Raw genomic sequence first — 144,179 nt, forward strand, 5'->3', positions numbered from 1 at the left:
TTTTACAGTTATGAGGGAGTACTTTCTGGCAGTCAGGAAGGCAGGACAAACGAGTTGATTAGATTGCAAGCAGAGAGAAATGGGAACATGACTGAGGAACCTGATTTAAAGTTAGATTATGAGTTAACACTGTGAATCAGACATGCTTGAATGGGTAAAGCTGGAGGAATTTAACATGCCGATAAGCTTACATGCAGGCGAGAAATGCCTTGGGCAGTATTTGACTTTGTGGAAATGCTTTACCTCTTTAAAGGAATAGTTTGATAAATCACTTGCTTTTAAAAAGTAAGAAATTTTGCTCTAGGTGCTATCAGCTTCACTACATACCTTTGATAAAAGTAATATTTTCAGACAAAGTGTGAATATGTGCATTTGTGCAAATAAGCATGCAGTATTTCTAGGGCAGCTGTGGTATTTGTAGAGTCAAAACATTTATGCAAAGTACTCTTTATCTTGTACATCAATATCTTGATCTTAAAGTTAAGAAGAGGAGGAAGATTTAAGGACAATAATATTAATGCAAGTTCATATGCCTTGCCCTCTGTTTCTCTTGCACTTCAGTCACAACACAAGGACGAAAGTGCAAAATGTTTGTGTGAAAAATTACATATAAAGGATTTTAGAATGATTTGTCCAGAGTAATCTGTTTATAAATCGTAACAGTTATGGTCTGAAAATGTACAAATGGATTATCTTAGATTGCTCCAAAAGTAATGTCTTCTATTTATTTCATGGAAAATACAACAGATACGAAGAGCACAATAGTACTACTTGATAGAGGACATCCTCAGCTATAAAACACTATTTCAACATAAACGCCACCCTTAGCTATGCATTTTCATCAGCAATAAACAAGAGCCTGTTTGCCATGCTTGTAAAAATGTGCAGCAGCGTGAGTGACCCACTGTTTCACAGCTGCTACGATGTTGCTCCTAGGAAGATGTTGCCCACGTGGCCTGTCTTGGTGCCAAATCTGGACTATATGGTGTGTGTGATAGGATAGTCCAGCCAAGACTGGCAATGCGTTCCATCGTCTTCAAATTCGTATGGGGTCTGGCCCATACTGTGTTGCAAGAGAGAGTTTATCTACTTCTCTGGCCTGACTCTGGAAGCTCAAAATTTCAGCTTAGTAAGCGTCATGATGCGGCAGTCACCGCTGATGGTTTGTCTGTGTTCTAGGAAGTCCAGAAGAATCATCACTTTGTTATCCCAAAAGACACCGCTCATCACCGTACTTGCTGAGCACTTTGTCTTGAACTTTTCTATTTGATCTTTTGTGAACAGGTTATATTTTCACACGTATTGCATATTCACTACATTCCCAAATTCATCATCCTATCCATTCCTAATGATTGCCCAAGAGATGTAGCCTTATCTGGCTACCTTCATTGTCAGCTAGCACTGTGATGGTCCGCTGTAGGTCCATTGTTAGTCATTGGGGTGGTCGTTTACTTCCTCCCAACACTCCTTTTGTTCCAAAGATTGCTGTAGAATGCAAGGACAATCAAGAAGTCTTTGCACGCAGAGGTAGGGAAGACAGAGGGGAACATCCTGATGCTGTGTCACATTCTAGTCAATCCACTGTTCATCACCATCTGAAACACTGCTTGCATTTCGTGATCCTTGTTACTACTGCTGAAATGCACCACCTATTGTCTCACTGTGCTCACATCCACTGGTTGGTCTCCATAAACATAGAATCATAGAATCATAGAATCACCAAGGTTGGAAAAGACCTTCAAGATCACCCAGTCCAACTATTTGCCTATTACCAATAGCTCCCACTAAACCATGTCCCTCAACACAACATCCAGCCTTTCCTTGAACACCCCCAGGCTCGGTGACTCCACCACCTCCCTGGGCAGTCCATTCCAGTGCCTGACCACCCTTTCTGAAAAGTAATACTTCCTCATGTCCAGCCTGAATCTCCCCTGCCGTAGCTTGAAACCATTCCCCCTGGTCCTATCACTAATGACACGAGAGAAGAGGCCAACCCCCAGCTCACTACAACCTCCCTTCAGGAAGTTATAGAGAGCAATGAGGTCTCCCCTGAGCCTCCTCTTCTCCAGGCTGAACATTCCCAGCTCCTTCAGCCTCTCCTCATATGGCCTGTGTTCCAGACCCCTCACCAGCTTTGTTGCCCTCCTTTGAACACGTTCCAGGGCCTCAATATCTTTCTTGCAGTGAGGGGCCCAAAACTGGACACAGTACTCAAGGTGCGGCCTCACTAGTGTTGAATATAGGGGAACATATAACAAGCATTGATGAATGTCACTAAGTGCTATTTCTTTTGCAGGTGGGTATTTAGTTCCACCCCTTCGCTTCAGTGTTCCATCAGACTGCCCCTCTACTGCCATCTGTCACAGCAACAAAATGTAATGGAATATTGGTGGGAAGGTTCAACCTCTGCTGCCGCACCACCACCATCTGCCTCTGATGTTGTGGGCCAACACAACAAAATAGGAGGCATTACTTTCAGAGCAGCCCTGTTCAATAACAACAAATTCTAGGGATTTTAATTTTCAATTTGTAGTTAATTCCACTACACACCACTTGCTCAGCACTAGGTGTGCTAAGAGTATTGATCTTGATTCTGTATTTCTCTCACATGAAAATATGACTTAAGGTTTTTATTCAATGCAGTATGAACCTGCAATCTGCTGCTCTATGGTGTTTTACACTAACTGAACATTTCCATGGCACAAGTGGCTATGTGATATGCAGGAGAAAATACACTTTAAAGAGCTAGGATTTGGTTTATCACTCAATAGTTAACTCAGAAGACACCATTCTGTAAGGATTATAATAACAGTGAAGTTCTGTTGTCTAGCCAATACCTAAAAATATGTTTTTATACTTTGGATAAAACACCTTCCTTTTCAGTACACTAAGCAAAAGAAAAAGACTTTATTCTTGTTCAGTAAACATTATACTTAATATATCCAGAAATTTGTAAAAATAAGTTTGAGAGAAGTCATTCTAAAGCTGAGATCAATTACTTCTCTAAATATTTTGATGCATACCCACAGCAAGATTAGAAAATATGCTATGTGTGAGTTACCAAGGAAATTCTTGTTTTTTGAGGTTTTTTTTGAGGTTCCTCTTCTGCTTTGGATGTTCTGGCTGACATTGTATGGTAGGTTGACCTGCCTTGATAGACTGCCATACCAACCATTTCAGTCCTTTGTCTCAGTCACTGTCTTCACTGAGCTCAGTCACTTCTCTTCACTGAGACTCCTTCAGTTGTTTGTCCATTTTTCTCGGGCTAGTAGGAATCAAAATTGCCTTCACTAAAGCTTAAGAGAATTTTGGTTTTCTGTGGAGTTGTTTGATTGGCATAAGTCCATTCACACCATTCTCCATTCCTGACAAGAGCTAGAAGCAGACAACAATGTTTTGACGTTATTTTCCAATAAATTGAAAGGGAAGGAGATAAATAGATGCTCCTGACGCATCTGTATAGGTTTCCTGGAAAAATGAAAGAGCACCATAGGGTAGAGTATTGGTACTCCACTTAACTGGGGAACCTTGAAGCAGCTTTTACACACTGGAGTAGTTTGCAGTTGGACTCGGGTAGACCGTGGTGTTTTATTGTGGGAATACTTCATGTAAAGACACTGCTAGGTATTGCTCATCTATGCCTTTCTTTGGCAACCAGTCCTTTCACATAAGATGACCCAAAGGATGAAATTGCGTGTGTTAAGTTCCCTGAATATTTGTCTTAACAGGACAAATAGAAGCTCTTTAGGTAGAACTGTCTATTGAAGTACCAAATAATGTTCTGCTACTTGCTGGCTTTCATTTTGAAGACATTGTTGGGAGTACTCTAGAAAGATGTTAGACACTTTGGAATGCAGGAACCTGAAGGCAAGAAAAATGCAGTAGAATGCTTATGAGATCATTGAGATAGCATTTTTATCAACTATTTTGATTGAAGTGAAGCAAGTACAGAAGGCTGAAGTGTTTCTAAAACAAACGTCAAATTTTATATGTGGAGAAGTTGAATTTTTTGTAAAAAGGAAATCTTCAGTACTGTTGTTTGTACGTACGCTGGCATATTTTCTTACATACTTAGTTCACAAGAGCGTAGTGACCAGTATTCATTTTGGACAGGTCCAATTTCTTACTAGTGATTGAAATTATTGTGCTGATAAATCTTTGGGACAAGGCACATGTGATTTAGGATGAATTAACTGTTGTGTTCAACAATTCATTTCCCAGCTATGTCTCCGCCTCACACCTTCCTATTGGAGGTTCTGCTCTCCTGACCACCCTCAATCCGTTCTCTCCTTCCAGCCACTGCTATCTTCATCCTCCTTTACCTTTTGAGGAACCACAAACTCTTTACTGATACCCATTTTCACCTGCCAACTTCTGCGCTCTGATAGTTTGCTGCTGAGCATGATTAACACCCTTGGTAGGGGGAGATAGGGGAAGTATGGTAGTACTACCAGACTAAGTCAGCAAGAAAACAGAGTGGGATATGCCCACCAGAGATCAGGCATGTTATGTAAGGCAGGCTACGCTTATATTGTAATAGTACTTGTCCTTTTTGGCACAGCACAGATTTAAAATAGCAGCCCTTCTCTGTCCTTTCTTCTCAAGCTATTAATAAAAGCGTTAATGAGATACTGGCAACAGCCAGACTCCTTCATCAGCTTTTCTGAGCTCCCATTTTCAAATGCTGATTGAATTGCTTGGTTGTGGCTTTTTTTTCTCAAGTGTGTTGTGTGTTTTTCTGTTGTGGTTTTGTTTTGCTTGTTTGGTGGTTGTTTATTTTAATTATTTCTCTTACGTTCCATGTGGCTGACAGTCAGCTCACCTTGACTTGTTTCTGTTTTCAGGTGGGAGCGATGAGGGTATCAGTACCAGCTGTGGCAGTGTGGGGGAGAATTGCTCCCTCTCACAGCATCACTGCCATTATGATTACAGATGACCAGCAGACTATTGTTACAGGAAGTCAAGAGGGGCAAATATGTCTCTGGGATCTTTCATCAGAATTAAAGGTTTGTTTCTACCAAATTTATGAACTGAGGTTTTACCTTTTACAGTGGAATTCCCTAGGCTCTTGCTTTTAAATTAGTTATTAAAGATAAGTTTCCTATAATAAGCCATACATTGTGAAGCAAAGTTGTAGATGTTAAAGCACCTGTACAAGTGTAACCAATAATTTACAGACACCAGAAAAATTTTCATAGATGATTGCTGACTTATGGGTTATTTTGAGATTATGTGCTGTAATTGTTGTAAGTGAACATACAACTACTGCAGTTCTTACACTGTGAAATCTTTTTTCTTTAATACAGTGGTTGAGTATGGCCTGTCATTTCAAGATGAAATATTGTAATTATGATGTAATTAAACTGCAAAGCTACTGACAAGTTACTACTATTCTATTTCATGTCCATCTCTCTGAAAATAGAATGAAATCAAAGCAATTCCAAAATTTTATTCTGTGTTCTTAGTGATGGTTCTGTTCTTGGATTTTGCTGTGCCATTTCAGTTTGAACATGACACTTTAGTTTATGCTTTTATGCTGCTACTTTTTTCCTATTAAGATGATCTTTGCATGAGATGAAGCTCATCGTAGTCAGAGGTGTTACTTAAACGCACAGTATTAAATATATGCTTACGTGCTTTGTTATATCAATTCCCTGCTTCACTTGCCATTTCTCCTTTTGCAGCATAGTGTAGGCCAGAGAGGTTCTGTACTTTGCCTGCTGTATAACATTTGACACTCCAGAAATTTTTCAGGAGAGGTTTCCAGACTACAGTGGTTAAAGACTATAATTCCTATAGGCAGCATGCAAACTTGCATAATCTGTACTCATCTCTGTATATTTCAGAAACATAGCTGAAGAACATAAGAATATAAAGCAGATTGTCAATTACTGGTAATGTCTACAAGTAGGATTTACTAGCTTTTGATCTTCGTAGTTTATAAAGTGCTCTGTTTAAGTTAAACCGTTGTATTATTCTCCTAGATTTCATCTAAAGAAATTCTCTTTGGCCATACTGCTTCTGTAACTTGTTTGGCAAAGGCAAGAGAGTTTGAGAAACAGCCATATGTAGTGAGTGCTACTGAAAATGGGTAGGTAACTGAATACTCAATTTATTTTTCAAATCATGAAATGTAAATCAAACATAGATCAAATTCTGCATTTGGCAGAAAGTTTTTAAACCACTTTCTTGATTATAGAAAAAGAATAGCAATTATGATAATGACTATTTCTTGTATACAATAGGCTAACCAAGAATTCATCTCTTAAGCAATAGAAGAGCTTGGCAAATTCAGGTAACCAGTTAACACTCAGGAGAATGAGTTATTCAAGAGTCAGGCCCCATTCAGACGGAGGATAACAGACGGTGGAGGGAGGGATTGGGAGGTTCAGAATTTTAATATCATGATGACTTTTTTCTTCCTGAGTTTGATCTCAAGAATTGAATCAGGAAGGAAGCTCATGTACTTGATGCAGGTTGTGCTTGCTCAGTGACCACATCTGGAAGCACAGAAAAAAACAACTCTTGAATACAAGGTGTTAATGTTCTTTGTCTTTACTTAAATTGCATCAGCTGTCTTGGTATATGACCCTTGAGTTTCCTGATCTTTTCTTGTATGTTTGTTGTGATTTGGCACTCTACTTAAATCAAACTAATTTCTGCAGTACTGCCAGAGTAACATATGAGAGTTTTTATTTCTTGGTTATTTTATAATCCTTTGTGCTGGAATCTGAAGCCTATCTGTTGAAGATTTCAGCCTTTGAAAGCAGTTAGAGCTAGTTTTTTACTTCCTTAATGACTTTTCTTAAAAGACTTTGTCTTGAAGCTTGATGATATTCCTCATTCAACTTAGGTTCACCTTTTTCACTTAACAAGGCAGCTCTGTTAAAACCTCTTCCCATGATGAACACTTGTTGCCCTCTCCAGGCTACAATTTTTGTTGCCTTGAGGGTTCTACTTTCTCACTGAGAACATTGTTTATCCTTTCCATCCAGCTACTAGGATCTCTAACTCTCTCAAACTTCAGGTTGCAAGGAGAGGCTAACTGAGCAATGTGATTCGGGCGCTTTAATCAAACTATTTACCTCTGTCTGCCCAGTGGGACAATCTAAGCTTTTAGGATTCACCAGAAAACAAAGGTGGGAGAACTACAGAACCAGTTTTTGATTGCTCACTGATAATTCTGTTCAAGAGTTCAGAAGTGAACCAATCTTTCATCTTAATTCTGAAGCTCTCTCAGTGCAATATCATTTCCAGATCATATTGGAAGAAAAGGTACTATTTCTAAAAAAGCTGTGATAAAATGTGTTAAGAAACAAATGAGGTTTTTGCAATAGATGTGATACATACATTCATATTCTGAACGTTCTGTCATATAGGGCTTGCTTGGAATGAATATTGCTAGGTTTAAACAGTTTTCAATCTGCTTTAAATACTTACTTTGCAAACTAGAGCTATTGCTTGCTTAAATTCTATACTGAGTAAATGCAGAACATTTATTACTTATCCCTGGAAGGTTACAATATGAAGTTGAGAAGTACCAATAGGAAACCTCCTCTTTAGGAGATATGAAATTGAACTATTTTCTGGCTTGTGAGTCCTTCAATTCCCTGCTATTCATAAATTTTCACTCGTCCTGTGTCTGCCTGTGGAATGTGCTGTAGGACAGTATTATCAATGTGCTGCACCCCTTCTTCCTTTTTTATATGCAAAGTAAATTAAGTGCAGCGTACAGATGCTGAAGCTGTTTTCTGTTCTAATTTGTGTGTGCTTGTATGTATTATAGCAATTTCACTGAAGTGGTAAAATTCCATGTATTCTGATATAAACAAGAAGTAATTCACTGCCTTGAAATGATTACTGAAGACTAAAAGTTATTGTTTTTGCTCTATGAAATCTGACATAGTACGTATATAGATTGTACTCCTGCAAAAGTGAAAAAAAAAATTAAGTTAATGAGTAGATTAAAATACAGGTTACTAAGTATTTTTGATATATTAAAATATTTCCCCCTAATGTTTAAAACTCCTTGTATTAAAAATGCCTTTGAATGTAGTCTGGGAAATTGTGGATATAATTAAAATTTGAAGCAGAGATTATTATTTAATTGCTGAGCTATGACTACAAGCCAGGTAAAAATTCATTTATAACATTTAAATAGTTGTTTTTTTCTGTTGTACTCTAGTTCAGTAGCATGTTGACCAATGTTTCAGTGAGGAGGAAAGCTAGCTGATGAGACTTTCTAAAACAGCTCCTACATGTTATGCAGTAGAACTGACATTAGGGTTGCCGAGAGACTTCGGCAGCAGCCTCATGGTGGCACTGTTTCTTCTTCACTGAGAGCGTCAGTTCCTCCCTGGAGCTGAAGCCTGCAGCAGATGACAGCATTATGTGTTTCAAAACGTGTGGTTTAAGTTCAGTTGAATGAATCATTTTCAGGAGGATGTCGTTCCAACGAATGATAGTTATAGTGACGCTTTGACAAGCTATAATGGCAGTATACCTACAATTTGTTGTAGACCAGAGTTGGCCTTAAAGTCAGGTTTGCTGCGAGGTAGCAGGGTGTAATTACCAAAACAGAAAGCAACAGATACTGTATGTCATGCCCTGCTAATGACTGCAACGTTTTCATACCCAGTAATCTGTAACAAAAAGCCACATAAATGACCAGACTGCACTTAAGTACAGCACTAAAGAAAAACTTGCTGGCACAAAATTATTCCATCCAATTGAGTAGAAATGACAGAGAATAATATGAAGTTATCTTTGGCAGGGAGATGTGTGTTTGGAATGTCACTAGTGGACTGTGCATTGAGAAAACAAAGCTTCCTTATAGGCATACAGCAATCTATGTAAGTATAGAAACTTCTCATGAAATATCTCCCTTCATTACAAGAGGAGTTTTTCCTCTATTAATTTTATTTGTTTTTTTAATGCAGTTCTAAACATAGTTCATAGAAAATCGTTGCAATACTAGTTGTATGTTATTTTTCCTTTTAGATTCCTTCTGAGAAAATAAAAAATTTAAAAAATACCTTAATGATTAACCTCCAAGACTGCTCTGCCTCACTACCAAAAATGCTCTTTCACTCATTGCACAAATCAGGGGGTAGATTACTGTTGTGCTTGTTCTCACTGGCCAAACTGCTTTAAATCTTCAAATCATTTCAAGCATCTGCCTTGACTGGATAAGGTATATACCAAATATATACTGGAACTGGAATATGAGGGTGTTTAAAATGTGATTTAGAGCCTAACACATGGGTTTGATTCAGAGATGCTTTTATTTGTGGAAATACCGGCAAAAGAGCTCAGAACTCATATGTTAATTAAAATGATGATCTTCAGTGAAGAATTCTACCATGGAATTAAATTAAATTAAATTGATGGCAATCTGAGACTTCACTGAGTTCTCATGTGACTCTTAAACTATGGCCGAATCACAAAATAGAAACTATAGATGAATGGCTTCTTAACAATCTATTGTATTCATACGTGTACAAAAACAGTCAGCTGTTTTTCTACTTAGTATTTCTGTATGCGTGATAGAAAACATGGTTTTAGTGTTTAAGTACACATAATATTAATGCTCAATTATGTATTTGAAGTATGGTGCGATCTGTGTTGTGTATTGCTTTATTAAATTTTAATAGTTTTGGAGATCTTTCACAAAGAAGCAGGCAGATGTGACCTGGCTGATTATCTGCTGATTTGTGTGTTTCTGTGAAGAACAGAGGCAAAAGCTTAGTTCTTCTCCTTCAAGTAGGCAAATACTTTCAGAATAGTGTTACTTTTCTATTAAAAGTAGTGCAATTGTGACTAGATAATGACTTTTTTGGTCTATGATTTTAGCACAGTAAGATGGCAAAAGGACAATGTGAGCACCTAAGAACAAAACTTCCCTAAGAAAGAAAATTCTGTAGCTAGGACAAGAAACAATTCTTAAAATACAGTCTTCAAGTACTAGTAATTGTTTTGTTCTTTGGTATTGTTTGGCTGTGGGGTTTTTTTTGAGTGTTTTTATGCTTTTTTCTCTTTTTTGTTCTCCTGTGGCAAGTTCAAAAAGTACTTCACTTCATACAGAATGTTGTCTGGGAGTTGTAGTGCGTACTGTTTTAGCATCATTATTTAAAAACATTTTGGTTGCCATTATCTGGCTTAGTATGTTCCTTTTGTTCAGCATCAATAGTTCTAATATAAATGGCAGATGTCAAGCAGTTCAAACAATACTTCCAATTTGCAATGAAACTTAACACCAAGGTCAACTGCTAACCATTTGTGGGATCTTAAGAGAAGTGGGATCTTCTCATTAGAGGACTGATTGATTATATACACTGAGGACTATCCAATTATATATTTGAGTAACAGTTACAAATTCTTCCTGTTTCTGAGCATTTCTCCATCTGATTGTTCATTTCTGTGTACTTATCCTATTCCCAGTTATTTATGGAACCTTTATTTTCAGACTTGAATTAGTTAACTGATACTTTGAGAACTATCTAACCCAAACTGGAAATATAGAAAATATCCTTGAACATATAAAACACCTGGAAAAAAGATAGTCACTCTGCTCCCTGTTATCCAGCCCTTTGCTCTGTGTTCTTCCTTTCTTTATTTGATTTTTGAGAAATAATGGGTTTCTTGAACAGGAGGGCAATTAGTATTATACTGAAAATATCTTGTGGAGTAGAAATTCTTCCTGGAAAAGAATTGGAAATTCAATATGATTCCTCTGCATTTTTACCCAACTTATGCCCAGTCTTTGTCCTTCTTGATAAATGCAGTTTTATCAGATGTTTGGAGGAGATGAGCTCTCAGAAATCACTACCAAACTGTTTAGCAGTTTACAATGAAAATCAACATCTTTAGTGACTTCAGAAATCTTAGTTGCTAGACAGGGCAGATAGCAATTTCAGTATTAAGTCCCCTTTTTCTGAAATTAAACATCTATTAAGTTGTTATAAATGTATGTGGAACACTTGCAATTCTACCAAAGTTTTCTACTGTTTCATGTGTGTAATTCACTATATATTTTTAGTAATTCAGAGTGTTGAGTATGTTTCTGTGATATGCTTAATGTGAATGATGTGCATGCACATTTCCTGAGCTCGTTATGCTGACTCTCTTCTCTCCACTTGTACAGTATTACCATTGCTCATTCCGAATGATAGGTGAAGGCTGGCTTCTTTGTTTTGGAGAATATCAAGATGTTCTTATTATTGATGCTAAGACTTTGGATGTTCTGCACACTTTGTCTTCTCAGTCTTCTGATTGGATAAATTGTATGTGTATTGTTCGCTCCGCAAGAATTCAAGGTATGCAGCATAGATATTAGTACAGACCAATGAATTGAATGAAGAATTTCTGTATAACTTGTGGGATCTTACTAGAATAACAAATATTCAGTTGTGTTGTACAATGCACTTATACGTAAGACATTGTTTCATTGTTAGAACTTAAGGTGTCTATAATACCCTTGGTCATGTTTCATTCTTTGTTTCATAAAGAGAAAAACAAAGGACCTCTACGACTGTAAGCAGCTTGTTGTTTGGAGATGAGTACAAATTAATTTGGTAATATCAGGAAAATCATGGAACAGAACTGCTATTTTATCTTTGTTTGGAATATAGGTGATTGGACAAAATAATTATTCACTGTTTGCTTGCATGCTTTGTATTTCTAAGTGTGAATGAGCTGTTTCATATTTTGTTCAAACAGTGCCCTGTAGAATCCATCAGATTGAGTGCTATGTAGCACACCAGTGTCTATGCCAAGGTTTTTTTTTGTTTTTTTTTTTTTTTTGTTTTTTTTTAGGTGTGGTTTGGACTCTGTTTCAAACTGATTATCTTTTGTTATCTTTTCACAGAAGACTCACTGGTTGCCGTGTCTGTAACTGGAGTTCTTAAAGCATGGGACCTATCTTCATCTTTGACCAGCATACAGGTCAGTTTGTGAAATGACAACTGCAACAATAACATAAATGTAAAGATAACATCAAGTGAAGGTGCACTGACGCAGAATATGAATGAGTGAAGATCTTATGACTATGATTTAATCCAGATTGATTAATTTTGTCTGTTTTTGAAGGTGCTAGACTCTAAGTTTCTACAAAATCCTGAAAACTCATCCTCCTACTGCTACTTAGAATTAATTGGGCTATTGGCAAGTTTTTGCCATGGCATTGCAGTGTTCATATCTTTCCTTAGGCTATGAGCTCTTAAAAACCCACGCTTTGTACTCCGTCTTCATCTTTGTTACTTTTCTCAAAATGATTCTTTAGATTATATTTTTTAATATTTTTCACAGTACTTTCTTCACTTAGAAAATACTCTTGCTGTGTCAAGTGCTCAATTTGCCCATCTTCAGACTGCCTGTTTCTGTTGAATTTTGTCAGTATTCTCAGCAGCAGTCATTTGACTTGCACAGATGCTAAAAGTCAAAAATGGTGTTCTGGGTTGGAGTCAAACTCTGAGGACTAGTTTCGCAAGGAGATGAGAGCATTATAGCTAAGTACTAGGGATTGTCATCAAAGTGGCAAAAAGTCATCAATCTTCTCTTGGGCATCCATAATACATTACTGCCTTATTTGACAAACTGCAGAGCATGCCACTGCACAACTTGTTAATTGATAGGATCAGGCCCCTCAGGACAGTCTGTCAAGTTTGATACTGTACAAGTGTTCACATGATATGTTTTTGACTGTTCCGCAATGTTTTGGGTCTTCCTTCTAACATTCCCAGGGGAAAAAAATACTGTTACACTGTAGAAATTCTGGGGACTGTACAAACTGATCAGCACATATCACCATACCATGTGCTTCCTTTATTTTACTGCCTGGGACTTTCTTTGTAAGAGAGGAGAGCGGAGTTGGTAAAAATCAAGTTATTGCAGATGCTTAGAGAACAGAATTTTAACAAATATTGTTGGATTGAATTAATATCAATATGAGGTGAAATGAAAGAATGGTTTGCCCTCTTACTGTGCAATGATTCTGTAACCTGCATACCCCTTTTCAGGGAAGTTACGGTGCCAGCAGTTATCTTTCAAAGCAGAAAATGTAATTTTTCAATCATTTAATCAATAATTAAAGTAACTCCAGTATAATCATAGATGAAGATCTGAGCCATGCAGAATGTAATTTATTTATACAGTGCTTGTGAACTCTGTCTTCCAGTCTTGTAATTAGGAAATATATGTTGTTTTACGTGATTTTTCAATAGTTTCTTTCTATTCTAAAAGTGAAAGTTAAGCTGTCTGGAATAAATCACAGCTCTTTTTTTTCCTTCTCTGCTCAAAGGAGAGGCAAAATGTGTGTGAAAAGGAGTCCAAGTCTCTGGACTGTATGAACTGCCGAGCAATACGGTTTTGCACTTACACAGAAAGGCTCCTTCTGGTTGTGTCTTCCATATGCTGGCAGGTATGCTGTTGAGCATTATATTTGTTTGATTGTTAAGAACCTTGAAAAGCTGATGTAATCAATTCTGACATGTAAATGCTTCCCTTAAAATTAGTGCTTGCTAATTGTCAGATGTGTGCTCTCATCCCTTCAGTTATCTTAACTGTTTTACTGAGGTTTTCATTTTAAGTATTCCTGCTTTAAAAGGTTGATATTAAATCGGCTCTGTAGGAAGGGGATTATTTTCAGTATCCCCCAGTTTTAGAGCATTGGGTGCATTACAGCACACTCTGTGGTACATTAAAGATCAAACTGGTGTTGTGACATTTTTCTGAAGGTGATTTTGGAGTATTAATGTCTGATTCAGGTGCCTCTGGAGGTGTGGAAAGCTGCAGTTCATAGAGCTGAGTCAGCTTTGTCTAACGCTTTCGTAGGGTATTCTTGAGTTTCCTCTTGGGCTATTTTGGAAAAAAAAAAAGCTACATAAAAGCACTGATAATTTTCTTGTACAGAATGGGCAGGTTTTGCATGGAAAAATAGAGTAATATCCTGTTTATAAACTTGTGATGCTTTTCACAAAATGCATGTTTCTTATAGTGTTTGTGTACTTATCTATATGGCTGCTTCAAACAGCAGATTATACGCAAGTGGCTTATTTTAAACTTCTGTTTAAATAAATATATACCTCTCAAGGAAAAGATGATGATGATATTACTGCTTAAATAGAAGGTTATGCAGCACGTGCCGTGAGAGAGACTCACATGTATCCTTAGTGACTCAACTCACTTCTATAGTTATGAAAACATTGAACAAATAATCTAAAAGTCCTGTGCTCCATATAAATCATAATAATTCTCATTCTGAAAGTTTTCCCCATGCCATTGGAGTAAGTTGTAGAATGTGGCTAAGAAAACTCTTTTCAAGACTACTAGGAACATAGACAAAGACCATATCTTGCGTTGCCATGTGTTTGTTTAAGACGGGGAGGCCAAAGGTAATAAGCTACTATTTTATTTCTAGTCTTCAAAACAGAAAAGCTACAAGAACTCTCCCAAGTAAATCTCCTCACTTTCAATTAATTTGTGGAAAAAAAAAAATTGTTGTTCAACAAACAAAGAAAAATCTGTTCTCCTAAAATCTGCCGAGATCAGCAGATTATTGGTTAAAGAATACATAAAGAATAAGAACAGAAGCATTAACTGCATGTATCAATCTTCAATGTTATGTACTAAATTCATTGCTTCTACCCAACAGTCCAGTAAACATTAATAATGAACGCAAAGCAAAACAAACTAAACTCTATCTAAAATCCTCTAACATAACAGAAGCCCTCAATGTTTTTTGCTTTTTTGTTTTTTCAGTTTATCTTTCTGTTGTATGGTTTGATTCTGACATTATGCTAGTGTAAAGTTATAAATATTGCTTTGGCTTTAAAAGAGGTAGTCGAACTACAGAGTCAAGATAATGTTCTTTTTATTGATCCTTTGCCTAAAACTAGCTTGAATGAATCTGATTGTGTCAATATTGTTTGTTTGTGTTTCACTCTTTTTTGGGACTTAGGTCTATGATTACTGTGATTTCTCTTTGCTGTGTACTGAGTTCTGTAAGAGTGGTCAGTGCTTTGCTGGTGGAGAAGTACTAGCAGCTTACAGGCTTATCATCTGGACAGAAGATGGTTACAGTTACATCTACCAGCTGCTAAACAGGTGGGCTCAAATGGGAAATTCACACAAAAAGTTCAGGTACAGGATGAACTTTGGGAGGTTTATTATGGAAAATCTCTGCATGTTGCAAGTGATCAAAAACCAGAACAAAAACACTTTGGCACTCAAAGATTTGCCCTGAATTTGACAGCTCTCAGTCTTTGTTTGACACAGCAGGGGACACAGGAATAAGATTAGCCATGTAGAACTTGGGCAGCTGGCGCTGTGATTTCACAAAGTCGCTTGTAATTGCTTGGTAACTTTTAATTTAACTTGCGGATCTTAGATGTTGCTGTTCTCCTTCCTTTAAAAAAAGAAAAAAGAAAAAAAGGCTTTCTAAATCTTTTCTTTCTGAATTATGCAGTGGACTTTCCAAAAGCACATATCCTGCAGATGCGAAGGTGCTGAAAGAAACTGTTTATCCTCATTTACTCTGCTTTACTGATGTGAAGGAAAATAAGGTAAATTCATAAAGATTTACAGTGAGATTCAAAAGCCGCTTCAATGTATGTTTGTAATTTCCAAAATTGCAACAAAGATTTAAGTGCTGTAAGTGTGGGTTTTTGACTTAAACTGCAAGGAAGACGTTTCTTCATATGAATGTGTTTACTTATAAAGTTGGAGATGTTCGCAGTGTTGTCTTTAATTCTGGCTTATTTAATTTTTTCTCAGAAATCCTGCATTTTCAGCTACAGGTGTTTCCTGCTTTTTAATAAAGAAGCAGAGGTTTTCTTTAAGTTAAAAGCACTCTAAAATAGCTTTAGAACCTTTTACTCTCACATCTGCTTTAAAAAAAAAAAAGCAAGCAAAGAAAACCAGGTTATTTAATTCCTGTTGTAGTAAGAAATGCATACATGTTTCAGTGTATGCCTGTCCTGACTTGAACGGTTTTGAGTCAGTGACATCTTATACAGATTACTGTTATATCAAGCCTTCGTAGTCATCATCATACATTTAACTCTTACAGTGTGGGGAAACTGACAGAACTTACAGTGAATGAAGTTAAACAGGTTTTTAAGCAGTTTATGTAGATCTCAAATAGATACCTATTTTTCACTTGTTCCTGGCCAGAGACACTCTCAAATATGTAGGCTTTTTCTAGTGAGCTTTTGTTTTTGTTGGCAGCCAGAGACTCTAAGAAACTGTTTTTGTTGCGTGCAGAAGTGGGATAACCGCTGAAGGATGCCAAAAGGTCAGATACCTTTCGGTAAAAAGAAATAGCCAAAATACATGGTTCAGTAATGCTAGGGTGTTACAGAAGGAAGCTCATATTTTTCCTTCCCCCAAATATGTGCATTTTTTAATAATGTCTGCTGCCATTTTCTAATATTTTTCCTCAAATATTTACCACTTAAATAATTTTTATAGTGGATTTGTTTTACAGGACACAGCTCCTTTGGTGACAGTCTGTTTTCATCTCTTTAGATTGTAACCTGAGTTACATAACGAGTTGCTTATTGTGAAATTTACTCCCAAACTGCGATGTTGTATATAAAACGCATCCTGCTTATGGGGATGTTATTAAAATGTCTTCAAGGAGCATACAGCCTAGCTGTGTTGACACTATTAATTAAAGCTTCTCTTTAGAGGAAAACTGTGCTGATGACTGTTCAATCCATGCTACTCAGCATGCATTTTTTTCTGGCTTGTTTTTTGGCAAGTCTCTTTGTGTCTGAAATGCAGCATCTGTGCTCCTGCATGCATCTTTCAGTTCAATTTCAGCCAGAAGGAGTCTTGATGTGGTACTCCAGGATGACTTCAAAACACAAAAAAGCAGCACTAATTTCCAAAGTACACTCCTGCTCTAAGTTAAAATGTCTCACAGGAAATACACCTGGAGTTTCCTATTTTCTTATTTTCTGGAAGTGTGTATTGTTTCGTTTTTGATATTTCCAATGTCTTCTGATCTCAAACTTGGCATTTGAAATTAATTATTGCATTATTTTATCACCTCTTCCACATCAGGAGTTCGACTTACTGTTATTTTTGGCAGAGTTTCCCTTTTGTCATGGGCTTTATGAATGAAAGAAAGGAGCCTTTCTATAAGATTCTTTTTTCCGGTGAAGCTTCAGGAAGAATCACTTTGTGGCATGTTCCTGATGTTCCTGCATCTACATTTGATGGTTCACCAAAAGGTTTGGTAACTCTGTGCTCTCAGTGCAAACTCTTTAGTTATGTCTGCAAATCATGAAAACTTGTGAAAATTCTTAAAGGTAAAAATTGCTGTTTATCCATCCGCTGTGTGGTGATTCTCTGTAGGCAGCAGCAACACACGGACAGGGAGTGTCCAGTAACTGACACTTCTGTTTCATGTGGTCGGATGAATATTCTATTTCTTTTCAATCTGCTCATAAGCACATATTTACCAAATGTCATGGAAATTTGCTTATTTGATCCTGCTTACGGTGTTCATAGACAGGTATATTTAAAGTATTTTAGTGAGATGATGTAACATGTTGGAGTGACAACCATTAACTCCAACCTAAAAGTGCAGGAGGGATAAGTTTAGAAGTGGTTGCGAGATGAAAAATACATTTTGGTTTTCTTTTGAATTTAAACAAATAATGTTCCTGCCTTTTTCTCCCCACACTCTAGAAATCCCAATTTCAACAACATGGACTCTTCAAGATAATTTCAATAAAGCCCATTCAGTGTCAGAGGGCATTATAGATCATCTCTGTGAGTCTAAAGATGGAATTGAAAATGCAGTTGTGACTTCCTCTGTGTACATACCCGGTCTGGATAAGCTTGTGTGTGGATGTGAAAATGGGGAAATTTTCATAACGCTAGGTCTAGAAACTGCAAGAGCAAGATTTCTAGGAAATGCATCTTTGAAAGGTAAGTATTAACAATTTTGCTTAACTATCTGAATGATGCATGGAAGACTTCATGTTTCTAACATTCCCTTCAGTCATCCCTTTAAACATTCGATGAAAGTGGAGGTGAGGCTCAGGATCTGAATGAGGAAAATAGATTATGATAGTCTTTGCAGCCTCCCTGTAGGTGACTTATCAAATCACTACCCGACGACTTGGTACTGCTAGTCCTATGATGGATGTGGGGATTGGAGTCAACTGGAATTAGAGTTGTGGGATATCATAGAGGCAGCAGTCATCTTTGTCATTTTCCCTCTGAAAGATAATTCCACTTCAGAAATAAAAAAAAAAGATGCTTTCTGGTGGATGAAGGTCTGAATGTACACCTTTGCTCTCCTTTTTTAGAGAGAATGTGTCCAAGATTGTTTAATTCATATAGGAAGTTACCTTTCTTAAAACTCTATAGATAAAAATTTAGCTGTAATTAGTCTTCTGAACCTCTTGATTGTTTTATGAAATGTATTGTCAAATATGGAACTTCTACTTTTAAAGAAGATAAATAACTTAATTGTTGTTTCAGGTAATCTACCTCATAAAGTTTTGAATGGTCATAGTAGCAGAGTGACATGTTTACTTTATCCACATGGTAATTCAGTAAGGTTTGATCCCAGCTGGCTGTTATCAGGGGGCCAGGATTCTACTGTGATCTGCTGGGATATATTTACTGGAAAAATCTTGCACCGATTTAGTCTGCAATCTGGTCCAGTGACAGAGCTATTGAGATCTCCAGACAACTGCAAAGTAAGTATACTTATAATAATAAATAATTTATAATAAATACACGTGCTTCTGCCCTGCGGCACTTGATCTTTGATTTGCAGTTGTTACTCACTTAATTGTTTTGTTTGAAAGCTGCTTTTAACTTCAGGATGTTGATTTTGTTAATTTATAATTTCAGTGGTACAGAAAAATGCTAAAATGGTGATGGATTTAATTCTTCTTAACAGTCTATTCATCCTTTTTCACATCATGATTGTAAAATTGTATTTCAATCTGACAAATCTTTGTAAATGGTATGTATTTAAATACTTCACAAAGGGCTAGTTCAAGGTCTTAATGCTTGTAAGGCTCTTAAGCAATTTTTCTGGCATCTAGATAAACTGTATTTACCTACTTGGATGATGATCCAGTTCATTTATGGGGCTGATATTTTCCATCAGGTAAATTCCTTCATATCACCAAAAATTACTATGGGAACGACAGAATCACAGGGGTTAGAAGGGACCTCAAGAAACCATCAAGTCCAAATCCCTTGCTAAGGCAGGTACCTTACCATAGTACTCGCAGGTGGGCATCCAGACAAGTCTTGAATAGCTCCATACGAGGTAGACTCTACAGCCTCTCTGGGCGACACCTTTTAGTGCTCTGTCACCCTGAACGTAAAGATGTTCTTCTGCATGGTAGTACAGAACTTCCCATGTTCAACTTTGACTGCTTTTACAGGCCAAGTACTGGTGTTTAAACTATTCTTACATTTGAAAAATCAAAAGAGGATCTAGGGATCTGTTTTACAGCTTGCCTGCTAAAAATGACTTGGAGATGTAGTCTGAAATTAAGCATTTTCCAATATTAGTATGTTCTGGGAAATAAATGACTAAATAACTTCCAGGCTTATGACAATTATATCATGACTTTTGATGCAGTATTGATAACAAAACTCTTCTGTTTTGCAGTTGCAGTATCATAGTGTAGTGTGCTGTGTGTGTAGTGATCACTCAGTAGCAGTTCTACACCTTCAGAAGAAAGTTTGTCTCTTACATGCCAGAAAGCATCTGTTTCCTGTGAAGAAGATAAAATTTGACCCCATTGGAAATCTGCTAATTGTTGGGTGTGAAGATGATTCTGTTTATGTTTGGGAAATTGAAACAGGTAATATCAGGTTATTTGTTCACTTGAAGTTTTGTCTGTGAAGCTTATGAACATCTTAGATTAATTAGGGAGGTTAAAATTTCTATATTGTTCAAGGTATGTCACTAATATAATAGCTTATCTATAACTCGTTATATAGAAATTTAAGTCAGATTCTGATGACTGAATGATTAGCTGGTATTGCAGTGAACTGAACTCAGCAGTCATTCATAAATGCAAGCATTTTTAATAGAGATTATGGTGTTTGAAGATGCTAACAGCCTCTAACTGTTCCATCTAAATTTTTTTCCTCTTCTAAAATTGATGGTGAAAACAATATGTAATTTAGGTGGGAGAAATTGTGAAGTAGAATGTTTTCCTTGTTTAATACGCAACTAAGAAGGGCGCTTCAAAATCCTGTGAATAAGCTGTATATAAAAACTTGAGTCTGAGATGTCCCTAAAGGTCATTTAAACTTCATTGAAGATTCAGTTGCATTTAAAACTGTAGTAGAGCTTGGCAGATGTGACAAAGAACCATGGAACTTTTATTGTTTCCTTATTAATCTGTCCTTATCATTGCTATCATTTTAACTTGTTCTGCATCAGTTATTCTGTATCACATTTCTATCCTATACAATGACTAAAGCAGCCCAAGAAGTTAAAATGCTTCAAGGGAGATGATTATATGCCAGTTGCAATTTTATTCCAGTGTGATTAGGTAATATCATACAAAAGTGCAGTGAATAATTTGTAAATCAGTGGGACTTAGTACCATAGCATTGTACTGGTACCAAGAATGCAAAAAGCAGTATGCATTGAATTCTCTCTCCTTTAGCCATGAAAATGATGCTCATCTGACAGGAAGTAAAATGGATGCTCACATATTACATATTCTAAATGGGTCAATTAAAAGTATGTTAAATTACTCTTTCTGTTTCTTGTTGCCACTGGCTGGAATGAGGGTTGCAATCACTACTTTTAAAGAATGTGTGGAGCATAAGGGATGCAGTTATTTGCTGCAGAAGCCTGTATCAACTTTCTTTTCTATTCCACTTCTGCACTGGTAGCTGAAAAATGTCATCTAAGCCAACCAGGATATACTTGCTTTAACGTAAATTAAATCTTTATTATGGGAGAACTTGAGAGGTCGTAGCATTGATCCTTGAAATTGGCCTGACCTAGATCAAGAACCGTATAGATACTTCAGTGTCACCCAGGCAGACAGAGTATTGTTTAGATGTATGAGAATGGTGTATCAAACAAACTCAGAAGCAAAGCCTTTGAATACAGTTTTCGTCTGTCAGTATTTGAACAGACAGATGTGCATGTACCACTTGCAGAATTGTTTACCTGTGAGTTCCCAGATAGTTGGAGAGTACACTTAGCAATAGCCTTGTGCTCAAATTCCATCGTGGATTTGAACATGGAATAGTTTTAGTAGTTCCTGTTGTCAAAAAGTAGTTTGGTTCTTTTTCTTCCTCTTCTGAGTGTGCAGTTTCATGACTGAGGCTTTGCCTCTAAATGGAAGTCAGCAGAGGACCCAATTTTTGTGTCAGCCTCATACATCACTGTTTGCATTTTAAAAAAAAAATACTGAATGCTGTTACTGTACTGGAGATAATGGATAACTGGGAAAACGGCCAATCTGCTTATAATTTGGGGATGTGAAATAAGGAATCTCTATGAATATTTCAGTATTTACATTGCTGTAGAGTCAGCAGTAACTCTGAATTTGACAAAAGACTTCACAAAAATTCAGGGACTCTTAGTACCTGATAGTTGTTCAGCTATACCACTTTAGCTTCAGAGCTGTCCTATCAGGTAATTAAGAAAACAAATCCTTAAGCAAAAGAAAGCCTTTATTATATATTACAGTTTATCTTCCAAATTTCAGTGAGATACTGATGGCTGATACTTTTTTCAAAAAGTATTCTGAAGTTAAATTTAAGGCTCTTCTTAGCAAGTGTACTTTTGTTTCTCTTATGAGGTGGGAAAAACAGTCATACAGATTAAAATCTAACCCAGCATTTGTGTGCAGCCTGTATCCATCTCTTTGTTAGCCTGTCAAAGATTTTATTTTTGCCTCATAAATGATAAACAATCTGAGTACGATGGGTTGCCTATATTATTCCAAATAGTCATTTGAGGATGGCTTATGTTGAAACGCATTAAATGACAGAATGACAGAATCACAGAATGGACAGGGTTGGAAGGGACCTCAAGGATCGTGAATCTCCACATGCAGAGCCACCAACCTCCCCATTTAATGCTAGATCAGGCTGCCCAGGGCCCCATCCAATCTGGCCTTGAACACCTCCAGGGATGGGGCATCCACAACTTCTCTGGGCAGCTGTTCCAGCACTTCACCCTCACATCCAACCTAAATCTTCCCTCTCTCAACTTAAAACCATTTCCCCTTGTTCTGCAGTTACCAACCCTTTCAAAGAGTTGATTTCCCCTCCTCTCTGTAGGCTCCCTTTAGGTACTGAAAGGCTGTAGTGAGGTCACCCCGCAGCCTTCTTTTCTCCAGGCTGAACAAGCCCGGCTCCCTCAGCCTGTCTTCAGGGGAGCTGCTCCAGTCCCCTGGTCCTCTTTGTGGCTCTCCTCTGGACCCTCTTCAACAGCTCCCTGTCTTTTCTGTACTGCAGGCTCCACACTTGGACGCAGTGCTGCAGATAGGGCCTCACAAGAGCAGAGTAGAGGGGGACAATCACCTCTCTGTCCCTGCTGGCCACCGCTCTTCTGATAGAGCCCAACAAGGTTATAGTTAATTTCAATTGGAATTCATCTGAACTAGGGACATCCATTTATGCTTATAAATATAAGCTAGTAACTAGCAGCTAGTAGTTTAGGCTGTGTCTTTAATGTTTAAGAGAAATTAGGAATAAGTAGAAGGGCTTATCTTTTCTCCATTGACTGCAAGGAGAGCATGAAGAAGAGGGAGTGAAAACAAATTACTTGCTGCTACTATTACAAGTCCCCAGTAAGATGAACTGAATCTCATTTTAAGTACTTTTGATTTACTCAATGAAGTGAAATTATGGTAAGTTTAAATGTTGCTGCTGAACGTGCGTGTGGTTAGTGATATGGAAAATGAAATAGATGCTATGAACTAGTATTTGTGTAGGCAAACATTTTGCCTACATTTTAATATATGGATATGGTAAGTTCCCATTAAAGTAGAATATTTTCCATGACAATAAATATTGATCTAATAATACATATGGAATATTAATATAGCATGTGCACAGGGTATGTTCCAAACTTGTGTGCTGGAAGATGAATGTGAAAATCAATAACAAATTTTGTTCTAATTAAAGTGTAAAATATTTCTTCCAATAGCCACCACTTGAAGTCCACTTCAATAAGGAAATTAGCTGTAATCTATATTGCTCTTATGTTTTTCTGAGGAGTTGATATATTTGAGATTTTTTTAAAAAGGTAATTGGTATAAGATGTAACAACAGGATCATATTTTCTTTCTTGGTTAAAAAAAAATCATGTGGAAACCTGCCAATGGAGCTACATCTTTGTCTAATACACACTGAGAGCAAGGAAATAGTAGATAGACTTAAAAGAGGGATCTTCTTTGTTTTGAGGTAGCAAAGCAATCCTCATTTATCGGAGGTACGTTTAGTTTTGACTTGGATGTGATTTTTTTCATCATTCTTGCAAAATGTAACTTCTAGTAATTTACTATATTTTATTCTGTCTTGGAAGTGTTGCTTTATTTTATTGTTCAACTATGTGGTTACTGTGAGTTTAAGACAGAACAAGATAGTTAAATCAGACCTTTTGTTCTGTTATTATTGCTATAGAGCAAGACTTTCTGTTAATGGCAATTATGATTTTTTTACTAGCTTGCTTTTACTAGTTGCTTGAAATATGGGCTGTTGGGAAATAAAATTTGTAACGTAATGCTTGACTATTTTGTTTATGACTAACTTTACATCTGAAACTGTTTATGGATCTGTTATCTTTTGTGCAATATTCTGTACCATGTACATGCAGGGCAATTTTATTAAAAAGAGAGAAGCAAATAGCCCTCACTTTTTACATTAAAACAAATTGCTATGAAAGAGTAAAAAAGTTATTAAAAGCAATGTAGGTAGTCACGTAACTAAGATGTGTGTTTGAAGGGAAATCTCTTGCATCATATACATGCAAGAAACCTTAGTGATATTTTCTTTGCTGTTCTGTTCCATTTCTGTCTCTTCAGCATTATGTTAATTCTTCATATAGTGGTAAGTGAAACGCTGTGATTGCTGCTTAGTGAAAGTTGATTCTGTATGCTGGTATTTGACATGAAGTCTGCATAGCTGTCTTTTTGAGTAAACAGAAGTGGTAATGAGACCATGTAATTATTTTCCTTAAAGTTGTCCTGTTCCCACCAGGAGGACATCAATGCTGACTGTATTTCACAGCAGCGTTCCATTCAGTTATGAGACCGTGTCTTAAGGCATGAAGACTTTATGGAATGGTGTTGTAGACCAAGCTTGTTTCACATTGACTGACAGACAGACTGGAACATCTTCAAAAGCTGTTCAAAGTTATCTTGTAGATATCTGTGGTCCAACATTTTTCCATCTGGTGCCAACAAGAAATCTTCCAAGTTTGTGATAAGCTCTGCCAGAGTTATATGAGCTGCAGAATACGTGGTGTTTCCTTTCCTTTTTGTAAGCTGACCCTCACTTAGTATTTCCGACAGCTTTACTCACTCCAGAACAAATTGATTAAACTGTTAAAAAAAACCTAAGATTTAGGTTTCTTCTAGTGTCTGTAAGGATATAATCTGGACATTTTTAATGAAGCTCTCACAACTGTATCAAAGTAAACTTAACTGACTGTACGTTTGTGCATAGGCAGTTGTAGAAGCAACCATAATTACAATTCTCTAACCCTTTTGTCCTTGTAAAAGTTAGTGATTTACAGTCTCTTTTGATATTTTTCATTTTTTTCTTTCCATCTCTCTTGTGGATGAGTATGGCCTAGCTGATAAATCCCATGGTTGCTTTTCATATGCTAGAGGCTGTGGTACAGCCAGTGTCAAGATCATAGCAGTCAAACTATTTTTTTCTTTTTTCCTCCAATGCCCTCTGCATAGCTTGAAGATCCTGACTGATACAGAATTCACTTTTAGATTCCTTGGTAACTGCATCTGGCAATGTTTTTGTGAAGCACCATGTGTTCAGGAAAAAAAATACTGCATGGTGCCATGTTACTGGGTGCAAAAAACAGCCTATAAATATAAACTATAAACTCAGAAATCTGTTTACTCGTTTACTTTCTCCTGGCTAATGTATCTTTGTCTCTAGGCCTTGTGCTCGTGGTCAGAAATTCAAGTTGCTTACACTTGTGAATGTAAGATGCAGTAACTGTAAAATTGTTTTGTTAGGTAGAAGGCACCAGATTGGTCTCTGTGCAGTTCATGTGGGCAGGGCAATGAACTTGATGTAACTGATAATAAGACACAAGGTCTTCAGAAGTGGTAAATGGCCAACTTCTGCAATAGGTGTTACTTGACAGAAAAGCTAATCGAGTCTTTTTTATCAAATCCTTGTTAAACTTTTGGCTAGCAAAATAATGGTAGTATTATAAGCAAGTTATTTAAATAAGATTCACCTTGTCAGATGTATATCTGTGAATAAGCTCAAAGTCTGCTTGCTTATACAAAAACTACTTCACTTTTTCTGATATTAGAATAAATAGTCATTTGATTTTTCCTAATAATGATGTAAAACTGTTCTATTGCACATAATTTCATCAATCACTGTGAAACTATAAAGAATAGCCCTTATGAAACTGTGGCTCTTATATTAAGTGTTCTTTGCAATATTAGGTGTTTATTGAGGACTGAAAAGCTTATTTCTTTCCTGAAGGGAACTTTTAGCATTTGGAAAAAGGCTCCAGTGATTTTAGCTCTTCTGTTCTTAGTTTGTGTTCTGACCTTCAACATTAACAGTTGAGGCAATTACCATGTGGGCTGAGATCTTCACTTCCAGTCTGCCCTCTTTCCTTTCACGTGTAAGAGGTATCCTTAGAGAAAGGGACACCTTGCAGGCAGTGATTTAACCTTGTTCATGCTGATGAACTAGAAAGAAGATGACTTCTTTGGCCAGAAGTAAGGAAGTTTATGAATTTGCAGTGCAATGTTAAATAAATTCTGGTTAAAAGAATGTTTCTCTAAGAAAGCATCTCTGGGCAGAAATTCGTTGCTAAAAGTGTAACAGTGCAAATGATGGTGTAGTAAGTTGGAAAGTGATGTATCAACTTCTTCCCAGTGCCTGACTACTTTCTTGGTGAAGAACTTATTCCTAGTATCTAGTTTGGACTTCCCCTGATGCAGCTTTAGTCTTTTCCTCATCCTATTGCCAGTCAGAAAACAGATCAGCATCTCCCTCTCTACTCCCCCATCCTGAGGAAGACGCAGAAAGTATTGATGGCACCCCTCAATGTCCTCTGCTCTGAGCCTGACTTACCAAGCAGACTTAAGTTCTTTTCTAAAAGGCAAATTATCAGGAAACTTCTGTTAGTTACCTTCTTTTGAAAATGTGAATGATTCAACATATTTCATAAAAATGAAAATACGTATGCATTGAAGAGAGTTTTTTATTTTGTAAGGCTTGAACTTAAAACTTTTTTTTCTTTTTCATGTCATCAGGCAAGAGTAAGTAAGCCTTGTGTCAGTCTGTAACATGCACTTTAACACTTTATAGTTGTCTAAATTTGAGTCTTTGTTCAGTAACTGCTTAGAGATGCAGAATAATAAAAGGTACTGTGGTTCAGATGAGTATGTCTCAAAACCAAACTTCTGTTCCTCAATCTAGGGAAGCTAAAAACGTGTGTTTATGTAGAGAATGATGTATATTCATACGTCATGAGTCCGTGTATACTTCATGGATATTCAGTGGAGTAATGCATGGAATTAGCTATATGTACTTAAAAGAATTCTTAACAGTTGATAGCTGCCAATTCTTGCTTGGCCATTGTAGTTAGAAGAGTTCAACTGTATTATGGAAGACCTCGATTCTAGACACTGAGAGGGTGGCCTTCTTTTTCTTGCTCCGTTTCACATGGCAAAGTAGAAATAGAGTAACTGCCTGTGTATCTCCTGTTCGTTTCCTCCGTTCAATCCATCTCAGTTCATTTACCGTGTTTCAGCAATTCCTGTTATAGGGCTATTTTCCTTTGCTGTTTACGATAACTTAAGCAGAGTCAAGAAACAAATGTGAGTTTTAATGGCTCTTCTATCAGAGTGTTTTTTCTGCAGCAGAATACTTGAGACAACTATTATTTTGAATAACTGCTCTTTTTTTTTTCCCTATTATGTAAGCCTATGCTATATATATAATATTCCAGAGGCTTTCTTTGCATTGTTCTCAATTACTATCTTTGATTAAAAGACATTCTGACAAGTTCGTTAATGCAGGTCTGAAAATGTCAGCGATGTTCAGCAGTTGGGCTGTGTGATGTAAATCCTCAAAATGAAAAAAAATCACAGCAGTGTCTGCCAAGTCTGTTTTCCTCTATTACTCTACGTGATCCTCCAGAACACTCAGTGCTGAAGTTCTAGAAAAATAGCCTTTTACATATAAGTAGATTTGAGGAGGCTGGATTTTTATTTGATCCATCCCATCTATGAAGACTACCCTGAAAGTGATGCCTGCTGTGTTATTATATGGAAGATTACCCACAACGTCAGAGGCGGATTCTGGTGGGATGGCAGTAGAGATTGAACCTTTCTGTCAGTATGCTGTTACATTTTGTTGCTGTGCGATAGATGGCAGCAGAGGGACAGTTTAACAAAATGACATCTGCTTCAGAGGCACTTCCACATCAAAGATGTGAGATTGCCATTTTTTTCTGCGTGGAGGAATTCACACATTGACATTCGTTGAGTCTTGCTTAATGAAGATGGAGACCAAGCAGTGCTATCTGCACACTGATGCAGGGGTGGTGCATGTCGGCAGTGAAAACAGCAACATAAAAGACAAGCCATGTTCTGGAAGCTATGTAGATTTTTGAGTGCAGCATGCAGGTTCTTGTTCTTAGTTGGCAAAAAAAAAACCCCATAGCTAATAGTGGTGTCTGTAGAAAGCAGTGTTTTGTAGCTGAGAATGTGCTCTATCCAGCAGTGTTACTATGCTATTTGCATCTGCTGTAGTTTCCATGGAAATAAATAGGAGGTATTACTTTTGGAACAATCTACATGTATATTTTTTAGACCGTATTTATTAGGCTCGATATTGGTTGGAATGTATATTTTTACTTCTGAAGAGTTTGTTCCATCTGATTTATGCTATGTGATATTAGCAATAGAACTAGCAATTGAGATTTTTTCCCACCCTCCCAAGTGAAGTGCTGGAATGGTCTTGAAGGAGAGTAGTAGACTTGTTTAAAATCAATAGAAGTCTTGTGAGGAATGCAATATTTGTTTTTCTGATTCTACTAGATAGAATAGAAAATATGTGGTTGGAAGTTTTTAAGATGATAAAGGATGGAAAGTGTCATTGATTCTGTGAAAGGACTATCTTGACAGAAAATAAAACACTGAGAAACAGCTAATACTTGGCAGGTGATACTTGGTCCAAAATGTGAGATGTTCTTTGTTTTGGACACTAGTAAATTTAAAGAAAAAGGTTCATTCTTGACTACGTGTTCTTTTAGAATAAAATCAATTCTAAAACCATTTCTCATGCACACAGATTACTTATGCTATGAGACTCAGTTGAGTCGCTAGGTCACAGTAGCACTGCAATACTGAGAATGTCTTTTCAATACTTGAGCTGTGACAGCGAACAGAAAGCAGTGGAGCCTGATGATATGGCAGGTCATGTGATGCCAGTGAAAGCCTCGTCTTGCAGCAGCATAATATGCATGACCTCCCCAGCAAAAATGCATTATTCAGTAAGAGCAGAATCCAGAGAACTGCACAGACAGCACTAACACCCAGAGACCCAATTTGTACTACTTGGTCCAGAAGAAGAATAAGATGTTGTAATAGTCTGTAGCTAGTCACATCTAGTGGTCCAAAGCTGCCCAGGAGGATGAAATACTCCACTCTTGTCTGTTCAGGAGACTTGGTTGCCATGGTCACAGCCTGAGAGAGACTTTTCCTGTATTTTGTGTGTGCATTATGGGGTCACAGCAGTAGTGATGCTGCTATGCAGAAAACACTATCTTTTCTCATTCATCCATTGTCATTTTATACTTCCCAATATAAAATTTCTAGGTTTTCTTTATTTAAAATACAAGTTTGGGACTTGTGTCACTTATATTCTTTCCTACCACCTTGCTCTTCAACTTCCTTTTCCTTCATATCTGGAGAACATTTATCTAAAGACTGTTTCTAGAATAAACCACTTAGCTACTGTATTCCTTTGACTGTGTATGGTGTGGTATATTCAGGTTCACCAGCAGCTAGCAAAAGCCTGTTTTGCGTATTTGAAGCTCTAAGGCATGATTTTACATATTATTTATTAAATTTAATACCAGGCCCTGAAAATTCTTTTTATTTACTGAGGATTTATTTATCACAATCTAAACCTCACAGATTTATTGTTATTTCAAAGTATTTAATATTTAGTGAATTGCACAGATAAAAACAATATAGAAAACGCAGGAAGATGTGAGACTTCTAGAAGCAGATAGCAGAGAAAGCCAAGCTCTCTATACTTGAGAGAACTATTTTTATGTTGGGTTTGGTTGTCTTGTGGTCTGAACATTGCAGGAAGTTGTTTGCATGCTTACAGAGGCCAAAATAATATTAAATGAATAACTGTATTATTTCTAAATACGCTAATACTTTCAAGCATATTTACTCATGCAAGTCTAGTACAGATTCCATAATCCTCCCTTGATCCTGTGTGTATTTATGTATGTAGGTTTTGCTCCTGAAATACTTAAATATATTATAATGTTGGAAGCTTTGCAACTGGTAGGGGTTTTTTTGTGTGGGGTTTTTTTTTTTTTTTTTTTTTTTTTGAAGTACTCATAGGTGATCTGACTTCAAAGATCTTAGAAATGTTGCTTTCCTTACAGTTAATATTCGCTTTTGTAACAACCTCTGACTCTGGCTGCAAATCCTGAGGCAGTTGAATAAAATGAGATATTAAAAGGAATCAAACCTCCTCTTTTTTTTTTTTCCCTCTGTGACATTACAGAATAATCTATGGCACTCAACTGAGTTGTAGTGGACAAAGAGTCAGTTGCATTGCTTTTTTCTGCCCTGAGTATAGAGGCTCTTGGTCACATAAGTAACTGAAGTGATGCTACAGTTAACAGAGATGGGTGAATTTCAGAGAAATAATTTCTGATAAAGAAGTTTTATACACACAAACGTGTGGTATGAGATCCCTCAATCCCAGTCCAATATTTTTTAGCAGGTGTTACTGTTAGAACTTCAGTGTTACATGGTTGTTTTTTTTGAGTAGCAGTGAAAAGGGAAATTCATGTTGTATTACTTGAGGCTACAAAGAATTCAAACTTAAGAGGAAAAAACATTTCAGGATATAGTAGATATTCAATACTTTTATATCTTTCCCATGTTTTATTTCATTTATTTGTAGGAAATGAGTAATTACAGTTTAATTCCTATAGGAAATACATGGTATATAAGAGCTTGTTTAAAACATTAGGGCTATTCCAAAAGTAATGCCTCCTATTTTATTATGTTGGCCCACGACATCAGAGGCAGGTGATGGTGGTATGGCAGTAGAGGTTGAAGCTTTGCACTGGTATGCTGTTACATTTTGTTGGCATGTGACAGATGGCAGCAGAGAGGCAATCTGACTAAAAGGTGCCTGATACAGAAGTGCAGGTGAAGTAAAGGGGTGAAACTGAATTCCTTCATAGAGTAAAATAGCACCCACTGACATTCATCAAAGTTTGCTGAATGTTTCTGGAGACCAACTTTTGGATGTGAGGTGATGGCTGGTGCATTTCAGCAGTGGTGACAATAACATGAAAGTCAAACAATGTTCTGGATAGTCATGCAGATATTTATGAGCATGGCATGCTGGCTCTATGCAGTAATCACTGGTAAAAATGCATAGATAACAGTGGTGACTGTTGAGAAATGTTTTGTGACTGAGAATGTGTTCTGTCAAACAGTGTTATTGTGGTTTTTGTATCTTTTGTAGTTTCCATGTAAATAAATCACATCTTTTATAAATCTTTTTGTACAAAAGATACAAAAACCACACTATTTTTGGAGTGATTTAAAACTATTCAAGATTAGTTTGATACTTAACATTAAAGCTGTATTTATTGAACATACGTGCTTCCTTGTGTCATGAATAACTTTCAATTGTTTATAGTTAAATGTTCTGCAATCTTCAGACTGATGTTTTGCTTCTAGAGTGTTATGAAAAATACGTGGGGAATCTTTCAGCAAGGCCATATCTAGGGCTAGGGTTGGACTGAGAAGGTATTATGGAGTGCTAGGTTAGGAGAAACGTTAAAGATCTGGTTCCAACCCCCTTGCCATGGGCAGAGTTGTCACCCAGTAGATCAGGCTGCCCAGGCTCTGAAAACAACTTGGCTCTGAATGCTTCCAAGGATGGGGCATCTGCAGTCCTCTGAACAGCCTCTGCCAATGCCCAATCACCTTTGAGTAAAGAATTTCTGCCCAACATCTAACAAATCTCTCCTCTTTTAGTTGAAAGCTGTTTCCTCTTGCCCTATTTTTGTTAGACCATGTAGAAAACCAGTTCTCCTCATGTTTATGAGCTTTCCTCACATACTGGAAAGCTGAAGTCTAAGCTGAAGAAGCCCAGCTCTCTCTACCTTTCTTCAAAAGGGAGATGCTTCAACCCTCTGATCATCTCTGTGGCTCTCTAGATCTACTTCAACAGTTCCACATCCTTCTTGTTTTAAAGGCTGCAGACCTGGACACAGAGGCCTCAAGAGGGCAGAGCACAGGGAAACAGTCCCCTTCCTTCCCTGCTGCCACCCCTGCTTTGACACAGCCAGGACACTGTTGGCTTTCAGACTGCAAGTGCACACTGCTGCCTCATGCTGAGTTTTACCTCTGAGAGGACACTGAAATCTTCCTCCACAGGGCTGCTCTCAATGGACTCTTATCCCAGTCTGTCCACATATCTGGGACTGCTCTGATCTATGTGCAACACCTTGCGCTTGGCCTCGTTGAGCCTCATTACATTCTTGAGAGCCCACAGTACAATGTGTAAAGAAGAAGAAAGAAAACTCTAATTGGGCATGTAACCTAAAGCAGAGGGAATCAGGGCAAATCTGTGTGGTGTTCAGGCTACCTGACTGACCCATGAACAGTCCAGGATCGTGGAAGAGATGTTCTGCTGTCTTCAAACAAAATTAAACAATCTTGCTCTATTTAGTAATGTCAGCCTCCTGCCCCATGGCTGGCTTGATAGCATTTAATTCCCTTGCACTAACCTAGGAAATCATATGAAGTGTGGAAAAATACAGCAAGAAGGAAGTAAAGAGAATTAAATCACCTGTCAGAAGTTAATTGGTTTTAGGCCCTATGATTTTTTCTTTTTCATTGGCTGCAATAAAAGAAGCCTAAAATAAGGAGCTGTCATTCAGCATATGCTACCTTTTTTCTGATTCACTCACTGGGAGGAATAGGGGAAGTATGGTAAGAATGAAAAGTAAAACTGAGGAAATATCTGGAGAAGAACAGGGACAAATTCTTCTAATTAGAGAAACAGCACTTAAATCTATTTATAATATGGATATGATGCTTAAGGGAATCAGATTCTTTATATCCACACAAGTGAGGAAACAATCCTTTAAAACCTGTGTTTGTATTCTGGGCTTTTAATCTAGTTGTGCTGTATTTGTGTTTATACTGTTTAAAATGTTTCAGAGGGAAAAAATTGAGCTTTCCCTTGCTGTTTGTAATTTAGAACGCTAGAGGACAGCACTAAAATATTACATAAGTGTTACTGTTTGCACTGTTAATTATGTACATAGCAAAGGCTTGAGGGAAGAAAACAAATGACAGTTTTGAGCAAGTCGTATTCTAAAATTCCTTTTCTCCTTTTGAAAAGTGCATCTAGCTTCTTACATTATACAGAATATCCTATGTTTCCTGAAGTTTAAGATATTTGCTGCAGTAACATCTAAAGAAGTTTTTAGGTTTTTTTTTAATGTAGTAATACAGTGAAATAGAACCTACTTTTCTAAGATCTAGAGAGCAAGGATTTAGTTGGCTAATCTGTAAGTGTAGTTTCATGACTTGCATACTCCTGTGAAATATACTAATATAAATTGCCTTGTGAAAGACTGTAGCTCTTAAAAAATTACAACTTGTGTTTCTCTAGGCACTCTGGAACGGCATGAAACAGGTGAAGTAGCAAAAGCAATCCTTTCTTCCATTGAAGAGTCAGAATACTTAGTGGCGGATTCTCTACATCCTGTATCTCAGGAGTCTAGAAGAAATAAAAATGTTCAATACAAATCCTCCAGCTCTTATAAGCGTGGTATGATCTACAATCTTACTCAGACAGAAAAATCTTCAGATAAGGTAAGAATGAAAATTAATGTGCGAGGAAATAATTGTGATCCAAGTTCTTTAACTTTTCACCTTCCCTGTGTAGTCCTGCATTTGTGTTGTATAGCCTTGATTTTAAGTTTGTAAAGCCTTGCTCCTATTTGTTTAGTACTATTACGTAGAACAAATTGCTGAGCACAGTTTGAGCATATCTCCTTACAAACCTAAATTAGGACTGCATCTATGAGTCATGCCCTCAGAGCTATTGCATGTGCCAGTTCAGGTGGATGAGTCTTGGGAAAAGTCTCATATGTCTTTTCTGCTCTTCTACAGAGGCTGATTTCTTCTGTTATCCAATGGTAGCTTTTACTTGGTGTTTGTTTTGTTAACTATGGAGAACAGAGTGAAAGTGCCTTTCATTGATGTTGGTGCAATTAACTTGGCACTTTATTGCTTTAAAAAAAGAAAAAAAGAAAAAGTTCATTGTGTGAGATATTGGGCCACAAATGTATATATCAGTCTTCAGGAGTGATCTGGCCAGGAAAAATACCTAGCTTTCTCTCACAATTTTTCACTGATATCATTAAACTAAATAATTGCTACAGATAGAAAAGTTACACTATTGTGTTTTGTTGTTGTTTTTAAGCAACAGATGGAAACACCTTACTGTAGCTACTACTAACGTACCATTAAATCCAAGAAAACTAACAAGATATACTAGAAAATGAGAAATAAAGTTGAAAGTGCAATAGTAATTTTTTATTTATTGCTTAAATGTGTATATTTTTAATTGTTATTGTAGATATTTTAAAAGGCTGTGTTTGCTCAATGTAAAACCAGATTTTAATACAACCTTGGTTTTGTTGCAATCTCAAATACAATATGTATAACCCTTATTCAGACTGAAAGACAAAGGTTGGTACCGTTTCTGACACTTAGTTTGTATACCAGGAATTAAGTATGTTTAACTGAACTCTTGATACAAAAGAATCTTAAGAATGGGACTTCAACTTTGCTTGTTCAAATGTAGTCCTTCTTAGTTACTAGTTTTTCAGGATGGCTTTTCCCTGCAGTAAAATAGATGAAGCCATTGAATGTAGATCAAAAATACCTGCTCATAAACGTGGGAAGATGAGAAATGCTTTACTTCGACTCATATGTGGAAACAGCTTTCTGAATGGTTTCTGGCCTTTTCCTTCTTTAAATAGCGTTAAACAAAATACTAGATTTTCCAAAAATCAGTTTGATAAGGGATGGCTTAATCCAAGTCCTTATTGTAAACTTTCTCTTCTGGTCTTTTTCCTAATTGTCCTTACAATTTAAATATGCCTTTGAGTTTATAATTGTTCAACTCTTTATATTTCTCTTTGACCTTTTACTAATCTTAGTCTGATTTCTAAAGTTCTTTTTGATCCCATTTTCTGAAAAGTCTTATTAAAGCATAATCCTGCTGAGCATGTTGTGGGGCAGATGGTGTGCTAGTTGGCCATTGACACAGAATCTGATCTCACTGTTACTTTAGTTAAAGGAATAATTTCTTCTAGCTTTTTCAAAGAGAAATAACAAAGTTATAATAGATGACTTTGGAGCAGTGTTTTGGCTGTACATATTATATTTCAATTTTCAAATTGCATGAGTTTAACAAAGTGTTTAAGAAAAAGAATGTGCTGTTCATGGAATATGGGAAAGTAGTTTTTGGCAAATTGTGAAGTGAGGAGTTTAATGTACTTTGTGGATTACCATGATTTTAAATTTGAAGTAATGTCACAAGAGGTGACAGAGTTGTAATAATTTATAGCACTCTTCTTGATCAGGCATGTGTCTTGACTGCTCTGAATTTGCAATGAAATATTCTATTTTCATCTTTCAACTTTGTTCATTAGTTATCTTGCCCTAATGAAAACTCCTTAGAAAATATTATTGATGGCTCTTAAACTTCGCTATGATTGACAACATACTTTTTTTTCTTTCACCTTCTCTATTTTGTCCTTACAGTCATGTTAGTCTAATTCCCTAACAAAGAAATGTCTGTACTTGGAGAAACAGCATTCATCAAACTCTGCCACTATTTGCATCCAGCATTTCATCTCACCTCCAACCCCGTTAGACCAGATTCTGTAGATTAGTGTGGGAGATGCTGGTGGCCAAATGTATAGGAGGTAGCCAACTTGAGCGTAACAATTAAGTGAACAATGGAAGTCTGCATAATGTTATTCTAGAAACCTGGTATGGACTGCACAAAGGGACCATGTGGCTTCTTATAGTTGAAGCTGTTTTGTTATGAAGTCCAAATCAAGGGCTTCTTAAGAAAAATACATTTTTTATAGTTCTTAATCTGGAAACTTTTTTCAGTTTTTTTCCAAGTGTTTGTATTGACTTTTTTGAATCACAGCATTTTAACATCTTTAAATATATTCTTGAAATCTGATTTCATGAAGCTAGTGGAAGTTCCATGGATATAAGTGAGTTCAATGCCTTCATGCCATATTGTATACAATGTCCTCTCAGATTAAACTATCATGAAAATCTGAGATGCTTTAATATGCATGTATACAATCAATATTTCATTATCCATTTGCTTCTCTGACAAATTGTATAATAGGAAGTTAACATGCTAAATTGATAATAACACTCCAATTTTACCAAAAACAAACAAATTCCACTTCAGTCTGCATAAAAATTCAGTTTCAAAGACTTATGTAACAGAAAATGTTAGGATTCCATCTATTCTGTCAGGTCAGCATTATGTTTGTAAGAAATACTTACTTTGTACAGTGATCCACATGAACTTCATAGGCAATATTAATATTTATTGCATTTTTTTAATCATTAATAATATATTTGAGACAAAAAATCCATCTGCAAGACAATGGTCTCTTTCTTCCATCCTAAGAAAAATATCCTCACATAGCAGACCAGCTTCAAAGGCTTTATTTCAAAACATTTGTCATCATGTGAATCACAGATACAAAGGCAGAATGCTTTGATTTCATGGTGTTTTGACCATTTTAATTCTCTTATTGTGGTGCACGTGCCAGTGGGAGTACCAATAACAGATGAGTGTGACAAATGCAGTTAAGGCAAGATCCATATTAGTATTGTCAAATACCCTAGGTATATTTAAACAGATTTTAATTATTTTCAATGTCAGAAGACCCAAAATATATGGTTTAATAGTTCTTCAAGAAAGCTGTACTTAGTATGTGAATGTAAAAATCTCTCATAAAAATGAAACTTTTATATTGGCCTTAGTCATTGACATAGGGTATTCATCAAGTCAGCAATTTGTGCGGCAAAGTGCCATTTGAATAGCGTATTGTTAGACTACTTATGGTCCACTTGACAAGGGTTCTTGCTGTAAATAGTGCAATTTGACTCCAGCTGTTAAAGAGTGGCTTTGACAGCAGCCAAATAGAATGGAGATGCTTTACTGCACCGCAGAAAAATCAATATTGGGTTCTTGTTCATAGTAACCTGTTTTTTCTTTTTTTGCAGATTTATAGAAGACTATCTAGAATTCATTTTTGGGAGTTTAAATATTATTTTAAGATTCTGTTGTGATTTCAAATTAACATTAGTGATAAATAATGAGTCAAAAAAAAAAAAGAGAAAATATTTTGAGGATTTATGCATGCAATGCGGTAACAGTGTTATTTTAACTCCAGCTTATGTGGATAGATATTAGGATGTCGATGCATAAGTTATATAACTAATGACAAAGAGAGTCTTTCCTTCTTGATATTACTTTTAATGATCCTACCATATCCCTATCATTTTTCGGTTGTTTTTCTTCGTTGTTATTGTTGCTTTGTTGGTTTTTTAAAGGATTTCTTTTTTGTTCATTCTGTAACAACCCCCACAGATGTTGACAATCTGTAGTGCCATTGTAGATTTTCCTGAAGCATAGTCTTGCTGGTGCTGAACAGTTTTCCAGTAGTATTCAATGACATAAGGTTGCTATGATACCTGGCCAGTAGCAATAGGTATTGAATCTTCTGGTCTTAATTACAATAGACTACATACTAGATTGTGTGCTTGTGGTGTTTGTATGGAACTAGCTGTTATTATACCTTTAAATCAGCTATTCTTGAAAATGAAACTGAGTATTTAAAAAAAAAAAATTTAAATGCCTTGCTTTATGTGAAACAATTAAATCTTCACATAAAAATTGAATGGAATCCGTTTTCCTGATGTTCCACAAACGTTTCACATTAGAAAATTTTCCAGCTGCTAGTTGGAGTAATTTGGATATAAATCTGTTATCATGCATTGCTATTTTTAGTGCATGGTTAAATAATGTAATTAGAGCTTCCTTTATGTAAAGATATAGGAAGAAGAGAGGCTTCTACAATTTGAGTGATCACTGCTAAGTCAAATTCCATTGAAATCCTTGATCTGCTGAATTATACTATAGAAAAAAAAATTTAAGATCATTTTCATAGCTATGTGAGATGAGAAAGATAATGAAGGGGAAGAAATACATTTTTATAGGAAAATTTATGGAAATATTTACCGCTTGATATATTTCACTTGACATTTCCTTAAAGTACAAATCTTTGAGCACATAACCATTAGAGAATGGTGCAGAAAGTCAAAATTTCTGAAGTGTCAACTCAAGATTCATAAGAAGTCATTGGGCTTATGCAGCTGTTAGAAGAAAATGTAACTGGAGTAAAGTACCAGTTACTATAACAGTACTAAAGCACATTTTAAATTTGTTATGTTGACATACCTAATATTTGTTCTGCAGAGCTTCCCATTCACGTATGTGATAGCATATATATTGTTTTAAACAAAATATGTGTAAGCAGGATGCCTATGAAACAAAAGTATTTCCTCAGTAGGAAGTTAGTATTTTTATAGAATTACTTAAATCAATGTGCAATAGAATGTACAGAAATGATAAATAATAAACTACTTTATGTTGCCTAGAATAAGCAAGACATAAGTGAACTGGAACAACAGCAGTCGTTTGTTTTAGTAAGTTATTAAGTGCAATTTAATTATTGGGAAACTGGAAAAATCACGACAAGGTAAATTTTACCAGTGTGAAGTCTGATAGAATAATGGACGTGAGATATAAACATAAATACAAAATATTACTTTTCAAATATGAAATCAGATACTGTAAACTGTGGAACCTTAGGTGTGTATTCCATTTATTTCAGTTTGATATCTAGAGTAGTATAAGAGATACAGATTTTTGATCGCTTTAATTTAAACTATTAACACCAAGTGGGAGAATGTCAGTAACAGGAAAAGGGTAATTTTTTGTTCTTCTGTCAGGTTATTTCTTTTTTTTATATATAGATTTGTGTTCAGAAGCTATTTATATATATATATATATATATATATGTGTGTGTGTGTGTGTGTGTGTGTGTGTATGATAGTAAGTTATTTAAATGCAATAGTAAAATGAGCAAAGAAACAAAGGTCTGTATATGGATTTCCCGTGATGCAGATGCAGAGCATTTCAGCACCCTGTTTCCTGTGAAACACGCAATGAGACCAACATGACAACATAACTACAATGAAGGAATCACTTCAGAATTATTAGATCAAATAGGTGACAGTCAAAGGGCATCACGATCCTGAGAGAGTGATAGCTTGGACCACGTGCCAGCATTGCTGAAAGTTACTGCAGTTTGATGAACCCCTCTACCAAGTTATGAATTCGTTGATTTTGGTGCTTTCTCCACTCATTGCCACAAATCAGAATAAAAGGAAAAGCTACCTCTGTGATATTGTAGCATAATTTACTTGTACAGATACAGATAGCGAGCAACACAGACTGGCCTTTGCTGAGGTGTACTCCTTTGTCTATTAAAAACAGTGGTAACTTTTTTAGAAATATATTGAGAGTTTAAATGTAATGATGGAACTAGGCCTTGCAAAATGACTTCTGAAACCAAACCAAATTTTACTCAGCAAGAAAAGATTCACTGTCTTCCAGTTTCCTTCTGATATCTAGTTCATTTCTGTTAATTGTTAGAGAATTAAGTACTAAATTGTGGTTCAATTTTGAAACAACAGAGACAACAAAGCAGCAACACCTGTGCATACATTTCCGTTTTTCTATTGTTTTTCTACATTTTAATCCTCAAACCTAAATTTGTTTGGATGGCCAGGTTCTGTTCTTTCAGTAGTTCTAAGAAAGATGAATCAACAAACCAGGTATGTCTCAATATGTATTTTTCAAATATTGTCCTCTTGGAAACATCTCCAATAGTACTACCTTCAGTAAGATTCCATGTTGCATGTTATAGCTTTCCTTCCAAAGTGCTGAGTAATGCTGAGGAAGTTTTCACTGCCACCCATCTCTGAAATCTATATGTTTCTAGAGTTGCATCATTTTTTGTTAGAAAATTTACTTCTACGTTGGTATGTTAAGATGCTGACATAATTTATGTACTGAATGTGCAAATACTAATGTCTTCCTTTAAAAAAAGAATCTCATACTTTCCTACCATCTAAAATTTTCATGGCTCACAGACTGTCAGTGTAGAAGGTGGGTCTGATTTTGAAGTGGAAGGGTCCTCAGTTCATTTTGACATTCTTTCTACAATAAAAATCTGAGAGGCTTTGTAAAAGGTACTAAAAGGATAAATGATATTGAAAATTATGTATGTCTTTCTCAAGAGGATCCTGTTTGACCGATATCGTAACGCCTCTGGTTTGTGTGATCCCCTGTGCATAAAGACAGCATTGGTTTGGAGTAGGTAGTTCCAGCCTGTCTGTGCCAGCTTTAGGAGACTATAGAAAATTCTAGTGATAAACTGTTTGTATTCCCTAAATTGAAGGGATCCTTAAGCAGGGTAGGCATGGGAGTGTGTATGTATCTGTAGGAGTTCTGTTGGGATAGAAGGTGCTTCTTGCCTGTTAATATGGAGGTGAAAGAGCAACTGATGATTTTCCTCCTTCATCCCTGGGCAGGCTTTTAGCAATGGTGTATGTTTTAGCCATTTTAGTTGCACACCTATAATTTGCAGCATTTTTGACCAAAAGCATCTTTGCCCATATCCTGGATTTCTCATTGATTCAACAAAGCTAAGAAAAAAAAAGCTGCATATTTATAGGGTTCATCATTAGTGAGACTGCTTTGAATTGTTGATTGAATTCAGATTGTGCTTGAAAAAAGAACAAAAAATGTTTTAAGGCAGTATTCGTATAAAGCATAAATGACACTCTAGCAGAACATGCAGGTCAGAACTTTACTTCCTAAGTGATTATTTTCCTGAAAACAAAAGCAGTGTAAAAAAACAAACAAACAAACAAAAACCCCTCAATTTCATCCAGTTTAATAATTTTTCCACAATGAATCCAGTTGAGAGAGCATTACCTTTGTTACTTAAGATTATGAACTTATCAATGCAGATTTCTGATGCAATTTAGCTGAAAAGATTATTCAATGTCATTAATGAACAAAATTTATATATAATTTATATATTACCAGTATTTCAGACATCACAATGAACTTTGCTTTCTCTTTAAGTGTTGTGTGACTTAAATTTTGTGTACTGATTTAGAGAGCTTTTTGAATGCTTAAGATCAGGGAAATCTGAAATTAAACTCCAAGCTCTATTTGAGTGCTCTATAACATCTATTTTAGTATTTCTCCACTGTATGATCTGTTGGAACATTTGGTATATATTAGTCACAGAAAAATGCTGGATTAAATTTTCATTAATGAACCATTAAGCTTTATATATTTAGTAGTAACTTCATGATAACTATCTGTGAAGGCTGTATCAAGCCTTTAGTTTTATATGTTGAAGCTACAAATATTTTGTAGTTGATAGGTGTTGTATTCATAGTATGAATTTAAGAAATGCTATTTGTAATCTGAGATTTTTTTGTGAAACTTGCTTGCAATATTTTATGTTCATAAACTAGTTTGAAGCCCCAAACACAATTTCATTTATCTTTACATTCTAAGCTTTATAGAATCTGCAAAAGTGTCCATCTGTTCAGCTGAGATTGCTTCAAATAGTGAGTGGTCAGAGAGACTTAGATGATAAAGGTCAAAGGAGCCTCTTGACCCTGTGATACTTGCTAAAGCAATTGGAGCATAGGGACTGATATACAGTTAGATATAGCTTGCTAACGCAATCTCCACTTTAATTGGTAATGATAGCAGGAATACACAGTAAAGTCATTGCTGAAAGAAAACAAAAAGTATCCAATATAGTAATTTATTACCAGTCAGTGGGTTTCACGCATAGGTTGTTTTACCCCTGCAGTGGTCAGAGAAAGCAAAAAGGTACTCTAACACTTAACTGAAAATGGATGCCCTGCTGCTATCAGAGATGCATGGTGGTCAAATGATTGCCTGTGCCATTAGCTTGGTAATGTTTTCTCTATTGTAAACTCAGCTCCCCATGTTCTTCCTGTGCATCAGCTGCAGATTGAAGGCTTTCTCGTTTGTCTTCTATTTGTGCTGCCAATCATCAAGCTGCTGTCCACCAAGCACATCTCAAGGAGGCAATTTTTTTTTACTACTATCGACTACCATCTCCAGCAGCCCAGGGCTCAGAGGATTTAGAAATGAATTTAATGCTTTAATTTGCACTGTGCCAACCATTTTGTGCATTTTTAGAATGTACTTTTCTTTGAGACAATTCCATGAGAATTCCACATTTCCTATTTTGCAAAACTGTCAAAGATTGTGCCTGCAAACCTGTCCCTGGAACATAGTTGTTTCTCTTATATATACTACCTAGTTTGCTCTGAAAGTTAGACTTCCTATTTATTTTTGTGAAAACCGCAACAATTACAAAGAGAACAATAATACTATTTTAAAGAACCAATTCTGGAACTATTTTTTCAACTGTTAACCATGCATTTTTACTAGTGATGAGCAAGAGCATGCGTGCTGCACTCATAAAAATCTGTGCCAGTGGAGGTGACTCACTGTCACCACTGCTGAAATGCACCACCCATCACCTCACTGTGCTCACATTCAATGGTTGGTCTTCAGAAATGTTAAGAAACATTAATGAATGCCCATGGGTGCCTTTTTTCCACACGGAGGAAAAATGTTTTGCTTTATCTACACTTTCATGTCAGGTGCCATTTTGTCAGACTGCCTCTCTGCTGCCATCTGTCACATGGCAATAACATGTAATGGAATATTGGTGGGGAGGTTCAACCTGTACTGCCATATCACCAATATCCACCTCTGATGTTGTTGGCCAACTTAATAAAATAGGAGGCGTTACTTTCAGAGCATCCCTTGTATCTGTAATTCATCTCATTTAAAAGATCAAAGAGAAAAGGACCTATGAAGATGAAGCCATTTATTAAGCTATTCCATATTCTGTTTTTAAAATGACAAAAACAACAAATGACATCACAAAGGCAGTAACATTTGTTTCTTCCTGCTATCAGAGACTAAACATCATGGAGAATAGAGTAGAGCTATCCTTTCAGAACAAGTGGATTTTTAAGATCCCTATGAGCAATAATCTTGTTTCAGTCAAAATATTTCTTCCAGATACATGAACCAAAAATGTAAAAGACGGGGTAGGAGGAATGGATGGTTTCTTATAATCAGCTGTATGACACTTCCGTGCTTTTCTTATGAGCCTGGAGAGAGACCAGTGCTGGGTCATGATTCTGAGAAAAATTAGTTCTGAACTTCTGTTGACATGCTGTTAACTGTCATGATCAAGAGACAGGAAATTCCTAGCTTCCAATAAATTTTGGTTGGCAAATTCTGTTGCCTCATCTTTCCTCACTGTAGTGTTCATTCTATTGAAATGAGCGTAATGATAGTTTCGTCTCCCACTCTGGTACTATTTCAGAAATATAGTCTGTCTGTAATGACTGTAAAGAGCAGTTTTAATGATTTAGTTGTTTTTTTTTTTTTGCTTAAAAACGTGTGGAATGGTGAAATATATGAACTTTTGTTTACAGATTGTCTTCCTTGAATACACATAAACAGGATGGCGGTATTTGATTAATTAGCAATTTCTTTTCAGTACTTATATTTAATAAGGGATTGTTTATTCTCTAAAGTGGAATTCTCGTTCCTTTGATGCAGATATTATCATGGGACTTTAAATGCTCTGTTTTGTTGGGTCAGTGTTAGTAGTCTATTAAGAGTGTATATGTGAAAATAGCAACATTTAAATCTGCTAAGAAAAAATAAACCAACAAAACAAAACCCAAATCCTCAGGATTCTTAGAAATTATACCTTGCTCTTCCAAAATCAGAAGCAGTGCTTATTTTAATGAATCTTTCTTTTGACAGTACTTTGAAAAATCACTACCACCTGCACCCAAAATCTAACTAAATTCTATTTTTGTGCAATGGGGGGGTGGAGAAGAAGTAGTGTAGGAAGGAAGGGACGGATATTTCTCATCAGGCTAACTCACGTTTACATTACTGATTCACTTTGAAGGCACTGGGAAATTTCAGACCTGTTTGTTAGCTGTATGTTATGTTTGATATAAAAATAAGTACAATGGATAAAGAAGACCAAAAGGATATAAGAATTCCATTTAATACTTTCAGGCATGCTTTTGTGTAGAAGTTGATACCACTCACTTTGAGAACTATTTCTTTCAGTGGTATTAAAGTGACCCCTAAGTATTTTTTGAGTCTGGTTTACTTTCCAAAGTCTGCTTACCTGTTTATTTCTTTTGCGTAAAATGAACGTCAGGATCATTTTTGTCAAATGTATTTTTAGCACAAAACTCATAAAAAAAAAAAAAAAAAAAGTGCTTCTGGTAAAGAAAAGTGGAACGCAAAATAAAGTACATATACACGAGGATTTGAAACAATACAGAGTCACTGCCAGCTAATGGACGTGTGTATTTTAAGTGGAATAGTGTTCCTAGATTAAGGAGGATCCCAGTGGGAAAGTGCCTTTAGAGAAAAGGCAGCTAGATAAAATAAGATTTGAATTTTACTTCCCGTGAAAGTTTTGTAATGTGTATGCATTTAACTTTTTCAAGGTAACACTGATGTATTTCATGACTATGGAGAAGGCAGCCCCCAAATCCCACAGGAAAAAATACTGTCCTGGTGCTAAGGTGATTTGGTAAAGATTTGTAAAGGGAGAAGGAGGAGTGTAAAAGAATAATCTTCCAAGAGCAGGAAGGGATTCCATGTCAAAAGAAATGAGAGATTTTTCAGTTTGTTGCAATGGCTTTTGTCCTGGCTATAATACCTTTAGCAGCAAATGAGGGATCTCTTATCTTATAGTTTCTATGCACAGAACATAACTTGCCATTTCAAAGCCCTCCTGAATCCCTGTTCTTTCTTAGATATGGAAAGCTGTGCTTCAGTCCGAAACGACGCTCAAGAGATTCATGAATGTGGTATCATTTTGGTCTGTAGCCATGCTTCTTTAAAAGCTCACAGGTGAAGGCTCAAAGGGAACACTCTCAGTGAATGCAAGCTTCTCCTAGAAGCAAAATATTCTGAATTCTAATTGCTAGCATGAATGTCATTGATGTGAAAAGCTTTGTGGTTTTTTTTTTTTTTTTGAATGAGGGATATCTGGCCTCACTACTGAACTTTAGCATCTAATGTTTTGCTGGTTTGGGTGGTGGTGGCAACACTCTTACACTGGGATTGGGAATGTTTAAAATAAGATTTTATAAGTCTTTAAAAGCTTTGTTTGATACTTTGTGACTAGGAAACATTTTAGCTGAAATGGTTGATGGTGCTTTTGGAATGATGCACGATGACACCATTTTCAGATAAAAATGAAGTACTTGCTACTTCTTAGTTTTAGATTTAAAACAATGAGTTAGCTATGTTATGACAATGGAAACACTTTTAGCTATGTGTTTCAGTTTTTACACTTCATGAAAATGTTTATTTTTTTTATAAATTTGTCTTTCTTGACTGGTACAGATATACTTCAGATAGATTCCTTAAACTTATTGCTAGTGATGCAGAAGGAGAGCGTATTCAGCTAATTCTTATAAACAAGTCAAGTGGAGCGTCTGAATGCTCATAATTGTTTTAGAGTCACACACTTTGACAGTGATGAAAAGGACAGTAGCTAGATTTTAAAATCTAGATCAACTTATTAAAACCATGAAAAGCTTTTTCCCTACAATAGTTTTCAGAAGACGGTTAAAAGTAATCTTCCTAATTGCTACTAATGGAAGTAGGTAAAAGAAAGCTGGTGTATTCATCACTGAAGAGTCAGAAGGTAGGCTATATCAAAAATAATTTTTTTAATCAGCAAGGGTGAATTAGAAAAAGAGAAGATCTCTATACTGTCCTTTGAAATTGGTGATTATCAAAATCTGTGGGTTATGCTTAGTAGTACAACACAGAGTTGTCACTTAACTTGCAGAACTGAAGGAAGCCTTTGTATTATTGGAGGACTTCTTAATGTAATAATTTGAAATTCATTTGGGGAATAAGGCTTGAATAGCTTGATATTTGGATATAGAATATGATCACATTAACCCAGGACTGTCTTTCAAACTTTAAATAAAACTGCATTGAACAAAAATTGTCAAAAAAAAAAAAGCAAGACCTGTGTGATGACAACAGGGAGAACTCTGAGTTGGACCACATGGCTCAGAGGCAGTCCATTCTTTGTTACTGCTGCTGTTAGCCTACTTTCAGATGCCATTATTAAACTCTTCATGTGTTTATTATAAAAATAGTAATTAATGACAATACCTATCTGTAGCCAATAAATCTAGTTTTGTAAAACACTTGTGGAACTTTAACAAATTCACCATTCAGAATGTAAATAACTTAATCTACTTTTCAATAACCATCATCAGATGTTATTCCCAGCACTCTAGTTCAGTTATTTTTATGGGCTTCCTTCCATTTTCTGTCATCTTATGTTAGAGAGAATAGCTTGTCCATATGTCCTAAATAGTGTTTTATGTTTGTAGCTTTAGATGTCCACCTGCTTTCACTGAAATGAAATGCCTATTGCAGAGAGCTAAGACAACTTGGTAGATGCTTTTAGGATCAATGTCAATAAGCTTTCGAATTGCCAATAAACATTTATTGTGACCTCACGCCCAGTAGCATCACCAGATTCCTCAACCAATTGACATTGCCAAGATATTTTCTTGTTCGAGTGGTGATTTTTCCTAAAAGCTTCTAAATGTGAATCAACAAAATATAAGTGTATAAAACAGACAGAAATGTATGAATCTTCTATTTATTTCAGAACTAGTTTGTGAATTCCAGTGTGTACTTTACCTGAGTGTTAGGAAGCAGTATAATTAAAGATGGAAAATAATCCTAATGCTTAACTACAGTATTTTTTTTTAATGGGAAGAGATGGTGGGGGAAAACAAAAAAAGCATGAACATTATCCTATAACCCCTTGTTTATCTAAGGATCTCCATAGGGAGGCTTAATGTTTTGTATTTAGAGTGTGTTTTCATCTGTTTTTAATATCATTCACTAATTAACAGAACACTGGATCATTTTATTTCTCCAAACTAAATAGTCAAATAACTTGTTGAATAAATAGAGTCAAAAGTTTTGTTCGTGGTTTTCTTGTTTGTTTGTTTGTTTCTTGTAACAGATCAGGAACAATTAATCCTACAAAACTTGTTCATAATGTAAAAGAAGTTATGTAAAGAGTACTCTTGAATGAAAATGGTTGACATCATTTTCAAACTAAATTTAGCTGTCAATGTTTCTTTTTTTTTAACTAATATCTGATGGTTTATTTTAAGATTCAGCTCATACGCATAGCAGAAACAGCTCTTAATTTGCACTGGTAGAGTATTTCTGATTGTCACAATAGAAATTAAATGATCTAGAAAATCCTGTTTTCCTCTGACACTATTGCCTCTCTACAAAAGCTTCACTGGGCTGAAAATTTGCTCCTTTGTTATGTTTCTGCTTGTACGTACTTGCTTATGGGAAATGGTTTTAAGCTGAGGGAGGGGAGATTTAGGCTGGATGTCAGGGGGAAATTCTTTACTGAGAGTGGTGAGGTGCTGCAGACAGGTCATGGATGCCCCGTTCTTGGAGGTGTTCGAGGCCAGATTGGATGGGGCCCTGGGCAGCCTGGTCTAGTGTTGAATGGGGAGGTTGGTGGCCCTGCCTGTGGCAGAGGGGTTGGAGATTCATGGTGCTTGAGGTCCCTTCCAACCCTGTCCATTCTGTGATTCTGATTCTGTGATTGTAAAGATGAAATCCCTAGTATGAACACAGTACTGAGAGCATAGGCTAGTGCAGGACAATAAAAGCATATGAGTTGTAAATGCTTAAAGAAAAAAGGTAAAGGAATCAAAATGAAGTTTATACTCATGTCTGCTGCTTCCTGAAGATAGAAGTACTTCTTTAACAATAAATCAGGATTCTGATAGCCGTTTTGTCACCATCTCAGAATTTGACTTTAACACTTGGTGATTCTCTTAGCACATTCAGAAAGCTCCCCTTGGCAAAGTGAGTCACAGTGATTTCTGTGAACTAAAGTAGTTGCTTTTCTACAAAAGCATCTGAAGTGTGTCTCAAAAAAAATATGTATTTTGATCTCTGCAATAAAAATGTATTGGAGTATTCTATATTTCAAAGTCATTAAAGAATCCTGATTACAATATTTAAAAGCATGTCACTTTGCATAAACTATTTAAAAGAAAAATCTTGTTCTGAAGTAGCAAGTGAATGAATGCAATTACGTTGAACTTAATGGGGGATGTAATGGATTTAGCCTATTCCTTGTGCAACTTTGCTGAAATCTCCAAAACTACAAAATACTATGGATTTGTTTGAATGCTAAATATTTTTCTTTCAGGTAACAGATAACAGCCTTATTCAACAGCCCTTTACTGTTTTACCAGTTAAGACAAAATGGAACAACGCAAACTTTCATGTTCTCTTATTTGATCTGGAAAAACTTGTGGATATTCTGCTGTCATCTCAACTCTGTGGATTGAAGTCATCAAATTCATTCCACAACTATGATGCTCTAGAAAGAGCCAAAAGTACTACTGAGAAAAGAGCGCTAACATTAAAAAGAAATAAAACTGCTGGGTTCACATTGTCAGTGGATGGACAAGTAGGTACTGTTTGTGCAAACCAGGTCAATATAGATTCTAACACAATTAGGCCTTTGGAAGAAAGTGGTGGCATAAAAAGACAGAAAAAAATGAAGAGTTCAAGAAAGACTAAAATGCAGCCATCAGGAAACATTGATGTGAACATCACCACAGATACAGCTAAACTGCTTTTGTCATGTCTCTTACCCTGGGGTGTAGATAAAGAAATAGATAATCTTTTTGTTGGGCAATTAGATATCTTAAGGCTGCAGAGCCCGGTTGCTTTTGGACTTGTGTCAAATGAAAGCCACCTCTCATTGATGTTGCCGGGATGGAAATGTACTGATGGTGGTGTGCTAGAAGAACACACTTCAAGCAACTTGTTTTCAAAAAGAGTGCTTGATTTATCAAACAAGTACCTTGCCGCAACCGAAGGGCACACTGGTGAGAAAGATGGAGCAGTGAATAATGTTTACGGAACAAAGGGAGCTGAAATAATTTTTTTCTTATTAAGCAGAATACTTTTAATCAACAGAGTTTTTAACGTGCCTTCAGCATATACGAGTCAAATTGAAAGGTAAGAAAATCTTTTCTTCCTTAACAGCAAATTGCTTTCTTCTTCTAGAGCTTTGTTTTGTAGAATGCTCTTAAAATGAAAGGAGGTTGCAAGAAAGTTGAATATCTGTTTTTCTATTTAGCTGATGAGTAAACTTGTTTCATCTGAAGAAGAATTAGAGCTATCCAACTTCACATCCTGTCTTTCAGAGGGAATGCTTTTTCTCAGAGTTTAAAGAGAGTAATGAGGTCTCCTAAGACATATTTGGACGCATTAACACATTTGTGCTGTGTTGACTTTCACTTCCTGTAATATACTTACCCTGTCTTCATAGATAAACAAAATGTGAGCCAAAAGCAATCTGTCCTAGTTATCCTATCTGAAGTAACATTCTCGTGTTGTAAGAACGATCCCAAATAGCATTTGTTACTCAAAACAAATTTAATTGACTTAGTGCTTCTTTCAGCATTAAGGGGAAAAAAAATAGCATGCTCAACATTATTTGACACAGCCAAATAGAGCATACTAATCAGGCAATGGATATTGTCTGTCCACAGACTGTTGTCATTCAGAAAACCTATGTTGGTCTGTATTTAGTATTTTCGGGACAATTAACTTCAGTGTTGTTGATGCTATAGCCTAGAGGCAATAGGAAGAACAAAAAATATTGATCCTTGTGCTGCAAAGGACTGTGCATCTTCCACAAAGCTGTAGGCGTTCAAGATGCCTCAGGAGATATGCAAGATCCTACAAGACAAACATGGATTTCTCAGTTGCTCTTCTTGCTTATTACATTGCCTGCTGTTCCATACTCAATGCAAGTTGTTACACAAAATGATATTTCCAGGATTCCAGATTGGACTTCAATTTCTTTTTGTACAAACAAAATTTGTTTGCACTTTGTTGTACAATGCTCTGGCAGAGATGTATAAATATAGAAACATTTTAGATTTGAACATTTTGCCAGACATAAACTCTGTATTTGGAACATCTCTTCCATAAAATTATGAAAGCTGTATAGAAAAAAATGACCTCGTCTGAATAAGAGCTCTTGAGTTTCTCCCTATGCTTTGTTTTTTGTGTTTTTGTTTTTGTTTTTTTTTAAATTGTTATGTAATATTTATGTGTATTTTTAAGCTTTGAATTTTCCTTTTGCTCTCCTTAGCAGGAATAGCATGTGCTGTAAGTTTGGGTAGAAATAACATTCTTCTTTTTGTCCTGGATGTACTTGCACACTCATACGAAGTTTAGAGGCTTTTCCTTCTTTATTCTTTATCTCTCACGCATCTGGAAAATAACTGAGAAGAAGCTTTTTTTTTTTCCTAATATAGAAGGATAGCACTCTTTTTCAGGGAACTAGATCAGAACTAGACTACATGAGGTGAATCAACACAGACCTGAAAGGCTCTAGTCACCCGGCCTTTTCCTCTGTACTGCTGATGACGAAGTATTTTTCTCATCATGGCTCTTTCTTCATATTTTTTTCCTATATATTGCAAAAACTGTTACAAAATGTTTGATATGTGGTCCGTAAGTTTCCTTTCCCCCTTTTTTTGTCCCCTAATTCTAAGCATAGCATGAATAGGACTATTTATTTAACGTGATACTGAGATTCATCATTCATTTAACTTTTTCCTCTATGATTTCTCTGAGGGAATTATCACAGTTGATGTTAATTCATTCTTGAAATCTTCCTGTGTGATATATCCTTTTCATTGTTCACTTTGTATTCAAGATTGAAATGAGCTTTGTTTATGTTGAGTTGTGGTACAATAATGCACTTTGCCTATTTAAGAGTTTGAAAGAAGCTAAGAACATGTGACTTTCTACAATTTGCTTTCTAAAAGTACAAAGTAGCCACACTTGCTCGAGCAGTTGATTTAGTTAAAACTACTGCATGCTCAAGGGAAAAACTAAATACTGAATTTTAATTTGCTGCAGCATTTACTGAAGAAGTTAATAAGATGGTTTATACAGCTTGCAAGGGTCCTGATCTGCTAATTATTACTGCAGTAACACAACTCTTACTAGCTCAATTACTAATATGGAAGATAAAAAGCAATTTCATTTTCTTTAGTCAGGATTCTTCTGTCTTTTCAGTATTTTCATTTTCACAGCTATATAACCTTCCATCCTGTGAAAGTTTATTTTCTGTTGGCACATGAGTACAAATCCAAGAAATGTGAAGCTTTATAACATTTAAGTTCAGAGCAGGTTAAAAAAATGTGTACAGACTAGCCAGTGAGTAAATACTTAATATGTATGTAGCTGGTATTCAAATTCTTGCCCAATTTCATATTAATAGATAAGCACATTTATTTCTAGCAGTGTAGCTGAATGTCCTGGTATGTTACTACTACAATACTACCATGGCCTTGTGGTTTACGCTTTTAGGATTCTAACTTTCTTCTGCTAATGCTGTATCTCTGCATGTGGCAATGAAATACTCATTGGTCTATAGGGAGAATTATTTCATTGACAGACAACTGTGCCTAGATCCAGGGAATACAATAATAAAATTTAAATTTCTTTGGCATATCTGATTTTATTACTACAGGAGAGCAAAAGGATTTTCTTTTCTGTTAAATAAATACACTTTTAATCTGGAGAATCTAAACTGGAAAAATGCAGTTCATATATTATTGCGTATTCTTGGATGAAAATGATCTTATTTTGAGCAGAAATTCTGTCTTTGTCAGCATGTGTATATTTGTTTCTGCGTAAACCATGAATTTGACTGTTAAGCACCCTCAGTTAACATGGGCTGAAGAACTCTTGACGAGCTTTTGTAAGTTTTCAGGTAATGACTTCAATCAGTAAGTTTCAGGATGTAGTATATTGGTCTAATATTGTCTACCAGACTGCATGAATAAAATTGTTGGGATGTGAAAACAATGAACAGTGAATTACATGTTTTGAACATGCTATCAAACCAGTACTAAACTGTTTTAAAAACAAATAAAAATATAGTATCTTTCAACAGGATTTGAGCATTTCACAAAACAAACAGTTTGCAATCCAAAGAAGAAAAAAGTATGAAAAGCATGATTTTGGAAGAAGTTGGAGATGAGTCTATAAACTATTACTCATGAAGATGTTTTTGAATCTGCAATTTTTTGCAATTTGATCACAGTTGTGAAAATAAAGGAACTTGCATAAAAATATCATTATAAAAGTGGGATATAAAAAGGAAAAAGCTATCACAAGATCTTAGTTTTGATATCTGTGTCTATAACAGCGCTCAAGCTGACAGTTTTCAGAGTTTAGTAGCATGAAGTTTTTGTAACAGTACAACTTACTAGTTGATTTTTAAAGATGAAATATTTTTAAATGCTATAACTTCAGAGTCACTATAGAAAAGTATTTAGAACATTGTTTAAAATAGTGTAAGAGTTCAGAAAGGCTTTTCCCTTGCTTTCTTCTGTTTTCATTCTTTTTCTTCATTACATTCTTAAATTAGTCAGAGACAAGTACTGAAGGGTTTTCCTAAAGAGGTATTCATATACATGTTAGTCTCCTAAGTTCTAGCTCTGTATCAAAATCCCAAGTATTACAGCCATATTCTAAATGAAAATTTAGAACTCTGAAAGACCTATAAAATAAAGCTATCGCTTTTAGACTTTTATGCTATGTAATAGATAGATGACCCAAATACTGCATGAAAATTTTATCTTAATGCAATTCTTTACATCACGTTACAGTCATAATCAAAATATTTTGGGTTGTATGTACAGTTCCTGCATCTAGATGATGGTCTTGGGCTTATGGATATTTGACTGTTTCAATAGCAAGTTGAGGGTGAAAAATTCAAATTATTCTTGAAGAGAAATTATATCATACGTAAGTGAAATAGGTAGTAAGAACATTTAGATTAGATGTTAAGGGAAGTTTTTCACTGAGGGGGTGGTAAAGTGCTGTAACAAGTTGCCCAAAGAGCTTGTGGGTAGTCTGTGCCTAGAGATGTTCAAGGTGGGGTCGGATGGGGCCCTGGGCAATCCAATCTAGTACTTGATCTAGTGGCTGGCAAACCTGCCTGGGACTGGGGTTGAAACTTGATATTCCTGAGGTCCCTTCCAATCCAAGACATTCTGTGGTTCTATGAATATCCACCTTTAATCAAACATAAAATTTTTGTATGTTCAGATTTTATTCAAGTTTCATATTCTTTCAGCCTACAGCAACCAGAATCTGTACACAGCAAATGGCAAAATGTGGAAGCAGCCATATCTTCATTTCCCAGTTTCTATGGAGAGTTACCCCGCAGTAAGTATATGGAAGTATGGCAATACTAGCTTTTTATGGTGTTATGTTTTGCATATAATTCATCGCCTAAAATATATTGCTTATCTTCAATAATGAATATATATATACATTCTTTAGTTTTAATGATGTTCATAAAGAAATTGTATTAATCTGTTATTTTCTTTTGTGAGTATCATTTTTACATACAAAAGCATGTAGACTGATAAGCAATGCTGTATTCAAGGAAACATTTTGTGTGGCAAAACACATTAGCTGAATTTCTTAAGATATTTTCTAATTATCTGAAAAACTGAAATATAATGAAATGGTCATCTTTACCCTCCCCCATCTCCCTCAGCACTGTTACATGCCCACCCTGCAATATATACAACCCTTCAAGCAAACTGTTGCCTTAGTAATGTGAGGGTTATCTTGACTGTTCAATAATGCCCTTAGACTTTTGGCTTGAGGCAAAATAAAGTAATCTCTTCATGCTAATGTCCCATAGACAGTCATTCACTGATCTTGGCTTGCAGGCCACTGTAAATTTGTTCTTACAGCACGCAGTGAACCAAAGAATAGAAGCTGGAATGTAGATTTTTCACAATATGTTACCTAGCAGATAGTGTTCCTGTTATAGGTTAAGTCCTGTCTAAACTGCTAACATGAACTCTTTTAAGTAATGGCTTGACCTTCTGGTATGTAAATAAGCCTTGAAAACCCCATCTAAATCAGTTTTTATTGTATCTTTTCTTCTCTCTTAGACATGCTGTAATTATTATGTGATATAACTTGTGATGATAGCAAAAATACTTGCTAGAAAAAAGAAGTTAAGGGATGATAAAAAGTAAATGGATAAATTGCACAGAAGTAGAGATTACTAAAATATTAACGACAAAGTCACATTAGAACAGGATCCTTCAATGTATTTTTACATACATGGACATAAAGCTGAAGTCTGCTTGGATGAGAGCAGAAGATAATGTTGGATAGGATACTGTTTCCTGTACTCTTTTTCAGTCTCAGGGATGCTTGTTGAAAGATCACTTTGTTTACAATAGAGTTGCTTCAGGTTAGCTCTTCTATCAGCTAGTAAGAACCATCTCAGTGGATGGATGGTTGTGTTGTGTGTTTGGGTTGCTTGTGAATTTTGGTGTTGCTTTAACACTTAGAGTTGCCAAAAACAAATCAGTTTCCTGTTTTCAAGACATTATATTGTATTGGCATTCAGATATTAGTGTCTGGATTCAAAGGGTCGTACAACTAATTTGCTTGATTTATGCCTGGCAAGGAACCTCATAGCAAAGTCCTGAAATGTGTGACATTTCTCTATTGAAGTCTAAATGAGGAAGAAGTGGACTGAACACGTGATGTTTAAATGCTTGTAGTTTAAATTGTGCTTTACTTTAGAAAGCACCTGAAAAGTCAATGTATAATAATAGAAGCCATACACAAATATATGGAATATATTTCATAACTAGCAGCCCTCCAGTTTTGCTTGCAGTTATTTGACATCCTTCACCACAGACAAATATTGTTGCCCGTAAGCAGAAAAGCAAATTGGGCAGATTAACTGCACAAAATGTAATTCAGTGTATTTTTGCTTAGACTTTACTGTTTATTGGTAAAGAAACATACAAGTTGTTGTAGAATTTACCTAGCAAAAACCATAGTTACATGCTCCGAATCTGAATAGTATTAACAAAAGAGAAAGAACATAATGAAATGTGGTGGACAGATTCTTGGTCGTTCTATACAGAAGGACAAACAAAGTCATGCGTAGAAATTGGAAACTGCAGAAGTGTATGAAAATGATTTTCTGATCTTACAACTTAAAAGTATAGGTATTTTCTTTAAAACTGTAGGTTACATAATTTCATGGATCTTGAGGAAGAAAATCCTGTAATAAGCACTGGATGTAGAAAAGACTAAAACATGGTTATTTCTAGGTTCTTCATCAGCTTCTTCTCCAAGTTCAGAGGATCCACCACCTCATAATAGCATGAATAATAAAAAACTGTCAATGCTCTGCTTGTTTTTCTTTGTATAAGCAACTTTAAAACTGTGGAACAGCTAATTTTATGAGCATACCGCATTGCAGAATCTGTAGATATGCTTTTCATTGAATTAAGGTAAATTTGCTGCAAGCTGGAAGTGGGAGCAATATAAGTAGAATAGAATTATGCTTTTCCATCTAAGCCTGTTTTCTCTTTCTTATTGTCATACACTTACAAGGATCAAATGAGGAGAATTAAATTTTTACCTACTAATCTGGGTATTATAGCTTTGATTCTTCTAGATTTAGTTGATTTTTGACTAATTTAAAAAAAAAGATTTTCAGTTCTTTCATACTTAGCCTTGTCCTATGTGAAACATATCCTATAAACTTCAAATTTAATTTGTTTGAAGGATCTTGGTACAAGTCTACAAAATGAACACTGAAATGCTCAAAGATTTGCTAGTCACAAAGCATAAATTCCTGGGTTTGTATAAATTTGCACACTTGTATAGATCTCTTCTAAATTAACCATCAGATTGTACATAGTATAGTATGTTTAAAAGCCATGATGGGTTTGCTCTCTTTGCAAATAATTAGATCACTGTAAACAAAATGAACCAATATGATGTTGGATGAGAATAAATGTATGCATGCCTTATGCTTATGAGATTAAAATGTTTTCTGAGAAATTATTTTCGCTGAATTGTTATGTTGCTGAAGTGAAAAATTCAAAATGTTAAGTATCCTTCTTTTTGTCAACTGTGTATTCTGTCAGTTCATAAATCTCACATGTTTTTTAGATAAGAGTAGACGCCGTTCCTCTGATTTTGCAAATGCTGCACTGCTGAAACTCATTTGTTGTTGGAGTGACCAGTCTATAAAGGTAGGAAACAGTCTGTGCTAATTACAATAATGAAATCTTTAGGTAATATTGACCTTAGTATTTGGAATCTTTCATACGGTGCAATAGTTAGTAATGTATGGTAAAAATATCACATATCTCATGTTAGTAGTATCTTCAAAAATCAGTAAAAATTTCAGTATGGCATATGCTACTAATGAAACTATCTTGCCTTTCAGTACATATTTAAATATGGGAAAGCAGCTGTTCTTTAATCTGAATGAATAGTAATTATCAAGCAAAGCATGCTTAATGATATTTTATCTTGTGTTTTAGAGATGAGTTACCTGTTCTTCGATAGCTAGATGTAACTTATAAAGGCTATAATAAGGGCATCATCATACATTAATGTATTATGCAGGAAACAGAAAATGCATTCTTAAGGGGATATAAAATTAATCCCATATATAGCATTAGAACACTCCTCAGGAATGAGCTAAAAAACAATGTAAGTTATAGGTTTCCAAGTCAGTTGAAGTTGTGTCAATGAAAGCTCGTGTTAGTGAAAAATCCCATGTCTGTAGAGATAAATTGATTTTTCCTGAGAATTCACAGGAAACTATGAAGTAGTCTGAAGAGTGAAATGTAGAATTCATTTTTAATTTTGGAAATATGCATTTAAATAAATGCATGAGTCAATTAACGTTCAAATTTAGGAAACTGTAGACATGATACAGCATCCACAAGGGATTTTACTCTAGAAAAGGAAATAACTGTAAAAGGTCTATTTTATGATGCTACTTTTAAAATTGACTGCAATTCTTTGCTTGATTTCAATTGAATGAATATTTTCCAGGGCTGACACAAGGGATGGCACCATGGTGGTAGATCTCTGTTCTGTTAGAGAAAGATTTTAATGGTTTCTGTAAATATATCCAGTTGAATTCAACATTTTATCTTGAATTTATTGGTTATTTATCATATCTCCATTGTCTACATGTCTCGCATATTATTTCAGCATTCTTCCCTCACAAACTGCCCCCACTTCTCTTATAGTAATTTTTTTTCTTTCTGGAATCTTTTTTTAATGAAAAAAAGGAAAATAATAACTGAGTTTCTATGGCTGCAATTGTCACGTGAAATCCATTTAATCCCTTGCTGGCCTGACCAGCTGCTAAAATTCTTTATCAAGTAGAGTTATATAGTCATGCAACTAGCATTTGCAGCATAGCTGATTATGTAAGATCTATGTATTTATATCTCCCGATGAATTTAGTGCCTGATCAATTTATACAATGCTAATGGTCTTATCTGCCAAAGGAGATTAGTCTGCAGCAAGATATGATGTAGCTTATTCCAAATCTTATCTTTTTCTTCTGAAAAGATTTTATATTCAGTGAAATTGTGAAGTACTGCAAATACCATGCTATGAGCTCTACTCACATTTTCACATTATTCAGACAGTGGTTTGTAGCTGCAGCGATCTTTGCAAACCAGTTTTGTAGCACAGTTTTTTGTTTGCTTTAAGCAATTGTAAATATAATATTCGAAATCATTTGTGTTACCAACAGTAATGAGTATTCAGCTACCCATGGCTTACATAAAATGATTGTTTTATCGATAATTGGATGGCATTATTAACGCTCTCTTTATACACCAACAATTCCATTGACAACGTATAAATCCTGAACAGCCTGATTAAGCAGTCATGTACATCCAGCCCAAGTTACCCTGCTTTAAAAAAAGTTTTCTTTTTTTGTTTTCTTTTTTTTTTTGTGGAGGGTACTGATTCTGAGACATGACTCAAAGGACTTGCCATTTATTGATTCTTCATCTTCTTACTGTACTGTAACAGCTTCTGTGCAAGCAAGGAAACGGAAAGAACCTGCTGCAAATGATTGATCATGGCTTGACTGACTAACTGACTTATTGAAACTGAAGGGCCAAGGGAGGGTCTTTGTCTTAAACTTTAAAAATGCATGTATTTTTAAAATATTTTTCCAACGATTTTCCCCAACTGATTTTAACGCGCTTTCCTGTTCTTCAAGTGAAATATAGCATTTTGTTGCTACACTCCAACCTTACCCTGGAATTTTGCTGGCCTTTTTAGAAGTGTGCATGCGCGCGCACACACACACACACACACACACCCACACACACACAATGACTTGCCCTGAAATACATAATAATGAGGTAGCGGTGATTGTACTTGTGCCCTTAGTTGTCCTTTTTCTATATTTAAAATAATCTGCTACTCTATGTTATCTTATTTGGTTATATTTTATTTTTATATTCTACATTATTATTATATTATTGGTGCTTTATGAAACCTTTTTATGTCAAAGAATGCACATTAAAACAAAATTTCTAAGAAATATTTAGTAAATGGTCAAACTGCAGCACACGAGTAGTTCTTTGATGTTGCTGGATCTAACAGAGATAAGGATATTTTTTTTCCACCAGGCACTTTCTTTTAAAATAATTCCTTTGCTATTCCTAGGCTCCTTTAAATGATAGATGTTTAAACGTCTCCTGTCTTTGCTTCTATAAACAAGGATTCAATTCATGACAGCATGCAAGCAGTCTATCATACTTGTATGGCACACATCAGTCTATGGGTCCTCAGCAGTTTGCCTCTGTGTTATGTATGATGCTATCAGGGCACTGTGGTGTAGCACACCCATATGGAAATGTCTGCTTAATCACATCAACTACTAATACCTTCATCAGCAATAGGAGTCCTGCATCTGTTCCTACTAGTTCAGATATACCTAGTCATGAGACAGTTCTAATTTTAAAACTGTCCTCTTATATATAAACCCAAGTAATAAGATCTTGTTAGAACTTGGCTGTATTAATTCAGGATCATCATCAGAAAAACAGTTTATATAGCTTCAGTGTATAGCATTTGGGTCCTGATTTGGATGTTCACAACCCCTCCCCCTCCACCCCCCCAACCCTCAGCAGGTATTCTTGTTCTTTGCAAGAAACTTTGCACTATCTCTAATTAGCTAGCCATTTAGCTAGGTAATTCTCCCCTTAGGGAAACTAATGATGTCATATTTAAATCTCTGAAGTAATCATGTGCATGAGGATTGTAGTTGGTTTACCTTCCCTCTTTCATCTATGGGAAAAGATGGACACAGAATAGAAACTGTTCAGATTTTCGGACTCTGGACTTTCTCATCTCTTTCTATTAATTTATGCAAAACATCTGTATTTTTTTTGTTATTTTAGTTACTTAATTTCTATTAATATCTAAAATAAGATGGGTGAATCTGAAATATTTTACAAAGATTTTTACTTGAAAATGTTAGACCACCTCATTTCAAGAACCTTGCTGATAAGATGATCTATCTTCTCTGCTGATGTTGCTTAAGTTTGCACTGATTTCCCTAACAAGCTCTGAATGCGTTTCTTTTTACAGTACCTGATTCTTTACCTGTAGCCAACTGACTACATTATTAGTGTCTAAACAATAATAATTCTCTTGATAGTTGCTGCCCAGTAGATCCCCTGTATAGCCATACCACTGTGCTTTAGAAGGAAGGAAATTAATTTACTCTCAAAAACTGCTCAAAAAATCATTACAGCTAGTGCATGGTAGGTCACAGCTTCTTCTTCCTGCCCTTCACCACCTCCCCCCTCCCTCCCCAATATATCTATCTGTTCTTGTTGTAGGAGCTTTAAATTAGAGGAAAGCAAATTGGGTACTGCAAGTCTGATGTTTTGATCTGTAGGGTTTTGCTCACAGATGTGACTGTTATGGAGGTATCTGGGAGGCAGCTTCTGGAAGGCTCAACCCTGCAGAGGTTATGGTCTGAGCAATAACCAGGGGTGATGTCTAATGCCTTTTCTCATCAAGCCCAGTCATTATAAAGAGAATAGTAATGCCTGGAAATAATTGATTAGGAGTAGAAAGGAAAGCCAATATAACTTTTCACTTATCTTTCTGAATTGTTCTCTGGTATTGCAGCTGCAGACCCTGATAGTCAGGCAATTGCCTTTTACCCTTGAATATCTCTGTTTGTAGTTGGACATATGCTATTTATACTTCATCAGGTATAACCTTAGAGAAGCATAATTTCTGTCGTCTTTCACAATCACGGATAATAAAAACACATTAGCCAACAAGATAGCCAATACATGTAATCCAGAAGGGTGCTAAGAGTGGACTGGAAAATGTCAAAGACTAAAACTATTCACTTAAATGTGCTTTGTGTTAAAAACAGGTAAATCTTCATGAGGTTTTTAAACTTTGTGATAATGTCAGATGAGGTATATGGATTGCTGGGGAAAACACAGTGAGAGAACAAAACCAAACGTGAAACCACAGCGAGCCCTGTGGTAATGTGGATTCAACAGAATGATAGACAGGCTGCCTGCAGAGACATACAGGTGCTTCCACAATATCATGTTGTGCCATTTGGAGCAGGTTTTTTATTCTACTCTAAGATGTTAGAGGAAATTACATGTTACAAATGCTGCCTGGATGGCATACACAACAATGGAACAGATAATGAATATCTGATCCAAATTAGTGACATGTTTTTAGCAGATCAAAAAACACAAGAAATAGGTAATGTGCACAATTTCCTTGTGTGATTCTTGTCAGAAATATTTGTTCTGTCAACAATTTTCTTAAGACAATGAAAACTTCTCAGGGCTTCAGTCTCTTAATTACTATAGATACGTTGTAAGAGTCCGATATAAAGTAGGATCTGTAATCACCAAAGCTCAGTGTTTTATGGATGTGAGGAAATGGAAACTGCCTTTGGTTTCCCTTGTAAAATAAAGTACTATTATGACAAGATGAAGGTTTACACTATGTAACAGTACATAGAACTGGGTTCATTTGCTGTGAAATTTCACACTGTGGACTTGATCAGGGTATTCTTGTCTATAATAAGATATTTTGTCATGAAGGACACCTAAAAGCCTTTGTTCTGCTTAATGATTTGAATTTATAAGAGTGGCTAGAACTGTGACTGAGGATGGCCTGTGAATTCACTATACTTGATTAGTGAGATGAAACTCCTCCAGGCAGTTTGAGGGAGTCTGCATTTAATTTATTAACATTAATTTACACAATATAAACACGAACAAATATATTTATATTATAAATATTCTATATTTAACTTATTTTCATATGCAACTTAAATTCACATTTATATGGTGTAAGCTGTCTTGGAAACTTTATATTTTCTCTGTCTTTCAGTAAGTTTCTTGTAGTTGAGAATGACTACCTGAGGGGGTGAGAAACTTTATCTGCTCTCTGTAAGACATAATAAATTAAAAGAAGGTACGCGTGCTGCCATTCTGTGCTATGCTGAAATGTAGATTGACCAGGAAATGCAAAAACCTGGGTCCATTGTGAAAGGTTTCAATGTGATTTAGAAATGCCTTAGGTTTTAAAATTTCCCAGGTTCTCCTTGGGCTTCTCTGCTTAAGCAAAGGCAAGTAAACACTGTAACTCTGCCATATCATTTACAAACTGCATTATCTTAAAGCCTGTATGTGGTGCAACACGTATCATGTGCCATTTATAGGCTGTCCATATTTACAACAGTTTCTTTTGGATAAGAGGAGTTAGTGGGGAATTTTACTCTTCGTATTGGGCAAAAAAATTGTATTCACATGATTAAGCTGGAGGAATAGGAGATTACTACTTATAGCAAAATATTAACAAAATTTTTCAGAGACCAAACACACTTCTAAAAACATCAGAATAGGAGGTTCTTATTCAGTCCATAAATCACTGTTGCAAACATACAAATGAAGGTATTTTCTTCAGTAACAAGTATTGCAATGGCCCCCTTGTATTGAAGAGGCAGTAGACTGTTGATTCTAATTTTGAGACTAAGGAAAATGAATGTTTAATTTGTGAAGAGTAGTCACAATTCATAACTTGCATCATTTTACTGCTATCCAGTTAACATTTGGTTATTCATATTGAGCCATGTGATTATCACTGTCTAATGGTAAAAGTTACCTTTCTAATGGCATCTGCTGGAACTGTCTTAACACTGTCTAGTATTTGTTTAAAATTGTGAAATTGAATTATCAGTATCATCCAATAATAATTTGCATTTATGGCAGATTATTGAGGCAATGCAAGCAGTGCTGTTGGCAGAAGTTCAGAGGACTATGACAACCTTGAGAAAGACAGCAGCCTGCAGAGAGCCATTGGCTATATTAGAGAATGGAAATGGTAAGTTGCAGACATGGCCAAAGACTGGGAAAGCTAATCAGATGAATTTGCAATACGTTAAAAACTTTGTTATATAAGTACAAAATTTATTGGTATATTCCTTTAGCAGAACATCTTCTTGTACTCAAAAGAAGTTAGCAGAATGAGTTCATAATACATTATTACCATGCAAGACAAGTTTACTGACCTACTTCTGATGCTAGCAGGCCTATAGTTTTTTTCAAATGATTGCTGGGGAGTTAAAGGACTTCTATTCTCTCAACATTAAAGAAGAACAGATAAAGTCTCTTTGCTTGTGCAATTTTTCTTACAAACAGTAATTCTGGTATTGTAAATACATAAGGGAAGCAGTGTGCTTGAAATAGGAACAGTAAAACCTCATTAAAATTTTTACAAATTTCTTTTCCATGACATCAGTCTTAGCACTAAAAATTAATTGCTTGACGTTATAACTTTGAAATCTAGTATAGAATATTTTATTTTTCTTTTAGAAATAACCTCTCTGCAAGGAGATATCAAATGCATTTTACAATTAGATCATTTCATTTTACAAGAAGCCTACTCTCCATAACTTTACAGTGGTGCTAATGTTTATAGTAAAAAAAAAAGATTGAGCTAGATTTTATATTATGAAACTAAACCTTCTTTTTCCCCCTAATCCATTAGCTGAGTCTTAAAATAAAATGGCTTGTATTTCGGATCCTATCTTAATTGTGAGCCCTCTCTTGGGAAACTAATTTATGATCTCATTGGATGTGTGTGCCTGTCACAAAAAAAAATTGTTATGTATTTGTTTCTTTCAGGGTGCTAAAACCAATACTTGTTTCAGGCAGCAGAACAGTATGGTCTCTCTAAAACTTGAATTGCTGGAATATAACAAACTGCAAACACTTGAGTAATTTCTACGTATGAACTTATTCTTTGTTTACACTTGAGATTGCTTTGGATCACTTTATTGCTGTACAGTCTGAGAGAAGATGCACTGTAACTGAAATATCCCAAAATATTCATCACAGTATATAAGCAAGTAATCTTGTTTTAGCCTATTATGGTTTACTGATAGGCACAGCAAAACTTGCTGATTTTATTAAGAATTTAACAAAATCTTCAGGGCTTTTTCGTAGGTTAGAATAAAACTGGTTTGGGGATGTAATTATATGTAGAAATTGTTTAAAACTCGCTCAGGACTGAGTCCAGTCAGTGTAATTACTGAGACACATAATTATATCTGGTTTTACTCATTCATTTGATACATAGGTCATTTTATATCTTACTAAATCTGTATAGATGAGTGGCACAGTAGCAGTCATCTTGTGCAACATGAAGATAAAGGTTAAATATTGTTTCAAGTTCAAGTCATAGTTCAAGACCGGGAACATGCTCTGACCCCTTGAGTAGAAGTGGAGATCTGAATCATTATACTGCGTGGAATTTCTGTATTACTGGAATTAATAAATTCCCGAGATTTTTTTAATGTTGATTTACTCATTACGTTGCTACTGAAGTAAACTGAATTTTTATTTTTATTTAAGATGTTGAATAGAACTTTCAGGATTTGGCATTCTTATCTTTAAAGTTTTTACAGATTATTGCTCACAGGGCATTAGCTGTGTCCTACTACGTTCTCCTATTTTATTAAAAGGAAATAGAAATGCAAACAGTTGTAATTTTCTAATGTCAGAGATGTGATCATTTGGAACAAGTTCCAAGTATATTGGTAAACTTTGGTTCTGTTCATCAGAGAAGCTGAAGTTTTATCTGTTTTGTTTTCTTTCTGACATTTATTTGTAATTCTGAGGAAGTACATTGTACTGATCTTGTTTTTTCCCAAACACTGATAAACTCATATTAATGGTACTACTAATGATGTTGTTTTCCACTGCCAAACTAAGAGGAAATGAATCTGCTGGTGTTCTTTTTTTGTCTTTAATTTGCAGTATTTGATCTTATGACATACATACGTAGTAATACCCCATCATGTGCCAAACTTGCTAGACTACTAGAAAAATGGCAGAAAGGCTCATTCCATTTCATCCAATAGTCCTCTGATTGGATACAAGGAAAAGGGATAGTCCCTTTTTTATTTCATTTGAGCCCACTGGGCATTCTGCAGTGATTCTTCTTGTGAAGTTCTACAGAATTGTTTATTTTCTAATGGAAATCTCAAAACACTTGCAAAGGTAAAAGTTAGAAATTAGCTTCCTTCCCCTCCAATTGAGTGTTGCATGTAGGAGTGTAAATTCTTTTTAGCTAATGCACTGAAGCATTTTCCTATGTGCCATCCTTGGATGCCTATTTCTTCTAATGCATAAGGATCCAAAATTATATTATCTGAGACAGCAGTAGAGGAAAAAAGTTTTTCTGGCATTGTGCCTCAGTTTTTTGTTAAATGTGAATAAATACATGAATGTGGATTCAATTATATTTCAGAAAAATTGTTTTAATTGTTTTTGTGTTCTGGTATTCATGATCAAATATTAAATTGAAGATTTGATACAGATGATATTTCTGAAACACTGAAAGCTGGAAAAATTAAAAACAAATACAAGACTTGTGCTTTATTCCAAAATACAGTATATTATTTTAACTGCCACTTGGATTACACTGCTACATTTTGATTACAATAAATTCTAGTTAACACTTAAAAATCCTTAGTTCGAGAAACTAATAGTTCTTCAGGGTTTTAAGTATGTATATTTGAAAGCTATTATCTATAACCTTGTCTTTTATATGTGATTTTGGAGCTTTTTAAACTAATAAATTAAGTAAATAAGTTCTTGCAGGAAGAACAAGCTGATTCTGATAAATACCAGCATGAGAGCAGAGTCTAAGTTTTAGAATTTAGTGTAAAGTATTGTCAAATACTCATCTACATATCTACAAATAAAGAATTCTATTTCCTCATTAATGATAAATCAATGCAAGCCAAGATATAACAGCTTCTGTTCACTTAGATGTGTGTAGTGAGCTGCAGCAGAGGCTTTCACTTATCTTAATTTCAGAAATCAGTCTGGGCACATGCAACTTTTCATGTGACCTTCATGCACATCTTTTAGGAAATCTGTCTGTATAACAAGTGAATCTTCTTGATTGCCTGCAAAGTCTTATTGTTTTGTCAAGAAAGTGCAGATGAGGACAAGGGTTGTTCTTCTATCTTTGATACTTTCTTTTATTGTCTTCTTCCTATAGTCTCCTGCTTATTCATATTAGTGGAGGTGAGTTTTTTTGGCTGTATATTTAAACAAAAAAAAATTGGATTGTTGGTGAGATTACTTTCAATGAAAACTTCAGCTTTGATTGCCTGACTGCTGAAAACATGACTGATGTCTTTATACTTCCTTTACTATACTACTTTCAAGTTTTGATTTAATTCGTGTCATATTTAATATTCATTCTTTAAAACAGTTTTTCTTGCTGTTGCTTAGTTCTATATCCAACAGTAATCAAGTAATCAAGCAAAATCTGGAAAAAGGTGTCCAGTTAGAATATCTTAGAACTAGCAGTCACCAGAAAAAAAATAAAAGGAGATAAACAGCTAAAAGGGAAAGGATAATGGGCAGAAAGAAACTAAAGTTGACATGAAAGTCTAAATAAAATATGAAAAAATATTTTTAATAGAAACAGCAATGTATGTACAGCAGCTTATCAGTCTTCTAGTGGAAATCAAATCCAAGAAATTGGCTGTTAGTTAAAAAACTTTCAGGAATAGAATTTGATCTCATTTCTGATATGATGAAGGTTATTGAGATTGGTTTGTAGATGTAGTAAAAAGGACACTTTGTGCATGATTTTTCCTTGAAAGAAATTCACAATCGGAGAATCATTGGGATTGGAAGGTACCTTTGGAGATTGAGTCCAACTCTTTTTTAAAGCAGATTGCCTAGAGCAGGTGGCATTAGGATGGAGTGCAGCTGGGTTTTGAATATCTCCGGAGCAGGAGATGCCATAACCTTGATGAATACATATTGACTAGTACTGATAACCTCCTTCTCTTCCAAATTGAGAGAAGAGATTAAATGTGAAAACAGTTGAGAGTCTAACAGTGTACATTTTGAAGTGGAACATAGGTTTATTATTTTTTTGTAAATGCTCATTCAAATAACACGAAGCAAAAAAAGACCAAGGCAAGTCATCTGGAAGGCAAAGAAAATTAAAAGCACCATTCAATATGGCAGATTTCCTAAAGGAAAGCAAGTAAACAATTTGTGCAAGCTTTCATAACCTATTTGTGAGTCTCACGAATCTTATCATATTTTTTTGATACGCAGATTTTTGAAGGAAGCAAAGATGGTTTACCTCATGCAGACTACTTTAAAGATTTTTGTTGATGAGGAGGAACCAATAGTACTTCCTGCTTCTTTCTCAAACTAGTTCAATTTATCAAGGGTATGGAGATTAAGCATCGTTTACAGTTCATTGTCTAGCAAAATCTGAGGAGGTCACCCCACCAACCCAGAGTGATAAAAATGGAGATAATAGAGCTAAGAAGGTACTGAAGTTAGAGACATTTCAAAGAAAAAGGATAATAAATCTACCCGTTTTGTTAGAGAGGGAAGTAATTCACAGTTCACTTAAGGAAATTGTTTACAGATTTTTTTAAAATGAATATGGGAAATGGTTTGGAGATTATTGATACAGAAGAGTGACTATACTTTAGAGATTCTAAAATCAAAATTAATCTAAGAAGATAAAGATATGTGGAGTTGCAAAAAACAGTCAAAAAGTCAAAGTCAAAAATTTGATAAGAGTTGAAATGAAACAAATATGGTCAACTTTTTTGAGTAGTGTGAGGGAAGAAGTTTAAAATGCTTCAACTTCTTTCTGAGTAAATACATATTTTTCCTAGAGGAAAATTCATAATTATCAGAGATTTGAGCAGTCAGAGAATTGCATGAATTATGTTTTATTCAGTAAGATGAAACTGTAAACTCCTGAAACATGCTTTGCTCAGGGAAGATTCTTGGGTTTCACTTGTGGAAAACAAGCATATTTTCACTCTGAACTAAAAATGATATGTTATCTATAAAATGGAATTTATTTTCCCTGTCTTCTTATTAGCCAGGAGGAGCAGAATGTTCTGTAGGCAAAACTGAAGTTTTATCCTTTGTGTTGAACAAGTTCATCTGTTTAACAAAAGCTCATTAAATTATTGGAATTATTTCAAGCCATTAAAAAAAACTCTGACCAGTGTGGTGTGTGCACATTAGCAATAAGCAAAGTAAGAAATGATTGTATAATCAACCTTTCAGCACTTAATTGGAATGAGATTTATTTGTAATCTCATTTTAGATTTTGAAAGAGCAAACAAATTAATCTAGCATTTTTTTTTATGAATAGACTTTAAGTACAGGTTGGTAATAGCAGTAGATTTCTTCTGTACTGAATATGCATTAAAAATGAGTGTATTATATCCTAGGTTCATGTTACGATTATTTCCAGTAAAAGAATACAAATCAATGTTATATTTTAGCATCTAACCTGTGGTTTATCTATACTACTGTATCATCTCCTATATATCTAATTAAAACTGTATTTTGATCCAGTAGTCTTTAATATTAGTGGTCAAGTATTAAAGGAAGCAAGCTTAAAGACTCATTCTAGAACTACAGCTTATTTCATTCCATGCATCATATATTTTACTAGAGAACTCCTTAATGTAGCAGAAATCAGATTTAGTGCATATTTTTACACAAAATCAAATTGTACAGGCGCCATCTCAGACTCCTCCAAAACATTAGGAGGGATAGGATTGCTCTAGGACACTGGTCAAGGAAGGATTAAGGATGACGCATATTCTGAATTCAAATGTACAATATAGTTTTTGTGCTTTTTTCAGTATTTACATACTGAACAGGAAAATTTTCAAACAACTTTCTATTTCGAGCTTTAAAAATTAAAACGTTTGCTTATGTAGACAAAATTATCACTGGCTCATTTTTAGTCTATTTCTGAAATTTATTTAAAGGTTTATTTGGTAAAAGCAAACTACAGTACAGGACTTAAAAACATGGAAGTTGGTTCTGAGTTGAGGCTTCAATATAAATGAATGGCAAGTACTTCTTGTATGAAGTAGTACCTTAGCTGTCTTGAAATAAGCCTAGCCGTCTCTGTTGTCTGTTGTTTTATTGAAGATCCACCTCTTGTCACACCTCGCTTCCTTGTTCTGAAGGTGTCCTTGCATAAATTATTTTTCTTCGTCAAAGAGTTTTCAGATTTCTCACATTTGATTATCCTTACTGTTTAGTTTGAATCCTTTTTTTAATTCTATCACTGAGAATACAGGGCCCTTAGTCTAATAAGCCTCTTGGTGCTCTCTTAGAAATGTAAGAGATGTGAACATAATGTGGAAAATAAGCGTGTAGATTACAATGTAAAGTTTGATTTCTTATATGTCAGAATTTCTTTTCACCGTTATCTATGAACATGAGCTAATCAAAAAATGGAGAAACTAAAAAATCTTTTTTTAAAAATTCTATTACATTACATTTTGAAGTTTATTCTTCTACTATATTGACTGTAAAATATCCAGAATTTAAGGGCTCAGATTCTCAGTTGTCCATTGTCTGTACTGTAAGCAATTCACTGAGCACAGTTTATTTGTCCTTATTCCACTCACTACAGTGATAATGACTAAAACAACAGAAAAAAAAAAGAGTGCACAGAATACTTTAGTTCTAAGAGCAGCTCCTCCTCTGGAGCTATCTCTGCTAGTATTTGTGAAGTAGAGAATTTTCTATATGTCTATCATGAAAAGTAGGGAGAAAAAGTACCCCTATGTATAGGCATTCATTATGAGTATTAGCTTAGCTCCATGCTACTAGCTGCAGAGCAGAACAAATCAATAACATAATACTTAGAGTAGTTTTCCACTATTTTTTCTGAACTGAAGGTGATGCTCTGCATTCACCTTTTTACAATGTTTATTAATTTCTTCCTATAAAATAATTAGCTTCTAACTTTGCTGCTAGAAGTTCACAGAATCTTTTTTTTTTAAAAAAAAAAAAAAAAAAAAAGCCAAGTCAAATGCAGCCTCAGGCCTGTAATGGAACACTGCATGTGGATTCAATATGAACTGAAAAGCAGGATGTATGTATGAGAGTCTTAAATCCTACACGAGAAGGACTGGAGAGCTAGATGCTTCTCTGAGAAAGGAGTAGGGGAAAAGATAAATAAAGAGGGAAGTTCCCTAGGTTAGGGGAGTTTTTTCTGTGTTTATGTGCCCTGCTTGAAAAAGGTTTGGAAGAAGTTGGCAGTACTTTTTTTGGGCTGTGTTTTCTGTCTGTTTCTTATTGTAAGGAGTAAAATGGTTTGAGTGGTTTCGATTTCAGGTAGCTATGACTTCTATTGTCTAGGACAGTTAGGAAGCCGGACTAGTGTGCCATGTGCAACTAATGGATTATGGCATGCTTTGATTAATCTTGTTATTGGAGTAGTATTGGTTTTATTTTAGCTTTTTTTTATAACATAAAGCAAACCTCAGTCTATGCTCTTCTTTGTATTACTGGTTTTGTTTTATTAAATTTTAAAAAGTTGCTTCCTAGCATCTCTTTCAAGCATCTGCAGCTTCAGTGGCCTTACACTCAGTCGTGTGAAGGACCTCTAATGCATAAAATCTGTTAATCTACATTATTTTCTGATTAATCCTAGATTTAATTTGCTGAGCATACTGTCAAACCTGAACCAGTTTATTTCCTCATAGAAAGCTTTCTTTAGCTCTGTGTTCACATAATGATTATTTCATTGTTTCAAAGCAGATAAAAGATAATAACAGAAATAGTTTATGTTTTTCATGTTTAGGTGGTATGTAGAACCAAATAGCAGAAAAAGATTTCCAAATTTGGGAAATTCATAGCTGTATTGTTCAAAGTTTTCTGCTCTCATTCCTATTCCACACCAGGTGTTTTAACAGAAGCTTTATTTTTATTTTAAGTCGTAAAGTTAGGTCCACACATATCTTGCTTCACTAATCCATTTTAGATTCACTTCTTGTACTGTACCAAAATAAAGTCGATTCAAATGATAACAAATGCAGAAAAATTTCCAGTGCACCTAAGGATTTTGCATCAAATCAAAGTAAATATCTGCACAATATTTTTTTTCCTACTCTTGGAAAACTTCTGTCACACTTGAAATACCTATTGCTTATTCCCTAAGGACCAAGTGCCAGCATTGTTCTCATATGATGGATGTTAGTTGCATCACCTGCTGCACTACCAGAAGATGCTCAGATAGCCTAGTGAGGAGGGTGAAGGAATCTGAAACTGTGAGATGTTTTTTTTTAAAGTAATTAATAGTTGGTATGTACATTCTATTCTCTACCACTGCTATATCAGGTCAGGTTTACGATTTATTTAGCAAAATCAACACATTTTTGTATTTAGATATAATATAAGCAGGCACTAGTTTTAATCTCAATTTTCAGAAAAAAAAAATAACATTGATAAAAAAACATAAGGGAGATCAAATAGGTGTGCCCCTGGTCAAGTTAGCAAATTAAGACCTCCTTCAGCCACAGGAAAAAATTAGTTAATTAATTAGCACCTCTTGGAAGGTTCAAAAGGAGTCAATTTTACCAGTGACCGTTGTTATCGATGTCAAGGCATGATATATGGTATATTATATAAATTGTACTACTGGCAATAGGCTACATTGAAGAGTAGTGAGGTGATCATGATTGCAAAGCTGTGCTTTCCTTTGTGTAATGAAATTTAATGATTTAGCTGCATGGTTAGGAATGTTTTTAAGCTGGCTCATATGGGGTTAAGGACTTTTGTGTCGTAAGAAAAAAAAGATCTAAAGCATCAGTAGGAGGTCAGATCTGACAGAAGAAGCAAGAAGATCTGCCTCACGTGTATCAGGACAGTAAAGTGTTACACTGATAGAAAAGTATAGCAAAGAGAATCACTTTTTCCAATCTCTTCTTGTGATAATTGCATATAATAGCCATATTTGCAAAATCATTTATCTGGAGTTTGCAGTTTATAAGGGTGTAATTTCTCTCTGAAGTTAGCCTGGAGTAAGCTGTTTTTCATACATGATCTTGAATGGTCGTCATCATAGATGTGTGCTGATTTTTTTCAGTTATACTCTAATACAGTTCACAGTTATAAGTCAATGCTCTTGAAAATCTTCTTCACTCTTTGACTGTGTCTCTTAAAACATGTATTTCACCATTTGTGGTGAAATTCAGTGCAGTCACCTGGAGTGGATACAAGAAAGGTAGCTGCTGTGGGGTAATAGCCTCCCTCCTCTCTCCGCTCATCCCTGTAACTAACTCCAAAGTTGGTATTGCAGTTTAAACCTTAATCGTGTGATGAAGATGCGTTTTTCCAAAATTGATTAATGATAACATTATGAGCATAATCTACTTTATGCAAGATTAGTAATTTTGGGATCAGCAGATACGTTACAGTGTGATTTCTGTTTTGTTGACTATCCTAAAAATAGATGCTTTGTAGAAACAATAGAGGAGAATATAATAATACAAAATGAAGAATTTTCAGTATTTTGCCAGCTGTGTGATATTTGCAATAATATATCAGTCTTTTTAAGGAAGAGGCTGTCTCTTATACAAAAAGATAGATTTGTAGTGCTCTGTGTTTTCAGGAATCAAGTAGTAAATGTCTTGCAAGAAAACAAAAACCTTTAAGACCTTGTTTATTGTATTCTGTTGGCTAAAACTGCCAAAAATAAATTAATAGCCGTAACCACTGCACTGTTTTTTTTGTTCACAAGAAAAATATCTTGACGTATTTTTTCATTTTGTGATTGGTGCGCATTTCAAGGGTATAAATTAATCTTCAGAGGATCCTAGGGAATATCTTTCCTGGACACTTCACTTATACATCAAGTTGGCCATGTTAGCAATCTAATCACAAACCTGTAATTCAGTGAACAACAATTTCTTATTGTGAACAGTGTAGCAGCTTTTACTATCATTTAGGTCAGCCTAAGATTGCTGATGCACCATATGTTTCAGGCCATGGATGATGGATGGTATCCTCTGGTGCCCATCCCTAAGTGATTGGAAAGATTGAAGACACACAGTTCACTTAAGCTTGCTTACTATTACATCAAGTAATCAGCGTGATAGGCAAACCTGTGCTCTCTATGTCACACTGACCAACTTTTTTTCAGGGACATTGTGTCAGAAAAACAATCTAAGAACATTTCCAGATGACAGGCCAGTTACTAGAACAACCATTTAGCAACTGGATTCATCCAAAAATCTTAATGAAATGAAAAAGCCAATGCACATTTTAAAAACACCTTTAGTTATTTCAAGCAGACATGGTGTTTTATATTTAAAGGGATTTCATTCCAAGGCTGACCTTATGCAACCATGCAATCTCATAGATCAATTTTAGGATATAAAAACAGTGCTCCCAGTATTAAACAAAGAGAAATGTTGCTTTGAAATAATTGAAAACACATTAGATGTTTCTTTTGAGTTTTGTAGGTACATACACACTATCAGATTGAAGTTTTAAGAAGGAAATCTTTTTCCTAACGCCTGTCTTGTTAATAGTAACCAGTGTATTCAAGTATTTAGCCCAAGCAATTGAGGGCCTCTTTATCAGGTTGCCCTGTGGTGAGGAAAGTCTTTTGCATGTTATAGGAGCAAATCCTAGACTAAAGATCTCCTTTTGCATAAATCCCTGCAAGACTTGTTACTGTATTCACTGGTAGGAATAAATCCAAACAAATCAAATCAAGTGAAGTGTTTAAAACAGTGTAGTTTAAATCAACTATTGGCATATGTTATTGTATAATTGGGTATTTTTTCTTTTAAAGTAACTGAGTTGAAAGCTGAGCACACAAGTTTTTATCCATAACAACCATGAAAAAGGAGCTTCTGAATTCAAACCTAAATGCTCATTATTACATTCAAAATGTAATAATACTATCATTAATTAATGTACTTGTCTACGTATTTTCTGTTTAAAAACCGTAGCTACTGCATGCACTTTGTTTTTTGAGCAGCTCACAGAATTACATAGTATCTTCCTGACATAAGAGGTACTGTTTATTTTGAATGCCAAATCCTGGCAGGTATTCTGCTGTCAACTTTGCCTTATTTCACCAGATAGTGATATCCTAGCTATTATATAAACTTATCTAAGGTGACTGTGACTTAACATCAAGATACATTTGTCATATTTGGAGTGTGCAATTAGAGGAAAAAATAGTAAAATCATTTAAAAAAAAATTTATAACCAGCCCCTCCCGAGTCAAGATTTCAGAACAGATTTCCTCCTGTCAATCCTGTGATAGCTAAGACTGAGTTCCATAACAGGAGACAATTCTGGCAGCAGCCTCTAAAGTAAATATTAAACCAAGGTAATGGAAAGAAGAAACTATTATGAGGAAGACAGTCAGGGGAGCAGTAATTATCGCAGACTTTAAAACTAAGGCAGATAGAGGTGGTGAAGAAATGTATTGAACAGATGGCTCATCAGTAAGGCTCTTTCCTCACCTGTGAGCAGAAATTGTTAGAAAGCTGAGTAGTCTGCGTATACAAACTTTCCACATTAGAATTTTGCTTTTTGCAGCCACTGACACTTTGGTTTTCTGCTGAACCATCTCCTGAGGAGGCATAAGTATTTTGGGCTTTACCATAAAGCGTTCTGATCTAAGCTCTTGCACTTCACTGAAACAAGGGAGCTAACAGAATAGTACAAATTGAAATATATGACTGGCTGCAAAGATAAATGAAAGTCTTCCAAATATCAGTGGCGCTGCCTTGGCCTTGCCAATGAGAGAGAGAGAGAAAAAGAGAGAATTAAGGAAAAACCTTACATGTCTGAAAATACATTTTTTCTTCAAAAGAGTGTAAATGAGAGCGATGTGAGTCCAACGTCTGCTGAGCCTGCTATGAGCTTGAGATAGGGACTTGAGCTAAAAGAGGGGATAATCAAACTCATACACTCTGGAAAATTGTTTGTGGAAATTTCTGCTGTTCAAAAATCAGAAGTATCAGACAGTGTGAAACAGGCATAGTCTCCCCGTGTTTTTTTACTTCTTTATGACTCTTCAGAGTTGGACAGCAGTGACAAGATGATGGTTATCTTCATTTGAAAAACAGAGTCTGAAAGTGTATTCAGGTATGCAAAGCAAAGGATAATCAGAGAGATGTTCTGAGTACTAGTGAGCAGGGTTTAGACAATTAAGCAGTGAAGAAAATGTTCATATATTCTCCTATGTATGTGTATGTCAGACAATAATATAAGGCTTAAGTAAGCGCGTAATTTTAAATGTTGTAGCCTATGTTTGCTTCACACCATGACTCAAATGGCAGAACCCATTGGTTTCTGAGACTGGGAAACCTGGAACTGCAGGCAATTGGCTATAAATTTTTTTACATCACTAACAAATGCAGAATTGACTATTTTGCTTTGAGGATATTTTCCCCATATAGCTCAAGCATAGAGATGAACGTATCATTTTTGCTAAAAGCAACTGTAGTGTAATTTTTGGTGACTGTATAGTTAGTCTATGAGATCTGTCAGTAGCATCATGTCAGTGTAAAACAGAACCACACTTGAAAAATATTGGGTAGAGAGAGATTATATTTTAGAAAAGCACAGCAGGTTGTTACTGCCTTTTATGCACAGTGGTGTTTTTTCTACTACTTTTAAATGAGACACTTGTTCCTGAACAATCAGCCCTTTCTCTGCAGTAAGATGCCTGTGATAAAAATGATTGTATTATTTTCAGTCACAGACAGGAGGCAAAGCTTTTAACTACTGCAACCTACTGTCCCTTTTAAAACCATTTAAAGATGGCAGGCGTGTTAAACACAGTGGATTGTTGGTAAAAGTTACCCGTGTGCATCCAAAAGTGGCAGAATATGGACTAAGGTGCAACCTCAATCTGTGCTGTAATAAAGTAGCTGTTCATCTGTGGTCAGAGATCGTCATGAAAGACCTTGAGTTCCTTCACTTTATTTTGCAGAAAGGCCATCAGACAGCTTTGCATCATCTAACTCTATCAATCAAGGACCTCAACCACTGCTTTCTGCTGAAAGCTTTCCTGTTTGGCTCTGTTTTTCACAGACAGCTCAATAACTTGTCTGTGGAGCTGTGATAAATGTACCATGTGCTTCTAAACTGTCTCTTTAACACTGAACTGAATTTCAACTTGTAATGCTTGTGACTAATTGTTTTCATCAGAAACATTTTGTTTCTGCTATCCAATAGTCTCTGATTATCTCATGTTTTCATTTATTCTCAAGGAATGGTAACACTTGAAAGTTGACTTTCATATAATTGACTACTAGAAATCTAGATTTGATTAAAACAAATTCATATGAATGTGAAATATCAATTTCTAACACTTATTTTTTTACAAATTATGTTTCAAGTCTATTTTTAATTATGAATTTTCTTTTTTCTGATTGTGAGCTAGTCATTAGTGAAATATCCTTGTGTTTTTGTCACCATATATAAAATGGGGCTGATATCACAAAACCTTGTGCTATTTGGGCACAATTGCCTGTTTTTGCTGAGAAGGCCCAAAATAGAGCTATTATGGCAAATGAATAACTTCTCAGTCTGAAAGAAGGTGGTTCTTTCTAATCAGGTTGTAGGTCAATGGCAGGGCAGGGTAAGAAAACTCACGTTGCAGCTGTCTGCAAATGAGCTGCACTTCTGATACAATATAAAACGGACTTCAAGGTTGGTAAAGGTTAAAGAATGGATATGAGGACAATTGCATAGAATATGGGGAGGCAGAAGAGTTTTCATATATAGATACAAACTTTACAAGTATTTCTGTAGCTCACGCATTTTTAGCATTTTATCTTTTGGCCTTAAAATCTTAAAAAACAAACAAACAAACAAACAAACCCAAACTGAGAAAGTATTTTGATTTTTGACTAACAGAAACCATATAAAATGTGTTGCTGGGAACGAAGATAAACTGTGAAATAAAACTAGATTGCAATATGTTTAATTGCTATAAAAAAGTTGAAGTTCTACTTAAAAAATAACCAGTTTATGCAAATTACAAAACTGCAATACGCGGTCAGCATCAAGGCAACTCATAATCTTCTCATGGAAAAAATGGCTTGTGAAAATACATTGTAATAGAATTTAAAAGCCACAGAATGCAAAATCTGTTCTGGGACATACAAATGTAGGTCCTCTGGAGCGTAATTGTGCTCAAGATTAGCAACTAAGACTACAATTTGGATCAAGATTAGATCAAACATGCGCAAATGAAACATTAATTTTCTTATTTTCTCTGTAGCAGTTTTAGTAGAAAAAGAAAGAAGATAAGGCATGTTAATTGCTCTTGGGAATACGTTATTTCTGGTTAAGAAGAATAAATATTGTACAGTCTGGAAAGCATGTTGATTTTTAGCGGACAGTACTAATTTACATTTTCCTCATTTAGAGTTCAGAAGTAACAGTAAAAATGCATCCTTTGGGTTTGTGAAGTAAACAATACAGATATAGAGACAATTCTCATTTTCTATGACATAGATGTGCAGTACCAAAAGTAAAATTCTTTGTGGGTTGGCATTGTGCTGCATGAAAAGGAGGGCAAAGGAAGGAAAATTGCAGCTTACCTTGAGTTAACTGTTGTCACAATTGCACAAGGCCAGGGGGTACATTAGGGCACAGCTAGGAGATTCGGTTAACAAATTCACTGTGAAAGACCTGCTTGGGATGATTTTCTATGAGAAATATTTGCCTATTTGCTGTTATTGTGTTACCAGTTGAATACAGTAACATTTTTGACTTCTACTTCCCATAGTGAAGTCCCAGAGATCCACTCTGTAGGGTGCATTTTTGGCTCCTGGCTCTCAAATAGCATATGTGAGAGAAAGCTGCTGTGCAAAGCAAAATGGAATTTCTGCTTACAGGTGATACCATTTGCCAGAGCTATGTAGCTATGGAGCTCCTCCTCTCTCTTGAAAAAAAATATTTTCAGATATGGTTTAAGAAATGCATCTCAGGGCTGTGAATCTAATTCCAGACTGCACTGCTCTGCCTCCAGTTGTTTTACCAGTAAACAGCATAAACCTATGTGATGTATGTAATGGAATATTCACTTTGTTGGGCAGAAGCTTCTGCTGGTGCATATAGCCTCTAGGGACTCATCAAGTATGAATTTTTTGCAAACAACTCTTCATTGGCTTTCAGAATGACTTGTGCTTCCATGACTATTAAATAGAGCAGTCTGGATAGAGGGATTTTTGTTTGTTTGTCCTTTTATGATATTTCCCAAAGATCCCAGGGTTATTCTTTTTTTTTTTTTTTTTTAAGAGAGGTATGATGTTGGAATACCAAGGCACTCGTCAGTAGGATGAGGAAACAGCATGGAAGTAGTTAAAGTTGGTTTGACAGTGGTTGTCCACTATAGAACTCATGTCAGTTGTAAACCAGAGTGAATGTAATATTTTTAAGGAAGTCTAGCAGACTCTCTGGAATACACATGTTATTTTGTGGCAGAAAAGCAATCAAGCAAACCTAAATACTTTTCCTGATGCCCTGGATGCAGTAAGATTTTTTTTTTTCCTTATGTAGTCTGCTGCTGCCTTAAATACATGAAGCAAAGGTACAAGGAGATTTTTTAAAGCAACTTTTATAATCTAATATATTTATAATCAAATTTTATTTCAATTGCATACAGGCTGGAAGTACAGGAGCTGATTAGTGTTACTGGTTCCCTAAATGAATGCAGTAAGATTTAAAAGCTGAGTTCACTAACAATGAGTTTAATTGGTATCTGCACACAATACTGAAGTCCAAGAATTGCATTCTGGACACACACACATGGTTCAGTGAAAAAATGGGATAGATTATGTAGAGACAGTGTTTAATTCTCCTTGCAAAGTCTTTACAAGTGCAAAGGGAGGACATGTGGTCAAGACAATCCCTTGTGCTGGATACCCTAGCTATTGGCTGCTACAAGGTCTTTAAAGGCAGTGATAAATTTGAGGATAGTCATCTGACTTGCCTTAATCAGCACTGATTAAAAAGATCTAAATGGCTCCTGGCAGCCCCTGGATCAGATGGATGCAGATTCTCTCTCCCTAGTGGTATGCCACTCACCACTGTGGAGGTAAATTTCATCTATAAATGTCAGGTGTTGCATTTCAGTCAAAAGTTGCACAGCGGCACTCAGATGAGCTGATAGACTGTGGGAGTATAAGAAGAATGTAAATAACTCTGCAAATATTACAAAGTTATTACATACATTGATTGTATGGCCTTTTGGGGAGGTCACGTTCCTTTCCGTTGACTCTGTCTCTGAAAATATATGGCTAAAATAGAGCTTAAAGAAAGGCAAGAAAAATTATAAGGTTTCTTTATAAATGTAATTTTAAAAGCTGGTTGATTTAAAGAGAATATAAATATTTTTAAAAGTCACAGAAGTATATGGAATTTCAAATGTTTTGACAAATATAAAGAGCATGCCAAGAGCATGTAGACGTTCAGCTAAACTGAAAGGTTGGAGGAAATCTTAAAATGATTGGAGGAAAATCTTCATGATATATAATGCCTCCCTTTCTCCTATTAAATGAGGCAGCAGTTTTTCTCCATCTCTGTTCAGTGTTGAAAGGTTCTAAGTTCTTAAATACCAGCCACTATGTAAGTTAAATACTACTTATGCACAGTAATACAGAACTGAACAGGCCACAGTTACTTTTCTGTAGAATTTTAATGTAGACTCTAGACTTCTGTATCTAAGGAGCATTCTTTTGAAAAGTAATTTACAGCAACTTTTAAGACATAAGTCCTAAGAGTTTTGTAGCTCCTGTATTTTATCCATAGACAAATACTTAGATATCGGGATAACCAAGCAGTTATTTTCCCTTGCTGATCAGATCTCAAAACATCTTCCAGAATGGTATTTAGAAGCTTAATATGAAGCTGCTAATTAATGGAGGACAAACACAAAGATGTAGAAGTATTGCTGCAAATTCAAGCAAGTAGCTGGAGCATAGCTGACTAAGGAAATAGCAATCTGTGCAGCTCAGACCCAAATGGGGTAGTGATCCTAGGCCTTTTGTAGAGTGGAAACTAATGATGGATATTTAATTCTAGTATTGTGTTCTATCTTCTTCGCGAGTCATCTGCTTTGTAACTCTTTCTGACTAGCACGGTTTACGAAGTGGTCAGGAGAAAATCATTGTTGGCCTTACATACTTTAGGCCTCTCTTTTACCCCCTAAATAAAAAATTTAAATGGAATAAAACTGAATATATCTTATAACGGATTTTTGCTGACTCATATTACGGGAGGTACTATCAAACTTATGCCTCTTCTAAGTACATCCACCAAACGGGAATTGTATACATATGAAGAGAATAGACCTCATAGGAAATGTTAGTAAGGTATTATACTTTGTGGCTAAAGGCAATCTAGATGAAGCAGTAAAATAATTGCTGTAGCGGGGATTACAATGTTGTATTACACCTCTCTGTAAGTATCATTTTAATTTTTTATGGTGTAGATTATCTGGAAGTTTATTTTATATACTGCGTAGCACTTAAATGTCACTGGATATGAAACCCTTATGCAGGAAGCTCATTAGTTGAGCTGTCTGCGTCTGTATATCTGCCATCAGCATCTGGTGAGAGGACTGCTGCTGACCCTGCCAGACTCGGGTCATGAGGTCAGCAGGTCTCATTTATTATTCAAAATTGCTTTCTGACCTTTTATCAGCTAGGTCAAAGTATGCTGCATTCTCCTTGGTTGAATTTTATAGTGAAATCAGTATCATGTGCAGATAATATAATTACCAATTCATGTGAATCTCATCCCTCTCTCTCCTAAAATGTACTCACTTTGAGACTGATGAAGTTCATTTAGTTACCTGTACAAATGCACATATGCTTCAAGAGCACGTGTATACCTTGTCATAACACATGTAGCTTTGCATCTAAATTCGTCCTTCAAATTGTGCATCTGGTTTCCACTATGGTGGTACTGAAACAGCTGAAAGCAGAGCTCTGTTGCTCACAGATAATCTCTCATTTTTATCACTGCCATTCTTTTAGGTTACTTTCCAGCGTTTTTTATTTCAATATACATATTCACTGTATTCTTCAGTAGAAACTGTACCTCCGATTTCAGTTGCACATATGTTTATCCACTGACAACGGGAGTACTAAGAGAACTGTAAAGCAAGAAACATGAATAAAAATGAAGAGGGATTTCCTGGAGATTTTAGTAGACTTTGGAAGGAAAAACAGTGACAGCCCCAAATAGTTTTAAAATATCTCCTGATTACAGATGCAGTACAGATGCAGAAAATCACTGGTAGGCATGATTTCCCTGCTCAAGCAGAACTAAGATTGTCTCTAGTGAAATAAATGAAGAACCAATTATTCAAAATTTTCATTTTGTAGTGAATAGGTAGGAAGCATAAATAATATCCAAATAAGAAAAAATATTTTGAAGTTTTACTGGTCTAAACTTGGAGGAGAAAATTAGCCAAAATTAGCTTAACAAGCCATGCTACAGTATGGAAAATTGGAAACCATATATGTCAGATTGATTCCTAAAGGGAGCTGTGCAGTATAGCATTATTCCTGTGGAATGATTTCATCCTTTTTAAAAGAAGGTGTCAAAGGTCACATTGGTTCTTGCCCTTGAAGCAGATGATATGAGATGTCAGTGTGTGTTTTCTGACACTGCATATGATGAATAACCTTGACATAGTAATAAACAAATAACCTATATTAACGTTTATAAGCACAGTGAAGTATTAATGTAATATATAATACTTTGACAATGTACTGTGAATATACAGCTTTCATAGAAATGAATTTCCTCTAGCAATACTGTAGTAAATCTAAAGTTAGTTAAAAATTGCTGTAAACTACATATTCTTGAAGTATCATAATTGATACATACCTGAAATGTGGCCAACCCAGTTTAGAGGATAGGGGTAAGAGAAGTACTTTCAACACTGGGTTAAGAATATGTAGAATACCTGAACCTCTGTATTCAGAGAGAGTCTTACATTGTTGTGAAGAGTTTTTGTCTTCTAAATATCTTGCGGTCAATTGTCTTTGTAGGTGCAGCTCTATCATAAATCAGTATTCAATGAAATTATGAGCTGCTCTCTTGCAGTGAAGAAAAACGACTGCATACAAGTATGAATTCAAAGCATACATTACAGCTGGTTGGAACAAGGGGTTTTCTAGTAAGAATGGGGAGCTAGGAGATTTGTTGTTCTGGAAAGAATTATAACATGACGTAATAGTCCTTTTGATCAAATTATTTACCTTTAAAAGCAGTTTTGTATCTGTTACAGCTCTCTTGATGTGGTTTGTTGGTTTGTTTGTTCACTGAAAATTAAGTAAAGCTAATGCGTGATACTGAAATGCAGGCTAACTTTCTAGGCTGTTTCTAGGTCCCGTGCAGGACATTTTGAATTACAGCATTTCACTCATTCATCAGTAATATCTGTATCTTGCAAGTATTTTTTTCTGTGTATCATTTTCATTTGCTTTAGCTGTATAGCTGTGTACCACACTCCCAAACAGGTAAGCTGTTTCTAGTATAAACAAACTATTAATGTTAGTTTTCTTTCTGAATCTTTCAGAGAAGTCACCAAGTACTATCGCCTGTGAGGTCACTCCAGGTTCTACTACCACTTTTATTATGCCGTGTACAGCCGTGCTGCAATGAATATTCACACTATGTCACAGAGTCTGAGAAATGCCTTCACTTGTGAAACATCCTAGCACATATACTGGTGTACTTTACAACGTGAAAAAAGGCATTTGTCATTCTTTTGTCTGTATTATGAATGTTGCATGTCCGTGAAATATACTTTGTGGGATGTGTATATGCAAGAGAGGTCGAGAGCAAATTTCATAGGATTAAATGAAAAGAAAAATACATAGAAGACATAAAAGTAGGTTAATGAAAAGGTTTTATTTCATATTTTAGCAAATGGTTATCTGCTCACAAATTTTCATGCCTTCCTGGGGATCCATCATTGTTCCTATAATTACATATTGTGTAAATCTTCAGGTGAACTGTACATATTGCTTTTTTTTCTTGTCTAATCTTTGTCATAGACATATTTTTCATGCATGCACATGCTTTTAAAGAAAAAAATGTGTTCTCTCATTGTGGGTTTTTTGGATCTTCAACGAGCTGTGTTTAGTATTATACATCTGTTTCCCGTAAAGAGATGACAGAGGGTAAATTAGTTGGAACTGCAGTGTGAATTATTTCATTTAAGGATAGCGAGATAGCTGGGCAGTGTTTACCATAGTGGAACAATTCCCAATTCAAAACTCATCTTAAACACATCATTAGTAATCTTTCCAGTCATGATCGGTTTCTGTGAATAGCTAACATGAGCTATTGCTGGTGTTTCCATAAGATACTGTTACGTCATCTTTTAAAGGAACATGATTTACGTATAAAGAGCTTTGCTGATTGGGCTAGAACAGGCAGGAATTAATACAAAAAAACAATCAAACAAAAAGTAAACTAACAAAAATAGTAAGAAAATGGATAGATGGGTCTTTACATAAAGCATTAAGTGAAGCTGGACTTCTTAAATACTGAAATGTAAAGGAAATGGCATGTATAAACATCCAGTAGAGTTCATAGTGCCAGTGAAGCCATAAAATAACATCTGCTTTTTAGATGTCATTGTAAGAATAAAAAAAATAAGATGAGGAAAGTAACCCCTATTCATTTGCACTCAATAGCTTTCCTCATGGACTAAGACAAAACAAGTGCTTGTTTCCCAAAAACCCCTTTGCACCTTTCTTTAGCTCTGAATAATGGAGCGATTCCCTTGAAGTAAAACGTGAAGTGGTGGTTGGAACTAAAAGTGTCAGATAAACAGAGATAAAGTGTTTGATAATAATATAATATGGTAATACCACTGTGAACCCAAATGTGTAAATTTGAATTTAACTCTCCACATTGATAGAATTCCTTTAAATTGTTCTTTATCCTATGTCTATGTCCTGTTTCCAGCTGGGACAGCGTTGATTTTTTTCATAGTGTCTGATATAATGCTATGTTTTGCCTTTAGGGGAAAAAACATTGTCGATAATGCACCAGTGTTTTTTGGTGGTTGCTGAGCAGTGCTGCAAAGACCAAGGACGTTTCAGTTTTTGAGTTTCTCTTACAAGGAAGGGGCTGAGAGAGACGAGAGATGGGGTCTGAAAATGTAGAAATGTAAAGTGGAGCTCTCTCGGCAGAGCAAGGCATTTCTCTTCTGTAAAAAGCATCAGGCCTTGGGAGCAGTCTGTAGCTAGAAGTTCACCTGCGTTTGTCATTTACCCGTGAATTTGGTTGTGCAAAGACTGAAATGTCCAAGAGCCTCAGTGGACTCTTGCATTTAACTAATCATCATTGAAACTGGGCATATAGCTGTGCTACTGCTGTGTATTCTCAAATTTTTGGACTAAGAAAACTGAAGCTTTCTTTCAGATTTGGGTCTTGATTTCACTATATCTAGGAAAGGATTAGAAGGAATCTAGAGGGCCAGTTATATTCTGGTGATGGCAAGCTCTTCTGAACATAATTATGGAAAGTTGTTTTACGCACTGTATCTGTTCTTCTCTTTTTTACGTACCCAGAAGAATTGGGGTACATAAAAAGCACTACTTGCTTGGCCAAATTCAGGTTGTAATTAAACAACGAGATGGGGGCTCTCGTTAAAGTGCATCTAGATAACACAGGTGTGAACTCAGTACCCCGAGCATTTTGTGATTCACTTTATGAGAACTATCTGTTCTCTGTTAGTAATGCTACAGTCATTGCACTGTGTCTTTGAAAACTGCAATCAAGGTCCTGCTGCACATTTGTACCTTTTTTTTGTGCAAGAGCCCTTTTGGCTTTTCCACTTCACTCATCTTACAAGCTGGTGTGCAACCTTTAGAGCTCTCCTGAACAGGCAGTTTTGTTTCCTGAAATACTAAATTTGTTTTTATCCTTCAATATGTAGAGGGATATATGTGACTGTCCCTAGATTCACCTCTGACTCTGTAGATCAGCTGAAAGCATATAGGAGCAGAAACAAATTAACGAGTAAAAGAGGGAAGAGTAACAGGATTTACAATTTGGAACAGGTAGGGCACTTCCACATGGAATTTCTTGTTGATAGCTGGATCATTTCCAAATAGGCAGCGTATGCTTACCTTTAAAACACAGGAACGTGCATAAATAAGTATCACTATGGAAGAATTAGGTTTCAGAAAACCTAAATATATTTCCAGTATTTTGAGTTTTATATACAGACTCCTGCTGGTGTTAATGCAGGAGCTGAAAATCACTTGAGCAACAAAACAGCCACTTTTAGAACCAGAAAATCAGAGGTTGCATGAAATGATATATTTGTTTTATTTAAGAGACAAAGATAGTTTCTTTACTGAGCACGTTTCCACAATGGAGCCAATTTGATTTAACATTTTCTATGATAACTGCTTCTTTTTTTTTAATGTTGATTTTAAGTTCAAGAGAGAGAAGTTCTCACTGTATAGACCCTAAGGGAATCCTTTGATTTCAGAATTAACAAGAAACTAATTATCAGACATGAATGAAAAATCAGACTATAAACACTGACTTGGCTAACATGATAAGAGGTTACCATGAACATAATGTAACTTCACTAACTTTCACCATTTTATGGCCAGCCTCTAGCTACAGCATGTGTTTCTTTTCTGAAAGTCCAAGCAAACACACAAACGCACGTAGGAAAGAAAAGAAAAAAGAAAACAGAAGAATAGCATTCCTGAAGAATAATAAGGGCTCAAAAACTGGAGAGACTGAATACTTGGGAAAAAAAAAAAAAGAGCTAGGAAGAGCTCGTATTCGTGTAAGTCGTCAGCTCTTCATCTCCCTGTGAAACTTAACTGCAGTAAGAGCATAGTCTTGTACCGTGTTTCACGTATCAACAGAAAGATCATCTGCGTTTTTAGAACAGTGCTTTTCAGTTCTTCACGTGTGGTTTCACACAGCCTCTGAACCACAGTGATACTGGAAGTCACCTTCTTAGATGCCTTTGTCCTTGCCAGTGTCCATAGTGTCTTTTTTACCTATTTATTACCCATCTCAAAGCAGAGGATCCAGGCCCTTATTTCCACTTACGGATATTCTTGCTGATGGTTGAAGTATGAAGACAAACACGTGCAAATGGTGTTAAGATGCAGTATTAGAGAGAGGTTCTCTTTTACCCACTCTTTCACCATTACTTGGCTGTCCTCTCATTTCTCTAGAGCTTGAAGTGAAAGGATCTGTTTTCCAAATTTATGTCTCTTGTAGCTGATAGTGATGGTGAAAATTCATTATTAATATAATTAATTTACAGATCAGCAATGTCCAAATTTTGTTCTCAATTGCATCACAAATGTAACTCTATTTGAATTAATTTAGAGTCATGCTTCTGTAACAGAGGCCAGAATCATTGTCCTCTTATGCAAAACAAGTTTCCAACAATACGAGAAAAGGGACGGTTAATTGGAGCAGTTTTTGTTTGGGAACAAGCACAAAGTAATACAAATGTGTCAGATGCTAGTTTGCTGCCCTAAACACCAGTTCACTGCAAAATTTAAGCATGTAACTGAAAATCATTAATTAAATCTTGTGCAGCCAGGAATCATGCATAATGTAACAGCTACTGCAAAATGTCCACTCCTGCTCATTGACATTTTCTTCTTGCTTCTACAGAGATGAGGAGCCAGTATGTGAAGTAGTCCCTCTTAAGATTTTGATTTTACGTTGTTGGAGAATGTCCCGTTGTGTATTTGTAGGATAATGCAGAATGATTACATATGTGGATTTTTGCTTTTATAGTATTAAGTCTAATCACTGAAAAAATACCTTGGCAAATATTTCCTACACTGCATTGCATGACTACATATGCATACCTCAAAATTTTTTAGACTGGATGGAAAATAAGTGGCCTAATGCACCAAGCCCTTAGGTAATAATACTATAACATGGCTGTGTGTGTGAAATAGCTACTTCTCAATTGAACATGAAATTCCATATGAAAAGCAGAATTTCTGTATCTTTCTTCTATTTTTATGACAAGGATTTTAGTAAACAGTCCACTATGAACAGCAGTGTTATTTTTGTAGTGCCATCATGTTCGTGGTGAGAATATAGGTTCCTACAGCAGCGTGGCTAATGTTCAAGAAGACAACTTGTTTAAAGGACAGAAGAGAAAGCAAGCGGTGTTCACAAATTAAAAATTGCACAGCAGTTTCACTACAAAACCAACTACTACTCATACAGAAGTATCCAATTAATCCATTACTCTTTAGAAGAGGAATCCCTACATATCCAGGTACAATCCTTGCCAAATATCTGGACACAATCATAGGCTTTTAGGATTACAAGTAACATAATAACGGATAATGACCAAAATTAAGCACACCAATACAGAATGCTTGGGTTAACTGGGCCTGCCATGTGCACTTTAAGGCAGCAGTCTGTTAGGTTTAAAGTGAGATTAAGGAGTTGTGTAACCTACAATTGTGCCGTTTTTCATTAAAGAAATAAGATGATTGGGCTCAGTAGGGCCCTTCCTTATATTTACCTCTGTTTAATTGGATTGGGAACTGCTTAAACATCTTTGAGTTGGAGCTTAGAAGAAGATGATCCCAGCTGTTTTTCAAAGCTTAAGACAGCAGGCAGACAACATGATCATGTCAAGACTCATACTAAAGCCTTAATCCTACTTTTTCATCAACTAGCACTACAGCTGAGTCTTTAACCTCCTAAGTACTAAATGTGCTTTGTATCTCTCACAGTACATTTGCTGTGAAATGTTACTGTCCAATAATATTAATTTTGTTTCCTTTCTGACAGGGACTTTAAAAAATACCCTCTGTCTACCTGAGTTTGGAGAGCTACAGTGTAAGCTTATGTTTTTAGTCTTTTTAAAAATATAAGCCTGCTCCTATTGAAGTCTGTTGTTCTCTGTGGAGGTGAGGAATTACATCGACCCATATCTCACTGTTATACTGTAAAACGCAGCGTACTGGTAACTGTTATTCACAGTACGTGTGTTACCAGCTTGAATATAATTTTATTTTCAATAGGAAATAAATGGCAACAGCTTTAGATTTTTTCCGGTCTTTTTTTTCTTACCAACTTTTAGCATGACCAAAAGAAATTTTATAGATTCCTACCCTCAAAACTTGCACACTAGAATGTTATTTAGCTTGATAATCCTCAAGTTGAGTAAAGATTAAATGTTCTAATGAGTTTTCCCTGCTTTTGTTAATAGTGTTCTGTGTAATGCCATAATCCTCTTCCCTCTTCTCTTTCTTTTGATTTTTTTTCTTTTTTTTTTCTTTTTGCTTTTTTCTTTTATTATTTTTTCTTTTTTTTTTCCTCTTTCTTTTTTTCTTTTTCTTTTTCTTTCCCCCCCCCCCCCCCCCTTTTTCTTTGTCAGGTAGTGCTCCTATTTGTCCTAGTGACACAGGGCTGCCAGCAGGAAAGCAAGCGTAGTTAATGCTCAGCTGCTCAAACCAGTCAAGCAAGCTAGCAAGTCCCAGCTGTGCTACTTGATGTTTTTTGATTGCACCTAGTCCTCAATCTGTGAACTGTTTTCTGGACTTAGATTCATCAAGCTCTGCCGCTTTAAAAACTCATGCAGGCAGGCATCCTAGGATATGCCATTATAAGCTGCTGCCAGGGGATCTTCTAGGAGATAAATGGAATCTGTGTGAAGTAAATTAGTGTGAACCAGTCAATCTGTGTGTCAGCCTCAAGCCACATCCATGGGTAACTAGCTTGCTGACTGAAAAGTCTGCTGTCTTTTGCCAATCAGAGGTCTCAGCCACCAGGAAGCAGTCCTATACAACATTAGTTTCTTGGAATAATGCCTGTTTGACCAGTTTGTGAAACTCTTCAGTATACAATACTGTACTGCCTGAGTTTACTTACTGCTTACAATTGAACTGAAAATCTTTTAAAGTCAGATAACGTTTTAACAGTAGGGAGCATCACAGAAATGTCCTGGAAATAAGTACTTCCACTTTCATACAGCAGCCATTCAGCAGCTTCATGCTGTGCTGAGTTGGCTTTACCTCCCTATCAGTAATGCATCTTCAAGGCCATAATGCAAAATAATAACAATAATCTGGACAGAAGAGGTTAATAAAGATTCTCTGTATATTTTTTTCCCTGTGGATTAAGCCTTTTGGAAAGCTTTGATCAAGAGACAGAAAGGATATGCAAGTGATAAGATCCACATTATGCAGAGGGATATGTGAGTGTCATAAAGTGCTGCACATTGTTGTTTCGTTTTGGTTTTTGAAAGAAAATTGAAGAAATCAACAACTAGAATTCTTGTGTGTAAAAGAAGTAATTAAAAGCATTTTACAGTTGAATACCAAAAAAATCTATCTTCATGAAAAAAACTAGCAGTAATGTAATTTTAAAAATCTGAAGTATGGATTTCCCGATTTGTTTGTTGTTTTTGGAGAAGACATTGATGTACTGATAGGCAGTTATATCTACAGTATGGACTATCCAATACCATTGTTCTAATATGCTTCATATTTTTTAGAAATACAGACAGGATAGGAGATGACATTTATTTAGTAACTACCAGAACTGCAGTGAGGCCTTCTTTCCTAATTCCTATAAGAAAAAAATGTATTTAATAATTAAAAAAAAGAGGTGCTAATAATGATAATCAACTGATTAAACGACTCAGTCCTACATCATGTTTTGTCAAAAAGACATGTGGGCTTTCTGGCTAAAGAGGATGTGGAGAAGAAAAAGCAGTATGTAGTGGTAGAAGAGTTAAGGATGGCTCGAGGTTACATTTTCCTTTTCATAATCCTCCTAAGTTTTACAGAAGCATATGCTCTGAGCTTTGCAATAAACGCTTTGTGGGATTTTATGGGAAATAATTTTATTTCTTGTAGCAGAACCCACTGAGACAAATTTAACTAGTTGGGTATTTTATTATATACAGTACATAGAATACATGGGCACATTCTGGTGTAAATCATAACTAAGATGGAGACAACTGCTTTAAAATTGAATGAATGTTTCATTGCACTAATGAAACAAAAATGGATGTCCTTTGAGAATGTAATTTGTTACACAGTGCCATATTTTAGTTGCGAGAAGAAGGGAAGTCCCTCCGGGTGAATAAAACTGCAAGGTATATTGGGGAAAAAATCACTGAAAATTTTCGTTTTCCTGTCTGGGGTAATTCTGTCCTCATAGTTATAGAGAGGGGTGGAAAATAGAGTTTCTAGTGTGTTTTTGTTTTGTTTGTGTGTTTTAATTTAAAATCTAGAAAAATCTTAAAACAGATTTTAGACTTTTTCTAAGAGATAAGTTATTTGGTTGCAATTCAAGAAGGGAGTGGAATGAACTTCATTTGCACACAGAGTGCAGCAGTTGGCTCCTGCTCCTCTGGGTGCGTGGTTCATATTTTTGCAGAATGAGCTGTGCATGTAATACACGTCAGTGTTTGGACCTGTTACTGCATTTAATGCAAGGATTTAAATTACTTTAGCTTCCAATGTGACTAGCTCCATGCTGGGTTATTTCAGAAACTGTTCCAGCTAGCTCTTGTGTGATGCTACATTCACTTTAGAATTACACATTTTGCAGGGTTCCTTTCCTAATCTCTATTTTTAAAATTTAAATATAATGGAGACTTAGAGAGTGTGGCATTCAAACATCAGAAAATGGCATGCCATCAGCAATTAGGTGTTGACTAAATAAGTCAGTAGAATGCTTTCTTTATTTCTTGTTTGTTTATTTTTAATGGGACTAAAGACTATGAAAGGACCAACAACTGATGTCCTTCATCCCTCGAGTGAATTAGTGGTTATATGGCCTGAGAAATGATTTGGGAAAAAACACCAAAGTTGAATTCAATTTGGAAAGCAAGGTTTCTGGGTGGACTTGGGTTAGTTTGCATACAGACAGGATGGGAGGTAAGAGCAAGGCAACAGTTTTTCAGAAAACGATCTGGATACCAACTGAGAATGATTCAACAGTGTTCACACTGTGGCAACAAAGGCAAACCCCATAGCAGGCTCTGTGAACAGGAGTATCACCTGCAAAAGCTGTGAGGTCATCTGTGTGCTCTATTCAGCATTGGTAACACCTAGGCGACAGCCCCAGGCTGCTGCTACACTGCTCCATTGCACTGCTCTCATCCCACTGTAAGGGAAGGTGCTCCTTGCAGTCTGGAGTTGATTCATTATTTTCTTGCTTCTAGCTGATTGTAGTAAGTACTGCTACTATTTCACCTGCTATTTCACCATACTATTTCACATGAGTACCTTTTGCATTTTTTGTATTAGTGAAATAATTATTTCCTTTTAGGTTAGCATCAAAATACACGGAAAAAAAACAATGTAGCCCACTAATCCTTAGCTATTGAAAGAGGAAGCAACAAAGGACTGTTAATCACAGATGTCATGGAGATGCACAGCGCTCGTGCACCTTTTCTCATACCAGAGCTGGGGGGTTGACATGAAGCTATCAGGATCTTATCCGAACAGACAAAAGGAGATGCTTCCCTATGTGTACAACATAGAGCCTCCCATGTTAAACAAGTCAGGATGTAGGGTGCAAAAATTTTAGACGTTTAAGGGAAGAGTGGGAAAAATTTGTGGAACAGAAATATAAAACAAAACAAATAATAAAAGAAGACTAGTTTTGGAACCTGAGTTTCAGTTTGAAGTTTTGGAGACATTTCTGATGAAGTTTTACTAAGAAACGTCCTTTCAAAAATGGTACCCTAAGCATTTCCCAGCTGTCAGCCCAGCTCCTTGGGTGTAATATGGTAACTGTAGGCCTAGGGCATCCTGGAACTGCCATTGCAGCATTGCAGCAGAGTTGGTTTAAAGCCCTTTGGAAATGAATACTTATCAACAGTTTGTTTTTTGTTTTTAATAATTTTATATATTATTTTTAATAATTTGTCTTCAAATTATTAATCCCTCTGATGAATACACAAAGCATCTTATTAGAAAGAAATGTTTATTTGTTGATTCACCTGTGTTCTGCAAGCTTTCTCCAATATGTCTGCCCTATGCAAGTTGGTATAAAGAACAGGTTTCCTGGAGTTTGGTATGTGATAGTTCATTTCTGAGTGGAACAAGGCTTTCAGGGCTTCAAACATAACATGAAGAAATAAGGTAGTGATTGGCTGTTGCCATGATTGGTACAAATTCACAAAGAAGAGCTTATCATTTTGCAGCACTCTCACATAAAGGCCATTCTTTCATAGACTTATCACAGATGAGTCCATTATATTTTTATGGAAATAATTTGTTTGGGTTTCTTTTTTGCATTTGAAATATTTGGAAACTGTTTACATGAATGTTTCATTGAGCACTGTGATAGCATTCATTTGCTATTCTAAATTTTACACCTATTTTGCCTGTCTTTTTCTTTTTAGTGCTAGAACATAAGACAATCAAGTTCAGTAAACAATTCTTAAGAGCTTATTAATATGTATCAGGAAAAAATTATTGCAGTTCTCAGGACTGATTCCGTACAAGGAAGATATACCTCATTTTAACATGCTGTTTGATGTCATTTGACTCCATGAAATTTCTCCTTTTACTTTACTTAACAAGAGTAATTTCTATTATCTATGTAGCAACTTAAATTACATTTTACTGAGCTAAAAAATAATTGGGGTCATTTTATCAGAAATGGCTGATGCTTAACTTTTTTCTCTGACTTGCAGATTTGGAGCTTATTTACACTCTAGATATTTACATCACTTGAGCTACACAAATTATCTTTCAAATGGAATCAAAAGTAATGTTAGGATTCATTTAAACCCAGTATAGGACAGGGTATCCTCAGAACGAGCAAAGATTGTACTGTCAATGGTTCCATTAGTTCTGAAATTCCACCAATGTCCTGGGCATGAGAAATTCAGAACTATCTTTCCACTACTGACATTTGAGCATAGAATTCTATAACACAGTAAAGTAGATATCTATTTAAATGGAATTTTAAAAACTTTTTTTTTCAAAAATTATATAATGCTTTTTTTAACTTTCATGCTTTATTTGGGCCACACTGTTCTTTTCTTATTTTTAACTTCTCAATTCCCTTTGTTCTTCCATCTTCTATGATATTTTTAAGGTACTTTCCTCTTCAAATTGAGCATGTAACTTGATGTTTAAAAAAAAAAAAAGAAAAAGAGACCTGGAGGCATCTGCCTAAATCCCTTTCTTTCTCACTACACTGTTATGTAACATCATAAACTAGGGTACTGTGAAGTGTATCTGCCTGAGTTCTATGTAGGAAGATATGCATACACTGGGGTAAGTGACAAGGTTAAGATACATTCCCTCACTTGCACAAGTCGCCCTAGCCTGATTTTCTGAAAGGTCCTCTTGCCAGCCTCATTTTCACCTAATGACCACCATTCTCCAGCAGCTCGTTCTACTTTAGCTATAGCTAATTGAGTTTTGCTTTTCTGTCTCTGCAAAAGCCCTTTCCATCTCTGTTTTCTGCTTCCTTTTAAACTCTTCCTGTAACTCCTTTCCTACCTGCCATCAGTGAAAGTTTCATCATTGTTTTCCATCACATCAGGTTATATCAGCTCTGCTCCTGATCCCTTTTTCTCATCTCACTTCTGTCCTTCTTGGGCTTCTATAACTCCATCTTCTCTGGTATCTCCCATCACTTCATAGTGTCCTGATGTCATCTATGTCAGCTGTCATCTCATCATTACCAGTTCTCAGCCTATCTGGCATTTCTTCTGGCATTAGAACAAAGAACTAAATCAGATCTCTTCGTTATCTCTTCCAAGCCTTCCCACTACTTTCTGATTTAGAGCTATCTGCTCCTTATACCTCCAAGTCGTGTTTAACTGAAAGCTCTTTCCACAACCCTACATCAGTATTTTAACAGACCCCTCTATTATGTCACTTTTGCGTGTTTGGCCCAGACCTGAGGCAAAGCCTTTACTCTGTTAACCTTTTAGACACATTTTTGTCAATCTTGGTGCATGTTCCGCATGTATCTCAGCTGAGAGATATGATTTCATGTCTGGTTGTGGGGATGCCTAGAAAACTGTGCACCCAGTAGCCCTGCTTTAAGCATTTCAATTCTTTTAGTTAACAGAATGAGCTGAACTGAATCAAAAATGTGTTATATATGATAATGAGTTTATACTGTTTGGTCCGTCCCCATCAAAGATCTGTTTCAGAGGTGTATATTTTGCTTCAGCACCGCATTACACATTAAATTAAACACCAAGCCAGTTTTTCATTGTTGTTGTTCCACTGGAATCCCCTTATCTTAACTAAGCTCAAATTATGTCGCTTCTTATAAGTAGACCCAAGAGAAACTCAGAGTCATTTACTGAATGAAAACATTATTCACAGTTGATCCTGAAGCTGGGAGGTTTCCATTTCAAAAGGCTGATTCTGAATTTTTGGTCAGTGTTAGTTTTTTAGAGAGGTGATTTTATGATTTTTCCTTCTCTCTAGAGGTGCTGCTGTATGCTTTGTTTTCGCCCTTTTACCACAAAGTTCTCTGGTGGAAATTTTCTTATTGCTCTGCTTCAGAAGAGTTCTGTCTTATAAATTCATGCTGCTGTAATGGCTCAATCTATCACTCAGCACAACAGAGCTGAGTACTTGATAGAATGAACTGTTTTAGAAAAAGTGTTGTAATAAATTGGGAACAAAAGAAATGTCTAAATATAATATGCAAACTCGTGGTTTCCAGTTTTTGTTTTTGAAGTGGGAATGCCAGCTTTCAGATAGTATGGAAAATTGTTTAGATGTTGTAAAAATCCGAGGAAAACACAAAAATCTTTGAAGACATTTTTTTCCTGCACATCATAGTTTTTCATGGAAAAGAACATATTTATTGTAAGTTATTCTTCAGTGTCGGTTTTCCTAATGCAGGTTGTATTGTCAACACTTCCATGGCAGAGTTATGAACTAATATTCTTCCTTATGTGGAGAGGTTGACCACTGATCCAAGTCCACTGTCATTTCTTGTAATGTTAGAAATGTAACCTGTGTTCCTGCTATTCCTAGGCAGTTTGTATGCTGTGTACTTACCATCTCTGGCAGCTATTCTTAGCAAAATCTACTTTTTAACTTTTTTTAATTTGCTTTTTTTTTTTTTTCCAGATGAAATGTACAGAGTCATAGATTTTATTATTTTATTATATTGTAATGTTGCATTTTCAAGGATCTGCCTCCACAGTCATGCTGAAGCATGACTGATTCACATGGATTCTGGGTAAATGTCGGAGTTGAGAATTATGGGAAGTTTTGATGACCTGGAGTCAATAGCTGCAAACCAAAGGAATGTACAAAATAACGAAGTGGAATATGTGTATTTTGACATCTTCCTATCTGAACAGTACACTGAGGCTTTTTTAATTCACTCAAATTTTTGGAAAATTTAAATGGGTTCTGAAATTAATTGTTCAGCAAATATTCATCTGATAAAAAAAAAAATCCATCAAATGCAAAAAGGGAATAAATTTCTTGTTTTGAATACAGGACAAAACTGGAATTGTAGCCATTGTGATCCTCATCCACGTGGTCTAGCTTGAAGTCTAGGATTTTGCTTACTTTTAAAGATATTAGAAAAAATGTCTTTCTTAATGCCAGTCACCACTGTTTCCTTAAGAAATGAGAGTTTCAAGGGCACTGAATATTTGAGATTTAGTCCTTAGTCTGCTTTTCTGTAATGTAGCTCCGGGTTCATAAAAGCAGAAGTGAAAGAAATGAACACTGTCAAGAGAAATACCCCTAAGCTTTTCAGGAAAACCTATGTGGAATTTGTTTGAAAGCTAAGAAGGCTACAGGTTGTATATTGACAAATAATTATTTCCATGAAAATATTTCCCTACTCAAAAATGAAAATATTTTTTGCAATTAATGAAAAGAATCAAATTTGACCATCTCTAAACTGCATTTCCACCTGTATCCTACTGCATGTTGAGTTACAACTGATTTTATTGCACGTTCTAGCTTGGTATATTCAACATATTTTCATCTTAACGTATTTTTTTCTTCCTACTGATTGTCTCCAGCCATTACTAAACCAGCTAACTAGTCTTTGATATTGTATACTGCATTCTTTCATGAAACAGGATAGCACTTTTTATGGTTATGAGATTATGTTCTTATTTTAGGATTGAGCCAGTGCCTCAAACTTCTCCCCAGATGAATTCTTGTCTATAGACTTTTCAACAGTGTTATGGCTGCCTATAAGTACTTTGAGTTTGGGTTTTATTTCAGTCTATCACTTGTATTTATAAAATACATCTTCAACATTGAATGGTCTGCAGAATATCAGGAAGTTTTTGTTTCTAAATATAAATTACGTCTCTCCCTCTCTGTTTTTATTCTTTATTGCTCCAGTTAGTGTGCTGAAGCATGACAAGAGCTCAAACTCGGCAAACTTCCAAGACGCAGAGGGTGCACCTGACAGATGTGTCTTAGAAGAATCTGAGAATCCAGGTGAGAACCATTTCAAGGCAGTTACCGAGTATCATGTGATAAATCTGACACAGCTTTTGGGTGGGTAAAATAGGCACACTGTAATGCTGTTTCCTTTTTAGCAGCTGCAGTGTCAAATTAACGGTCACCTCTAGGGGTCACAGTGTTATCCTTTCCTCTTTCATCAAGAATTCAGGTCTTAGAAAGGATAAGGTCTTTATGACCAAAAAGAAAGCTGACACAACTAGTTCATTATAATTAGTTTTGGACTACACTTCTTATTTAATATATATGCGATGTCTGACCCTTTGAAGGTAGAATGAGGTTATGAAAAATTAGAAGCACTGTATATGCTGCAGTTAAACTTAGCAGTGGACATTCAAATACTGTATCTCTGGAGGAAAGCAAATTGGTAGTTTTAAATAGCTTGATTCTTTTCTCTAAATCAGTTCACAACCATTATTTCATTTTAATGACTCTTAACATTGATTCAGTTAAATACAAGAACATCCATAAAGTGCATTATTTTTGGTGTCTAAAAGATTTATCTTCATGTACTATCATTATCTTCCTAGTTATGGAATATCTAAGAAATTCATTAAATGAAACCCAAGGGGAAACAAGTATGAAGTACATCCAATCACAGCTGATTAAAACATTCTATGCAACTAAATATTAAAATCTTACAGTCTATGGGCTTGATCCACATACACCATATATGAAACCTGCACATAGTACTCATTAACGAAAGAGTTAAACATCTTTCTTCACTCAGTATTTTCCTCCCCTGCTTTATCTGGTTTCTGTGTACCCTCTTGCATCTTTGTGTGCTGATCCGTGTATCATATTTTTGATTCATCGTCTCTGTGGCCTGTCAGCTTAGTTAAGAGATTTCCAAATCTTGCAGCCTGTGCTGACAGGGGGCAGCTGCCAACAGTCCCCTGATCCTTCCCCAAGGAACACTGCTGAGATTTAATTTTCAGTCAAAGGGTGCAGTCTGAAATCCATGTCAGGTCCCCTAAGTCATCTCAGAACCCAGAAAGGACCCCTGTCTGGGGGATTATATTTCAGCACACTCCACTCCTCCAAGATTCCTTGGGAGTTCAACTGCCGTCATATACCTGATTTGAACTACATTCCTTTTTCATCTTTTCCACAGAAATGAACACAAGTATACGTTAGAATAATTGAAACCAATGAATTGTAAATTCGTATTCATTTTAAAGCCACGTTGTCTTGAACTCACTGCTGTACAGCAGAAGGCAGTATGAGATTTAGAAATATGTAATCTACTTGGGAAGGAAAGCCATGTAATTTCTTTGCCATGACCACCTCAAGCTGTTTCTGGTGCATGGTGCATCCTTCAGAAACCATCTGTACAATGGTTTCTACAACGATTCTGTGTGAAAGTGTGCGTTGCCCAAGATCTGTTCCAAGGTCTGTTCTGAGGTGAAAAAGAATTTCAGCAATGTGATGTGAAAGTGTTGAGGTGAGAATTAATGTACATTAAAGATAACATTAATTTGAACCTTAATTTAAATTATTATGCGTAGCAAAGTGCACACATTTGGATGGGAACTTGAATACCAATTCTACATTCTGCATGTCTATGTGAAGTAATGGAAAAGATAAAAAGCTATCAGGAGGTGAATGTTGGCTAGCAAAAATACATGTTGATAAAGCATCTAAACTTAAAAACTGAGTTCCGTGCAGTCCATCTGACATCATTAAACTGGTAATAAACAATGAATTACTCTGGCTTTTGTTTCTGTCCATTCCTGCATTTTAAGACATCTTGTCTTATAGGTCTGAAAACCTCAGGAGATTTCACTACTGGTCTCACTGCTTTCCACTGAGAATTTGTGGCTTGGTTGTCATGGAGACATCGTATTTCTCCAAGAATTGCTCATATTGATCCGTGGACAGGCGTAAATGGCCAGGCGAATGTGAGGAGTAAAGGGGGTTGGGCAGTACTATAAAATGACCAGAGGTTATGGGTCGGAAATAAGCTCATAGCAAACACTTAGGTAAAGAGAAAGAAACAGTTTCATTTTGTTTCAGGATTTCGTTTTTGCACTTTATGCCATTGTCTTCTTTCACTATAGACTGAAAGAAACTTGTTAGTCACTTGTCATGTCAGATCTTTGGTGCTTGTCCTGACACAGCTGTCAGCCTTCCAGCTCTGTGCAGTTCAGGGACACACAACAAAGAGCCAGGAACATGAATTATTTATTGCTCCTTGTGCGGATGAAATTCTGTGATAAGAAATTAAGACACTTCTGACCGAAGTGCTTGTTTGAAAGGAGAGATTTGATAACAGACTACATTCACTTAAAACTTACTACTTACTTTTAGTAGCAAACATTGAAACAATAATATGGCATTCAGTTGGGTAAGATTTTCTCTAGTGTTTCTCAGGTGTTTTGACTTTGAAATGGATCTTGGTATTTAAGAGTGCCTGGAAGGTTGGCATTTGATTTGGTGAAACCTGTGAATTTAGCTTTCTCTCATATTCAGTGTCAGGACAACTGACAATCATTTATAAACTTTAACTAAAGAGCTGTCATTATGTTTGTTTTGCAGACTCTGTTGCATTTAGAATATGTTATTATATGTGCAAAAGTGATGTTAAGAAATATCTTCACTTTATTATCTCTTCTGACGAGGAAAAGATGAAAGTATAACAGCATACCAGAAAGGAACTACAAATATTTCTAGACATGGTTCCTTGTTGCATCTCCTACCAGCATCAGTGAGGCTGGAGTACATAGCCATTAGTAGACATATCTGTTTACTGTGCTTTCTACCGGTGAAAAGTGCAGCCTCTAACCTTGACATAAGAGTGAAAGTTATTTTCAAAGCGATCTAAATTTTCTAAATCACATAAAGAGTACTCTGCTTATTTTACTTTCACACTCTTTATATTCCTGTACACGTTCTTACTGCTCCAGAGATAGGCCTCCAGCAGTCATGGAAAAAAAGGCCTATACTCAGATGGCAGGAATCCATCTGACTAACCAAGACCCCAATCTGAGATTTACCTGTGATTTCTTGTATTCAGTGTGTGATCCAAGCTACACTTAGGTAGGAAATGAAACCCCTCAACCTGCACTTTTCTCTTGGATAATTCACAGCAAACACTTTTCATGTGTGATGGACACAGGTAAATGTCAGACTGCAGTTTCTTGTCTAAGTGAAATAGATTTTAGTTTCTCCCTTTGTGTGCCTACAAGCTGCCATTATCTGTGATAGTGGCTCACGTCTATTTAGCCCTCACACAGAGGAGATACTGGGCTACTCTCTCAAATGCCTAATAGTAGGTTTATCACTGCCATTTTCCCTACATGCTGAGGACTACTTCTGTTTGATATGCAAAGCCTTGGCTTTTCAAACTCTTCTCTGGCCTTGAACATAATAATCAAATAGGAATTGCAACAGAATTTTGTAGAACTTTTAATCACATTGAACTGCTGCAAAGAATTCACTGCACCTTAGAATGGTTCGTCAGTAGAAATAAATATTCATAGCATTGTTTTCCATTTCAGCAGTCATTTTTTCTGCTCTTACAGAAACCGAGAAAGAATCTGAAGCTGATCAAACTTAGATGTCTGAGTTCTATGAGCTATTCACCCAAATATTCTTATGTAAACAGTGATGGAAAATTCACAGCCCTAGAAGGCAGATAATCCTATTCGTAGGGCATTGCTTAAGAGTGAAGGGTATTGAAAGTGCTCTGAATTTTGTCAGTCTGAATCTGAGAGGAACATAGCAGGAGTTTACACAATTGCAGATGTTTTAGTTTTCATATGTGCTGCAGTCCCATTAAAGAAGCTTCTGCAAGCATAGCACTCATGAGATTAAAAAAACAGATTTGAGTGGAAGTCAGAAGGAACAATATAGGCACAGATGCCCCTTACCTCTTTTTTCCCCCAACAGAGATATTGCAGTAGATCAAGCAATAGGTTGTAGCTTTCTTTGGTAATGGAGGAAAATTCAGCTTGATTAAGCAAAACAAAGCAACAACTGAAAGCTGTAGATTGGAATTAAATTTTTTTCTATCTTTTGGATGAAAACCATGTAAACAGTAAGAATGTATGTGTGGCCTTCAGTAGGCAGGAAGTTTGACTGAGTCAGCTGGTCCCTTCTGCAGCTCGTGATTGCTCTCTGTGATATCTTCACTGCAATAACATCGTAGATATTAATTTTTTCCTTCTTCTTTCAGGACAGAATGTGATTCTGATCATATGACAGATAACAGTGAAAATACAAACAGTTTTCACAGTCTGCCATAGTTGCATGTCCTAGGTAGACCTTGACACAGAGATGGGAGAGATCTTTGACTGCTCCCAAAGTACAATCTTTTAGAGGCTGAACTGCAGGAAATAGAAATGAAAATGTGAAGATATAACAAGATCAGATACTAATTAGCTGAGTATGAAATGCTAGTGTCTGGAGATAATTGCAGAAATTAGGCCCATAAGAATTTCACTGTATTGAATGTGTTGCTGTGTCCCATCATCATTCAGCATTGCTAGTATTTGTTTGTTTGGTTTGGTTTGACCTTGTAAATGAAACTGTAAAACCAGAAGATTATATAGTTGACAACAGGAAAATGTGTCTCTCTTTATGTCTAAGACATAGATAGGCAGATAGATGACAGACAATAGGACAAACTGAGGAGATAGCCATTAGGCTGGGAAAGAACAGCGTGTTTCATGTACTCATAAAGAGTGCTGAATGTATATAAGCAGTGCTTCTAATTTAAGTAATACTTTAAATTCAGGTTGTAAATACATAAATATATATGAATTAAATGGGAGAAAGTCATGAAGCTAAAAACTGATGACTGAGATTACTCCTTACAAATTTAGCTATTAATGCCTTATTAATAAAGCTGCTTACTACTACTGTTTACAGCTAACACTGGATTGTTTCTGTTGAAATATATATATATATAATTTGAAAATGCTTTTTCCATAGGAAATGCAAATCCTCTATTAGATATAAACTGAAATTATTTTTTGTGTTTCTATTAGAAAGTGTTTCATTCAAAACGAAAAGGTGAAGAAGACGAGAGGAGGACTGTTTCACAGAAAAACTCTGAGGAAGGCTATGCATTCTCTTAAGCTACTTTGGATTCCATATTTCCTCATGTAAATTGCAATTATGATGTGAAAAGAATAGAAATCTTCTGGATGTCGATTTCTTGGTTTTTTAACACCACTGTGCTGATGCTGAGTCTTAATTTCATTACAAAAATATAGATTCTAAATCTACAAAAAGATTTTCAAATAACTTTTTTCTTTTTTTTTTTTTTTTTAACAAAATATGTTTCTTTCTTTTCCAGATGACATGAAGGCACATCCCTGGATATCTAAGGTGTGCTCCTGTAAGGTGTGTTAGAAGACCCCACTTAGCTGAAGGAATACGAAGATGCACAAGAGCAGCCAAGACATAAGATAAAGGTGGAATGGACATGGAGTGGCTTACTGTGGTTATTATTTTATACCTTCATTTTCAGAAGAAATATCTTCCATAATGTCAGCTGCTCTCTGCTGATTTACTGAATTCAATTCACACTTCTCTCACTAATAGATTTACAGTTATTCAATTTAATTTGATATTTTCTAACATAGAAAATACTGAGTCCTTATTTTAGATGTTTTTCATTAGCTACAGCAGTGATTCCAAGTACTGATTGACTGTAAACTTGCTTCAGTTTGATTATTCTTTTGAATGCAACTAATTTAAATAATCAAACTTATTTTTTTCTCTCCTTTCTTCTCACTTTTATTGCCAATAGCATTTTGACACTAATAGAAAGCATTTGGCTAATTTGAAAAAATAGAGATTTTTTTTTATTATTATTTAAATGAAAATGCACTGGAATATTTAGAAACAATAAAACATAAACAACTTTGTGCTCAAAGGTCTGCATGGGAAATTGATTTTAAGTCTGGTCATGTCTAGCATCTGAACTTTCCTTTTATACTGCCAGCAGTATAATCTGAATAAAGGTGCTCTGGTATGAAGATGGGAGAAGCCAATCTAAGTTCTCAACTGATGCGCTTTGTGGAATTGCTGTTTGTGCTCATGGGGAAAAGAAGATACACATCTTTGTCCTTTAAAAAAAAAAAAGATTGTGTTTGGAAAATATTTGCGGTTCATGAGACTCATATATCACGTAGAGTTCTGAGGGATTTCTGCTGGTCTGCTTCTCTGAGCAGCACATTTGCTTTCTGTATTATCAATAGTAGGAGGGCTAATGAAGTCAAAGAGACTTGAAGATGGCATTGTTTGGATTTGTATGATGGTGGAAATCATAGCCTGATATTATGCTTCCTGTTATGTTAGCCATAATCTGCCTTATCTAGAAAATTGGATTTCTTTAGTGCAACAAGATCCTCTGGCAATGAATCCTTGTCCTCTTTGTGGGGAAATGTCGTGGCTGTAGGTGTGACCAAACCAGGTTGCTGTTATTACTATGGCTTGAATTTGACTGCAACATCGTAAGAAATAGTATTTGAATTTTATTCCACTGAAAATACAGCAATTAAAATAGGTTGAAGCCCAGGGCAGATAAAGATATTTAATTTTCTTTCTTCGGAATTATGTATACCATGCATAAAATGACATCTTTTATAGAAAAGTCAATGTGTTTTACATATTTGGTATGTTTCAGGAGGAGCTTTCATAGAATCACAGAATGTCCTGAGATAGAAGGGATTCATAAGGATCATTGAATCCAACTCCTGGATCCATACAGGACCACCCAAAAATCACACCATAAGCTTTCCTTATTCTTAGGAGTCATCATCATAGATAAACCATGCCTTTTGTTTATACAGGCTTATATTTGATTTCTGGTGACTAAACAATCTAGACATGGAGTGGTATGGCTTCAGTCTTTCATTTATCATGCTGGATGTCTGCAGTAATTTCACTGACATATTTATACTTGCATAATGCAAGTTCTACACAGCCAAGAGCAGTAAAAAAATTCAGCTGACATAAACCCCCATCTCAAACTTTATGCTAAAATCAAAGATCAAAATATCAAGAAAGTGAGAATTAAAGTTATTAAAATAAAGTATGATTACAGGAACTTACTACAAAAAAATCTGCAGACAGTAAACCAAATGTACCAAAAGCTTGAACCTTGCTATCTTCTTCACCACACACCCTCATCAACAGTCATCACTATTTTGCTTAAATGATCTTCCACTGGCACAGAAACATCCATCTCCCTTCTCTACCAACTTTATTGCTTTATCAGTATCTGTAGACTTGCATGTTCTTAGTACAAGAGCAGCAAATCTCCTAAAGCCATTTCTACGAGGTATTCTTAAAAATAACTGTGTGTTCAAAAAGGTGTCAGAGCTCAAGGAACTGGCTTTGTCCACAACACCCAGTATTGCTGTGGCAGCGATTACATTTGTGCAGCACAATATTTGATTGCTTGTCTTTAATTCATTAAAGCAGTGCACATCAGCAGACTGCCAATACAGACAGCCCTTGGAACAGGTTGTGCGATGACGATTGGTGTTTGCTACGTGCTTATGTGTGCTTTGCGCTAATTACAATTGCGGTATCAGCGAGGTACGTGTACTGTGTCTGGTTAGGATGGAGTTAGCTGTGCTCTGGACTTGTGTCTCCAGGTCTGCTGCCCCAAAGGCCAGCAGGCTGGGGATGGGCTGAAGGTGGGGAGAAAAAGAGCCAGGACAGCTGAACTAAACTCGCCGAAGGACATTCCGTACTGTATGATGTAATGCTCAGCAATAAAATCTGGCTGAAAGAAGGTGAAAGGGGGAACTCTGTGAAAGTGTTGGCCTTTTTGAGTGTACTTAGGCCTTACTTTCCAAGAACTGGATGAATAATTTTTCTCCTTTTGCTTCCACATGACCTTTGCGTTTTTTTTTCCCTTTTCATTAAACTGCTCCTTATCTCAACCCACAAGCTTTTCTTTCCTTTCATTGTATTTTCTCCCCCTGTGTTTCTAAGGAGGGGGAGTGAGAGAGGTGTGGCGGTGATGAGCTGCCTATCGGTTGTTAAGCCACCACAGGAAGACAAGAATTCTTCCTATTAGGTACATTTATGTCCCAGTAAAATGAACCTATTTCCAGTGTGCTCTGGATGCCTTTCAAGCAAGAGCTATACAGTATGTGCTCAGGATGAACTCTTGCTTTGAAAAATCTTTGTGTATCAAAGTGATGATTTTAGAGCTCTGTAGAAAAATACATACTAACCCCCTGCAATTGCTTCTCATGAGCCGTAATAACTGAAGAAATATTTATGTTCTAATGCACTCTGATGTACCATTCTGTTCACTGTTACGGAGATTGATTTTACAACAAAGTTGCAAGGTAATTATGAATGTATCTCTCTGTTGTGTTACATTGGAAGACTCCTACCAAAAGAAGTCGCATAATAATATTTTAGAATACCCATCCAAATTTTAGGTATGGGATAAAAGTTTAATGAAAGCCTACACTGCTTGGGGAGCAAGGCTTTACTTTTTGCTTCCTCTGGAAGTCATAGGGTCTTTGAAGTCAAATGATCAATTCGTAGTGTTTTAAGCAACATTAGGACATCCTACCACTAAACAGAGCAGCTTCTCCCCACTTCAGCCTATGTTTTTATGTCTCCTCACTTATGTTTGCACTCATATGACTAGGCTGTGTCAACACGAACACCAGTCCCAGTGCATGGAACAGAGGAGTAACAAGCAGCTCAGGCCAGGAGGATGGGTGAGATATCATGTAAGTTGGTGGCAAGCCACAATTACACCAATATTATCTCAGCACAAAATTGGAGCTTTAGTATGCTTTATGAAAGGGTGTTTCTTGAAAATAGACATTTGGCTTTCAAATCGTTTAGTTATATTTATATATAAGCTATATATGCTATATGTATAGTTATGCTTATAATATGTTATATTTAAAAAAAAAATAAGAATCTGCTGATTCTTTATTATAAGCCCAAGCCTAAAGTCATTGACATCTCTTTAATCTGATGGATTTTGAGTTTTCCAAATGATTCATACTTGTTAAATGATCACTGATGGAGATTTCTGCCTGAAAACATCCCTAAATACTGAACCATTCATTTATAGCTCTAAATACAAGCCATTACATTTTGAAATCTTATGTACTTCCATTCCTGGGTTGTATTTTTTTTTGTATTTTATTAAACAAGGCTTATCTTCCCCAGTACAGTGGAAAATGCCCTTAAAGTACATTGGTGTAGAACTTGAAATACTTATACGAGATTCAGAGAGAAGAGAGTGAAACTCTTCAATAAGACCACTGTGTAATAGAGCCACAAGCTCCAAAAACCACCAGGAATCTATAAATGGAAATGATTTTGCATATCTGACTGAGCTAAAGGTGTTGAAAATTCTGGAAACAAAATGGGAAAGGGTGTAACGAAGAGCATCACTTCAGATTTTTACTCCTTTGGAAAGAGTATGTTTTCTGAAAGCAAGCTAGGGGAATGAGCTAGAGCATAAATCTCAAAGTCACTGTGCCAACACTGAACAGCTAATAGATGTTAGTTCTATGAGGAAAAAGTCCTGCTCCTCGTGTTTCAGATATTTCTGTTGATTTTTACAGGCCATTCTTGTATGATATAAGCATGCAGAGGAATTTAGAGGATTGATCTTTACCTTTTCCCTCACTCATGGAAAAGCCAGTATGAAGTGCTTGGCAGAGTTCTTGGTAGTATTACTACAGACTCCATTGATTTATGATTTGAGTCCACTGATCCCCAAGTAATTATTATTACAGATCCTTCAACAATATTATTTGAGATGGATTGAGATGGATCTATGGATGCAACCAAAGTAAAAAAAATAATAACTCAGAATTGTCTAATCGAGGACCATGGGAAGTTTATCTCTTGAATGGCAGCTGCTGGATAGTCTAAAGGGTGACCAGGAGCTGTGCTGCAGGACAAAGGTACCTCGTGTAAACACTGCCTTCTCCACCTTCTGATGAATATGGGAGTCCTGGCTACAGTATGATCAGTAAGTACAAATATACCTGCCAAAGTGAAGCAGCACAAGTTCTTAAACAATATTAAACGTTAGGATATCTAAATACCTGCTGTTTTCTTTTAGGGTGGACTGTATACATGATGAAATTGTTACACAGTACTAATTTAATTGCACTTATCTTTTTATGTAGTTCTAGAAACTTTAGCTAAAGAGCAGAGCTTTGCAGCCTGATTTCCCTTTAAGTGTCTCACAATGTAGGGCTAAAAGCTATTTTTCTTCTTCTGGCAATATACTCAGTAAGATAGCCAGGAAAAGTACCATCACTCGAGTAATATATGTCGTTTAATTAAGTACATCACTCCCTCCATTTTTACAGCAACTGAGAGAATTATTTTTGTATTTATTTTTAGCATTTGGAAGCTTAATACTCAGCAGAAAAATATTAACAGTATCCAGAATTAGTAAAATAATTGTATTTTTCCTATTTATTCTCAGATTTTATATAAATAATTTGTAAACTTCTTACTAATACAGATCTGGAGAACTCTTAAGTCACTACAAATTTCCCACACAGAAACTTAAGGCAATCAAATATTCTGTCCAGTTTCATAACTTGATTTTCTATAGCCACACTGGCAAACAGTGTGCCAAGTAAAATGCAGCAAGCGTATTGTTGTTTGTGTCGGTTTATAGTCTTCCTGCCATGTAGATGGCAGCAGCACTCAAGCCTTGAAATTCACACCAGTGAGCTTATTCCATATCTCCATGCTTAAGAATATTATTGTCATAAATGAACTGAAAGTAAGATTATTTTTAAGATGGATATCAGGTTAGTTACATGTACTCTTAAACAAGCCTGTAACATCATGAAGTCAATTTTTAAAAGGCAAGGTATTTTATCTGCCCGCGAATATAGATGTCACAGTTTGTTCTTTGTCCATTATGACATTTTCTTTCTGTAAATTAAATTGCTACTATTTTTTTTTTACTGTGTTAGGTTTAGGATATGCAACGTTTCTGAAGATCCAAAAATGTTAAGAGTTGCCAAGATATATAGGTTTCCCTGCAGAATGAGAAGCAGCTAGCAGGTGGTGTTGTCAGAGCATTCTTGTTCATGGGAAATGCAGAGAAAGGTAGTGGAATGCACAATGTAGGATTTTGTGCTGTAGGCTCTGCTAATTGTAGTACCTCATAAAAATATCAAGAATATCCTGAAAGAGTACATTTTGAGGTACAAATATCTCTAATTGTACAGAATTGTCTGCGCTCTGACATTTGCTTTGCCTAAGAAGTACAGAGAGGTTTTGAAAGAGAAGCCACAAAGCAGAGACCCGGAATCAAATTTGTCTTTACAGCCTCTGTCTCTTTGCAGCATCGGCTGAAACCTCAGGGAGGCTTTGTGGGATCATCCTTAGGCCCTGGGAAGTAAAAGCAGTTGTTACAAGTGTGACTGGAAGTATTCACTGATAGGGCACAGAGGAAAAATTATCACAAAAAAAGAAAAGAAGTGTGAGGATGTTAGTTCCTTGTGTTAGGAAATACTTTTTAAACACTGACTGCAAAAAAAGTTGTGTATCTGTACTTTGCAGAATAGAAATAGTGACAAGGCACAACCTTGCTGTTTTGAAAGGGTGGGTGGGTGGTCACTGCATATTGTCAGTAAAATATAAAACAAAAATTACTCAATAAAACGTTGATAAATCCCTGCCCAAACTTTTTAGGCTTGTCCATCAAAGCATGCATTTCCTTGGTGACTTTTTTGCAGAATCACCTTGGAGTATAACTTAAAACTGCTCTTTAGGAGTGTGAGACAAGCAACAATGAGATTTTTAACTTCTAAAGAGGTTGAACAATTTTAATGGATTGGATCCTGAGAAAAAATTGGGGATGACATTACAAGGGAAGATTCATTCTAGCCACTGCTTCTTATATTTGTTGCTTTCATTATATAGAGTGACAGCCCAATGAATCACTGGATGGACTGTTGGTCTGACAATTTGGGAATCATCTGAGCAATTAACAGGCAGTCAGCCAATTGCAGTGGCTGGTGATTAAATTACAGAGGTTCTTTGGTGGTTTCCATAAAGAAATCTCTGGGAAGAGTTAGGCGAATCCACCATCTATCATATCATGAACATGAGTCTTCTTATGCTTACTTGCTTATTCAACTAAACACTCAAGAATATTGTATCACTTGAAGTGTTGGTATTTGAAAGACATTTCATGCATTTAGTTTTTGCTGTGCTAAGTCTGGACATTAGGAAATCTTTATCTTTAAAATTCCTTTTGCAAGAGGTTTCAGAAAGTCCTTTCCTTGCGTCTTAAATCACATATCTGACTAACTCTGATTGCTTCACTGGTTTCTTTAGTTTTCTTACTAAAAAGTGCCTTCTTTTTATTTAAGTCCTTTACACAGATTGTTGGTTAGCCCACAAAACCGTATCAACTTCTGTTACTCCTCTGTGCCTAAATCTGTAGATCTGTGTGTGCTTCTTTCTTCCTTCTGTGTGTGACAAATCTATCACACTGTTCCCAGAATTCTGAGTTTTTTCTTCCTTCAAGGACACTCAGGGGTTAAACTTCCATAGGGAGAGAACAAGGTAAAAGCAGCAGTAAGGAAGAATAGGAAGAATTAAACTCCATTAACAAGAGTAAATATACTAGCATGGCCAAATTATGGTCACAGTGACCTCCAAGCTGCACTCTGATCTTTTATGGTAATTTTGACCAGAGCTGCTGAAGGCAAAAGATAGGTCAGTACTCTAGGAAGAAAGGATTTATGGGAATTTACGTAGGATACATATAGCCATAGCCACAATCCTGTACACAAGTGCAGTGGGCAAAGTTCTCCACTGCACTGAGCTCACTCTCAGAATTTTTGAAAAGGAAATGGAACAATAAAATGGACCTCAGCAACACTTAAGATTTTCTTAAGCATTTAACACTTTCCCCTGGAGCTAGACTTTTTGGATTGGCCAGGAAAGTGTCCTTGTTAGCTAGCTAGGAGAGAAGGTAGTCCTACACATTTTAACACTTATACATTTTCTCTAAAGGTATTAAAACATACTTAAAACAGGAGGGAGGCTTGTATGACTTCCTTAGAGATAGATTCAACTTCCTTGCACATACATTTTTTGCAAGGTATTGAAAAAATGAGTCCCACATTAGATGACATGATTTCTTATTGGGCATTCTGTCTTCCACCCACTTTTACTCAGCCAAAAACTACCTCCAACAGGGCTCCTAGGTACCAGTTTGTCAGCATCAACTAGTGGGTTAATACACACTTTACTTCTTTCTCTCCCCAGTGTTCACGAGAAGATGATGAGAAAGGGACAGAGCCAGAGGTTAGTGAGATAAACCAACTGGAAGGTAGAAATATGAGACTTGGGAAGCAGATGATGAAGAGGAAATGTTAGTCTTTATGTTCAGGTATTATACAGTTGAGAGAACTGCTGGCATAGGATAGTTTTCCAGTGTTAAAAGGACCATTTGGTTTGCTAAAGCATAGCAGTAAGTGATATAAAAGAGAACATAAGCAACTTCAGCTTACTAATCTACCTGGCAAAACAGCCTTTCACATTCCTATTATAGTCAGTATTGGACTATGTTATGAATTCTGTTATGCTAAATAAAGTAAAAAAGTAAAACTGTATGTACCTGTGGTAAGATAAGCAGTGAAATCTCTCCAAGAAATTCTAACAGGTGCTTGGATAAGCATTGCTAGAAATCTGTCTTGCATTTGAATAGACTATTGATAAAATGAGTGAACAGAACTTAGACAAATATAGAGAGATAATACAATAAAACAAATGGCCATACTAGAGGGCTATCCTGATTTGAATATCATCATGAAAGCACTTTACCTTTTGCTGAATCTTTTCAATAACCCTGGGCTGAAAATGGTGCAGCCATGTAAATAAGACAGTTGCACCTTGACCACATAATGTGAAAAATTGCTAGTTCTCCATAATTGCACTGTCAAAAAATTCCTTATCAGTGTGCAACCTCCTATTACAGACAAGCAGAATACAGAAAAATCTACACAGTCAGTCTGCAGCTTTCAGTGTTCTATTCTTACTGTTATTATCAGCAATGGCGATTATCTCAAAACGTTCAACAGTAAATTCAGGGGAATAAATGGGAACATTTCTCCTAAGTGGTGTATAACAATACCTGACATTTGTAAAGCACCTTTCATCTGTAAGAATCCCAAAGTGCTATACAAAGTCTGCTGGGATCACTTCACCCACCACTGAAATGTAACTATCTCCACAGTGAAATTCAACTTCTATTCCACACAAACACCATTGCACAAGAGTGTTTTTGAAAGAAGTGACAACTGAGTGAAATGCATTGAACTGTTCTTGTGAAAGTTATCATAGAATCCTCAGTGACAGCCAGTGGTTAAAGCTTTGGTTTGGCATCTGGAGCAAAAACCAGCAGCTGATTCACTCCCTCTGCCCTCATATGCTTCCTTGCCAGCACACACACATTCCTGTTCTCTTTTTTTTCTCACAATGCTGTGCTTACGTTGAGACCAGCAGCTCCAAGCATACTGGCCAGTTTGGCCTTGCTTATCTCAACTACAACCAGAAATGACTATTGAATAAACTACTACTAATGAATTCAGTACTGATGATGAAAGTAAGTCTGTAGTGCCTGTAGTTATCCTTAGAAAGTGAGTCATAATGAAAACAGGATGATTACAATTTGTAGCAAAAAAGGTGGGCACTACTAATCCAACACCAGGCTTCTTTCACAACGTGGGTCTATTTGAGCTTAACTGTGTGAAAATAATAACTGTGTGAAACTAATCTGCTTTGTTCCATGAAGTAAATCTGTTCTTTCACTATCTTAGTACTATAGCATTTGTAGTATACATAGTATTTCTAGGATTGGGTATGCCTGTTCCATCAGAGAAGGTGGCTAGATTTAGATGCTGTATCTGTAGTAGTAAAATAGAGCAAGGGAAAGTTCTCAGGTATAGGAACTATCTTATCTATGATAAATTAAGGAGACACTCCATGTTTGTGACCTGTAGGAAATAGCACGGTCCCTATGAGAACACCTAGAAAATGCTTGAACACATATGTCCTTGCTCTGCTGGAAGGCAAAAGCATTTTTCACTCAACTTTTCCTTCAGGTCTTCCACTGCCAGTTGGCTTTCTGCCAGGCAGCCAATGTAGGCCCACTTATTTTGCTATTACGTATATATGTAGCAAAAGCGTGTACATGAAGCATACATTAAGTGTAGTAGTTGTGCATTTCTGGAAGTGATAAAACTCAGATCCTCTTTTATAAGTGGATCTTATTGCCTTCAAGAGAAACATACGGAATGCTGTGTGAGTCATCTTGAAAGTGCTCTACACATATTAATTAAATTGTGGAGCTGAAAATGCATGTTCTTGTGACAGTTTCCTATTACATTTTCATCTCATAGCAGGCTGGGAGGAAGCCAAGGCAGGGGATACTGAATTTTGGAGAGCTTAGTTCCTGCTGTTGGTACAGATCTGATCCCTCCAACTTAGTTTATGTCTGTAATGAGTGACATTAAAAAAAATGTAGGTACAAATGGGTTCAACCCGCTGCTGGGTTACTATTTTATCTTACATGTTATCACTTCTATGGTCTTGTCTGTTCTTCGGCAGCATGGGACTCAGTAAGTTCTTTCTCTTTTAAGCCTGGGAGAACATTGCACATTGCCTCTACAGGGCTGAGGAAAAAAATAGCTAAATAGATAGAACTGCTTTACCACTGAGAGTGTGATGGTTTCTGCTCTTCCAGTTACAGGCAAGGAAAGAAACCAACAGAGGTTTTTCTGAAGAAGATACTGACTATTGTATTTCTTTACTAGAACAAATGCAGGTAAATAAATTGAGTTCTCATTCTGTACATAAACGTAGACAAAATAAGTACACATATTTATATACATTATATAAATAATATACATAATAGATTTTATATATTAATATAAATTTGCAACGTTAACTTTTAATGCATTTTAAACTCTGTCAAATTATATAATTTAGCATGTCTGATAGCAGATATTTTATATCCTAACATAGAACGTTTTGTATTTGCGTGCAAGACAAACTCTAATGGTGTACTCACACTGTGATTTCTTAAGATGCCAGTCAGAATATCTCGTAGTGGATTTAGAGTCATTATGTAGAGATACTGATAGATTTTATTCTTAATATTGTTACATAAATAACAGATGAGAAAGTTTTGCATGTTAACTTACAGTTTATATTTGGTAAGTATGTAGAAATAAAAGGGAAAATCTCAAGTGATTGTAATTTACTGTAGCAAGTTTCTTTAAATATGTCTTTTGCACAAATACAAAATATTCTACTGCCAGAGGAACAAAAAGATATGTGCTCATGACTCATATTGGTTTTCTGGAATATATGTTAGGATGCAAAATACCTAAATTAAATCATTTAATAGCATTTTAAAGTCATTAAATTGAATGTTGTATATATGTATTGATAGTATTTGCTGTATGTCCACTGAAATGCACTCACTGATTACAGATGATTTCAAATTGAGTCCTGTGTATGTATACATACACAAACACGTACACACATAGATATGTACTTTGATATATCAATTATACATCCTGTATTGAGTCCTATCTTAAAACAGAATATGAAGATTTCAGTTACATCATGAAATGTTAGTTACAAGACTGCAGACAGAATACTTAACTCTTTCCACTGTACGTACCTTTTATGCACCGATTTTTATTTGTATTAGTCCATGTCTTTTCATAATCAATAATATAGCCTCATAAAGCTTCCAAACTTTTATATAAACATTTAGATCTCTTAAAGACATTTTAAAGAAAAATTAGTCTGATTTTGATCCTGACAGTCAAACCAGAACATACAACTGATATATTTATCTGCACACTTGAAACAAGGCAGGTCTCAGCTAATATGGTAACAAGAGAAATCTAGTAGAACCTGGCCATTTGTTTTCCCTGTCTTCAAAGTCAGAGGCAGAAATTCATAATTATTTTTATAATCACTTAACGTCTGACCACCACAACTTCAGTAAAAGCCATATCCTCCTTAAATTGTCAAGCTTTATCCTTTAGTTGACAGACAGTTGCTAATCACTTGTATAATACCTTGAGCAAATTTCAGGCCATAGGGGGATAGAATAGCTTCCTGCATATTTTACCCAATTCCATCCTTACTTTTCCCACTTTATATTTGAGACTGGTTTGTATCTGTGAATGAATGCTATGATGTATACAGCCTGTGATGAGCACAGGGACAGTTTGACTAATAAATCTTTAAACATAGGTGGTGAAATTCAACACAGGCATTCAAATTCACTCGTAGAAAGTCTACATTTACTACTATCTGCCTGCTTTGAAGGGCTCTGCAAAAAACCTGCCAAGTACACCCAGTAAATTTCCCTTTTGTCAGTGCTGGACAGAATATTTTGCAGTTTGCCTGGCAGATAGGACAGGGTGGCATGCTGTCCTCCGTATGCTGCCCTGGGCTTTCTTGCCAGTCAATGCTGTTGTGAGCACAGGTGTATCAGATGTCTTTAGCTAGCTATCATGCAGCAATTACATGAGATCTCCAAAGAGATTCTTTATTTTGATCTCTGAAAGGACAGTATTGAGAAGAGTCACCTACTCATGAGACTGGATTAGAGTTTTAAAGATTTGGCGTATAGATTTTGATCTCTGAGTTGCCTTAACAAAAAGCAAATTCCATAACTTCCTCTGCAAGGTCTGTTTGACTTTGCTGGAATAAGAATGCTTGTTCAAAGCTAGCCCAGCAATCACCATTCATCATGTTGTCAGTCACACTCAGATACCAAGGTACCTTCAACAAATGTTTTGTATTGTAACCTGTTGGTTGGTTATTACATTAGTTTCCCACAAAGTTCCGGTAGTCAAAGGACAGTTTGTGTATCTATATGGGATTTATATTAACTCATACCAATCTTTACAAGGTTGCCAGAAGGTGTAAGAAAATAATGATTAGCTAGATTCTTCCTAGTAATTTAGAGATATTGATGATTGCTAGCTCAAGTCACTGTTAGTGGTGAAGCTTTACCTGCAGTGCTTCATTCCCACTTACCACAAGAATTAAGAAAGAAGTTTCCCACCCTCAACACATTCTATCTTTTCATTATTTTGTATTTTTAATGTGAAAAATACCATTGCTATATCTGTCAAAATTCATTTGCTAAGTTTATAGAACAGCTGAATAAATAATTGCAACCAAGAATTTATGGCTATATATTCAAACTGTTTGTCTGAAGAAGCCATCTTTCAGCTTCTGTTATTTACCAAAAACTAGTAATACTGTCCTTCAACTGCTGGCTTTGATGCAGAAATGTATCCCTTTTTCCTTAGTGCTTTACACTGCTGCAGTATGAATTCTGCAATTTGATTCACGATACTCAGAAGCAACTGCTGAAACATTCAGGTCCTGCCAAAGAGAGGGTCAACTATAAAGTGAGTCCTGAGTCTAAAGCAGATGCAGTATTCTCTTCAAAACTTTTTGTGAGTAAATATAGTTAGATTGGTTGGCACTAACACTGGAAAGGTCTTTTAATCTAGTATGATACCAACTAATTTCAGAAACAGTTAATGTGATCTCATAATATACGTGTAGGTTATCATAAACTATAGATTTAGTCTTATTTAGCACAGGAATGCAGGTTTAAAAATATTCAGACTTTCTTCCAACAGTCTTGTGTGCAGTTCAGAAAAAGGTACATATCTGATAACGTAATGATAATACCACATGCCCCTGTTCTCAGAGAAGGCTGTTTATTTAAGGTCTGAAGCAAGGTTTGATTCTGAAGAAAACTGGACAAGGACAATTTCTTACTTTCCTTTGCTAGCTGACAAAGAACAATAATAATGATGATAGGTGATGACATTCCAAGCTTTCACACAAAACACACAGAGCAGTTTATATGTATTTGTTCTTTGCTTTCACCTTAGTTTTTCTCATCTCTAGTTGAGATTTTCAAAGAAACCCAAGAAATAAGGCATTCAGCTCTCAGAGTTACTGAAATGCACAAAAGCTATGCTTATTCATCTACAGCAATATTGACTGTTTTGGAGGTCTTATGTTCAGGGCGGGAACGTCACATTCCTGGCACATCCTTGCACCGCTCTCTCTCTGCTGTGTTGCCAAATGGAATACTGGACACTTTCTGGAAGTATACATCAATTTTCTGTATCTTCTTACCTATAAAAGCTCAGCTAAGCATCTAGATCTGTTCTCCCACATCTTCTTTCCAAGTATCTGAACCAACATCCCATTCAGCCACATAGCTGCACTCACTCACCAGGTGATACAAGAGGTGCTTTCCCCAGTGCTCTCCATGAGCTGGGCAGAACAAAACACTGGGAACTACTGACACAGAATTGCTCACTTGAAAACCTCATCTCTAGCAGAAGAGTGATTCTTCTCTGATAACTGGCCCTGATCTGTGCAGTACTGTAATGAGACACTTTATCATTCCTCACACACGCTTTCTCTCTGTTTGATCAGTCCTGAACTAAATGCAAGAAGCCAGTGTTTCTTGGTCAGCTTTCTAATGGATATCCAAAATAGCTTACAAATAAAAGGGGCATCCATTTAGCTCTAGAAAATCCATTCACAGACCTTTTGGGTTGAAGCAGTGTATACTTGTAACTTATCTGTAGAGCTCTCCAACTTGAATCATGTACTAATCTGAAACACCTAAGTAACATTTTAAGATCTCTCATTTCTGCATTTTTCTTAGATTAGTCCTATCATCTTCTATGGAATAAAGTTTATACCTTTATCCTCTAGCTGGGCAAACAGCCCTGGGCAATCTTTAACCAGTTGCTTTTGTGAAGGGATAAAGATTTTTTTAAGCTCCCTAAGTCACTTATTTTAGATTTGGGCAGTAAGGTCCAGGATTTTAACATATTTCCCACATATTTTAGTACATGTTTCTGTGGTTATCTAAATCTTTCCATGGATTGAGCGCTTTTTGTAAGGCAGGCTTGTGTGTTAATCTGACTCAACTGCTGATTTCAAGCTGTGGCTCAGGCTTTCCATACAGCCTTTAAAAAGACAAGAGGTATCAGTGAGCAAACTAGAGCAGGCAGTTTCCTCTAATCATCTATACTATCATCTGTGCTGGATCATGGCAGCAGTTGATCAATAGAGGAGTATTTAAATATGTTAGAGCCTGCATCTGATATTCTACATGTTTAACTGCATAAACAGATCAATGGGGCAGAATTGATCTCCATTGATATTTGGCAGTTTTCAAATACAATTAAACCACATTTGGAGTACTGAAAGCACTTGAAATAAACAACTGGGCACTATTTATAATTTACAGAGCTACTCAAAAAATTTAATAGATCAAGCAGTTGTTTCAACAATGCCAGCGTCAAGGGAAAAGTTGAAATCCATATACTGTATATAAATAGCAAAGTGAAATTAACGGCAAACTGAAATTCGATGTGTTCCTTAGCACATATTATTATATACAAATATCTCAATATTTATGATGATAAGCTTGTACAATTAAATTGGCATTAGCTGATGTATATGAATGATTATGCCTGAGTGGAATCTGATATTGCATTATTTGATCAGTAGCGGCACAAACTCTACAAGAGCATAAATGCTGCCGTGGGTAACTGTCCCAGTGTGAGAAAGGTACCAGTTTATAAATGAGATGCTGATGACAGAATGGCAACTTTGGTTTTCCTGCATCCCATAAAACAGCAGAATACAAGAGTTACACAGCTGTTTGGAGGATTTGTTGACCACTGTTGGCTGTAACCACGCGGTCTTTGACAGGGCTCCAGCAATTCCCTGTATTCCAAAGCACTTCCATGATTTGACACCAGACATCTCTATTGTCCCTTCCAATAGCCTGAGTGGAGGCTCACGGAGCTAGATACTGAAAGTCATAAGGCAGACAAGTGCCTGCAGGTTTTCTCCCTGGAAATTTCATCTGAGTCACACCAATGCTCACCAGAATATTCCTTTTGGGGAATAAGATATATTGGCCATTCTGGTCTCCCTCTGGAGAAAAGCAATACAGTTTTGAAAAGCAATACAGAAGCTGTCATAGTGAAACCTAATGTGAGAGTTGTGGATTTGATCCAGAACATACAAGATGATTAGGAGGTTTACTTTCTAAAGAATTCTTTGCTAAGAAAGGCTTATGGTTTAAATCTATTTGAAATATGTAAAAGAAATGTGGATATGTAACACTGTTCTGCTATAAACTTTATTCTGACAATGTTCTGAAACACATGTAAACAGTAACAAAAGGTTTTACTTTCCCAGAAAAATAATTCCATCCATCTCTGCTTATGTCCATATCCTGAAAAGGTGGGAAAGTGATTGCCATGCATACTGTTCTCCTAAACCAGTGAAGTGAATATGTGAAAAATAAGGCTTTTTTATTATGAGGATTGAGAAGAGGAAAGGAAAGCAAGCTCCTTTTGTCTTGGGAGAAGGAGCTGTTAGGAAGCAGAGACAGTACAGTATATATATATATATACTGTATATATATATATATATATACAGTAGTGTATATCTATCAGCCATGGGACATTACAGTCCTTGACTCTTCAAGTCCCCCTGAGCCCCTCCTAGCCTACAGAGGTTTCAGAACACCTGCATATGAGTGTACAAACTTCTACTGAAAGCATATACATATCCTTCTCAACAGAACTGCTTTTCCTGTTAACACTAGAAATATTTTTACCTAAGAGGATCTTACAGGGTAAGATTAAGAGGATACATTCAGTGTTAAACTCTCCAGTGTTTTGGTAGCCATAAGTAATCCCCTCAACCAATGTATGTTGCACAGAGCAGTGCAATGAAAACTGTACAACAGGAACACTTTGGCAGTTTACCTGGAGAGACATGGTGATGACTTATAGTACGCCCTGAATAATATTTCTTCTCTGTGCTTTATCTAGACCAATAAATGCTTATGCTTCTAGATGCAGGAAGAGCTGTTTGTTCTGTTCAGCTGACATCCCATTACAAAGAAAATAAAGTAAACATATCAGAATTAGTCCCCTAAAGCTTCCATCAAGCCTTCTGCCATGAGCACTTTGCTGTTGTTTTTGTTTTTTCCCTTTGCCAGCTTTTGGCACTCAAGGGCAATCTATCTTTGGGAGAGAGAATACCATCACTCATCTTCCCCAGAATGTATAATCCAAGAACTAAAAATAGTGGCCATCCAGAACAACATCTGAGAGCTGCATAATAAATAAGTAGTCAAAATTGTTGAAAAAACCTTCTTTAGCTGGCAAGCAGTACAATACACTTAAATAGAAAATATTGCAGTGAGCAATTATAGGATAACTAATTGAAAGAAAGAGTTACTACCTAACCCTACTCAATGGTGGTGTGTTTAAATGCTAAACTGAGTTTATGAATAAATGCAGTCTTCCCAGGATAACTGTGAGGAATTATCTGACTTCTTTAGATTGTGCTGCATAAAAATAATATTCTAGTTTAATTGTTCATTGTCAAAAGGTAAAGAAAGACTTGTCACCACCAAGAAAATACATTTGATTTATTCTGGAATGACAGTCAAGCAATGGCTTTAGGACCTACTGGAAATGCAAACCTTCTAACAGCATTCAGACAAACTCCTGTTTTCAGCTGATCATTACTACTTCTGACCTTTTAAATCCTCTGCTGCTAAGGGAGAATCTGGTCTTTACAGAAAAGCTGTTCTGTATTCCATTCATAGACAGTGGAGAACTTAACTGTATTTACTGGTATTTAACATATGGAGCATATTTGCCTGGAAGGTAGATGAAATCTCCCACATTTAAGATCAAATCAATTTGAATTTAAGGTCACATTTGCAGAAGTCGATGTTCCATAAAATCAAAGAAAAGCTTAATTCTACTATTTTTTTTTCTCTACCGATCAACTGAGTAGTTTCCAATAGCACAGTTCTGCAGCCTTTCTCCCTTTCTGTCCTTACTCACGCAAATATTCATGTGGGAGCCAGTGACATGACTTCAATCTGACTCACCTGAGTGGAGCTGCAAATGTTTAGGTCCAAGACAAACATGAACTGTATCCTGCAAACTTCTTATTCTTGCTTTCACAGCCTCGACCGCATTACTGAGACTACTCACACAGCTATCCTACCTTACTGCTAAGAATCAAACTTTTTTTTCGTAAGATGAGATATACCCAATTTGAACCATGTAGTTCATGTGCTTTCAGGACTAGACAGAGAAAATAGGTTCATGTGATTTCAAGGTGAAAGTGTGTATATCTTCATTCATAAGCAAGTGCTGCTACTTCAAAGGAGAGGAGATTTGCAGGAATCAATGATCTGCAATATCTTTTTGCTTAAGGTGTAATTGCCATCTAACAGCACTTAGGGACTTTGCTATTGCAGAGGTCCAAAATACAACTTTCTGGTTGGGAGGTTTCTAGTATTGGAACACTGTCTTTGCACACTGCTAACAATCAGCCTTTCCCACTGAAAGTCTAAACAGGAAAAGAGAGAATAGGAGCTGCACTTGATTTCCACTTCCAGCTTCTTTGTGAAAGTGAGATACAGCAGGTCTGAAAAAGGCACTTATGTTGTTAATACTAATATTTCTTTATTGCTCTTTAAGAGAAAGTATTGATTACTTACTCTTAAGGAAATCATGAAAATATATAGTCAAAGAGGAATGGAAAAAAAAGAAAATGCAGCATTAAGTGCTTTCCCATGGCCTAAAAGAAGGACTTCTTTTAACACAAAATAGAGCAGAAAAGTGGGGAGAACTCACAAATATTAATTACTGGATTTAAAGTGACATACTGCACAAGGGGTATGACTTGTATAACTGGAATGTGTCTAGCAGCATCTCCTGTTCTGATGAAAAGCTGTCAGCCACTTGGGCAAATGGTTTTGAAAGATAAATAAGAATGTGATAAAACTTCTTTATTATCACTGTATTACTAACAGCTTTGGGGAAAATTTATCAGAAATATCTTACTAGCTGCTACTACTTGGATCTTAAGTAAACACATGGCAAGTTGTGATTCTTCTCTGTATTTCATAATGTTTGTTGCTAAGCTGACAAACTGCTCCTAACCTCTTTCTGCCTACCAGGATTTGGACCTGTGTTTCCATACGGTTACAGGGACAAATTCACCTTGGATGTAAATGAGCACAGTTCTACTGAAGTCAACCAAGATTCTTTCTCCTGTAGCAAGGCTTAATTTGGTCCTAGGTGTTTAGATCACTAAGCTCTGCCCTCTAGCTTAGCAACTCTTCAGCTGAAAGAACTTTCTGACTGTGAATGCTAATACTCTTTTTACCTTGGTAGCTGAAAAAGTAGTAAGTGCATATAAGTGTTTCATGAACTGCTTCACAGGTGAAGGGAGACAGCCTATTTCATTCTGAAAGCGTCTCTCACCATTCAAAGGAAGAAGAGGAAGTCTAAGTGAATAAAAGGTTAGTGTATTTTTGTACCTTTTGCATCAAAAACAAAAGAGTTTGGACCATTAGACATGAGAGAAACCTTCGTAACTGGTTTCCCTAAAGCACTCATTCAGCTTTGAATCAACAGACCTTGTAAGCCTCTGACATATAGACTGACCTGAGGGTGGCGAATGAAATCAGGATGTAATTGTGCCAATTAATTTGGAAAGCCATCCTGATAGACAATATCTTTAAAGAAAGTTTGATTCTAATCTTAGGCCAGAGTAAATCTAGAGTGATGTCAGTGAAATCAAAAAAGCATCTTCTATATACTGGTTGTAGCCTAAACCAGAATTTGGCATGGAATTAGTTATTCATCCTGGACAAGCTTTGGTAATTCTAGTCACAGCTCTCTAAAGGGAACTTACGTATTAAATACTAAATATTTTCAGAGCATCATCATTTTAAAAAAAAAAAAAAAAAGAATTAACAATTCTGTTTAACTACTTCAGTGTTCTGCTACAAAATATTTTTTGAAGAAATTTTGGTAGTACTTACCAGGAAGGGAAATAGAAACAGTAATGTGTACAGATCTGATTAGTAGGATTATTGTAAGACCTGTTGTATTCTACTGGGGAGTCAGGACACCAGGAAGCAAAGTAACATGATCTCCACAGCAGAATGGTGGCAGTGAGCCATCCATCATTTTGATCTATTTTACATTAAGAGATTAGCAAGCCCGGGAAAAAGTATAGAACAGAAGTACTTTATCCTTCTTCCTGAGAAATGGGTCATCTGTGAGTCCCAGGCAACTCTGTAGATCAAAATAAGAGGTGCCATTGTATTCTGCTGCTTTTCTCCTTGCCTCCCATCCCACTGACACAGAAGCAGAGTGAGCCTGTCTGCTCACTTCCTGTAACAGGGGTAAGCAAACGAGACGGGTGCAAAGGTGTCTCCTTTGTATGTAACTACAACACAAAGGAATGTGAGCAGGTAGCTCTTATCCTTCCAGTCCCATTTGTTGATGCAGGATTTAACAGTTTTAATAGAAGACATACTGACAGCAAACCCATAGCCAACACATAATTTAAATAATTCCTGACTAGTGAAATGATAATTTTAGGAGATATTGAGTGAATTGGAAGTTGTGGAGTCCCATTGAAACATAATATTGATTCGATGTCTTTAAATTTGCTAGAGGCAGTAACTAGCACTTGTATTCACTTATTTACTCTTGCCAAGCTATTTATTATTGACCAGAAGTAGGTCTGGATGAGAGCTGTTAAAACAGAAGTGCCAGGTACTGACTGGAACTGAATGCAGAAGAAAATGGTTGGAGTGGAACCTAACACAGATCTGATTGTAGTTGAGGCTGTTTAAACACATTTTTTTCCAAGTCTCTCTATTTTCTAACTCTTGTTCTGCTGCTTCTGAAAATAGTCTCCACATAAGAATAATTTTTCAAACATGACTCAGATTGCAGTGTCTTACCCAAAGCCACTCCAAGTGACCTAACAGTAATGATAGCCTACAGAAGAAGGCTTTTGTCTTGCTTACGTGCATCATTGGTGGAGATGTCAGAAAAAGAAGGCAGAGATGGTTGTTACCATATTTTGAGCAAGAGTTGCTCCATTTTTAAAATTACTATGAAGCTATGCTGTTTAGTGTAGAGGAAATGTTTGGGAATCTTAGCTCCTTGGCTGCCTTTAGCATAGCCACTTGTGTGGGTTCACTTGCTTGGTCTACCAGGGATCTAACTTAAACTGCCATAACTAAGTTTTCCACTCACTACTCTGAGGGTTAGTGCTAGCTGATCCTATTCAAACCTACTAAAATCCTACCAAGTCTTTTAGACTTGATGGCTGCCACCTCTGTTTCTCTGGCATTCCCAGACACAACTAGACATTAGGTCTGGATTTTCTAATTCATCTCTTTTCTTAGGAAAATGCTGCTGGGAAATTTAAGATCTGATCCTGTAAATTCTGTTTCACATGAGCAATCTCACTGCAGATTAAAGACTAATCATAGAAGGATTTGGAGGATTGGGTCCTTTGATTTCTCTTCATGTTAAGGCCCTTTTTTATCTGGATCATCCCACTGATTATCCTTCTCCATTTTTATATAGGGCTTTAGGAATAATTAGAAGGAAATAAGATTTTCCAACTTTAGAGTTTAATCAGTAACACATGTACTTTGAAAAGTTATATTTTTACATGACAAAGAATGCATCATCCAAAACAAATACCTCCAGGGTATTTGGACTTGCTTCTAATTGACAGCTTGGACGCTATCACAACTGTGTCATTTCTCTTTGTTCTGGCTCACAGACACAGTGAACGTTTGATAGATTTTCCTTTTTAATTCTTGATAACATTATGAAAATGTTAAGAAATGCAGCAGCAGATAACCTTTCTAGACCCAATAGCAGCATTAACCATGTGAAGTTAATAACTGACCACAGGTCATTTACTTAATTTAACTTAAAAAAAAGTTTTACTCACACTGCTCAAACTTTCCCTTCATTTTTATCTCCTTTTCTCCAAGGCCACAGATAAGCTTTACCTCTTACTTACTTGCAGGTCAGCTTTTCCATGAGACTCAGGTCTGCTTACAACCAAAACCAAATATTTATGGGCATGTGGGTATGAAACACCATAATGATAAATGCATGATAGTACACCAGAATGAAAGATTTCAAGACAACAATGTTTGCTGTCTGAGCTGGACATTTACTTAGTCTGTGTAGCAAACAGCAGGGACTTTGATATAAATCAGATGAAGTGTTTTTGAATGAATAAGTCTATACTCTGAAGTATGACTTCAGGGATCAGGACATACGAGTGCACAGGTGTCATTTTGCAATGAAAGCCACACTAATGCTTTCTGTGCATGTCTAAAAACACTTTGTTTCAAGGTTGTGCTTCAGAGAGGATATAGCTCTGAAGTTTTCTTTTAAAAGAATGAAGTGCTAAATAATGGATTAAAGGCTAAAAAAAGGATTTGAAAGGCCTTCAGCATATTCTTTGTACATTTCTGTTATACATTTTACTCCTCAGAAACACATTTACAGACTGTATTTAAATTTGAAGCATGTCATGGCATTGCATGTACTCAGACTGATCAGGCATCAGGCAGTATTGGAAAATTTGGTGTTTAACCTTCAATTATTACAGAGAAATTTGTTTTGACAAATAAATGTAGTTTGAGTTGCTTTAGGTTCTTACTGGCTTTGCATATTTGCATTTATACATGTATATTTGTATATATTTGTATATATACATATATATGTATGTATACAGACTCCTAACTTTATAATTTCTCTTCCAAAATCCTTATCAAATAAAGCAGATGCTTGGTTTTAAGTGTGTTAGTAATCATACTAATTTTATCCTTAAACTCTATGTAAAACTGAGGGCATAGTGAACTCTTATGAAACTTACAGTAAGTCCTGCAAAAATGTAAACATATTCTTTGCCCTGTGCACATAAGTAATGAATGTGACTACCAGTGCTTAAAGTAAACATTTTTGCTGGATGAGAATCTAAGTAGAAAATATCTTGATCATTTTTTCTGTACTTTGAAGGGATACATTTTTTAAGTCATGTTGTAATTCTATTCTATTTTTCAAGTAAATATTAGAGACAGAATCTGTGTCTAAAAGCAAACATTGTTTTACTGATTTTCCAGCTTGTTCCATAAGACCACAGCCATTCTTACAACAAGATGAGTGACACTGTTCAATCGTTTAAATTTTTGTAAAGTACAACAAAAAGTCAAAGTACAACAGAAACAGGAGAGCTGGGGAAAATGACCATTTTACTCCTATAAGATAGTTGCTGGCAGTTACTAACAGGGTTGGAATGGTTCGAGCACGTTTACATTTCTTTAGTGAAATGAGATTGGAGCTGATACCAATTCTCATTGTCAGTGTTGAAGTGCTTAGCATTTTCAGTTGTTGTTCTTTTATTTTACTTGGCACTATTTATAGTTTAACCTTAAAAATGAACAATTTTCCTCTTGTTTAGCAGATCTGATTTACACTGTACATAGAGCTATGGCATCATTGGAGATGTGCTTCATTGTGGTGACGTACTACATCTGTTCACATCAGAAGATCATTTAATCACTTGTAATGTTTTCCCCTTATCTAGGCCAGGGTTTTGTAAGGGTAGAGTTCTGCTAATGCACACTCCTGCCGGGAAGCTTCCCAAGGTGGGGCACAAAAGATGCTAAGTGGCAGGAGGAGGATGAGTAGAAGCCATTAACTTTCCCCCAGCAAGGTCAGATTTGATGCTTCCTTTGTTTGTAGTATCCAAATTAAGAAGATGCTTCTGTGCTCTCAGTGCTGCTTCTACGTAAACATACTCCTGGGTAATCTCAGGCTGGTCACATCTCCTTACTATTAGCTACCCATTAACAAGCTGATTGAAAAGGACCCAGCACAGTTTACACAAAGCACCGGCTATTTTCCAGGAAGACCAAATTTCTCCTGGGCTTCATCAACACTTCAGACTATCAATATACAGAATAAAACACTCTTGTTCTGAAAGACTATGATCACAGGAGAAACCTCTGCGTTCTCTCTTCTGTTTTTATTGCAAACATGTTTGGGAGAAAAGGTGTTATCTTGCTTTTTATTTTTTTTCCTGAAGCCAGTATTACTAGCCATTTTACTTCTACTTTACTATTATTATCTAGGTGATGGCTGTGACATGTTGATCATATATGGCAGTGAGAAAATTGATTTCCCTCAACAAAAATGCTTCCAATTTTCCCTGGGCCATAATTTTATGTCCACAACAAAATAAAAGGGTCATTTTCCTTAAGATGGGGGAATTGAAATCTTTGATAAAAGCCATAGTAAATGTTGTACTTTTGATTGCAGAAACTGCAGTTTTCACAAACACCTCTTCTGTCTGTACTGTGCGTATGTGGGTTTCTGGGGAGTAAGTGAAAGAAGGAAAGAGAGAAGGAAGGTAAAAAACAGCTTTAGGAAAGGCTGAGGTCACTTTAGGAACATCTGAAAATCTGAAGCTTTTTGGACACTAACATTTGTTTCCTGGGAAAACTTTAGGACTTCATTGCTTACTTCCAGTCAAGCTTCTCCTTTTCAAAAGAAGATTAATCAGTGCCATACTTCTTAACCACCTGTTTTTAGATTTGTTTGCCTTTCTGCATGTTCTGCATGTTTGTAAACAAATATTGGAAAATGTTAAGATTAATAGTTTAGTAGGCCAATGTAAAAAGATAGTACATCAATTTAAAAAAAAAAAATATATATATATATATATACGTATTAAAAACCTTTTTTGTTTTGTGGGTTTTGGTGTTTGGTTGTTTTTAGTTTTTTTGTTTTGTTTTTATTTTGTTTTTGTTTTCCTGAAGGAGGATCTCTTCTGTCTTCAAATAATCACATTTCTATATTGATTAGATCACCAATTCTGGCAAAATACAAGTTACTGGCTGGAGAGATTGAAAACTACTTAAGGTTGATTCTGCTGTCCAACAATTTCTTCGAACATATAATAGAAATTTTTGGAAATGTTTATTTCTTCTTTGGCTTTTCACATTGAAGTCGGGGAAGCTGACCAAACAGTTCAACTTTATTTCAGAATGTTTTTACACAAGTTGGATTTGTTCAGCAGTCTGGACAAAAATTTATGCTGAATCCTGAAATACTCAAGAAATCCTGAAAACTGACCTTTCAGTACTCTGCTACGTTGATCTTTCACGGCCATGGTCCCGTGTGTCAATGTAAGACAAGAGGTAATGTCTCACTAGAAGGCTTTTTCTCTACATAACTCACTTCTACAAGATGAGAGGTGCTTATAATTATCTTCATCTCAGTTTGGTTTGTGGAGCGGCAGGGGAGATGTACCCAATCAATGATGTGTTTCCAAGGTTCACAGCAAAGGAAAGAAACCAAGGGCCAACAATCCTCTCCATGTGAGACTGATCCAAGTCCAGTGCCCAGAACAAGACCTAAAGAATCACCATTATTTTGACTGAAACACATTATCAGACACACATGAACTTTTCTCTTGCTCTCATATGTGAGAATTTACTCTGTTTGATGGCCTGATGCCTTAAATATGGCTGCATTTTTTTCATACATATATGATACAAAATCCCTTTGGAAACTGGTGAAAATCAAAGTTGCTGATATTCCTTAAAGGAGATGTTTTCTCTGCTTACAGGCAATATGTGCAGAAATCCATCATATAGGGACCACAGGAGTACAAAGGTTAATTAAGATGCTGAGGTACTGCTAACATCTAAAAAGAATTGTGGTTTGAAAGTCTGACCATTCCTGCATGTTACATATGTATTGTTTGCAACATCCAGAAGGTGTGCATCTGATAGAAGAGTTAATCCCATGGTATCTTTGATTATTTAATCTGTAATCAGAGAGGAAAGAGGTGGAGGTGAGATGTGACTGATATGCTGTGTTCATTTCATTGGTACCATAAGCAGGAGGCAGTAAAACATGAAACAAGGATAAAGAAAAAAAATTCACAGCAGATTTTTTGAGACAGCAATTTTCACAGTATCAACAAAAGTAATTGTTCTTTCTTTTTTACTTGGATGGTATTTTCTGATTAATAGCCTATTACTAAAATCATATTTCTCAACATTTTCTTGAAAATTAGAGATTGCATTACATCAAGTAGTAAAAAACAAAAAGAAAGATCGAACCTTTTACATGGCTACTGATGGAAGAACACGGTATGAGGATATTTGTATTTTGACTTCCATGCATGGTATGTTAGAGAATAGAAGTGGCCAGTTGCGAGAGTTTGGGTTTCTGCTGCTGATTTTTGCTTTTTTTTTTTTACTGAGGCACAGCACACACATTCCCCCATGCATTTTCACATGCTGAGCTAGTACAAAACTACAGAGCCAAGGGAAATACATCTTATGGGAGAACAGAATTCTACATTATGTGTAGAAGTGTTGGGAAACAGCATGTGCAATCAAGAAGCAAGAATCACTTTCTGTTGGAGTGAGCAATGAAGGAAAGTAGATCAGTTTAATATGACGTAATGTCTCATCAAACGGAGAGGAAGCACGAAAATGAGGACTTAAGAGGCAGAAACAGATGCTAGAATGAGGCCTTTCATTTAATTCCTAGAATAGATGCACTCTTGAGCTCTCCTCTTAACCATTACTTCAGGAAATAGTGTAAGAAAGGAAAAGTTTGACTCTGAGGTGACACTGATATCAGCAGAGACAATACTGGTGACTGTTGCCATTCTCGCTCAAGAGAGTAAGGACTCAAACCCACTGAAAGGCTCCTGGATAGCCAGTGGCAGCCAGATTTGATTCCAGCTGAACTCAGAGACTGACAAATATGTTGTATATGGGCTGTGTTTTGCCTCTCTTGGTTAACCATCTGGAAATGTGAATTGGAAATGTGAATTGTGGTACACCGGGAGCAATCACCCATTACAGCTGAGAGTGGATGATGGGAAATGAGATGGGAAAAGGGAGCACAGGGTGTCTGCTGGGATTCTGAAATCGGCCTGAAAAAAAAAAAAAACACAGAGGAGCAAGGGAGGGTTGGAAATCTTAGGGTTATGTGATTATATGTAGTTCACATTCCCTATCCTACTGTATCCCCAAAAACTTTTAAGGGAGTTTCATCTTTTCTTGCTATGAAAGTACAAAACATTTTGGGACATCAGATAATATTCTGAAATGGTTTTCAGTACTGAGTAGGCCAGGATCTACCAACAGTCACACCTGACATTTTCACACAATTCTGTTCACTTCAATACATTTAGGAGACCCTAATTTCTCTCTCCAACATTTTTTTCATCAGAGTGAGAAATGTTTTATTAAGAATCAAATCCACATCTACATCTCATTAGTTTGAGAATTCTGTGAGCAGACACAATGGATGCTGCCTCAATAAAATCTGCAGAGATTTTCAACTTCTCAAGAGTGGCAGATAATGGCAGATCCTAATTGCTTTTTACCAAAACCAAAACTAGACAGCACTCCAAACAGATACATTTATCTTTGGATTTTAAGTAAAAATTCTTAGATCCCTACAATGGTGGATTTCACCCAGAAAGTTATAAGTAAGAGATTAGTCATAAACAAAGACATTATTAAATATATATATATATATATATATATATATATCACCCTTTTATTATATAAATAAGAAAACATAATTTTTTTGTGTATTGAATCATGGTTTTGTATGATCACAGGTTTATATACTAAGTGTGGACCAACATAGAGTGGAGCACAGCCATGTCAACAATTTCCTTTGTACCTCAACTAATCATATCCATTAGGTTACTAAGCCCTTACTGACGATGGACCAGTGTAAATGGGATGTAATGGAAGAGCAACTTTAACCCCACAGCAGTAACAAAGTTATACCTATGTCTCTGTATCCTGCTATGATGCTACAAACTGATTCTGTTTCCTGCTCATCCATTTTAAACAGTGTAGAATTTGGTACCATTTGTAAGAATAAGCCTTTATTTCTTTCATAATTTTTACCTGATTCTGCTTGCTTTCTCTCCTCAGCCATATCTCATAATTCTGTACTATCAGATTTGGTGAAATATCACTGCATATTATCCTCCCTGCAGATGGCAAGTAAAATTTCAGATTTTCATTTAAGGAGCTTACAGTGGTGTCCTAACATCAGGTACATATTTTCATACAAGAGAGCAGTCTGTTCAGTCGTCACCTAAATTCACAGCTAGAGGTTGGAACCAAAACCATTTCAGCAACATCTTTTACTCTTCTTTTTTAATGGGTAACAGGCCTCAGAAAGTATTATAAGTGATTTGGCACTTCAACATGCAATAGACATAGAGTAAGATGTTTCAAAACCACTACTTATCTAATTTGCATTGACTGAAGATCCCATGAGGCACCTAAATACTTCTGGACAACCTTACTGTGTCAATTCATAAAGCTCACATAACTTCCTCTTTCTCACATTGTGCGCACTCTTCACCATGTGAAATATTACAAATTCCTGTTCCCTTAATTAAGAGGCTAATTGTACTCATAAACAATTTTTAGCAATTATGGGAAACCTGTCTACACATTGCTTTTTTTTTTCTTGTAACATTCATTGCAGTTCTCTGCCGCCATCCTGCTGCAGAGCATGTGATCAGATTCAGATCAAAACAGTGTGATGCAACAAGCTGAATTTCCTGCCTGACCTTCAGCTCTCTTGCTCAGTAGTAATATGCAGCTTTGTGTTCTGTTAAGTAAAAGTCACAAAGAGGAGCCAAGTGATTTCTTCACTCTTTTGCAGAAACAACTTCTTTATCTGAGAAATTCTTTTGCTCGTCTCCACTGGAGATGGGATTGTTTATTGTATTGACTGCACTTCATTGGGGCTGGGTTTTAACAAATATGACAATTTATCTGTATCAGGGATTGAGGAAGAGGGGGTAGTTTTGAAACATTAAATACCTTTGCAATCATTTTTTTCTTTCTTTCTTTTTTTTTTTTTTTTAGTGCTATATCTCAGCATGACTGTATCCTGCAGTGGAAAATTACCACCCATTCAGAAATGTGCCTTGTTGCATTAGTCATATGTTTGCAGATGCAAAGCTCTATCTGCAGAACAAAGGCATGTTCAAAAAATGACTTAGCATCTTTATTCCTTTATCTCAACACTTTATAGCAGCATTTTCAACTTATTATAATCAAGTTATGTTTTTAAAACTAATCTTTTTGCTTTTTAACTTGTATAATAATCACACATCTTCATTAAAAGGGGATATTACAGATGCTATCTATCTGAATTTGTTTCTAGCAGTTTATGAATTAGTCTCTTAATGAATGAATGCTTTCACAGCACCAGATGACAAAATTTGCCACCTCCTCCTCTTTTTCACAAAGGTTTCCTGGGACAGCGTTTTCAGCAAATTGTTTTCTTAGACCAAATGCAGAGAGACACATTCCTCAGCAGCTCTGTGTGCAAGATGCAAAAGGTAAGAGGATCAGGCTGCACCTACCCTTTCTGGAGGGGTGATTGTTAAGAATTTCTCTCGCAATATGCACTCGGATCCACATTAGAAACAGTCAGAGGCTTTTAAGGGTAGAAAATCTCAGGACAGTGTACAAAATCAGAGCCAGGGTCATGACCTTGACTATTGATCCAGCCTCTCTTATTTCCACAGCTTGCTGAGGCTTGTTCTTCCAACCTGCTGGTGTACATTAGAGCAGAAATCCATAACATGGCCATGTTCATCCAAGCACAGGAAGAAACTAAATTAAATGTTAAAAAACAATCTGAGACTAGAGTTGGAGACAATTCATCATGATCCTAGACGTCAGGCAGGTAGGATGACCAAGAGTTCCTCGGCCAATAGACCCAAACAGAATATGGAGGGACCTCGCTGCCTCATTTGTCAGGTACACAGGAGGTAGTCGGAAAAGCACCAAGGAAAAAAAAGTCTACTGAAGGTCAGTGTTTTAATTCCCAACCATGCACAAAAAAATCATCTGCTGGAATACAATCTATAATTGAGGTTAGAGCAAAAAGTGAGGGAGATAAAAAAAATTATCTGAAGTTAATATATTAACAGCAAGAATTAGGAGGAAAAAAAGCTTTGCATGGAAGTGTACTAATAAGTGACAGCTGAGTTCTTACAAATCTGGAACTCAAGATCAGGTGAGAGAATTTGAGCACCAACTTTGGTAGCCTATTAAGAGTCTGTTTTTTCACTTTCAAAAGGTATCTTAGTGGAGTGCTAACCTTTCTTCTTGATGAAAGGGTTTAAAGGTATATAATCTGTGATGCAGAGAATGAACTCAGCATGTTAAATAAGAGAAAGTAGGCTTGTAGGCTTGTTGAACTGTTTAGAAACTGCCCTTTGCTGCTTCTCAAGCAGATTTTGTTTGTACTGGACACAGAACACGTGCTCTATATACTCATCCAGAGCATGTAACCTAAAGGATACTTCTCGGATTTTTTTTTTTTCTGCTGGGAGCTACAAAACATACATACCTTGAAAGTACTGTGCAAATATTACAGTAATTGAAAATAGTCACAAACCCCTCTGCAGTCAGCACAGCTGCTGTTCTAATTTAGCTATCTTGTGAAAAGAAGCATTTGCCAGTTTTGTGAACATGAATTGCATTTCCTGTTGTGGTTGAATTGTGTTCTCTCTCAGAACATTGATAAGCAGGTATCTGAGCTGAAAATAGTCCACTGCCCTTTAATTTTATTCCTAAGTTTTGTTACATTATTTGTGTGTTATCAGCATGTGCTGTTAAACCTCATCATGCTGAGTGCCAATCTGATGAAACATAATAAGACATAACACAGTTTGACAGCTAATATTTAAAGAAGAAATCTTATCTCTCACTATCTAAATAGCAAAGGGCTCCCATTCAGACACTTAGAGATTCTGAGTGGATATCTAGAGAGAACAGTTAACCCAAGCTTTCTTGGTATGATTCTCAGACAGAGTGCAGCTTTGTATATTTATAAGTGTAAAACAAAATGCATCCTCACTGGTCATTAAATTCATGCTGAACAACTTCTGTACTGCTTTTTCAATTTGTAGTATTCTAAGATTACATAAGAAATATGAAAGAACTGATGGAACTTTGTTCCCCCAACTTCTTTTACCAAGCACTCTGTAATATTTGAATCAAAACATGTATTTTGCAAGGCACTGATAAATCTGAATTATTTGCCTGTTAACAAAGATGGGAAAGATGTGATATGTCCCAAGTGCAGGAATTTGCTGAACACAAATTCCTGGAGGCTGTGCATCGTGCTTCGCTCTAGTTTCTTGTCTGGCTCTTTTCCACAGGATGGCTGCAATTCCATTTATCTGTGTTATTACTACTCGCTATTTACATAGCCAGAACCAAGTACTTGGCAGTTTTTATACAGTTAGAAGATCTGTATCCCACTCCTAAGGGTTTATGCTTTGCCATATTATCCACAAGCGCCTCAATTTCTGGGTTATGTTCATCCATCATTGCCTTAAATTATATCACTGAAAGCTCACAGTTAATGCTGTGTGTCAGTAATTTCAACATAAAGAAAAAGATATGGATATTTATGGATAAATATGGTCAATGCCTTGGGTTCACCACTTGAAAAATTGAAGCATTTCAAATTACGTGTCTTATTTGGAAAGTTCTAGTTGTACAAATGTTTTAAATTGTAGAATTTGAAAGTAATCATTTTGAAAGGAACTTCAGCACTAACGAAAAGATCCCAAAGCAGATTTTCTTTTCTGAACATAAGGGATCAACTTTATACCTAGCATCATCAAGCACGCTGTCACATGTACATACATCTACTATGACTGAATTCCAGAAATATCTTGGGTGCAGACTGAACAATTTGCTTGCTTGTGTGTGCAAATTCTGATATTCTGTGTCCAGATGGTAAAATGTAGCAAGGTCACTGCCCACCCAGTACACCACTGAGAGAAGAGATGACAGCATGCCACCTCCTTGCAGTGCCTACTGCAGTGCTCACACCTGTCCCAGCCAGCATGGACACACAAATGTCCATCATGCAATAAAGGTGAATCCTTTGAAAAAGTAGAAACAAACAGCAAGGCCAATTCTCAGCTCAACCAGGTAGGATCTGTCCTTGTGCCATTTTTGTTGCATACTATGGAACAGGTCTTTGTCTTCGTACTCTGACTCACAGAGAGTAAGGCTTTTATTAAAGGAAAAACAGATGGTCTATGTTGCAGGCGTTTCAATATCAAAATGAAACAGTTCAGGTTTCAGTCAGAAAATGGAACTGAGCACTGTTAGAAAACATTTTCATTTTTTACATTGTTGCCACATTAATGCTGTTCTATCCAAATACTCCCACAACTCCAGAAACGTTTAATGGTGCAGACTGGTGAATATGACCTCTGACCTCTTCAGATGTCAAAGAAGTTCCTAATCATACCTCATATCTGCTAATTAGTACAACTGCCACCTATCAATGCTATGTTTTACCCCTTTCCAAAGAGGAAAGTTCTGCCTTCTCCTGCTGCTGATCATTACCTCCTCGAGGTATGTTTCACACCTTCAAGGGAGTGGTGGTTCTGTTCATGAAAACTGTTCCTACCTGAAGGAAGAGATTATTCATCTAGTGATCCAAAAAGACAAAGAAAGGGGTCCCAGAGCTTGAATTGTTGTTACTTATTTTTGTTCAACACTTTAGTCTGTTCCCTGTTGAAGTATTCAAGTGACCTCTTCCTCCATGACTATGTCAACCAGGGCTACTGCTGCACCTCTCACCACCACACTGCTATTTCCTTCAAACACTGGAGCAGTGGGAAGAGAAAGAAGAGCTCCAAGAGGCAAATTGCCACAGGAAGAGTGAAGTTGTTGGAAATGTGATAATAATGCTCCATGACTGCTCCCTGCAAGCAGCTTGGCCTTGCAGCTGTAGGTGTCTGTGATCCATCATCTGCGAGCTCTCTCACCAAAAGTCGTTGTGTAGTTGTTCCTATTGTTGACTCTGACTGAAGGTCCTGCCTTGTATTTGTTGCTATCATCCAGTGTCTGTGAGAAGCCCTTGGAAGTTTTTTGGCTGTTGCTACAGAGCAATTAGATTTGTCTGAAAGTGTGCTTTAGAAGAAAAGCGAAAGGGGAAACTATGAAGTACTGATGTATGGGAAATAGTTTTGCACGAGAATCAAACACAATGAGAAAAAAGAAAGGAGGATTGTAGGGAATTTCCATTTCACTAAGAGGACTCGACAGGTGTCATGGCCTTAATTGTCAGCTGTTTTCCTTTGGTTAGACACAGGTGGGACAGTCTGTCCTTTTGGGAGTACCATATGCACTGTAGACCCTATTAAAATGTAATAATACTCTGTGTCTCTGTGCCAGGTGATGCAGTACTTCCAATCTCAAGCTTGGATTCGCATGATAACATTTATCTTTCTATTTTTCTAACAATCAAATAACAGAGAGCACCACCAGCAGGGTCTGGAATATTCTTTCAGGGAAATGCAAACAAAATTGCTCAAATTCAGCAACTCTTTGATATATTAATTTGCCATAGCATGTTAGTAGTTCGAATGTAGCTCTTTGTAGATGATTTCTACTGTTGCATATTATTGCTGTATCTGGCAGAAAAAAGTTGCAGAAAAAGCAAAATTCTACTTCTTGTAGCTGAAACATTAGTAAATAGCACAAGCACTAGCAGATGACCTCCTAGTGAAATAACAAACTAGTAATTTTATTTTTGTTTTTAATTCTAGTACACGTGTTTCTGAGAAATTTGTCCCTATAAGCTGACCAGGTTTAGAAGAATAAAATACAGTAATGGTATATGGCAAGCCACTCTGCACTGACTTTACAGTTATAGTTAAATTCCATGTGTTTATATTTTAATGGTGTCAATGTGATGTTTATTACTGTTCAACACTAAGTTTTTTTTCCCCAAGCTAAGGTCTCCTACAGATCATTTTGACCAGCGCTGAAATAAGAAAATGCTACCTGAATGACACAGGCACTGGTTAATTAAATGTGAGCTGAACACCCAGAACTAGACTATATATTTTACTTCATCGTGTAAAGATCCTTGGACATTGCTATTTGATCGTACAGATTTCTAAAGACTGACATACCATAAAAGCCTTTTTCCACCTGATGTGGAATTGGCATTACTAATACAGACGCTTTTTTTTTTTACAGACGCTGATAACGTGGAAAAAATTGAAAACACATCTGTGATCCACAAATTAGAATCAAAGTTCCCCAAGACATGGAATCCTAGTCTGCTTAACTGAGCCACAAAATTTGGCTCACCTGGATGTTGTGTTTGAGCCCACCCCTCTCTGCTGCTTAGCTAATAAGGAAGCGTGTGCCTCTTTTGAGTCCTAGCGTTTTATTTCTTGCATGAATGGAAGTGGACCTCAGAATTCAGGAGTGCCACATTGTAACTGGAACAGGGTCTGAAAAGGAGAGTCCTAATTCATTGTGAGTTAGTTGAAAGTCTTTTTAGGGGAGATAATCAAATGTAACTCAGCAATATTTTGCAGTGAAAGAAACACCATCAAAAGTAACACTTGGACAATTTTTTTTCATATTGCACAGTTCTGATTGTCTTTTTTAAAACATCACAAGGTACTTAAAGGACAGTGACAGATAAATGCAGTCTTTAAAACTACTCATGCATTCTTAATGGACAGCTTGTTAATTTGAGGTCTAGGTCATGAATTTGAATGCCACTCACTAAACACTTCTTTGTCAACAAAAGCTAGTTTTCCCTTAGGGTAAATTGTAACTCATTAATTGCAATTAAATTAAACATATGCGACAACTAGAAAACCTAGAATGCATTCAGTGAGGAACACTGGTACAGCAATCTGTGGCTGAGTACTGGGATGTTCAGGTTTTTTGCCAGTGAGAAGAAAATAAAGATCTGTAATTTAATGATAGCCTCAATAAAGATGGCAAGAAACTATCTTGCCTATTTAATAATTGTTTTATTATTTTCCTATTGGATATTAATATAAAAAGGTATATAAATATTACATTAGCAATAAAAATCAGGGTTTCTAATTTTTCAGGTTTGAGCCAGAAGTCATAATTCTCAACGTGTTTTGTATCCTTTAAATCAACCCTAAGAGGATGTAATTTTCCATCTGTATTTATGTTTACAGTAGTGATTAAACTATTTTAACAGCAGATGCCTTTGTACTTGGAATCGCTGTATAATCCATCCTCAGGTCCTGAGGTAAATCAGTTTGGTTGTCAAAGATGTGTCCCTAATGGGCAATGGTCCACATCACATAGCTATCACGTAATTGCCACTATTTGGCATATTTGGCAGTTCCTATTAGGAGAGGCCCAGGACTGAGCTTGTACACTGAAGCGTTACATCATCACAGATTGGACACCAAGAAACAAGAGCTGCGATGAAAACCATAAACTGGTTTGTACTTTTTGTTGGTTTTTCATTTGTTTTTGGTGTTTTTTTTTTTTTTTTTTTTTTTTTTTTCAGTTAAAATGTGGATACAGATTTTTTTTATTCTGGTGATTTGCAGGCTTTTATCACTTGTCTGCACATCAAAGATTTCTCTAAGTATCTGACTTTTTTTTTTAATCCATTTCCTTTTTTTTTCCATGATCCTTTTTTTTTTTTTTTAAACCAATTAGTTTGCTAAAACTATTTCAAATTCATGAATCATATGTTATGCTCTGGTGGGAAGAAATGCTTTCACTAAACTGCTTAGCCCACTTTAGTACAAAATATGTCAGTGTGCTACAGTCTGATACATGAGGAGAGAGTGAGCTGCTGTGCGCACTGTCTTCAGACACAGAAACTGCGGATGTGATTTGAACTGTAAGTGGTTAATGTAGAAGACTGAGGGCATTCAGAAAGAGTAGATAACTGACCTTGTATTATTTGTTCAGCTGAGATATGTGCTTATAAAAATTCAGTTAACATGCTCTCTGCAGCTTCCTAGCTGCAAATCTGTTGGGAGCACATGTCTCTATTTAAAACGTGTGTTGTTTAGCATCACTATTTGTATCAAAATCCCCACTGTGAATAGTCAGGTGACAAATATTAAAGTGGGGAACCTTGTATGAGCAGGAGTGCTAGGCCCCTTTGAATGTGTATGGTGAATGCTAAAAGGAGTTTTGGGGAAAGAAATACCTCACCTCTATCTGATGTTATGATTTACTCACAAGAAACCTTATAATGTGTTATTAATGAACACCACAGCGTTGCAGTTGGGTGAGATTTACATGAAAATTAACCCATGAAATCCCGCATCTAAGGCTTACTAATTTTACAACTCTAGGATACATCTCACCTTTATCGCTGACCCAGTCCTGGAGAAAAGTGTCTTAACAGCAATAAAGATACAGCATTTCTAAAAGTTCTGATTCAAAGAGGCAACCTGACTAACAGACTGCCAGCACTGTAAAAAGTGTTTGGATCTCTCCCCATTGTACAAAACGCAAGCTACTCTGCAAGCAATATGAGTACATGGGAAATGCAAACTCCCAAAGAAGGATGAAAAGCAGAGGGAAACAGGAAGATAAGTGTCGGGTTTGTTTCCTTCACTGGATTTAGAAACCTAATCTTGAAAAAAAAGCCATTGCCTGGGAGCTAAGCAAGCTTTAATGGACATGCTGGCTTTGTCACAAATTGTTCCTCAGGTCTTGGAGTTAATAAACCCAACTACCACAGGGAGTTACTCTTCCCTACTTCCAGTCACAAAATAGAAGCACTTAAATAATACAGGAATGATGGCTTCAAGAGTAAGCCATTATTTACCTCCTGCAACAGAGTTCAGCATTAACTACTTTTTCTTCATTTCTTCTTGTTTTCTACTTACTTCCTATTCATGTCAAAATCCTTTCTGAGAACTAGCTCTTTAAGATCTGGAAACCACCTTTTACTAACAGGTAAATGCAGGCTGCAGTGGAATTTTATACATGTCAATTTCGCAACAAACCTGTGAAATTATTTGTTCTGCCCTCTGTATTTGGCTAAATTTTCCCTTTCTCCATCTGCAATCAGTGTCCTGTTGACTCAACTCTGTCATCTGTCTTACGCATTCTGTGTGTGACTGGCATATCTATTTTGCTTTCTCAGGTGTCATAAGGTGCATTATTGCTACGGAGTACACATTTACTTGCTTTGTTCACCATAGTTTTTTTCACTGATTTACTACTTCATGAAGACAAATTGCTTTCCAAGCCCTGACTTTTGTATTCTCAGTTGTGTCCTCTCTGGCTATCAAAACACAAGAGAGAACTCCCACCTCCACTGAGCTATCTTGTATTCACTAACTCTAAATCTGTGGGAGCAGTGATCAGGGGTGTGGTAAGTACTAATGCATATAATGTGAGGCTTTGCCTTGATGCTTAACCTCCTCTGGAAAGCAGATAAATGAAGAAAGTGCTCCCCAAAGTTCTCTGTGTCCCATTGAACTGAAAGCTGTACAGCAAATTCTGACCTTGACTGGACACAGATTTAAATCCATCAAGCCCTTTTCCCAAACCCCAAATTTAGCCATTCTATACCGTAACATTTAGCACTGCCTCTTGACCACAGCTCCTTACCTTCCTACTTGGCCACAGATCACTTGATCACATTGGCTTTTGTTACCACAAGTAACTTCTACCCATAAAACTATGTTGTGCAGTTGGGGCACGATATAAAATTTAGATTTGAGTCCAATTGGCTTTGTTTTTTATTGATGTTGTGAAGAAAGTTTAAAATTGGGCAGGTACTTTTTCTATCTGGTCATCCCAAGAAAACCCTTTCTTTACCTCTGTAAATACTAGACATCCCACAGCAAGTATCAAGTATCAAGCTATGTGTAATTATCCCATGATGACAGTGATCACAGCTTTATCACTGTGGTCACAAGAAAATTATGGAGGCTCAATAAGTGCAGATGAAATACACCTTGCTGGCACCCTTGAGGGTTTGCTTGTGACCAGAATCTAAAGTCAGGAAGGGCTGCAGTCGCAACCTTCTCTCATTATTCCAATCCAGTCAAATTCTTCCTCTCCTTACGGACAGATTGTGGAGAGAGGGCAGCTGTGCCACTGTTTCTGTTATTATTTAATAATTGTACAATCTTCCAAAAATGTGAAGAATGGGAAATCATCATTAGAGCAACTAAAAAAGAAAATTGGTCACACTGACAGAAAGTACTGAGATAAGTAATGCATCTTACTCACAGGTTAGCGTTATCTTGCTTGGGGGACGTCAGCTCCTTGGCTGTCTGGCTGTATGATTGCCATTGTTAAGATCTGTCAACTACCTGTGATTTGATGAATTATGTGAATGCTGGGCTTCTTCACAAAATGAAGTTTCATATAGATGCATCGGTGCCATTGGAGATCATCGCTAGGCTGCTCCTCTAATGCAAGCATATCCTGTCCAAACAACCAGATAACATGTTAGCGAAATCAAATTTCAATGGAGAAGATGTCGGTGGTTTCTATGTCTATAGTAAGCCTGGAAAGTTATTTGTAACCAACAGCATTAATATTTCCTTTCTTGTGTCAAGAATTGATGGCATTGTATTTGTGTGTGTGTGTAGGTTTTTACTGCTTCTCATGTCAAGAACCCCTGTGTATCTTGGCAAGTTCAGACAAATTTAATGTCTTTTTTTTCACTTGCTTATTTTAGTACTGGGTAACCCCAAGATCAGTCTGTGGAAAATGAAATTATTTCTGAACCTGCAAAGAGAGTACAAGAAGCCATATCTTCAGCAGTTTTAACAGCGATGTAGCAACAGCTGCTCATACTGTCCTATAATGATGATGAATGGGATGTTAAAAAGCTTCATCCTCACAAAGAAGGTGGAGCAGAAAATTCTGTATCATATTAAACAGGAAAGTGCCTTGGTGAGATGGCCAGTAGTTGCTGGGTGCTAATCAACGTCACCTGTAGGCACAGGTGGAATCCCCTCAATAACGTATCCCTAAACATCAAATGCTTTACAAAGAATCACTTCTTAAAGCCACAGTAAAGTAAAATGTTTAAGGTTAGCTAAATACATTCACTGCACTCACCTGGAGGCCCACACCTGTGCCAGCACCACTCTGAGGCCCTGTGGGATGGTGTGGATCATGAAGTGTGAGCGTGGCAATGCCACGCTCTGGATGGCCCCAACCAGCTCCTCTCAGCGTCTCCTCTCCCCCATCTCAGGGCTTTGTGTCAGCTTGCCCTGCCTCAGCCTTGCTAGTATCCAGCTATGACTCAGCCCTGGCTCAATTTCCCGCCACTGCACCACAGCCTCCCTGAGGGGACTGAAAGCACCCAGCCTGAGGCCCTGCGCTGAGGTAGAGCATGTAGTTCTGGTGTGTGTGCTGGGCAGGCCTCAAATCACCTCATCTTTGGAGGAGGGGAGAAAAGGCACTGAAAAGCTCAGTGCTGGCAGCAGCTGGGCTTGTTTCATCTGCTGGTTTTAAGAGAGACTGCACAAGTGCTGTGACAAATCCTGACTGTGCTGTTAGAGAAAACCTTAAATATTCTCAGTAATAGGAACCTCTTCCTCAGGTGGCGCTGATTTGGGCCATGGGAAAAGGATTGGCTCACACTGCATGCAGCTGCCTCACCTCCCAAGATGGAGAGGCAGTGCTCCACATACATGGATCCTGCTCTTACCTCTTTCCATAAGCAAAGAGCGGTTGTTGTGTCCTCATGTGAAAAATCAAATGGACTTGCTCCAGAAGGCCGTGTAAGCTCAGCTTTTCCCACTTGCTCCTGCCACAGCCTGGGCTGTTCATCTTCCCAGGAGGCCATCGTGACTGAAGTGAACAGCGGCCTCTTGTTTCCTCTGTGCTGCAGACAGAGCTCTATCCATGTAACGTATGAGCTTTCTATAGTGGACGTAATGACTCTGGGACAGAAAAAGAAATACTTCAAGGAGCCATGCTGACAAAAGAAGATGGATAAAAGGCACCTTGCGCCTTTCTGTGACAGACTGCATAAGGACACTTGAGCTGAAGTGGCAGGTGGTACCTGCTGAGCTGTCTGCTGAGAGCAGTTGAGGTGTAGGTAAGAGAACTGGCGCGGGCTGTGGGTGCTCTCCTGTGTTTTGGATGTTATCATTGTATCCCCGGGGACTGAGGGAACATGTAACTCCATAAGGAAAAACAGTAACTAATGGTGAAAGTGCAGAGGGAAGAATATAGAGAATGTACTAGAAATGTAGAGAAAGCGACCTTGTCCCTAAATTTCTAGCTTCAGCATCACTCTCATTTTTGGTTACTTCATTCTGCTTTCTTGGCTGCTTTATAAGTAGTAAAGGCAAGAGTAGTCGGAAGCAATTGTGTGTGATTAAAGTAAACTGTTTCACCTGTTGCTATGGTTCTTGGTTGCTGTAAAGTTGAAAGAGAAATATTTAAAAAAAAAAATGGATTGTCTTAAGGGTTGATGTTGTGGTATGGATTAAGGGTTAAGATATTAAACAGCAGATATATTAACTGTTTTGCATCTGGTTTTACAAATGAAGAGAGTGGAGACTTACTTAAACTGCATCAGATGTTTATGGGTAACAGACGAAGAATTAGGAAGTGTGCAGATTAACACAAGTAATGATTAAAAAGAGCTTATGGACTTTAAACCCTATTAAGGTCTATGACAAATAACAAGAGATACAAGAAGGAGATGCACAAGTGTGGTTTGGAGAGGAATGGAAACATGCAGAGAAAGGGCTGCTTAGTTGGATTTTGAGTCCTGGAACATCATTAGAAGGATAAAATTGACTTTGACAGACTCAAGCACTGCAAATACCCTGTCGTTTATTCAGTTCTATTCCTGTGATCTATTAGCTCTGAATCTGATTGTTGTGCTGTTCTGGTTACATAGTATTCAGAAGCCCTCTGTGACTTGGAAGCCATGTCACCTACTAGCATGTAACTGCATATAGTCAGACTTGGAAGGGAAGTTTGAGTCATCTGGTCTCTAAGTATGAAATAGGCCACGTCCTGGCACTCCATTCTTGCCTCATTTGCAATAAAAAGGACTTACAGTGGAGATATAATGTGTTTTTTGAAGAAATCAGCATTGTTGGTGCAAAACAAAGTATGGCAGGTGCTTTGCAGAATTAACAGAGATTTGTCCATATTTCACATTATCTCTTCTACCTCTTGCTCTAGAATTATATTAGTATCTGTAAATGCTTGCAACTAATATTTGGTAACAATGTTTTTTTCTGGAGCTTGCTATGTTATGTCTGGAGAAAGCAAAAGGAGAAAGCTCAACCTTATAGATAGCCTTGGGTTGAAGGATAAGAGGAGCTTATTTGAAATTTATATAAAATATATGAAGTATATATATATATATATATATATGTAATATAAATATATATATAAAATAAATAAATAAATAGAAGAGGCTGTAAGAGAAAAGGGAACTGTGGAGTCCTGGAGAAGGGACTGGGCAAGTACAGGTGCTTGGGGGTTAAAAAACAAAACAAAAGAACACCTGAAATAAAAAGAGGCATGAGGTATGTTGCAAGAGGAATTTCACCATCAAGTGTGGAGATGAAGATTCCAAAGGTAAGTTTAAAAGGCAGCTACAAGTAGTAAGCTGATAACTTTCATGAATTAATTAGGAAGGATTTGGTGCCAGTATAATGCTGGTATTGGTCTGAAAATATTGCTGAGGAGAGCTTACAAGAAAAAAATCTTCTGAAGGAAAGATGTTGGCATCGTGGTAGGAGTAGATATATGCTGTTGTGCTGAAAATGTTTAGAACCAACTGGGAGAAATGTTTTGGTGAGCTAATAAATAAATAAACTGTAGCAGAAACACCAAGACATGACTTGAACCAGTGATTAAGCACCTGATGGGAAGGCAGGGCCAATATGCTCTGTGCATGAAGCTCAAGCTCATGTGCATGAAATGCAATGCACCTGAGAGACCAGAAGGGATGCAGCCAGGATCCACTCCTTCCCAGACCAGATTTAAATGTTGGCAGTGGAGGCAAGGGTATCTTGCTGGAGATTCCTGCATACCTGGGGCCTTCCAAGGGTAAGTAGACTTTTAATTTTTTGCTGCATCCACAACTGCTGCTCTTGGACTTATCCTCACTAGGAGTTTGCTACCCTGCTATTATTGCTGTTGCTGAGTTTTGTATTGTGCTATAACGTTACACCAAGGCAGAGTGAAAGGCTGAGGTAGGAGGAAATTCGAGGGTGTAAAATTGCAAACCCAGTTTTCCCAATGTGTGGGGTTTTTTTTGTTGTTTTTTGGTGTTTTTTTTTTCCCCCACTCCTTTCCAAAGCTGGGTACACTGTTCAATAAGAGCATGAAGGCTGCATTGGTTCCATGTCATCCTTCCTCTAGTCCTGGGTTTGTGGGGAGTTTTGTCTTGCTTTACTTTTGTTCAGTGTTACCCACCCCCATCCTGAAGATTCACTCTGTGAAAAAGCAAAGAGAGTGAAATTTGTTGAGCAGTCATGGTTGTTGTTCTGCTGTTTGTTGAACTTTAGTGTGAAATCTTCTGGTTTTTTTCCTTTTGGCACTCAGAAAGCTACTTTAGTTATATAGTACACTGTAAAAATGTTATACAGCTTTATGTACCCTACTGATTACAACAAATAAAATTTGAAAACCAGGGTGGAGGTACAGCTGAATTTGTAATTTTCAAGGGGATGTTCAGATTGTACCATAGTTCACAATGTGTTCTAGTAGTTGCAGCCAGAAAAGTAGAGTCAGTTTTGTCCCTGATGTTGGTTTATGTAAGCAGTCCCAGCAGTGACTATCAGGTACTCCTGGCTCACACCACTACGAGGCTCTTTTCCTTCAAGCTAGCAGTGGAAACATTGCTTGGTCTTTTGTAGAATGTCAGTCGCTGGTCAGAAGTGAAGTAACTCTTCCTTTTTTGTTTTTTCTTCCCTTCTGTGATTGTATTTTTGGTTCTGTTAATCCAGCTTCTTCTGATATTACCTTTGTTGTTCATGCTTAGGTGATACATCAGCTGAGAAACAGAGTAACTGTGGTTCTTTTTAAGCTAAATAATCTGCAAAGTGACTTTGTTTGTATTTGCTAATTGGAGAAGATGACTGTTCCTAGTGAGTTTTGGATGAATCAGTGACCGAATTCTTTGTCAGTACCAAATGTTGGACTTGTTCTAGGTTGGATCTTGGCTATAATACTTTGCCTTGTGCCCAGATGTAACTGATGCTTTGACATGCTGCTTTATGTTTCAATTACTGAATCTCATTGAATATTCTTAAATAATTACCATTTTGCCAGAAAAGCTGGTTTGCCAGAAAACTACATAACACTTGAGGGTTTTCACCCTCGACCATATGTGCATGTGCAGACCATATGTGCATAAAGTAATCAAGCACAGGCTTCTTTAGAGTTGCCTGTCATATTTTGATAACCTTGGTATTCACATTATTGTATGCTGAAGGATTTTCTCTTTTCCATCTTTTTTCTTTTTTTTCCTCCCCAGTATGAAATATATGAGAGGACTGGGGAAACCAGTGTCCTGCTTCTTCTGTACTGGATGCTGTTTGGCTGGATAGACATGGGGGAGGGTGGGAAGATATGTCCCCACCTAAAGGGCTCTGCTTTCTGATCTTGGCTCCTCTGTGGCAGAGAGAAGGGCAGAGGGCAGTTTCCAGGCTGAACAGTAATAGAAGGGCAAGGCAGTTGTACAGTGTGTCTGCGTTCAGCTTTGAGCAAGGTTTAGTGAAGAATCCCTCTGCCTGCTGTTCAGAGTTGATATATAGA

General features: G+C 36.3%; 1 protein-coding gene across 1 annotated transcript; it reads left to right on the forward strand.

Moving 5' to 3' along the window:
* The first annotated feature begins 4,439 nt into the window (after positions 1 to 4,439).
* Positions 4,440 to 101,156, forward strand: WDR72 (WD repeat domain 72). Its single transcript, XM_042876035.1, has 20 exons — positions 4,440 to 4,510; positions 4,845 to 5,006; positions 5,985 to 6,091; positions 8,774 to 8,852; positions 11,144 to 11,315; positions 11,867 to 11,943; positions 13,298 to 13,417; positions 14,957 to 15,102; positions 15,464 to 15,560; positions 17,093 to 17,234; positions 17,695 to 17,937; positions 18,496 to 18,716; positions 19,649 to 19,844; positions 33,133 to 33,335; positions 48,047 to 48,867; positions 53,018 to 53,109; positions 55,888 to 55,970; positions 62,028 to 62,139; positions 95,480 to 95,578; positions 100,905 to 101,156. The coding sequence occupies exons 1-20, from the start codon at positions 4,484 to 4,486 to the stop codon at positions 100,958 to 100,960; spliced, it is 3,255 nt and encodes a 1,084-aa protein (XP_042731969.1). The 5' UTR covers positions 4,440 to 4,483; the 3' UTR covers positions 100,961 to 101,156.
* Positions 101,157 to 144,179: the final 43,023 nt, after the last annotated feature.

This window comes from Lagopus leucura, unplaced genomic scaffold (assembly GCF_019238085.1).
Source record: "Lagopus leucura isolate 7727_CA_CO unplaced genomic scaffold, USGS_WTPT01 Super-Scaffold_100015, whole genome shotgun sequence".
In the NCBI taxonomy this organism is placed as follows: domain Eukaryota; kingdom Metazoa; phylum Chordata; class Aves; order Galliformes; family Phasianidae; genus Lagopus; species Lagopus leucura.

Excerpts from the sequence above, each read along its gene's own strand:
- WDR72 (XM_042876035.1), top strand. The coding sequence starts at position 4,484 with ATGCCCACCAGAGATCAGGCATGTTAT. Across the intron at positions 19,845-33,132 it reads TGTTTGGGAAATTGAAACAG|GCACTCTGGAACGGCATGAA; the intron begins GTAATATCAGGT and ends GTGTTTCTCTAG. Across the intron at positions 53,110-55,887 it reads CTATGGAGAGTTACCCCGCA|ATAAGAGTAGACGCCGTTCC; the intron begins GTAAGTATATGG and ends CATGTTTTTTAG.